At 42.6% G+C, this 137,907-nt stretch overlaps 1 protein-coding gene across 1 annotated transcript; it reads left to right on the forward strand.

The window, feature by feature from the left end:
* The first annotated feature begins 3,496 nt into the window (after positions 1-3,496).
* efna3b (ephrin-A3b) lies at positions 3,497-80,309 on the forward strand. Its single transcript, XM_033641328.2, has 6 exons — positions 3,497-3,930; positions 4,229-4,444; positions 65,071-65,363; positions 68,711-68,776; positions 69,967-70,044; positions 79,795-80,309. The coding sequence occupies exons 2-6, from the start codon at positions 4,335-4,337 to the stop codon at positions 79,911-79,913; spliced, it is 666 nt and encodes a 221-aa protein (XP_033497219.1). The 5' UTR covers positions 3,497-3,930; positions 4,229-4,334; the 3' UTR covers positions 79,914-80,309.
* The last annotated feature ends 57,598 nt before the right edge of the window (positions 80,310-137,907 follow it).

Consider the following 137,907-nt stretch of genomic DNA (forward strand, 5'->3'; position numbering starts at 1 on the left):
AAACCCATCCCTCTACACATCACTCTTGCTGTCCTCTCCCTCCGTCTGTACCTCTATAAATCTCTCTCTCCCCCTCACTCTCTATATCTCATTGCACTCCTAATGTTCTGTGCCCCATCTAACTCTTTTTCCCAACTCTGACTTACATTCTCTTCCACCCTTTCATTTCCTTTTCCTCTCCCTCCCCTCCTCTTCTCTTTCCTCTGCTCTCCGCCGTCCCCTCTGCTGGCTCAGTTCGCGTGACTGTTCAAAAGTATCAGCTCCTCTTCTCCTTCCCTTAACCCCTCACTCCTTGTCTCTCCTCTTTCCCCCTTGGATTCCTCTCCAACCAAAACACAGAGAAAGCCCTGTTCTCTCTTTTTGCACCTCTTTCGTTCCTTGCATCCCCTCCCCACCTCACCCCCCTCCCCTTGCTGTTCTCCTTCTCCCATCCAATCTTAGTGGCACCTCTCCTCATCCTCCTCCCTCTTTTTTTTCTCTTCCCTCCACCGAAGCTCTGTCGTACTCAGCTCGATCTCCAGCACCCCCCCTCCTCAGTCTCCTCCTTGCTCTTAGCCTGTACCAGTGTTGTTTTAGGCACAGCAGTGAAAGGTAAACAGAGAGATTGAAAATTCGTGTCAGTCAGTCGGGTGAGAGAGGGACAGGGAGGGAGGGAGAGCAGCAGAGGTGGTGAGGGAGCGAGAGGAGGCGGGGGGAGTGTCAGTACAATTTACTAACACAACAGTGAACAGCGAAGCAGGCCAAGACACAGAGCGAGTGGGAGGCGGAGTGAGAAAGAGACTCCCAGTTCAAGAATGCCATTGAAATGCAGCACACATACAAGTGTACAAAAATATAAAGTGTTTCGTGTACATTTACATGATGTTCATGTAAATACAAGGGTCCCGCTGAATTCATATATATGCATGTGTACTTCCTGGGGCCCCAGAGAGGGATGTGACTCATAGAGGGGCCTAATATCCCATCATCAGTGCTATGAGAAAGCTCCGATTAGATTTCGAGGTTGCAGAAAGGAGCACTTGACAGATGTGTTGTTGGCCGGCTCTGGGTTGGAAATGTCATAAGAGCCTCGGTGTCACCGCATGCAGTCAGCCCCGAGGTCGTTTCTCATAATAACCCCAATACAAAAGTAATCCAATAGCACTGCAACCCACGCCTGGAAAATCCAACCTGGATGATTAGAATTGACAGGGGCGTTTGCTGAAACAGAACATGTCAGCGTCTGTTTCAAAGAAACCGAACGGAGAGGCGAGAAGTGGAATTTTTGTTATTCAAAAAAGTACCAAATCGCTGCTTCTGCTGCTGTCCGCTTTTCAGACTTTGCCCTCCTGCACCTGATTTACAGTTTCCTTTCAAATGTAGCCATATGGTGCATTTACAACCAGCCCCTTGTGGACACCACACAGTCAATCATTGATGCTTTACAGACTGCATTTTAAAGGGACAGTTTATCTAAATGGGAAAAACACATTTACTCACTTAATTCTTGTCTAGCCGTGCATATAGTTTAGGTTTAATTTGCATAGACACTTTAAAAATCAACAGTAACTTCTTTCCAAAAACAGTATCCCTGTTGTTGTGGATAGTCCACAGAACACACTGTAAACTCTTTCTAAAGGTGTGATAACCGCCTTTGCTCATTACCCTACATCAGTGGTGTTGTGGAGGGTATATGCAGTTACACAGGCTATATCTACTACTTTTTCTGGCTGTTTACAGTATACCCACCTCTTGTATGATATGAGAGTGGTGTTAATCGTCTCTTCTAACTCTCAACAACAAAGCAAATGAGAGTAATTCCCAAAATGTTATACGATTCCCTTACATCTTTAAAAATCTTTTTCATGTTGTTACCACCAAAAATAAATAAATAATTGTAAAAATTAATTATGACGGCTGAAATTTCAGAGAGAGACCCAAAGTCGTCTGCATGGACACCACTGGGGCTTGATCATAAAATATGTATGTATCTATGTTTATACGTACAGGGCATGTATATTTGATTGTAGCAGGTGTTTAACTGTGTTGCTGTGATATCACACAATGCAGTGTGGCGATAAACAGAGATACAACACGGGGAGACTAAGGAGAAATGATGGGAGCTAGGAGAGGAGGCAAAGGAGGAGTGCTCATTAAAAAAGTTGCATGGCCGCTGTAAGGGAGAGAGATGGAGAGAGAGGCATAGGCAGAGGAGACAGGTAGACCACCAGAGACAGAGAGGCAAAATAGCAGAGCCAGGTAGCAGCGATCGCAGAACGGAGACAAGTTTGCATTGGAAATGGGAGGATAAGGTGAGGAGAAGAGGAAGAAGAGAGGGGGAGACAGAGACAGTGGGGGGATTAAATGGACAGCTCGTGAGAGGAGTGGAAGGACTGGAGAAGACAGAGGGATTCCCCGATGGCATCTCATCTCACTCTCTTTCTTGCTCTCCTTCTCCCCTATTTCCCTCCTTTTTTCTCCCAATAAATCATTCTGACTTCTCCTTAACCAACTCATTCCCAGCAGGCGGCAAGAAAACTGTAACAATCTTTCTCCTATCTGCTATCTCTCTCTTTTTCTCACTCCCTCCTCCTGTCTCTTTGCCTGTCTGGCCTGTTCCTCACGCACACACACACACGCACACACACCTGAGATGCACAGCTTGTAGCAGTGGAGGTGACAGAGGGGGGCAAATTACTGAACATTTTTACCACATCTCTGCAGGACAGAGCCACAGTAATATATAACAGCAGCCACATTACAGTTGCTTGAAATAACTCTTATTGTATTATAACTTAAATGTTAATTGCTTTAATAAAATTTGAATGTGGAATTTATTCTATGGGACAATTTGCAAAAATAAAACAGCAAGTAACAAAACTTTTGATAAAGTCACTATAATATCGCTGCAAACCTACAGTACACCTGGTTGTATATTTTCTTTATGGTGGATAGATTACTTGGAAGGGCATGCGCGTGTGTGTGCGCGCGGGCATGCGTGTTAATGTGCTGCAGCTATAAGAGGATTGCACATGATAATAGTACTGTATTAGACTGACTTACAGTGTCTGGTGGTGGATCCAAACAAGGAGGGGGGTGACAGTGGAGGAGAAAAGGCCTGCGTGTGCTTGCGTGAGTTTATGGGTGTTTTTTAAGGCTTTGTCATAAAAATGCACAAAAGTGTGTGTGTGTGTGTGTATGTGTGTGTGTGGCTGGGGAGGAAGAGGTGGAGGAGGAGGGGGGGTGAAAAATAGGCTGCAGATGGTGGCTGCAGACATATCTGGCAGAAGATGTGTGTGTGTGGGGGGGGGGGGGGGGGGGGGGGGGGATTCAAAGCTTTGCACTGGAGGTCGAATAGTTGACAAAAAGCAGAAGCAAAAAAAAAACAAAAAAAACTTGAAGTCGCAGTGATGCCTGATGTGTGCAGCGACTCGGCCACAATATTGGAGGAATGCGCTTTTGTCGCTCGCAGGGGGTGGAGTTAGAAAGTGAACGAGTGCTGCCTACCAAACAGAGAGAGGGAGAAGGAGGAGAGAAAGAGAAAGGGGAGAGACGGGTGGGCAGGCTGCTCACCGTAAACGATGGTTGTCGGATAGAGTCTTGAAGACCTAATGAAACTGGCCGGTTGAATTGTTTGCAGGCGATTGCAGCGCGCAGCAGCCCCGGCGTGCTCTGCATCTCTCGGATCCTTGGAGCAGGGGAAAGAAAACTGCAGCAGCACCGAGATAAAGAACAGTTTTTAAAAAACAGAAGAGGACTTTAATATCTGTTGTTTCACCACCGTTTTTTTCCTCCACTCTTCATTTATCTTCAGTGAGCCCGTGCGCGCCTGCAGCAACTCTTTCCCCGGCGGAGAGGAGCGTTTCATGCCCGGAGGTAGACCGACCTCCCGCTTGGACCCAATACCGGCCTCCCACACTCCTCAGACGGGCTCAGAAGCAGCAGTTCCCGGTGAGAGAGAGAGGACCAGCTCATTCATTAAAAGGGGGGACCCGCTCATACGGACTTCCACAAACCCCCTTGTTTGAAGCCCCAGGATTTGTTGGAGAGGGTGGGAGGGTAGGGTAGGGGAGGAGGGGGATCGCAGTCTGCTTTATAGGAGGGAGGGAGGGGAGGTAGAGGGGGGTGTTAGTCACTTCACACCACAATAGACTTTTACAACAGTTATTAACCACAGCAAGTCTCATTGAACGTGTCCGTTTGTATGCATGCATGAAGCTTTTTGTTCTCCCCCTCTCCCATCTGATAGGCATTTGCTGGGATGTTTGAGTCGCGTTGTTTGGTGGGGTGAAGGGACCGAGAGAGTGGCCGGAGAGACCGAAAGGGGGACGGAGGCCGAGAGAGGAGCCGAGAGCATGGCTCTGGTAGCGCTGTCTCTCTGGGTGCTAACGAGTCTCACCTGGGCGGACGTGGTCCAGGTGTCAGCCAACAGACATTCCGTTTACTGGAACAGCTCCAACATACAGTAAGACCACCTCTCTATCTCTTACCTGTGTGTGTGTGTGTGTGTGTGTGTGTGTGTGTGTGTGTGTGCAGTTAAATGTCATCTCACTTTGATCTCTCTATCCTCCACCTGTTAAACGGATGAATTAAATGTCCTGATATGCACTCCCTGGTGTGTCAGGCTCACACCATCATCACACTCTCAGTCCATCTATGCTGTTTGGCTTGATTGTGTCTCTCTCAGTGCTTTATCAGGGTTACAGCAGCCATGTCCTTCATCTGTGTCTGTCTTTTATATAAGTGGAAGAAATGATTTAGATCCCCAAAAGCCATTCACACAGGCCTCTCATGTTTCGCTGTATGTGGAAGCTATTTTTGAGTCTCAAACTGCTCAGTCAGACCCCCACTGGGAAGTCAAGGTGGCTCCGAAGTATCTTTTCAACACCTCCACTTGCACAACTATGCCTGCATATTTAGTTTCTGTTCCTCAGGCCAACGTCAATGTGTGCATTTATTCACCCCCCCCTCCCCCCTTCTCCTCTACCTTCAGCCATGCATGGTGAGGAGTAGAAAGAAAAAGGAGAATCACACGTGATCCCCTCTCCTTCCTCTGTCTCCGTCATGTGGCTCTCCCCTCTCAGTCTTTCAGGGCTCTTTCTCTGTCTTCTCCTCTATCTGGTTCAATTAGGAGCACTTCTTCATCCTGACCCCATTGTGTTGTAGCAGTGTCACTATTCAATCTCTCCTTCTCGCTCCCTCTCCAACTTGCTCTCTCCTTCTATCCCTCTCTAACCCCCTTTCTTGTTTACACTCAGTCCGTTGGCCTTTTTGTTATCCTCCTAATCCGTCGCTCTTCGCCCCTATCTTGATTCAAGTGAAAACCCCTTTTTCTCTCTTCTCCTCTCTCGGTTTTTTTTTTTTGTGTGTGTGAAAGCTGCCTTTTTAATACTGTCCTCGTGAGTCCATGGCTCTGCTGCTGGATCCTTAAGAATGTAGCGTCAGTCTGCTGCAACACACTGTAGGCTGATCTCTCTTTCAGCAATTCACAGTAAAATCTTGTTAATTTACGTTGTATATAAATGCGTTTCCGCATCCTAATCTGTACATTCCTTCTCCTCTGCCCATAACATGCAGATCAGATGTTGTAAATTTGCAACTGAATGCCAGATTTGACATGAAATATTGACAGATTTTCAAGATTTCACTTCAGGGAGCAATTCTCTGTGATCTAATGTGTTTAGATTGTCTCAATAACGTCGCAAAAATGACGCAATAATCAACCTAAATTTCAGGTCTCAGAGGTGCACAAGAGCGCATGTCACACACTAACACACACCTTCCTCTTCGCTCTCCATCTTGCAGTGAATCCTGTCTATGTGTGAGCGCTGTTTCGGCGACCAGGCGGCCCTTAAAACATCTCAGTTTGTGGTATTTACATCTTCAGCAGAATTTACTGGCCCCCTAAGATGAGCAGCCGGACGTGCAGCGACTCACATTTTACGACTGCGCTTATTAAAGACGTAAACAAAATGAAAACTTGGAAAATACGCTGTTGTTTTTGCAGAAGGGGGATCAATGATTGTGTCCGCCGACAATAACTCCAGGCCAATGATTTTAGTTTACAGCGTGGAATAAAAGTATGAGAGGCAAGCGAATTTATGCCTCGACAACAGAATTACTATACATGAAGTACTGCGTGAAGTAATAGGAGCGGAGAACATAATGTTATTGGTCTTGGTACAATGCTGTAAACAATATTAGTTTTTCTGAATGCGAGAAAATTATTTTTGCGGCACATTTTAGAGAAACTAATATTGTGTGCACAGTTGCTGCTAATGCATTTTAGCTGATATATTTCTCTCAATGTTGAGGAGGCTCATCTTCAATTTCTATACTTTCTTGACTCTGGAACAATTTGATAATAAATGCTAATGAAATTCCACCGTCAGTTTCCATATAAGACACAGAAGTTGATTAAGATAAAATGTGAGGGGGGGAAAAACGCTTACAGGCATAAAGGAAAAGGAAGTGAACCCGGGACCTTGGTACAATCAGCTCGACGTAACATGAGCAGCTTTGACCTTGGTAAAATGTATATTTAATTAAGTAATTTGTCAGTTGCCTTTCACTGTGTACTCAAGACTGTTTGTAAAGGGAAAGAAAGCTGCAGTTGATTTTTCTGACAAAGCAGTGGGAGTACTACAGCAGTCTGGAGCAGCCTAACCTTTAACCTGACTGTCCAGGACCTGAGTACTGCAGAGCCCCGCAGTCTCTCTCCTCCTTCTCTCTCCACACGTTGACTGCCAATACGCTTTTCATCCCAGCGGCAGAATATTCTTAGCCCCTGCAGTGTGAGTCTTAGTGTGTGTGTCTTTTATAAAAGACTGTGGTTAATTAAAGAACACTGCATCTCAGTGGACCTGCCTCATCCCTGATCTTCCCATCTCTCCCTCTCTCTTTCTCTTCCTCAGTGCACACATACACAATGACAACGTATGAGCAGTGAGTGGGGATAACTTTTTTTCAATCCAGCCTACTTATTGAATTAGGAGACAAAGGGGCCACGGACAGTGACACACAAAAGACAGATAAACTGCAGGATAACCTGTCTAATCCACCCTTTTATACACTTCCGAGCCATTTTTCGACGGCACAGATCCCATTCCCGGCGTTTATTTTAATCTCTGCACTCAACGCCACAACATCCCACATTTTGTAGGGTTGGCTGGCGTGTCTCTAGCCGTTGGCAATCGGCCTCTCTGGAGTTTCTCTAACTCACAGTGCAGTGTGGAGGTTTAGAAGGCCAATAATAAGCTGTAGTATAGCTGTCAGTTTGAGTGGTAAACACATTGTAAAGCCTCAGGACCCCGCAGTTTCTCAACCAGCTTCTGACCCCGAGCCACTCATCAACCACAAGAGACAGGCTGAGAATGTTACCATGGATTAACTGCTTCACACACACACACATACACACACACACACGGGCATGCACGCTTATGACATGTACATTTTCACATTTGACTATGATTACGCGAGTCCAAACAAACACACACACACACGTCCCCGCTGTGTACTTTTTTAACTTCGAGAAGATGGATCATTTCCTGCGTTCGCGTCTTGCACAATGGCTGTTGCCACCGCCTATCAGTCACTTGTCACTGATATCCCTGGGCATGAGTGTGTGTGTAATGGTGTGCGTTTTAGTGTGTGTGAGGACTCGCGTATGTGTGTGTTTGCCCCGTTACAGATGTCTCTGTTCATTGATGGGTGACCGAAACAAAAACAAATCCATCAGTCCGTTAAATCACACATTATCTTCCACCACCTGGCAATTAACCACCGCTGTGAGTGTGAGTGTGTGCGTGCGTGTACACGTATATGTGTGTAATCTAATAATGCAGCAGTTAACCGGTTTGCATAATAGATATCCGGTGATATCTCTTAATTTATCAGTTGTATATTTCGGAAGCGATTAGGTTGCGAATGAACAAACGCATAAGCATTTCTAGACAGTCGCTTTGTGTGTGTGTTGCATATGTGTATCAATGACACTGTCACCTCAACGCATGCCACTGGAATGAAGCCAGCTATCGCAAGCAGAATTTGCTTCTCATATAAATGCACATGCGTATGTGTGGTAATCGATGCTGAGGTGGAACTTGTTTTATATTCATCCTGCTCGTCAGAGTGTGCAGAGACACGTCACGCAGGGCAGGAGAGAAATAATGCAAGAATATGAGAAGAGGGAGACAGTGAGAGAGAGAGAAATGCTATGGGACTGGTTAGAGGAGAGGGGAAGTCAGGAGGAATACAGCCGGATTTCGTGTTGAATTGTAATCGAGCAGGGGGAGAAGGGTCATCATAATAATGATAATAATGCTTGGCCAGTGCCCCGATCCACACATTGAGTTCTCACATTAGACATCATAACACAGGCCCAGTGTATGTGTGTGTGTGCGAAACAGACGAGAGGATTAAGCAGGCCAATCAACCATCCCCTTGACAGCAACACAAAACTATCTGTCTCCCAGCCCCACTTAGGACAACAACATTTACATTTATGAATATCTGCACAAAGGAGAGTATTACTCACTCACTATCATGAGGCACACGGCCCGCCTGTGTGTGTGCGTGCGATGTGTGTACAACCCATCTATCATAGGCGTTCGCGCCGCTATGTCAGCTACCACTGTGGTGTGTGTTTGTGCACACACAAACACAAAAATAAAACCTCACACACAGGCTCAGTGATCAGAACAGTCATATAGACACAGTGATCAGGCTGTTCATTAGTAATGAATATTAAGGCCACATAGTGTATGGGTGAATGGATTCTGGTTGGGCGACGTGTGGGTGTTAAAGTGTGTGTGTGGCTCGCAGACGCTCGCATAGAGACGTCATTAATTAAAAGCAATAGGGAACACCTGTGTGATGGATGACTTCTGTTCGCATAATAAGATCCAGTGGTCCTCTCTCTACCTCTCTCTCGTGCTGTTGCTCTGTGTGTGCGTGGGTAGGAGTAAATACATTTTTCTGATTGGACGGAGATTGTCTGGTAGGTGAGCTGAGCAATAAGGGACATGTACAAGAAAGGAGGGAAGAGAAATGAATTATTTTCTCGTCGTCTATCTTTTTTCTTTGGGGATGAGCTAGATTTCAGGAGTGTGCTCCCACCTCTCTGTTCTTCTCTCATCCTCCAGTTGCCTGATGGGAAAGCACTCTTGTGGGGGGGGGGGGGGGGGGGGGGGGGGGGGTATTTTGGGAGCTGTGTGGTTTAATGTGAATGTTGTGAGAGCTCTCTCTCTCTCTGTGTCAAATTAACTTGGACTAAATCTTTCCAGTGCTAGGAAATGTGTCGCCTTTCTTTGCTGTCTGCTTTTCCTTCACCTCACCTCAACCGCTCTTTCATTTTCTCTCCTTCTCGTCTCCTCTCGTCTTACACACTTTGAGATTTTGACCAAAGCCACCCTCAAACGCACCTCTTTGCAGATCCTGGAAATTTACACACACACATAAAACACTCGCATTGATCTTGAGAAAAAGACAAGCCTGAAATATCGAGCCCACCCCATTTTTCTACATCTCTTGATTGGCTCTTTCATTTCCTCAAACGCTGTCCCGCTTACATGATCGACTAATCGGAAGCATTGCTGTGAAAATGGAGTATTGATGTGCAGCGTTCGCGCTTGCTCCGTCTTGGATCAAACGCAAACTGGTCACTGTAATGGTTTGGATTCAAAGGCAGCGGGTTCTTAGGGATTTTAGGGATGTAATTCTGCTAAGACCAAGCTTATACAAGAGTCGGACCAAGTTGAGCAATTCTGATCCAGCCTGCCACAAAGTAAGGATCTTATAGTTGTAAATGCCTGGGTCCAGGATTGGTATTGATTTAAGTGACTGTTGATTCCACGCTCGTGGCTCAGTGGTTAGCAAAGACGCTTTGCAGACTGTGTTTATCAAGCCTTTCACAGTCATTGCAAGAAATTGCACTGAATGGTTGTCTAGAAGTAAAAGCACTCCCGCCGCAGAACATCAAAACGTAACATTTCACATCAATCATAATTATAAAGTTAAATTAATGGTGATTATTAAGTTAATGTGGATTTAACTAGGGTCGTCCTGAATAGCAGGTTTTAGGTATCAAAGCATCAGTGAGAAATATGTGCAATTAGTCGCTTCGACTGGGTATGGGGGGGTGGGTAATAACAGATGAGGTCATGAGTCAGACTTTTTTGCACCTAAAATAGCGTGACAATCAGCCACTTTGTTAGCATGGAGGTGACTAACACTAACTATAATGGCTAGAAAAAGAATACTTTGCAAGACTGCTAAGCTTTTACAGTTTCAGTTGATTTGCCAAACTGGTTGTAGATTTGTACAATGCCAGTTTTCCTTAGTTTATCTGGCTCTTTATGTTTTATGAGTCATCTTTGCAAATTTAAATAATTCCAGTCCACTTTTTGGACATCTTGTTGGCATGTCTGTAAGCTTGTCACATGTGGTCAAACTGTCCCTGACTGCTGGTGACTAATGTTGGATGACAGTGAGTTGGAATCTGAGTTTAAATGTCCTTGTCTGAGAAGAACTAATAGTAATAATAATATATAAAAGGAGCACCTGAATACTGGTATGGGCGTCACTGACTATGGCAACAATTGAGGCTTCGAAGCTTCGAAGCATTCAGGTCAGCCCTAGATTCTACATGTTCACAACAACGGCCAGAGGATGCTGGTACATTAAGTTGATGCAGGAAAAGTAAAATACAGAAAATAGCATCACGACGAGTGTTTCCCACAGGTTGAGAATTTATTTTTGGTAGTCAACCTCGAGGGAGGTGGAGGTGTAACGTGGTGGGCTACAGTGAATTCACAAGCTAAGAACTGCACATGAATGCTGTGTTCTGGCAGACTTTTCAGTCAATGCTCAGCGCCGTTGTTCGCATTTTCACACAAACTTGAACAGGAAGGAATAATAAATACAGAAAAATACAAAAACATCTGTTTGAGTAGGCCACCCAAATACATTTTATGCATGGGAAGTGTTGACTTGTAAAGTCAATAAAGGCTAAAACATGTTTGATAAACATGACACACTAGTAATAATGACTTGCACCATTTAACACCGTGTACTTAAAGAACCCCTTTTAAATGTGAATGTGCATTGGTTAAAGTACTAATATGATGTTTGACTTTGCTGCCTGCCTGTTTCTGTGGTCTGAGCACGTCTGTGTGTCATTTGGGTAAAACATCAAGGATAATGCATGCAGAACCAATATGTGTTGATAATGTGATATGGATTTACTTGGAATGTGTCCTTATCAATTCTTGGGACCAGTGATTTATGCAATTCATGACACTGACAAATCACAGAAAGCCACAAATTTACGCAATTTTGAGGCAAATGTGTGTTATCAGGGCTTTGAGATCCAGACAGTGCATTCACAGTTGTTATGTCCCATGTAATTGCTGTATTTATTTGCTTTCAATAAAGCATGAATGGCATGTTTGGATGGTGCAGTGTTTCCAAGACAAAATCAAAATGTTGAATAGAGTCACTATGTTTGAGAATGACGTTTGTTGCTTGAATTAAATTTTCTGTTTTCCACATTTGCCCAAACGTGCATGTTTATCATATCATTTGCCACCTGCTGGGAACGTCTAATAGTTTAGAGCAGCTCTGCAGCTCAACGAAATCCTGGAGCAGACAGGGTGACTTTTCCCAGTTTAAAAAGCTGATAAAAACGTCGTTATGCCTGAAAGGATGGCCAAATGTGCATCACTCTGAGATTTTTGGGCCGGTTAGGACCAGTTTTACAATCAGAGATGCTTGATAAATCTGTTTCCAAGTTTCGTCCTTGTGTGCATGAGTCTCCACCTGCTTCCGACAACATGCCATCAGTTAGATCGGACAGTCTGAATTACCCAAAGGTGGGACTGGTCGTGTGAGTGATTGCTCTTCTTGCTGTTCTTTGTGTTGAGGCCAGTGTATACTGTTTCAGAAGTGCTGTCTGGACAGTCTGAAAATGATGAAAAGCTCCTTTCAGGTGTTCGGACAATGTGGGCCCAAGTCGCCCAATTATTGTAAGTTTCCAAAACCGACAAGCTGACTGCCACACCTGTGTCCCGGCCAGGTGTGCACAGGTGTGAAAATGGGGTTGAGCTCCAAATGTGGTGCAAATTCTGAGACGGTCACGTCCATGTTGGCAACAGCAGAGAGGCTGCGTGCTTTAAGAGGAGAATCAGGGGGATTACAGCCAAATTTGGGATCAAGGTTGAGTCGATACGACGGACTTTCCCTTCACCTCCACTACCAGATGCACATATTGTAGCTTTGTGGGACCATGCTTTTGTCTTTAAAGCCCTGTTCAGACCAAAGATTTGCAACGAGACAAACCGCTTGCAGCTGTGTGAAATGGTCCATCTCAACTTGACTCAAGTGGTTATTTGCAATCTTACAGTATAACATGGTGGTATTGTATAAAGTGATTCTGTTCTGTTGAGCATTTTTCGATAGAGAATGTTGGTGTATTGAAATATGCTACCCCTGAAATCTCAAATAAAGATGTTATGATAGAGTATGGAAATATGCTCCTCATATTCTTACAGTATACTTCCCCCTGTATGTAATCATCTTTGAATAAGATAGCGAGACTCTGCTATATGGCAGCATTTTTCGACAAGGCAGCATAAATCAACAGAACGCCGGCTGATGGCGTCTGCGACTCGGCTTGTCAAGTCGCCAGTAGCTTTTAGAACGTAAGGCAGGTCACCTGTTTCAGCAGCCAGTCAGCCTGTAGTGAAGCCAGCTGGTAAAGTCTGTTACAAGCAGTCAGTGGACGGCATGTTCACTCGCTGTGGCATTCTCTGACAACAGCCCTCCGTCCCCGCTGAGCCCGACTCATTTACATCCCCGCTGCTTTTGACACATATGTTGGTCTCCATCCTCACAGTGTGTAGATGTCAGACAGTGGGTTGCTGCTGCCGCTGGCTGTTTATGAACACATGTCCTACACACATATGAAAAAAACGTACTTTTAGAGTCGTTACTTGTAGCCTTACTGAAGCCAGAGGTTAGAATGGGAGTACAGACAGTTGTTGATGTGCAGATGATACACTGTCTCGTCTAGTTGCATTGGTGTAAACTAGGGCTTTGATCAGGCCCAAGACATCAAGCCCAACCTTTCTTGAACCCACATACTTTCTGTCCCCTGGCACAAACTATACCATTCATAAATGTGGGGAATATACTGTTTGTTTCAGAGTACCAAGAGCAGTAAAAATGAAACTTAATTCAAATAAAAAAAAAAAGAATGCAGTATCACTGGGAAAGCAAAAACCTGACTGGATTCAAGCCTGGGTGAATGTTGAGAATTGTTGGCCTTGCTCAGCCGGAACCCAGTGGGTCAGGTCAGGCTCAGTCGGGTTCAGGCAGAGAATCAAAGCTCTGGTGTAAACTGGCAAGTTTTTAGAACATTGCAGGCTGGTGCATAGCAAGTAGTTGCAAGTTCTGACTTGTCTTTGGTCTGCACAGGGGCTTAACAGTGGCTAAAGAACAGAGATCCATTTTACATTGCCGTTAAGTGACTTTTGGTTGCACTAAGACACGCAGGAGTTCACACAAAGTCAGACACATCAATACTGGCTCCTCCACTGGTGATTCCAAGATGTTCGGGGGCCTGTGTTCACTGTTCTGCACGACCTGGAGGTAATCCAGGGACAGTGTCTGTATGAGTAGTGTAAAGGCACGGCGAGGAAATGTAGAGCTCGCAAATGAGATTGAATAGTGACAGTAAAGTGACTAAACAGATCTTCTCAGGATGCTGAATTCTCAAAAATCACGTTGCAGTAACAAGAAGCTGTGTGTCAGAGTCCCGCAGTGTTTGTGCTGATTTAAGTTATAGCGCTGCCGTCTGAGCCGGATGAATTGCTTTTTTTTCTCCCTGACAGCCAAATTATTGAATGACCGTCTTCCCTTGTTATCTGTATCTGTTTTAGGCAAAATGCGGGGAGAAACAAGAATTTATCTTTCCCACCCATGTGTTAAATTTGAACAAATTGTCCACAGAGAACAAATCCCACAGCGATGGGCTGGAGGCAATACACGAAAACACACACAAACACACACACGCTCAGACGCGCACACTCGATGTTGTTGTTGATATTAACATTATTCTCTGAGCCGACGCCTAAGCTCCAGCAGTGTAATCAGGTGCTAATAACAAGGCTGTGATGTTTACAAGCTGTTTCAAAGCGCTTTATGTATCTATGTGTGTATCTGCGTGTGTGTGTGTGTGTATGAGTATACTCTATGTGATGTCTACTCTATTCCTCGCCAGCGCTCTTGGGGCTTTGGGGAAGGGGGGGGGGGGGGGGTACTAATAATGTAGACTGTCAGCTCCAGCACACACACTCACATACACACATACACACACACACACACACACACCAGATGCTCATATGGTGTGTTTGTGATGTGGCTAATGGTAGCAGCGTAGTGGCAGTGTGAAGCCATATGCTGAGCCTGATCACAACAGAGCAGAGTGGTCTAGCGTTAATAAACTCTACCGACGTGACAATTAGGAATCCTCCACATAAAGACAATACGGTCGCACGTGAAAATGCAGCTGTTTTCAACAAACCCACTGGGGAATCAACTGTCGGCGGCGAGGATAGGACAGAGGAGCAGCAGGGAGGAGAGTCACCGCATTTGCAGGAGAAGTGTCTATTGTCACTGCTCGCTGGGCAGAAATGATGCTCATTGTTGAGCTTTGATTATGAATGTTGTTATCGGTTCATCAAGGCATAAACAACCTCAGAGGTTTATTTGGCTTTATTCGGAAGGTATCTTCTCTGTAACGGGTTTTCATAAGAAACAGTTAGGGCGAGATATGAGAAAGTCCTGATTGAGGAGGTTTGATTTAGCAGCCAGAGGAGAAAAAAAACAGCAAGGCAGGGTCCTCACTTCAACAAACTGCAGAGGACACAGAATTATGCTTATTCCATCCACAGAGAGAGCGCGGCAGAGAGGGAGAGAGTCTTTAATTGAGGTTTTATCCATTTAAGCTGTCACTAAGAGGCCAACTCTGAAACCTTTTAACCACTCTCCTCTCAGTAATGACACAAATCAGAGAGGAAATGTGTTTGTGTCTGAGCGCTGGTGGGACTGTGTGCGGGTGCGCGTGTGTTCGCGCGTGTCAGCGTTCGTGAAGCAGGAGGGTAATTATGCGGAAATTGGGAAATGGCTAAGTGAATTATGACCTTGTTTCAGCAGAAGGCTTTAATCAGTCCCAGCCAGGCCAGGGAGGGAGGCAGAAATGTTCGCTACCCAAGCACTCTTGCTCCTGATGGCAACAGCAACCAGTCAGTAAAGCTGTCAACCAGTCTCATGTGTCAGTGGAAACCACACGGTCAACCAGTATTCCATATGGCAACAGGCATATTCATTAAACTATTGGCAGAAAATTGAAGTCCGAGCACGAAATAAGTTATATTCTATTGTTGTTGTTTTGGTCTTCCATTGTGTGGTGTACCTCCATGTAGGGTTGTACATGAGGTCTGGCTGTAATTTAACATCATCGTACAGTTTACTGACTTTCAGTGTGATCATACTGTAACGAAAAAGGGCTGCAACTAACAGTTATTTACATTATCAGTTAATCTACAGGTTATTTTTTCATTTATTTGATTATTTGTTTTACAAAATGTCAGAAAATAGTGAAAATTGCCAAGTAAGCAGAGCCCAAGATGACATCATCACATTGTTTTGTCCAGCCAACAGCAGGAAACCCTTAAATGTTCAGTTTACAATGATACAAAATGAGAAACACTGTAAATTTAGGAATTGGAGAGGTTGGATTACGTCAAAAATTCAAAATTTAGTTCAAAATTGCTGCTCGATACTTTTCTGTTAAAAAAAAATCACTTCAGCTTTTAAGATCATGTCGTTTCACAAAACTCTGTCACCCAAATTAGTTTCTCCAAGCATATTAGATCAGTAAATAAGCTATTTCTGTTTTTAAGTGTTCTGTCTGATGTAGTGTAGTCAAAAATATCCATTTATCAGAACATATTGAATTGGGGTGTGTCATATCATCTCATTCATGATAATACCGGTATACGTTTTAATATCATATATGAAAAATTCATATTGTGATACTTTGCGATATTTCAACTTGTTGATATATTGATATCACACTGTTACCCATGGCAACAACAAGCATGGCTGAAAGCAAAATTATTACAGACTCTGTGGTGGTTCCAAAAAGAGGAGCAGCTTCAGTAGTGTGGAATAAACTTTGGTGTCCTGAATGTTTTATGAACAGCCCCGGACGTCTCAGACGCTTTTAGTGAGTTACCGCTCAGAGGGAACTCATTCAGCGGCTCCTCTGGCAGCAGCACAGCGTCTCTCTCTCTCCTCTCTCGCTGTGTGGACAGAGTTGTGTCATTAAGTGATTTTGTCATAAACCTTTGGTAACAAAAAATGTTTGAAATGGCAGAGCATAAAGGTCCAGGTGGAAAAAAACCCCAATTCAGTCATTAAGAATTTTGCTAAAAGAAGGAAATCACCTGTTGATTTTTATACATATATATATATATATATAGATATAGATAGATAGATAGATAGAGATATATATATATATATATATATATATATATATATATAGATCCCAGGGGACATTTTTGTATTTGGGAGCTGTTTAAATGTGTAATTTGTGGTAGATTTTATTTTGTGGCACTATTAATATTGTATACAGAATCTGAATCTCACTCTGAGTTACTGTTGTTGTTCACAAACTAAAGAAATGAGAGATCATTTTTGTTTAGTTTTACTGAATAATTGAAGGCAAACTGTTCAGTTGACATGTAAAACTATATCACTTATTTTGTTGAAATTCTATATTCTTGAACTAGTAATAATTTTTTTTTACTACTTTGTCATATCGCCAAGAACAGTGTCAATACAGCGGTCCCAGCTTTGCTTTTTGCTCTCATTTCTAATGTTTACCACATTCATTCTGCTGTTCTCAGCTACTAACCAAGAAAAGATGTTTGTCTTGTAGGCTTGTTATATTTATAAAAAATTTAAATAGTATATGCCTTCAATGTCAAATTTTCCCCTGGTAATAAAAATGATATCAAATATTGAAACTATTCAAGGTACTGTATTGAAGTGACAAATTCCAGTATCGTGACAACACTAATCTGACGTGAAGCATACAGCACTTGAACAGAACATTACTAGGATTATTTTCCATTTTGTGATATATAGTAGCTCAATGTCAATGAGTAAATCAGTGGGTCTGAATCTGCTGACAGTTGTGCGTCTGCCGTACAATGAAAACATCTGTCTGCTGCAGGAAGCTTCACACCTGATGAGGAAATGACTCGCAAATCACCGGGTTAAGTATAAGATAGGGGAAGTTACTTTTTCTCTTTATAGCTCCTGCTGGGGGTTTTATGCTTGTGCGTTTACGTAAGTGCAGACATTTATGTTCATGTAAGTGCACAAATCGTCTGGCAAACCCCAGTGAGTCTAGCCTCAGCCTCAGTGGTGGGTAGAGCACTGAAAATCTATGCTCAAGTTAAAGTGATAAAGTAGCTGGTTAATAAATTACTCAAAGTACAAGTTACTTTCCATTTTTTTAAATATTTTTTTCATTCAGTCTGTCTCTTCTCTTTGGTGCTTCCTTATTATATTGCTTTGTATTTTATTTTTTTCTCCTGATGCTTCCTCTTTGCACTTTCGCTTTGCTGCTGTAATGTTGAAATTCCCTGCTGTGGGACAAATAAAGGATTATCTTATCTCTTATCTCTACCCTTCTCTTCCCTATCATAACTTGAAAAATAAACATTGCATGTGAAAAATGAACGTAGCTAATGTTAGCTACCGAACTACATATTCATCTACAGTGTGTGCAACTTACTTCAATGTGCTTGCAGAGGTTAGAGGAGTTTTTAAAAGTGGGGATTGTTTTTTTTTTTTTTTTGAGGCACAGCAAGCACTTAATCATGTAACTGGTGTCTTTTTGAGATTTTGGTATAAAAAGTGTGGCCAGATGTGTGGCTGGAAGCTGCCTCTTGTTCAGAGTTTTGCTCCGTCATCATCACATTATAGTCAAAAGACAGGCGGTGCTTCTTTTTTAGCTCGCGTTTTGGCATTAGTGGTAGAGGTGCTCCTCGCATTCTCGCCTGCCTTACACTAAATCCCATTTTGCATTTAGAGCAGACTTGTAACAAGGGTGTAAATGGCAAATATAGTGAGGTAAAAAATAGACTGCTGGCTCAAAAATATGCTCAAGTAAAGAGAAGAAGTAGAGTTTAAACAAGGGAACATGAGAAGTAAGTCCTCAATTAACCCCACTCTTACTGATGTCCATTACTTGTAATGCAGGGGTAGTACAGTACACCCCTGCTTAGCCTTAGCTGAACTGGTTCATCTTGGAATGAGCAAAGACAGGAAGAGCATGAGCAGACTGAGGTGGACACAAAGGTTAGAAAAAAGCAGCTCAGTGGACACATGAAAATTGCAGCTCATCATGTGATTGTCAGCTGCTTGCAGGTGGTGTTGCACAGAGCGAAGCTTGGTCCGGCCCATACACACTGTTGTGATCGATGCCTGTGCAACATGTCATTATGGTTTCAAACCGGCTATGTTGTCTGTGAAAACATGCAAATATTAATTTTGGTGTAGCACTTTTCCTCCATCAATGTTCATGTGTGTGCACGTGGCTGCTTGTGTGTAGCCGTTGAATGTGTTTGCTTGTTCATGTATGAATGGCTCCTGCTGTGCAGATGTGTGTACGGTCAGCAGCACTGCTGTGTGTCAGTGTGTCTCTGAGTGCCTCTCTTGGTTCTGGTCTGGCTGTCTATTTCTGTCAGTGTTGGATCGATGGCGTCCTACAGACACTGCACTCCTCTCCTGGACGTTTCAGCCTGCTCCTTCTCTCTCTCTCTTTCTCTTTCTTTCTCTCTATCTGCCGCTCTGCCCTCTCCCTCCTCCCTCTGCCTCTCCGTCTCTCCCGCTGCCTCTCCCGTTGGCTCATCTTCTCAGCATCACTTCTTCTTCTCCTCCTCATTGTCCTCCTCTGCATCACCGTACTACTCTCGAGTCTCTCTTCAGATCAGACAATGAGCCCTCAGTGTGTGTGTGTGTGTGTGTGTGTGTATTTTCTGAGAAATTCTTGCAGCTCCTTTATGAGGGATTCCTGTTCTTGGCTTTACATCTTGGCCAGTTTGTGTCGGTGTGCTGAATGCCAATATAATTCTGCAGCTCTTCTGTGGTTTTTACTGAATTTGTATGTCTTTGTGGAGCCGGTGTGTGAGACCAGAGTCTGAAACATGTAGCTGATACATTTGTGTCAGTGAATAGATAATCACTTGGCAGGCATTTTAATCATCAATCAATCATTTTAAGCCAAACGCAAAAGATTCCTTGGTTCAAGCTTCCTCATGTGAGGACTGCTGCTCTTCTCAGTTTTATATTGTTGATAAATGTGGAACGTTTTGGGGTTTCGGACAAAATGAGCTATTTTTAGACATCATCTTGGGCTTTGAGATTAGTAGATAATGAAAATATTAATTAGTTGCAGCTTGAATGTGAGTAAAAGTCAGGGATGAGGATAAAATCTTCTATCATGGTATACTGGTTGAAACAGTAAGTTGCTTAATGGATCGGTCACTCTGCAACAACAACTATTTTGATAACAGAGGCTTTTTAAATGTAGGAAATTCTCTGTTTTATATCATTCGCAATGGTAGAATTTTGTACGGCTGGACGGGCACATGAGAATTATTGAGACGTTTATTTATTATTGAAAATAATCGTGACTTGCGGCCTTTAAATGCTCAGTTTAAATTGCAAGATCGATATAGATTACATAAGAGTAATTTTGGGGTGAAATTCTGCTGCACACTGTCAGTCACTGTATAAGACCACTGGCAACTGAGGTAGGCAGATAAAAGGATTCCTCAAGAGCAGTGTTTATGTGGGTTTTTTGTGATCTTGGTGTTGTGGAGGATAAATTTAATTTTGTGTTCGATTGCCCCCTGGTCAGTGTCTTGAGCTGAGTAATCCAGATCTGTTTTGATGATCTAAAGGCATTGTGCTTGGTCTTAAATAAGGGAATTCTTGGTTTTGCAAGAGTTAGAGAACATAGCATCCATCAGAATAAATTTTGTCATGGAAATTTAATGTTTTTACGTGTTTTCCTTTTGAATTTGTGGAACTATATATTATAACTCGTCATGTGGCCGTCCTGGTTGTTGATGTCTAGTGCAGGGGTGTCAAACATATGGCTCAGGGGCCAGATCTGGCCCACCAAAGGGTCCAATCCGGCCCACTGGATGACTTTGCACACCTAATAGTGATGCACTTCTGAAGGCTAAGAGATGTCGGTTCTCAGGACCAAGTTAAACAGAAGTTTTTCCACCCTGACTAGAATACAGTTCTCTAAAAAACAATGAATGCTTATTTTAAAGTTACTGAACCTTGTGCAAAATATTGTGAACCAGCAGCTTCAGTGTGGTGATGTCAGGATTATGACATAGAAGTGGAAATGTATAGAAAAATGCACATGCAATGACAGTGTGACTGAGTGAATGAGGAAACTGAGACATATTGTTGAAATTGCATTTATTCTTCTGAAGACATCACAGGCTGTTTGCCATCTGTTTTGTAAATGGATTAGCGTTCTTAATTTTTAATTTTTTTTTTTTAATTTTATATACTTTATTAATCCCCGAGAAATTCAATTTTTCACTCTGTTGTCAATTACACACAGGTCCGAACACACACATGCACAAACTAGACCTATACATGTACTAAGTGGAGAGATGTCAGAGTGGGCTGCCCATGACAGGCGCTCTGAGCAGCTGGGGGGTTTGGTGTCTTGCTCAGGGGCACCTCGGCAGTGTCCAGGAGGTGAACTGGCACCTCTCCAGCTACCAGTCCACGCTCCATATTTTTGGTCCGGACAGGGACTTGAACAGGCGACCCTCCGGTTCCCAACCCAAGTCCGTATGGACTGAGCTACTCCCGTACTTATTTAAACTATAACATAGGGGAAAATGTGGAGGTGTTTGTTATTTATAGGATATTATGCAATGGTTTTACTGGTCCGGCCAACCTGCGATCAAATCAGACTGTATGTGGCCCGTGTACTAAAATGAGTTTGACACCCCTGGCCTGGGGGGTCCTCAGAGTTACTGCAAGGGGGCTGGCAAATTATTGTTTGATCATTTATTTTATTTTTCTCTGAAAATAGGCATTAACAGGAATGCAACACATTATCAGCAAAGACAAATCGGCCTATTCATAAAAAAAAGAAAAATCCATTTCATTCACAGCACACAGCATTGATAATAACTGCTAAGTGCTACCCATGAATCCTTGTCAAATGAATCTATGATGTAAAAATATATTAACCTGTTAATAATGATCATTTTAACAGCTAAGTATTTTATGCTCCATATGACGGTATTTTTATACATGGCACTGCTGCTCTACGTGTTAATGTAGGCCCATATACAACTCAATTTTATGTGTGTGGTGAGGGGTCCTTGCTCCATCTCTGTTTCAGTGGTCCTTGGCCTGAAAAACTTTCACGACCCCCGGATTAGTGTCTTTTAAGCCCATACGGGCTGGGCTCCATCTGGGGCAGGACACTCAAATCGAAGTCTAAGCACCATTAATGAAGCGAGTTCAAGGGATCAACAAGGGATGCATTTATCAATACAATTTTCTAGTGTGCAAGAACTTTGTGGTAATTGTTACCCACTGAAAAGTCTTCTGAGAAATCATTTATAGCAGAAACAGGCAGACAGAAAGTCTGTTTTCGTCTCATCCACTGAATTAAATACCTGACGAATCCAGATACTTCATCACTGCTATGCAGAAATCCAATACTTCCATAAAGCAGTCCTAGTCATTGATTTGCAACCTTGCCTGCAATGGCAATTGACACATTCCTATTGACTTGCAGCATATATTAGTACACTGTATAGTCTATTCATCCAGCATTATCTCTGAGGCGTAGTGCATGTGTGTGTGTTCATGTATACCCTTGTGTTTTTGACCTTTGGTATGCAATGTATTTTTTTCATGTGCACATGCATTTACATGAGGGACAGCTGCGTCTTTGTGTGTACATGTGTGCACACTGAACAGAGTCCACGGTTCTCAATGGAGGCAGATAGGAAGAGGAGGCTGAGAGCTAGAGATCCTGGCTGGCCTCAGTGCTAACACCCACGCTGTCTGTAGGCTCTGCTTTCCCTTCCTACGCTTTGAGGCTCAGGAATGTGCTAGCACTGCTGTAGTAAGGCCGCACATATGAATGAGTGTTTACTACCTCTCTCAGCCAACTTCTCTCTCCGGCTGGACTATCATGTTTTTAATGAAAGCGTAAAGTGCAGGGCGGCTGCTAGAGGTGGATATGTACACTGTCTTTCAGTTGTGTTATAGGGAGGGAGAAAGAGGAGGGAGAGGTGGAGGATAGAGGGGTGGGGTGGGGAGGGGGTGTGTGGAGGATGTGGGGGTTGCAGGGTTGTTGTAATGAATGTACTGCAGTTAAAAAGAATTCTGTGTCACTTCCCGGGAGAGAGAGAAATAAAGGTGGTGGAGGGGGGAGAGGGAGATGTGGGAGGAGATGTTGAGAAATAGGATGTGTTGTGTTGATGGAGCAGAGTTCTTCGCAGCCAGGCAAACTCTCCTCCCATCCTAGTATGCACGTATATGTGTGTGTATGAGTATGTGTGAGTGTGTGTGTGTGTGTGTGTGTGTGTGGGGGGGGGGGGGGGGGGGGGGTGGGGGCGGGGGGGGGTGTAGAGAGAGAAAGCGAGGAAGAAGGCATGTGAATGCCCCACAGCCTACAAGCATACCACCCACACACATTACCCACATGTATTAGACCCATACATATGCATAGTCTACACTCTCTACCTCTCTCTCCATTTCTCCCTTGTTTTTACCCCATTCCATATATGCACACACACACAATCTTACACTAACACACACACATGCAGGGAAGACTCGTCTTGCAGGGACCATCTCTGTCATTACCTCCCACAGCTTCCTCAAGGGAGTACATTGTTATTTTCTTCCAGCACTGATCAAATAAAGTGGAGCAAAGAGAGAACACACACACACACATTCCTCCATGCGCAAACATATAGAATGACACACACCATATACTCCTATGTTTGCTAAACCGTGATTGAATAAAACACAGAATGATGACACCCATCCGCCCACTCGTTTCGTGTGTAAAAAAGCTGTCGCTCACACCACACACGCTGAGTGTTTTACCCCCTTGAGGTGAACGGTAAATCCGAGCATATGTATTGCATCACGGGGTGCAATTTTTTACAGTATCAGTTCAGATAATCAAAGGCTCCATGACACTCTCCTCTTAGAGCGGAAAGGTCTGCAGAGATGGGAGTAGATAGGCAGAGAAACCGGTTAAAACTCTGCATCAGCCATATCTGTGGGCCTCTGTTGTTGCCGGAGTGGAAAAAAAAGACAGAGAGAGCCCACAACAAGAAAGACCAGACAGAGAAAAAGAAAATCATTGATGGAGGGCGAAGGGGAAGGAGGGGAGGGCACAGAAGAATAGAGAAAGGAGGGCCCTGCAGAACAGTACTGCCAAAACCGAGGTCAATTGTGATGAAAATGGCCGTTCACATGACCACAATAGCGGCTGAGTGACAGCACTAAAGCGGCATGGTCGGGCTTATCCTGATCACTCAGGGCCTTGACTGGGGAAATCACAATGCCCTGGAGATCTGTCCTTTTTGGGCTTGGAGGATCACAGAGCGCCCACGGTCCCAAGCTTTGGCCCTGAAATGTCCCTGACATTACCATATCAATGCCGCCCCGGCTATTCCGCCAAGGAGCAGGGCGGCTAGCGATAGTGCCTCCCGGTTAGCATCGTTCTGTGCCTTCACAAGGCTATTCAGCGGGGAGTCAATGCTAACTCAATGCTAAGTATGAATGGGAAGAAGTGTAAGCTCACTCCTGTAGCGTGAACCCATGTCTGGCGGTCCATTCAGGCCGCTGTTTGTGTGTATATATGAGTGTCTCTGTGTGTGTCTCCCTCTTTATCTCCCTGCTACATTTATTTTTCCACATTTTAAGATGTTCTCATGTTTATCTTGGTGCTTCTGTACACTTTTGGAGCCGATGAAATTCTCTCCATAGCAGAGAGCATCAAAAGTTGTCAAACACAAAACTTAGCGTTGAATCCTTGCTCTTTGTCACATCAAATATTACTTAAGACCATTTTATTTAGGCTTTGGTTTGACAACGTTTAACCCTTGAATTTATTGGAGGCATTTGGCTTCTTTTAGTAGATCAAGAAGTTTTTTTTAAAACAGAAAAACAAGACTTCCCAATCACCCAATGACAACTGGGCAAACATTTATAATGTGCCTGAAAGCTCCAGAATAGCCATTAAATTGATTTTGTGGTGGGATTATTTTCTCAGCTGCTGTTTCCAAGTCCAGAATTGAAACCCAACACGGGAGATAAGTCCTTAAAGTTCTTCAAAATGTTAGACTGAAGATCGACAGTCCCATGACAAATGGGCAAACTCCTCCTGGACTGGGTTGTACCAACACCTCCTAAGGCTACATCCACACTGATACGTTGCCATTTGCCAAACTATTCCTATATTTACGCCTAGCATCCACACTACGCTGGTATTTTGAAACCTCTTAAATGGAGAGACTTGAAAATGCTGCAGAACCTGTTTTAGGGATTTCTTTTAGTCTGGACGGCTGGAAGTGGAGACTTTTGGACATGATGATGCAGACAGCCACGTTTGCTTCCTAATTGGGTCCTATAAGTCACAACGTGTCGAGATAAAATCTTATAGCTCAGTCTGCATCTTGTGGTTTCATCCATCATGTGTGTACCTTCTACGGCGATGGATAATACTCCTGGGTAATGCTCTGTTTTCTGCTGCGTTGACCGTTTGATACTCACAAGTTAGTTTCGTTAACAGTTCCACCTTGCTGGCAGTCCAGTCATCCAATTACAGAGAGCACAATTTGCTTCCTGTTTACTTCGGTACGCGCATGCCCAGTATGCATGAATGGTCATGTGATGTGCTTCGTAATGCATGTTAATATGGGCACAGTGGTGTTGGTGCTGAAACACTTGTGCGTACATAGATCATTTTCATTTTAAAACACCATCTCAAAAGGAGAACGCATTAGTGTGAATGTTGTCTAAGAGTCGGACGTTCGGAGTAGCTACTAGCTACTTTCAAACTAGTGATTTATGAAAGGGGGTTGCAAAATGAGAGCGGTGCCGTAGCTGGTTAAGAGTTAAGTAATGACCAAGTCGAGCTCTAGGAAGCTCTATAGCTTTAAACAGGAAGTCACTGTGGTGTCTAAAGGGGTCACACTATTATCAAGCTAATGTCAGTATCAGCTTTGTCAGTTTGTTTTTTAACAGTTAAACTTTGCAGATATAACATACATTTTTAGTAACAAAAAACAGTGTGCTATATCCTGTTTTTAATTAGTGATGTGGTGAGTTTGAAGTCAGTGTAACCGGCTCCTGCTGATCAAGATGACATCATTTTGAAAGCCACTAAACGGCCACTTCAGGGACCTTGTGTTAAGATGTTTTGGTTTCAGTACTCAGGTATCATATCGTCTCTAGTATCCATCCTCCGTAACCTTGTACAGCTCCCCTCAAATAAAAGAGTACTACAGTACAGGAGCAGAGTCGAGGGTGTGCAAGAGAGAAGAGTGAGAGTGTGAGAACAGGTTACAACCTCCCAGTGTTGCGAAGATATCTATATCACGTGACACTTACAGTTGATGGCCTTTGATATCATTACAGTGCAATTAGAGGTATTAGGCAGTAAGAGTACAAGCCACAATGCAGCGTTAACCTCATTATTACGCGATGGGGAGGAAATGGATGATCTGGAGAAGAACGGCTAGTGTTTAAATGATGCAGAGGGGACGGAGGATGAGTGAGAGAGGAAGGAAGGAAGGAAGGAGAAAATCGATGGCTAAAAGTAAAGGATGGGAAACTAAAAGGGCAATGAAGAGAGGAAGACAGGTAAGATATTGGCCGTAGACTTCTTGCTTTGTCACTGGAAATCAGAGCCGTAGGGCAGGACGCTGTTTGATTTTGTTGTTCTTGTTTTAATCTGTCAGTCAGCGCACACACACACAGACACACACACACACACACGGACAGCCTCCAGTCTGCCACCGAATATCGGCAGAGAGCTGAGAGGTTATCATGCGTCGTCAGGTGCCAGACCGACTCTTGGTAGCAGGTTTGTCATTTGTAATTAGAGAGTAACGGAGAGCTGGCTTGTTTTTTTTCTCACCTCCTTTTCCTATTCTCTGGCTGAAGGCTGTCTCTGGGTATCGACAGACAAGTGACGGCACACACACACACACACACACACACACACACACAAATACATGCACTGACACATGTTTGATGAGCCAAGTTTGATTCCATTAAGTGGAGTTTGTCAGTTAGTCGGTGAAGTGTTGGGGTGAATGCTGATTGCCAGACAGCGAATCCCACGGAGCTAAACAGGATCTGAAGCAGCCCGTACAAGACACTCACAACTCTGAGGGTGACTGAGCAGTGGCAGGCCTAACTATGATTATTTTATGTCAGTCACATACACACACAAACACACACACACACACACACACACACAGCCTATCTGGTGTTGTATGGCTATGTGGTCACGGTCCATGCGGCTCCGAGTTCTGGTCACGGTTAAAAAGGCTTCCTTCTGGAGAGGAGGGGGGGAGTGAAGTCTTAAGACGGGAGAGGGAGATGCGGGAGGAGGGTGGTGGGGGGGGAATAAGAGGAGCAGGAGATAATAGGAGAGGGCTAACAGTGGGGGTGGAGGGCTGGGATGGACCAAAAGAGGGAGTGAAAAGGGGAAGATAGAGGCTGAAGGTGGGTTTTTCCGAGTATGAAAGCCTGCGTGCCTCCATTCCTGTGCCATTGATGTATTCTAATGCTAAGTGTGTAAGGCTGGGCCTCGACTGGTTTCTGGGAGAGACGAGCCTTTGATAGGCACAACCAAGCTCTGGGACAGATCCCTCGCATGCCATTCATATGCATATCTCTCTGTGTGTGTATATGTGTGTGTGCATGTACACACTGGTGTTTTTTTTGCCATTTAAGTAACTGTTTTTTTGCCATTTGCGCCAGTGGTAGATTGGTCTAATTTCCATATCAATGTGAGAATGTTTTAGGCTGTTTTGAGCACAGCACACCCTAATCCTAAATTACCCCCCAGGACCATGCTGGTGGATGTTTTTATGATTAGGCATCCTATGATTCTGTGTGTGAGTGTGTGTGTGTGTGTGTGGAGGGAGCTCGAGCATGCAGCGTTTCGTGTGTGGCCGTGGTGTATCGGACCACATCTGATCATATAATTGGCCATCTGCAGGAGAGGGCAAAGTGCAGAATCTCAAAGATGACTACACCTCACCAGCCTGTTCGCGAGATGTGTGTGCATTTGCAGCATGATGCAAACTACGTGCGTGCAAAGACACGGCCTCGCTGTTGTGCAGATCGCTTTGTTTGCCGTGTGTTCCGGTCCCCAACCGATTACGGCGTGAAATTCCACACACATTGTATAGCAATGGGGAGTCTCACATGTGGACAGGCACGCACAAACAAGCGCTCACACACAATAACACACCAAAGCGAGAAGTCAGAGAGGGCTGTTAATGACTGTCGAGGACAGAAAGGCAGCGGGACTGTGGCGGTGTCAAGGCTTTGTGACAGATGCTGGTTGTAAAATGCCTTGCTCACAGGTTTATTGTTATGAAAAAAAGTAGCGATCAGATTCAGCAAGATTGATGCCATTCCTTTTTTCTTTCCCAGTTTTTCACACACACTCAGACACACACACACACACACACACACACACACACACACACACACACACACACACTCCCTGGGTCCTAATCCCCCCTCAGAGCCCTGGAGAGTCTCTTCCATCAGTGACCCTCCTTCCACTTGAGCACTTTGGTTTGTTTCCCTCCCTCCCCTTCCTACTCGGATTTGTTCTTCTACTTCAACCTCCTCTCCTGCTTGTTCATCTTACTTCACCTACTCTCACCCGCATACTTCATGGACTGCTGTGTATTTATCTGTGTGCGCGCCCCCTCCTCCCCACCTGTGCATGTGAGCGTATATGTGTTTTTGCGAGAGATAGGGGAGGGGGAGGAGTGTGTCAAAGAGTGCTCGCCTTTATACTTTCATTGCCTCTCTTTCTGCTCAAGAATATGATGGATGTTTCAAAACAGAGCGAAGCCTGAATATCAGTGCCAGCCACTGATGTTGCATTCACCTCCAAGTGTGTGTGTGTGTGTGTGTGTGTAGGTGTGTGTGCGCTTAGAGGCACTGGAGGTTATTTGATCTCATTGTGTTGTTGGAGAGGAGGCTGCTCTCTTGCTTTATGACCGGTGCTGTAGGGAGATATTCAGCTTCACCTGCCTCTCCTCGACGATCCATCATCCCTCTCTCAGCAGACGAGCGCACTCCACTCATCTTATTACTTCCTCTCACACTCTCAGAAACATTTAAGACTTTCTCGAGCTAGCTCGCGCTCACGTGCTGTAATGTATGCACATATTCTCAGGCTCTCTCCACAGCTTGTCCCATAAGCCGAGAGAAACAAGCAGAACTGTCTGCGTGTAAATGAGTGACAAAGTGAGCACGTGTAACAATTCTGATAGTGTTTCTGCGAGTGATTATAAGCCGATGCAGTGTGAAAGCAATGCGGCTCCTTCGTTAAGGCGTTAAGTGTGTGGTAAACTGAACAGGGACGAGGACTCGGCTAATGACTGTTTCTGCACACTTCATCAGATTGCTCGCCCGCAATATTGCCTCATATCACTCTCTGGCACCATTGGCGCTTAATAGTGTGTGTGCGTTTGATAGTGTCTGCGTGTGTGTGTGTGTGTGTGTGTGTGTACATCTGATCACGACGTATATTGCTTTGTAGAGCCATTACAGTTTAATAGGCGTAGTGGAATGCACGGCGCGTTAATGCTCCGGCAACATGAAGTAATGACACAATAAAACAATTAAATATGGTGGGGGAGAATTACTTTGCGAACAAGCCGCACCTAGAAGCAATTTGGACTGAGACAGAATAAACAGAAAGTACAGATCAGGCTTATTAAAGCTCTGCCGCTGTCTCTCTCTCACTCTCTCTTCATTGGCTGCCAAATCTCTTGTCAGTATGACTTTATATCTGCTGATTCACAGACTGACGAACCAAAGAGAAATTCTCCTTGGAATTAGAGAGAGGTGATTTCTGAGTGATTATGTGCATGCGTACGTGAGTGTGTTGTAATTGGAGGTAATGCGTTGCTCGAGAGCACATTACAGTTTTCAGATTGAGGGCTATTTCCATTATTGATCAGTCTGTCGATCTATTTTTTTCTAGATTAATTGTTAAGTCTATAAAGTGTCCGAAAATTGTGAAAAATGGCCATGACAATTTCTCATAGCCCAAGGTGATGTCTTGAAATTGATTTTTTTTTCTGATGGAAGATATTCAATTCGCAGTGATATTAAGTAGGGAAAAGCTAATCTTTGTATTATAAGAGGCTGGAGGCAGCAAATGTGTGGCATCTTGGCTTGATAAATGATGAATTATTATCTAGCCCGTAGACAGTTTTCTGTCAACTGACTTATTGATCAACAGACCAGTCATTACAGCAACATAATCTTAATTTTTATGATTAGAAAATCATAGTTAGAAGTTCAGCAGTGTTGTATAAAATCTTAAGACATTTCAAAAACTAAAACAACGTTAAGCTGTTTTTTAACAGCCTTTCTGTGGCAGCATACAAGTTCTCCCTTGGGCGGTCTGGTTTCCTCCAGCGCCTCAAAATCATGCGTGATGCGTAAACTGAAATTCGTCCCCATAGTTGCGAATGTGGGCGTCCTGTCCAGGGTGAGCTCTGCCTCCCACCCAGTTAACGCTGGGATGGACTCCAGCTTCACTACCCTGCATAAATGGATAAATGTATACAAAAATATATAGATGGCTTTGTCATATTTTTCCATTTTTATTGATCATTATATGGTATTTTACTTAACAGGCCACTCTAGAAATCTTAATTCTTAATTACAAGTTAGTTTTCTTATTCTCCATTAAGCAGATAATAAGGAAACACCACAGCTGTGACCTTATCTCTGTTTTTCAGGACATGAACAATGTTCTCTTTAGACGCCTTAATATTAGTCTAGGCCCTGGAGCTATGGACGTGTTGGAGGCCTTTTTTTCTCCCCACAAGATTCCACGGCAACATTTATTCAGCAAACCCATCAATGGACAGCGACAAATAGTAAATGGAGTGCCCTCCTAATCAGTTAACAGAATATAAAACTTGTCAATAATAAGACAAAGCTAGGTTATTAGCTAGGTGGTCTGTGTGCACAGAGGCAACACAAGAAGAGCAGTCTTTTCAGTTAAAAAACCTGCGTACAGTTCAATTCAATTCAATTAAATATATGTATCTATATCTATATCCCAATATCTCAAATCGCAGAGGGCTTTGCAACATATGACACCCTCTGTCCTTGGACCCTCACACAGCAGATAAGGAAAGACTCGCCCTCCAATAAAACCCTTTAATGAAAATAAAAGGAAGAACATCACCAGCAAAGAACTGATATAAAAACTGTTACAAAGCCAGTTATTGTTTACCTTCGCTTTTTGCTGGTCTGTTTCTCTGCAAGCCCCTTGTTATCCCTTTAGCCGATGCATCGCTGTCCAATGCTACAGCTACCCGATTTGTGATTTTGAGGAATTACAAAACGTGAATACATTTTGCTCCACACCACAGTGTGCTGATCGTCCTTGCAAGACCTCTGCACCTTCCCTGACCTGATATCATTAACGGAAGCAGTGCAAATATATATTATAATTTTTATTTTAAAAGTTTCCTAAGCTCATGCCTCTTGAGGCCCCCTGGTACTCAGTCAGAGGCCTGGGGCCTGGGATTGAAGCCCCGGTAAGCCTGTGCATTAAGGCGCCTATGATGTTGTCACACTGAAGAGAAACAGACGTCTAAATTTAGAGATGCTGAACCAAATAAACTCAGGAAACATATTGTAATTTGCTGTGAGGTAATGATGCTCCCCTTTGTACCTTAGTGTCTTCTGTTTGTCTAGTTGGCAACAAAGTATTGTTACTATTGATTTTTATTTTTAAGGAGTAACTTTGTAATAGGACTCAGTACAAATTCAAGGAAGTAACCGAATAAAGTAAAAAGTTTGTTTGTGTGTGTGTGTATCTCTCGGAGCAGTACGCCTCTCGCACAGCCAGTCAGCAGCAAACAGTTGCCTTTTACATATCTGTGTAATATTAAAAATGCTACAACTAATGAGACGCATTATTTCCAAGGTCACATCAGTGGTGTCTGGAGTCATGTTAGAAAAAGTCATAAATGAGCGTCGAGATCTTTTCCCAAAGCGATGTTAAAATCCGGCCGGTATCGGGCAACCTAAGAAACAGTGGGAGAGCAATTAAGGTCAGACCTCCAACCATATTCAGCGTGGGCGACAGCCATATGTGTGTATCAGTGTTTAAATGCTGATTTGTTTATGTGTTGGTTAGTGTAGGAGTCAGTGTGACTCTAAAGTCTCTGACTCATCGACCAGACTGCGAAACCACCGGGAAACTCTGAGGCGATTTGTCAATTTTTATGTAGGCGTTTGTCTAAGAGTCTCCCTCTCTTCTTCTTCTTCTTCTTCTTGTTCTTCTTCTTTCTTTGTCCTCTCTCTCTCACACATGTGTCTTTATGTAATCGTTTGTAGAGATCTGTTGAGAATTAGAGATCGAAAACCCATTTACAGAGGTTACCTACGTAAAGTCAGCCTATTTGTCTGCTGTGAAATCGAAACCTTACCCTCTGCTGCTCTCTCCCTTTCTTCCGCTCTTTTTCCCCCTCTTTGCAACCATCTCTCCCCTGGCCTCTCTCTCTCCGAGGGGTCACAGCTCCACAATGGAGGAGCGATAAGAGGAGAGATAAGATGATTGGGAAGAAATGAGGGAATTTGTTAAAGATAGAGGGATGGACAGAGAGGTCGTTAGTGAGGAATAAAGAGGAGGCCGAGTGTTGGGGTGAAGCCACATCTGATGAAGGGTGAAGAGCGAAGCCACATAAAGGCGTGTGTTTAGTTTTTTTTTTCTTTCGTCTCGCCACACACCAAGAAGATGATTTCCACCCTAAAAATGAAACTTTTTCAAAAATGCTTTCAAAAGTTTAAAAACCATAAATGTCTCAATAACATAACATTCTCATTGTGAGATACTGCAGTTCTGATATCAGCATCATAACTTTTATTAAATTCCTCAGTGTGAGATACTGAAAACTTTAGAGCTGTGTCCGAAATCACTCCATACTTAATATACAGTGCAGTGATTTACTGCCCAGCATTGTGTTCAAGTGTCAGAGAGTGAAATGAACATACTATATGGATGAATCCAAATGTCCTGACTTCACCACACTTGCAGACTTGCAAACTGTTGCAGTCTCGAGGACTGTCTATCAGCTGCTTGCAGTCTTACCCCTCACAAACTTAACATGATGACAGTGAAAACGTCGCACTATGTACAACTAAAGTCCGTGAGGGCTCAGTCCACAAGTCCAGAAGGTTGGGATCCAGCCTATAGCTTCCTAAAGGCAACTCAAAATGGAATAAAATGTAGTGTCCATGGCATATATGCTATTTTCTACTATTAATCCCACAATGCAGTTCGTCACCTTTTTATAGATGTTAAAAATTGCATCACAACACCTGTCAGTGATGACACAAAATAAGATTTCTAACTGACAAAGTCAAACTGCTTACTGTAAAGTAAACCACTGGGCGATTGTTACAGAGTAATGACTGAATAAACAAGATAGATATTTCAGACACAACCCAAGATGAAGTTTAAGTAAATCACCCTACGTGGACTCTCAACACAATTAAGTTGAGGTAATGGTGTTGTATTCATCACAACATTAATTTGATCCATATCACCCACCCTTACATCAGCCAGGCAGCAGCATTAAGCAGCCGACTGTCCATTTCTTCGGAGTCTCTGTGATCGTTTCTTTCTTAAGCAAGCATAGAAGATGATACCAGACTGGTGTGTCATTGACACATTTTTACGTTCATGTTGTCAGATAATGTGCAAGTACAAAATGTGATTTGGCGGCATGGGATTCATCAAACCCTCACCCATGCCTCAGTTGTAATGATGTGTGGGTCAGGGTCTTTTAAAACCCGTACCAACCCGGCCCGTTATGAGAGCTAATCCGCCCGCCTCACATGCAAACCTATGCGTTAATCAGTTGAGAGTGCCTGGTAATAACCATTTCTAATCACAACCTACTTGCTGTTGGCTGTACTGTCATTTCCAGTAAATATCACAGTGTAAAGGATGTGATGAGTGGTTACATCATAGCCTAAGTATGATCTCAAGTGCGTGGCTGATATCCTACATGCTTTGCGTACATGAGCACACAGCTGATAGGTATAGTGGTTTGTTTACATGATGTAACGGGGAGGAAGACAGGAGAAGAAAAGGTGGAAGGTGGATTATTGCACAATGTTGGTTAGTCATTCATAACTTCTTCCTTACAAGCTACCGCCCGACCCACAGGTCAAGCCGCAGGACCCACAGGTTAAGGCTCAACCCGGGGGCTACTTCTTGGTAGCGACGTTTGATCACTGCTTATTACCTTGAAAACTAGATGATACGGGAGAGGAACAATTTTGTGTTTGCCACCTGTAAGAAAGGAAGAAAATCTTTTTTCAGCTTGGATGACAAACTTTTAGAAAAAGACCAGAAAAATTCAAGTGTGGATGGAAGTCTGGCACAAAAACCAGTGTGTATCAAAAAGATCTGCATAGGCATGGTCATGGCTGAAGTGAATGAGAGAGAGAGATTGGAGAAGATGGGTTGGAGGGAGGTGAGAGTGTGTTATTAAATGATGCGTGGCGACCGAAGGGGTGGTGGTGGTTTGAGGATTTATGGTGAGAAATAGCATGATGCGAGAAAAGAGGGGAGAGTGCGGAATGATGGAAAACAGGATTAGATAGACAACGCCGTGGGGAAGTGGTTTGGGCCTGTAGCGAGGAGAACTGTGTGAGTGAGCAAAGTGACAGAGAGGGCCAGTGCATGAACGTGAGAGAGTGTGAGAGAGTGTGAGAGGGGAGAGGCCTAAACGAGTCAAGGTAGGAAATCAGAGTGGATAAGCGGGAGCAGGGCGAAGGAGGACGGAGGGGATGTGTTGGGGAGATGGGTGAGGCAATGAGAGGAGAGGAAAGCAGAGGAGGGAGACAGAAAGTCAGTGTAACTGTAACAGAGTCTGACACAAAGCTCCAACCTAAGCTAATAGCCTGTCTATTAATAACTGCTGCTAATGACTGCCACTCCCCGTCACAGAATGGCAGAGAGCGTAATCCTTATTCATCAGTTTTTAACTTTTACTTCCTGAATAATGATCCTGATAAAGTCTTTAAATATGGAGGAGAACAGAGCGACCTGCTGAGTGATAATCATTTTCAAATGACATAGGAGCTTCAGCGGCCTGGGCCCAGTGAGGAGACTGGGATTAAGGCTGGTTTGAGTCCCTAGACTGGCAGAATATATGTAGGAGGGGGAAGAGTGATTCGAAATCAGTGACTGAAAACAACACTGTTTTAAAAGAATACTCTCTCTGGAGCTCTTAACAAGGGTTGCAGTTATGGCTGCCCCCGATTAAGAATTTTCCTAGCCATCCAAAAGTTGTCATTTAGGTCCATTAGTCGACTAGTCACCTGCATGTTTACAATATTAATTCAACTATTAAATGATATATTTTGGGCGGGGCAACACAATGGTTTGAGTTGAAGGTGTGAGAAAGAATAGTATCAGTAACATTGTTAACACTGTGCTACATTACAGAGAAATACAAAACCATACTAATGAACCTTCATTAATATAGGCCTATATTTTATCTACAAGTGCATGTCACACACTGAGCGAGCCGCCTGTTAGTGACGCTGTGGGCTAATGGGCATGTAGCTACTTCTGTGTTTCAGATGATACGTCATGTTTGTAGTCGACCAATGAAGATGAGTTTACATATCTCCTTGAGTTCGTCCTTCACCTTCTCAAAATGATCCCACACTTTGGATTTCCTGCCCGACATGTTACTAACTAGCCTGTGGAATAACCGCAGGTACCAGCCCTGGAAATTAGGGATCGTACACATGCCAGGTCTTTAACCGCCTGGAAATGCGAGGTCAGGCACTGGGCGCTACTCTTGTGCCTTCTTTGTGCCAGCTTTCAAGAGCACGGGGGCCAGGTTGTCTCTAAGGTTGCTAAGAAACCTTGTGTGTGTTTGTAAGTCAGAAATTACTGCAATGTGTGCGGTGCATTTTATTATATAACGATTTCTAAATGTTCACACGTTTTGTCGTTAGAGATTGAAGTTATAAATTGTACGCATACTTAAATCTGCACAAATGGATGATGTTCTTAAAGATTTTTTGGGATATCCAGAGTAATTCCATGCTGCTAACTTTAATTTCTTTTTTGGTGGTGGATGGGAATCGGTGATATCAGCCTCGCTTCTCTCTGACATTGTCTCAGATGTGCATGCACAAATGAGATTCTCCGTCTGGTTGCATTGTTTTTTTACAGTACCGTAGAGAAGCAAATGTACATGGTATGATAAAAGTCAGTTTTCATACAGTGGCATATCGTGAAACCAGTATGCCGCTGACACCTTACATGGATCACGTAACAGCAGCTGCACTATAAAATGAAGGGCCTGGGTTTTTCCCACAGTGCTAATGTTGATCTAAACACAGCCAAATGCTTTTCTCTCATTTAACAAACACTAATTTTATGCCCTTTAGCAAGGCACTGAAAGAGTTACTCCATTGTGACCAGAGCTTTTTTTTTTTTTAATTTTTCATCCCTTCATTGTTAATTCTGTTTTAATACGCATAGTTAAAGACATTTTTAAGTACTTCTTGCCATACCTCTCGGCCTCATTAATTCCCATTCAATTACAAACAGCACAGAAATCCCCAGAGACATCTAATTCAGTCAGTGAAGGTAATCAGTCAGTGTGAATGAGAAGCCAATAATTGTTTTTTTTAAAGTGTTGCATCAGCACACCGGCACCAGACAGTACAGCTTAGCAAACAACAAGTTCAGGTTGCCACTTCATAAAAACGTACACATTTCAGAGAGGAGTGAATAAACGTAACACCACAGAAAAAAAATGAGACCTGAAGTTTGTGTTTCATTACCACTCTGATTTCCTCTCTTTCTCCTTTTAAAAAGACAGTGGACCTCAATTGATTTCTGGGTCATAGGCTGGAGGAAGGTAAGCAGAGACGGCAGGGATGCATAAATTGTGCATAAAGAAAAAATAGCAGTCCATTCTTTGTCTCTATAGATGAGTTAGAATCAGCCCTTTGGAAAAGCATGACCCAACAGATAGACATCTCAGATCTATAGACAAACCAAAGCAAGACGCCGCTGGTGGTTAATTAGATCGAGATTTTACAGTTTAAAACAGGCATCTCTGTAGTGTGATATTTATACAGTGCTTGTTTCAGAGTGTTAAAGCTACTCAGCTAAAGGAAAGACAAGTGTTGCATTACACCTTACATTCTATATAAAAGTGAAGGAATTAGGGGTTAAATGTGTCACTCAGAAACTTTGACATGTAAACAGGCAAAGTAGGCATGCACTGATTTATCGGCCGATATTCACCCGTTGACTGCCACCAATAGCAGTAGCTGATGTTTTCCTGTTGTGTCACATCAAGTGTGCAAAGGCTAAAAAGCAGGGCTTGAAACTAGAGCTTCCGTTGTCCTGGGGACAAACAGAGATCGTCCTTGGGACACTATTGAGACAAAAAGACGGCCTCAGGGGACGCACTCTATTGTCCCCCTGATAGTGCTACATTTTGTCCAACAAATCTGTGTTGACATCGGCAGGAGAGCTTGTTGACTTTGCTGTTTGCAGCCAGTGGCTGGAGCTGACAGCTAATGAAGGTTGCATTGAGTTACATTATGATGCCTTCAAGCTCCTTTTCCAGTAGAAATTAGTGTAAGGCGAAGGTAAATTGTGAGGTTCTCATGATGTGTTGAAGTGTAATCCTTTAAAATTTAGTTTTTGATGAGAAACTTGAATAAATTCAGTTGTTTGAAGGAGAAATTTGTTGATGTTTTCACAGCGATATACATATTAGAGAAGGAATTATGATGTAGTTTACAGTTAAGAGACTTTTCTAGCAGTAAGGCCTAATTAAAGAAAGTTTTTCATGTGACAGAGGGTTATTTTGAAAGCTGTCGTAAATGTGTATGATTGAATTTGTGCTCATTCAAAGGTAGTGTAATAAAGAGCAGTTGAGTTATTGTTTAGAGAGATGATTTCTGTATTTCCATGGCACTAAAGGGGTAATAAAAAAACAACAAAAACATCAGTTTCAGCCACCGGCTATTGGCTAAGTTGTTATCAGCCCAGAAATTCCCAATAGGTGCATCCCTAAGGAGAAGCCTGAGATCAGCTGTTACTGTTACCTAAGCTACAAACACCTACCACTGGAGAGCAAGTACTCCAAGAGACTCCAGAAAATGAGCAGGAATGTGAAAACAAGGTGGAACAGTCACTTAAACCTGTGCAGATCCCACAGAGCTGCTCGGTAACCAGCAGGAGACGCTCACCGCAGAATCAAAGATTCCCCAAAAATGAAAACTTAATTAAAATCTCCACAGTAGATTAAGCAGCACATCAAAAGGATGCTTTTATTCTCATCATTAGCTCACAGAAAGTTTGATGTGCTAAATGTGAAATTGCACACGGTCCATGAAAGGTACAGTGCTAGTAAACAGTAACCAATTACACTTTACCCCACCACCTCCCTTCCTTCTCTTCCCTCATGTTATCCACCTTCTCACGATTACCTAAAATCTGCTGCTTTTTTTTATTCACAGTTATGCTTCCTCACTTCCTTCGCTTGCATCCTTTCTCCTTAATTCCTCCCGTTTACAAGGAAGAAATGTAAGGGTACAAAGCGAGGACAGACGAGTCAGTGCAGCACATATTTAATAAGTGGAATGTCTGTGCTCGGCCAAGCATCATCTTATACGACAAACATTCCAATTAAAGACTTCGGCGAAGGATGCGGTTTTGCGTCTCTCTCATCGGGCTTCTCTGGGAGGCTTTGCCCTCTGAGGACCTGTTGAAATGTCCTTGATAACAGAGGGTCCACATCGATTTTCAGCACACAAGCTGGATGTTGGAGTGTGGTGGAGGTGACAAACTAAATCTCTCTTTCCTCCATCTTCTCTCGCTGTCCAGACTGCCTGCCTGTCTCCTTCCATTTCTGCCGCATATCTCTCCTTAAACACATCTCCCCGTAGATCTGACCCCTGACACGCACGCACTCACATACACAGGAAATAAGGGTATGCAAAAGCCGGAACACACACACTGTAATGTTTTGCTGTCTCTCTTGCTGCCCCACTTTGCTCCTTGCACGGTGGTTATGTAAAGACAAGACTCTCACTGCTGGCACTTACATACACACACATGCAAAAGACCATACATATAGAGGCATTGTCACATCGTTGTTAAATGGTGCATTTAGTCCTCTGTAACGGACGACGAGGGGAGCAGTGAGATGTAGAAGTGATATCATATAAGCACAGTTGCAGCCAGGGGAAGACATGATGATGTGACATCACCGCTCCCTCTCTCGCCATAACGGCCGCACAGAGAGGGAGGCATGGAGTGAGTGGGGGGTGGAGTGAGGTAGGGAGAGAGGAAAATAAACAAGTTGAGAAAGAGAGAAGCGAGAGACAAGGGGGTAATAAAGGGAAGGCAGAGACATGAAGGCTGACACTGCACATTCGTACTCAGTGGGAGGTCCAAAGTGTTGTGTGTTTCTTACACCTCTGAAGTTTCTTTGTCTCATTTCGTCTCTCATAACACAACGCTGATGGGTTTGTGTGTGTGTGTGTGTGTGTGTGTGACACATATCTGGTCCTGTCTGCTGCTGCTGCTGCTGCAATAACTGGCATGTAGACGACCTTTGGAGTCACCAGGGTGGTATAACACACACACACAAATGCCTGCTACATATAAATGAACAGCAATCTGTTCCTTGTTACAGCTCGTATGACTCACTGTAATGGAGCATTGCCTCAGACAAAGGGTCACACACACACACACACACACACACACACACACACACACACACACACACACAGAGCGCATTAGCCAAGCTTGAAGGTATATGCTTCTGGAAACACCAGTACAGTCCTCTCTCCCCCTCCCCTTCATTTTCTCCCTGACCTCTCCGGCCTCTCGCGCTGTCTCTTCCTCCCTCCCGTGACCACCCTCACTTCCTCCCTCCATCTCTCGCTCCTTCATTTCACACGTCACTCACTCCTCCCTTTTTTTTTCTTGCCAATTTCACCACTAGCGTCTTTCTTCTTTTCTCCCTGCAGGAAAATGTAGCTTAGGGTTTGCTTTTGCAATCAGCACACCAACAGATACAACAATAACAGCGACACAGTGGCATGTGCACACGCAGACACACAACATAAACAAGGATTTTAATTTGCGTGTTTATGCAAAGCCAGCATTTGCTATTCAAACCAGCCGACCACAACCAATTACAACCAATCCAATTACCTTCTACATGCAACACTTGATATCAAGAAAAGGTCTGCTTAGACCTCAGCGAACAATGCTGTGATTCAAACGAGCACATGGCGATGATTGTGTGTGCATTTGTGTGTGTTAGTGTGAGTGTGTGTGTGTTAGCTGACCTGCAGGTTATTCCCTGGTTGGCTCATCGTCATGTCTGATTGGCTGCCTGCCGGTTTCATCACATTGCACCAGAGACAGAAACAGACCTCATGGCCTCTCACCCACAGGTCCCTCTCTTTCCCTTTCTGTCTCCCTCCCTCTCCGTCTCTCTTTGTCTCTCTCAGTCCGACTGAGCCGAGCTCAGAGCCCGGTGTTGGCTGACTTTGGTTTTGTCTGGCAGGCCGAGCTGTAGGGAAGCACTTTGATTGAAGAGACAGAACAAAAGCTCACACTGCCATCTTTGAAGCAGCTGTCCTGCGCATGACAGTCGCACGCGCGCACAGATAAAACACGCACACACGTGCCAGGCAAATCCACGTGGATACACTAACTGACACACACACACTGACACACACACTTGTAGGCATACAAATATGAGGACATATGAGTCAGCCTGCAGGAGCAGCTGTGACACCTGCAAAATGTGTATGTAAGCTGTCTGCTCCTCACACACATTAGCAAACAAATGTCCCGTTCTTTTACCTGCCCAATGCACACGCACTCATACATGCATCCACACACACACACACAGCCGTACACACACACACCATCTGTTTAATATCTCTTTGTTAACAGCTAATGTTGTGGGTACTAAAGCTTCATCTTCATTTGTACCAATTTTAGAGGGTCTTCAGAGAAACAAGCAAATGTCTTGTTTTGTCCCATTGACAGTCCAAAACACCCAAATATGCAACTGATGCCAGTTTTACATCAAACGACTCTTCAAGCAGTTTCGTTGTTGTAAATAAACTTCCAATGTCTGAATAAAATCACAACAGTTTTACTTCAGTTGGTGGCGCTCCTGGGAGTTTGATCATTTGGTGTAAGGTGGCCATAAAACTCAGACTGAGCTGCCTCAAGTCAGTCTTTTTCTCGTCTTGACGCTCTGACAACATCAGAACTGTCTGATGTTGTCAGTTTTTTAGTCTTGGCTCATGCAAACACTGAAGTTCAATGATGTGAACATTGTCAACAACTAATAGTTGCGCTCTCTCCAGCACCAAACAGGAAGCAGCAAACTGGGTAGACAGTGGAGGGGACTCCAGGGAGACACAAGAACAAGTCTTGGTTCTCTTGGACTGTGAAAAAAGAGGCGAAACTGTTGGAGCTGTGCAGCGAAGAGTTGGTGTTTAATTTGGCGTGAATCTGATCCACCAACAGGCACTTATTTTAGTGAGAAATCTTAATTTTTGAAACGCTTCCTCTCTCATTCCCACGGTCTTCTCCCACTTAAGTATCACAGCAAAACAACAGAGGCTGGCAGCACGCTGAGGTGACAAAATCCGAAATGCCAAGTTTGTATGCAAATACAGTTTGTCTTTATGGATTATATTGGTGCAGTATTGACAACAAGACTTTTGACATGTGACACCTTTTATTTTGTGTTTCTAGGCTTGTGTGTGTTATGGACATGTAATGTCATATTTCTTAAAGAGAGTTTGGCGTAGTATTTCCCACCAGGATGGGAAATAATCTCAAAAGGAATCTTGCTGTTTTACGAATAGTGACCCTGCGGGATTTTCAGTGTTTGCCAAATCTGTGAGAGAGGGTGTCAAGTGTTTTCAAAGTCTTCTAGTGCAGTGGTTCTCTACTGGTCCATCCAGGGAGTCCAAATTTCTCCTTAGTCATTAGTTCAAGGTCCACACAGTCTAGTACATTCAGCGTCATACATGCATGCATTTGATTTTGCTGTCAAGCCAGTTTGCTGTTATATATGTACAATCTTTTTGAAATCTAGATAAGGATCTGTATGTGGATTGAAAGAAAGAAAGAAATATGTTGATAATGGTTTATCAGGTCATGTCACAATGCTAAAATAACCTTAGAAAATGTTGTCACTCCTGTGAAGACCAGAAAAAGGTTGATGAACCAAATTGCAGACAATATTGAATCTTATATGACTAAAATCATCCCCTCCTCTCATTGTGTCGGATTTACTTTGCCTCTGACCAGGAAAAAGAAAGAGAAAATGACGGCACGTCTGAGCAGGAAAGGTGAGAAAGACTGGCTGACAGGGAGAAATAGAGGAGAATAGATGGAGGTGGCAGAGGGAAGCATTTAGAGTGAGTTAACTCTGCCTCAGAGAGACAAACTAAGTTCAGAGCCACCGCTGCTATTAGCTCAGTGACAATGATAAACATTACAGCAAACTAATGGATGGACGAGTCGGCCGCCGCTGCCTCTGATGTTGCTTTATCTTCCCTCTGAACACCCAACACCATATTGCTCACAACCTCCACGGCCTCGGACAGCAACGTGTGCTGAGCAAATCGCCGACCGCACGGACCGACAATAAAGCCCAGGTTTGAATTTCAATCAGCCCTTGACCGGGAGGAGGGATGGAAAGATGGAGGAAGGCAGGCGGAAGGAGGGAGCTGATGAGAGGAGGAGAGATATAAGGATGGAGGGAAAGAGGGGGGAGAGATGAAGGGGTCAGCCCAGTGAGATAAGGGAGGGCAGGGAATGGAAAATGGAGTATGAAAGTGAAAGCAGATGGAGATATTTTACATAGAGGCAGATAGATGGATGACAGGGGGTGCGACGAGGGGACAGGGCGGAGAGATAATTACTAAGATAGAGAGGGAAGTAAACGACAGGAGAGAAAGAGGGAAAGGGATTACGACTTTACACCACGGTGGATAGATTGGCAGTGCCAGACGGAGAGAGAGGGAGGACAGAGAGGTTCAGGAGACGAGGGGAACAGGTGATGCCAAACAGAGGCAGAAAATACTGAAAAAGAAAGTGTGTTTGAAGGGGAGTAAGGACAGTGAGCGGGGGAGAAAGTCCTTGCCAGAGGGGACGAAAACGTCAGAAAGCAAACACTGTTGATTCATTCCTCTCATGTGTTTTTTTTTTTTTTTTTTTGTGTGTCAGCTGTGCCCGTTTGTGTTCTCTTCACACTTACACACATCTGCGAACACGCACACGCTCACCAACTCATACGGCATCAATCCTTAGCCAGCTGCACATGCACACACACACACACACACACACACACTCTTACACACTGCCATTCATAAAGGCACAACAACGGCCTCCCAAGGCATGACAGCATCTTTTCATATTCCTGAAATTGGCTGAATCAAAGTGCTGTTAACAAGGCAGGGAGTCGGCCTGTCAAAAGAGCTCCACAGCAGCTGAGGTGAGCAGGTGGCACATCTGGTTTCAAAAGAGATATTTTTAAATCTCAAACCAGAAGGCAGCGATATACCAACGACAGTCCCTGAGTATTCCTGCATTCGCATTTTGGGCACTATCCAGTACAGTGGAGCGATACTGGAGGTGTATTGTGTCCCAGAGGAGGATGGTGATAAACTCTGAGAAATAGAGTTGTGTAGTGGGAGGAGGTATTTTGGGCATCCAGGTTTCCGGATGTAAAAGTCCTTTTTCATTTTGTGCATAGGAAATGTTAAGTGACTAGACGCTTGGGTGGGCTTGAAACTCTCCTGGTTGAATCATCAGTGCAAAAGATGAGCAACTGAGTTAGAACATTCCTGGTCAAACATACAAGTCTTTTTTGTATAAAACTGTCAGGAGAGGAAGTCAACTATGATTTCTAATATCCAGCCATCGAGCACGTTGTTTCTGGGGACGCTGAAAATTTCTGTGCTCAGACAGAAACGCTAAGCAAATCCTTCTGCTGTTTGGGGCAAATAAACACATGAGGTCCAACAGTCCATTACAGGAGGTGGAAATTTGCTTCACATCTTTACCATTACATTCAGCAGTTTACTTTTGGATTCAATTATAGATGAATTTGGCGACTGGGATGTGGTATTTTGTTGAAACAAAAAAACGTTTAGACCACATGCCTTCGACTGGCTCCTTCTCCACAGCAACAGCAGTTGAGGCGCATGGGTACTGTGGAATTTAGAGCCATACACATGGGTGTAATTTATGGGGGGTACACAGGGGACATGTCCCTTCCACTATTTTAGAAAGAAGTAGTTCAGTGGTTTTTAAACTTTTGTGCCCAAGGCACACCAACAGGCAAACCAAAATCTCAAAAATCTCAAGACACACCTGTATTTATATCTGTGCACAGTAGCTTCTATAACGTGTGTTATCACTCTTATCACGACATCAGACAATAAAAAGAGGAAAAAATAGGGCAGCAAAATAGTTTTTCTTTCTTTTTTCTTTCGGTGGTAGGTCGTCTTCGCTGGTGCTTTGTCGTAATTTGCTCTGTATAAGAAAACGATCCATTGTCCCGCTCACGGCTTTCTCCTTTTAATTGTCATCCCTCACACTGGCTGCCAATCAGGGCTCTCAGTGTGTTGCAGACTTATTATTCCCACACATGAACAGCGACAAATAGGTTCCCAGTGAAGGTTTTTTTAAATTAAATTATTTTAAATTACATGCTTTAGCCAGAGTTTGCCCTTTTATTTGGAAATGGATGCACACAACATACTGATAAAATCAATTAAAAATACATTTATAATGTTTTGTATAGGCACAGTTAAATATTGCATTAATAATATGTGGTTATCACAAAATCCCATGGCACACCTGAATTTGCATCGCGGCACACCATTTGAGAACCACTGCAGTTGTGGACCCCTCCACTTTATACAGTGTGAACACAAACATTCTCTATTAAAAAAAAAGGTGGAATAGTGTTTGTATGAAATAAGTTGTAGGAAATACATAGAAAATGGAATGAACTGAATGGACATGAGAATAACTTAAAAACTTTTTCTGGTTTGGAGTGTCTGGTTTAAGATTCATTTAGATTAATTTTGAAATCTTGAGCTCCATGGGGTAAATGAAGTTTTTGGTGTATTTCCAAAAGTATAAAAGAGATAAAAACAGTTTATTTTTGCTCACTTGCTACACAATAACATGAAAATAATGCATTTTACTCTTCACTTTATACATTTTTTTTATTACACCACTTTTATTGTTTTGTAGTCAATGTAATGGCCTGAGCTGTGCCAGCATACCATCATATATTACCTTAAGTGTAAGTGACTTTCTGTGTGAAATTTATGGTTATGACAACTTTGTATTTAAAAGTCTTTAGGCTCTACTTTTATGATGAATACATGTTTTTGATTAGAGTTGCACTGATACCGATATCAGTATCGGAAATGCCTCCGATACTGCCTAAAATGCAGTATCGGGTATCGGCGAGTACAGCCTATGACCAATCCGATACCACGTAATGCCTCACGTCATTACGCATACGCACACTACAGGCAAACAAAATGGAAATGGAGCGGAGTTTAAAAAGCATTCAACTATAGCCTTTAAAATGTCTTTTCTACCAAATTGTGTGGCTGCACTTTAACCTGTGTCTTGATCCGTGTCAACACTGGATAATAATAATAAAAACAAGTTTTATGGCATTCATTCTACTATTATGTATTAATTTCTTAATATTATACATAGAGATTTAGGAGTTGAGACATACAACAATTCATATCCCATCGGATCGGAATCGGTATCGGGAAGGAAAAAGTGGTATTGGTACAGCTCTATTTTTGATATCCATATTGCTTTGTACGGCAAATAGCAGGGTTTTAGTCGTGGAAATTTGAACTGAATCCAAGCAATAGGTGGAAAATCACATAACATTAAGTAGTTTCCCCCCGCCATTTCCAGGTAGGTTTTTATTCTGCACTTTTTCACCTATGGGTGAGTCAATATCAATCAATTTCATCTCTTTTTGCTGTGTAAAATATTTTTATTGTGGCCATCCATTTCATGCAGGGAACATATTTGAAGAAAAGGGAATTCCCACACACTGTTGTATTTCGATCATCAGACCTTTACCAGGCTAACCTGATGAAGGCCTCATGACGACAGCGTTGTTTATCCAGTGAAGTTTTTTGCAAGTAACATCCTCTTACACATCTGTCTACAAGTTTTTGAAGGTGTGCATGAGCCTCTGTATTTTAGTCTTCATGCAGGGCACATATTACAGTTATATAAAAATAAACATGGTTGTGATTTTGTCTACTTGGGTAGGTGGATCTGACAAACTTTTTAGGATTTGTGCCTGTCCTAACTGTCCCCTCACCTTCAAAATCAATACTCTGCACCTGGCCGGACCAAATTGATGAAAAATCATGATTTCTCAGCTGTTGGCCGTAATGACATAAACATGTACGATTGTTATCCAGAATTCTTGAAATGGGAATTGGCAGTGGAGAAAAATACTTCTCCAGCCAGCAGTTCCTCCAACTTTGCACCTCTCCACAAAAAGAAGTAAATTATTACTCCTGCAGGTAGAGCTTGGCAACAAAGATTGAATTTCTCCAACTTCTGCCCTCTACTGTGAAGGTGAAAACAAGGTGCCAGTTGGAAAATCCTGGAAAGTACACACGCACACACACACACACACACACACACACACACACACACACACACACGCACACACACACACACTGTACATTCTTTCACGCTCATTCTTGCCTCATTCTTACAGATAAAATGGAGAGCTTTTCACCAACCAGAATGGGCTTCCTCCGGCCACAGTGAGAACTAACAAGAGAGCAGCGCCCATTAGCAGATTGATGTTGGCTGCACCTGTGCTGACACGTTTTTTGGTGGAAGTGGGATGGAGGGATGAGGAAGGAAGGGCTGAAGGAGTAAAGAGATTAGATAAAGATGAAGCCCGTCTTGTAGCTGTCCTGTTTGCGTGTGCTCCTGTCTCTGTCTGCATGGATGATAGAATATGACGCTGACTTAGTGTCAGACTCTTTGCTGACACATATTGTAGTTAGACAGAGATTAGAGAGATGTGAGAGAAAGGAAGGGAGGGAGACAGAGAGAGGGTGAGGGATGGAGAGAAAGAGATAAAAGAGGACAGATGCCTCGCCTAGTGGAAGTCTGTGTTTTAAGTTGTCATTTCTGTAAAATGGGTGTGAATGAGAATTTACTCTCCTCCCGAGCCCGAGCTGTTTTTCTTCCTCATCTCCACCCTCTTCTTATTCTTCATCTCTCACCTTCACTTTTTGTGCATCCCCTTCCTCCTTTGTTCTGCTGCTCTGTGAACACTTTCCCGGACTTTGCTCTGTATCTGTGCATTTGTTGTCGCTCTCTGCAAACTGGCCATGAGTTGGGCTTTTTCTGATTTACTGTCATTGTGACTTTGACTCTCTCACTCTCCTTGTGAGGCTCATATTAAATTTTAATTCCCTGCAGTGGAGGGCCAGAGAGCCTGATAGTGACAGAGCCTGACAGAGGCATGGTACAGGAAATATAGACAGAGTGACAGCTTAGAGGTGCGACGTGTGTGTGTGTGTGTGTGTGAGACATAGAGAGGAACAAAAACATATGTTTATGTTTGTCTCTGTCGCCTTTTTTTTTTTCACTGTTATTATGTGACAGCTGTTTGTAATGTCTTTAGATTACGACTAGAAATGTGAAGTGAGCAAATGTACACAATTGTTAAAATCTCTTTGCTAAATGTGTGTGTCCGTCTGAGTGTGCGCGTGCCTTTGCCTGTTATTGCCTGTGCTCTGTCAGCAGAAAGTTGGCACTGAAACTGATAAACCATTATGCACGACGTGGGAGTGCATGTTTATGTGCCATTTTGTGTGTACGTGTGCGTGCGAGCCAGCCTGTGTGTGTTGGGTTTAATGATCTTTTTTGATGGTCTGGTGTAGCGGATATTGAGATGGATGGTCCATATGCTCTTTATTGTCCATGCATATTTCATATTCCAGCAGCAAAGCAGAGCAGAGCAGGCATTGCTTATATGGCCAGGATGTTGCACTGGGACGTGGGCTGACTTTATGAGTGCTCATATACACATCCCACTGCTTTGTCCCCTTTGAATAAACTCCCAAGTACGAATAAATACAACGCATTTCATAACACTTCCAGAAAGACACCTAAAAAAAATCCATAAACCTCAATGTCGACACAGAATGTCAGATCTTAAATGGACCCATGTGGCCACCCGCCGCATGATTCACCGCTCTTGTCACTGGTGCGTGTCACTCAGTGCAAAGGACAGTTAAAGTAATAATCTGCGGCATCTTTATATGAATAAACGCTAACGTCGCTACTTGCCATCCCCCTTTATAAAACACAATGGTGATTGAGCTGATGCCTTTTTCATTTCCTGTTCTTTCTTGAGAAATACCCCGAGGCGCACAGAAAGTGATGTCTTTTATGCTTCCAGCAGCAGCAACAGTTTGTTTTGGAATAAACAGATGAAGAGCTCAATAGTTAGAGTGAAATAAAAGAGCGAAACCTACAGAAAGTCAAACCTCATCAAAGGAAAGTGGAATTGAAAAAAAAAAAAAAGACATCACGGTGTTTCACATTTTTGCTGCAATATTTCAGTGAAAGGATAATGTTTGTTTATTTATTTTTTGGGGGAAGTTAAGGGCAGTGGTAAGCAGTGATCGGTTAGCGCGGGAGATGTTGCTGAAATAATAAAAAAAAATAAAATAAAGAAGGTCTGTGTGGATTACCACCTAAATTAAAGCAGTAAGTCACAGCGCAGGCACATGCAGTACACCCACACACAAACAGAGATGGAAGAGAAAATCAGTTTTTGGCGTGGTGGAATTGCTTTGTCAAGTCCATGATGCACTTTCTCACAGATGTCACCTCCCACTGACTCATTTCACATGCACAAATTCGCGGAACTGCTTCGGATGTGGACATCAAGTTTATGTATGTGAGTGACACGTGTGAAAACATGAAGAAATTATAGTACATAATGTCTGATATCTGAGCATCTTGCAGGGAAGGAAAGTTTCCTTTCCCTTTGAATAATAATTGGACGGATGACAAGGATAATATTTTTATTTACCACATCAGTTCTCAGATGCACTTGGAAAAGCCCCACACACTCACACAAGGGCCACATGAATGCACATTTTGCTGACTGTCTGAAGATGATTGATAGGTCGCCACTACATGGAGAGGCATATTGACTTCATGAGTGTGTGTGTGTGTGTGTGTGAGAGAGAGGGCGGGGACGACAGATTGACAGGCCAGCAGAATGAGACAGAAAGGGTGGGAGAGGTGTCGTCGGAGGAGGAGTGAGAGGACGTCAAAAAGATTGAACCTGAAATGAAAAATTGAACGAGAGACGGATGGAAGGACACTGATAAGGATGGAGAGACAGAGGAGGAGAGCAGGGCAGAGCGAGTGATAGTGGGGGAGAAAGAGAGAGGAGAGAGGGGGATGTTCCACTGATAGACTGTCGAGTCTGACAGAGTCTGCTCATGTTCAGTGGAGAGAGTCAGCCACATCATGAAATACTGACACCCACAAACACACACACACACACACACACGCATGTAGAATCAACAGGATTTAAAGCTTAATGTGCGTAATCGTATACTAACAGGGTTTCTTAAACTACACCTCCGTTTACTTACATTTTAATTGCCGTGCAAGGCGCCAGCATGTGTTCTGCTGTAGCCTGTCCTCAAGCTAGATACTTTGCAAATTATTCCATTTTCATCAGTGTACTGCCCCAATTTCATGTTTCATTGTTTGTATCGACTTTCACAGGCCTTGCAGAGTTGTGCATTCTTGACAGGTAATTTACTGGAGTGTGAGGGAGATATCATGCAGCCGGACAGACTCACAGCCCTCTGTTGACTGACTCTGGTAACATTTCTCAGGCCTGGTTAGAAGGAATAATTAAAGATAGTGGGGCAAAGCTTTATACAGTTGCATCTAGGGCTGAATGCAGCACAGAATTATGCCAGTTGAATCAGATTTGGCTGTTTGATAAAAATATTCATTCCCTTTTGAAACGGGTGTGTTTGTGGACCCAAATGCAGTACCAGGCTCGCAGGAACAGTTGGTAATGACTTTTATTAGCACCACAGCAAACAGGGAATGCAGCAGGCAGAATAAACACAGAATAAAGTTCGTTCTTCGGGCAAGTTGCCCTCACACAGTCTGAGGCTCAGATGAGGGAAAGAGATCAAGCTTACGGCAGCCAAAGGTGGCGAGGCAGACGCACCGTAGGCTGAAGTGCCGGCTGATCGTGCTGAGAAGCCGACGAGGAGTGAGCTGAGGCGAGGTCGGGAGCCGGTGGGGGGGTCGTAGCTAGAAGAGCCGTCAGCGAAGGCAGAAGCACCGTTGAGGAGCAGGCAGGAGGGTAGACGAGGCCGGGCGGAGGAGTCGAGACCAGACGAGCAGGCAGAAACCAGAGACGCTGAAGCAAAGCACGAGGTCGGGGACAGAAGGCAGGTGAGTTTACCGGGAGGCAGACGAGGGGAGCAGGTCGGGGACAGGCAGAGTTGGCACCGGGAGATCAGGCAGGAGAAGAACGCTGGAGAGTCTCGCATAATGCTAAAGAACAATCTGGCAGTGAGTGAAGGTGCTGGAGAGGCTTATATGCAGGGCTGGTTGATGAGCTGCAGCTGTGTAGGCAGGTGAGCAGAGTTGGGCTGATGAGGTGGGCGCGGCTGGCAGGTAGAGTGAAGCAGAGGGAGGGGGAGTGGAAAAACACTGCAGCAGAGTGGCAGGAGAGGACTGAGAGACAGGGATTGTGACACCTTTATACCATATTGAATTTGAGGGCTTGCCTCAGCGGAACTTTCAGGGTGACAACGAAGTTTATGTAATATTATATTACATGGTTTACTGTGCTTGTTAACTATGTTATATGATAAACAAGCCAGGTTAGCCTAATGCGTGCTAACTTTGCTAATGACGGAACAAGAATGTGCAACAGCATATTTTTTGGACACTTAAAGCTGGTGATTATTGTATGAAGTTTCTCATTCATTCATTCATTTGCTGTAAGGTTCAGAGGGGATGCTGAAGCCTATCCCAGCTGACATTTGGTGAGAGGCGGGGTAGACCCTGGACAGGTCACCAGACTATCGCAGGGCTGAGTATTATTGAGTATTACTGAGTATCAAGTTTCTGTGAGCCTGTAAATTCCCCACCTCTAAGCAGACGGCAGAAAAAAAATGTTATCTTGGAGCTTCGAATTTTCTCTTTCTCTTGGCAACTGCCTGTGTTTCACTCAAGTTCCTTTTAAAGCACTTACTCAGTGCTGGGATTTCGTTATTCCGCCTCACTGTTCTTTATAAAAGGTGCAATGGCGAAATGGGGGGGCAGTTTCACCTTTAGTCTGGCAGTGGAGGCATTAACAGCACCAAATCAAGGTTTATGTAAGGGACTGCCGACAGGACGGGGCCATTGGCGGCATGGTTGTGACGTCTTCACAGTTGGTTATGTGTGTGACCCACTGTGGGAGATTTAAAAGCAGCTGGAAGCAGTTAGCGGCTAACTCAAAGAGGAAGAACAGCAGCTGAAAATGTCCACAAATTGGGAAAACAATGAGGTCCAGAAGCTCCTTACCAGCTGTGCAGAGGGCGTGATCAGTTGATATATAGCAGAGATGGTAAATGATTGTTATTGCCATGTTAATTGCCATGTTAATGCTGCTGTGTTACACGTCCCACCCGTCACACCTTTTTGCTTCCATGATGTTGGCACACTGTCTAGAATTACACACGGTGGTGGTATGATGCCGCTGTTGTTTCGTACTGTGTAACAATGCAAAGGCGGCACAAAGAAGGGACTTCATAGCGGCTTCATAGCATCATCTCTGTGTATAAAGGGCTTCAGGCTTACAGTGGGTCTGGGTCCACAGTTGCCTGTACCAGAGAGCAGCGTCAAAGTGAGGAGCACTCACTCCCCAAGCTGCGTACTGACTGACAAAAACAAAAAAGACTGTTCGACTTCAGGGAATCTCAGTCGACTGAGGGGTCTCCGGCTGATGATTCAAGTCTTAGACTCAGGGGGCAGCCCCAGTTGCATCTGTAAAATCAGTAAGCATCCCCCACACACACGTAGCTGTTTAGCGATACACTGCACAAACTCAGAGTTTCTGTTTCCACTCTGAGTGCATCGCCACTAGTCACTTGTAAGCCTATTGTGTGCAGAGTTCAAATCTGGCATTGATAGATTTTTCTGCTCATTCATCACCCAGCAAAATCTTTTTGTTTCGGTTATCACTTTGGCCTGCGAACTGTGGAAGGTCTCAGCACTGAAACATCTGTGCTGTGCTTGTCTTTTATGTTCTGCTTTGATAAAGAATAAAAATAGAAAACTCTCCAGATGAAGTGAGGCTGAACACTGTTTTTTTTTTCCTGAGTGCAGCCTCTCTTTTTTTTCATCCTTTCATTGTTTTACTCCATTGATTCCACGCAGCAGAAATTATTTTCCTAAATGGGTAATTGAGCACTTATCGCTTAGATTAGCATTGTGTCTCAATCTGCATGCTTTAATTTCAGGCCTTTGTGACCGAGTATATGTGAATGCATTTAATTAATTCTCCACGTCACAGTGCATTAATAGAACATCCACAATGCTCGCAATGTTCGAGCTCAATGTCATCTTCTATCTGACAAGAATACCCAGACACATTAAAACACTTAAAGGCTTCATGCTGATGCCTGCTTGTCCTACCAAGTCTACTATTTATCTAGCTGCCCTTTTGTGTGTGTGCATGTGGGTGTGTGTGTATGCGTGTGTTTATCCATCTGTTGTACCCTGAGAGCAACAGAGCTTCCATTTGCTCCTAAAACTGCACTGTTTCTGCCCTTGTTGCAGTGTGTTTTATCTCTTTCGGAGCAAATTAAAAGGTTCGAGAGATGAATTTTAAACAGTTGTCATTAAGTTAGTTGATAGAAAAATGTCAGAATAATGTTTTTTTCTCTTTCTACTTTTTTTTGTTAGCAATTTAAGTGATTTAACAGGGTATAAACTTTAATTAAATTTTCACTTCAGTCCTTTGTTCACCTTTGGATGTCCCCTCTAATATCCACATGAAATCACCCTGCACACCTAGCTGGTTGTACAGTACATGACCAAACCAAATTTTGCCTGCAGCCCTTAGTAACACACCCCTGCTCTCCCCCTCTGCTTTTAGCCTTAATTCTTTGTTCCTTTTGCAGGCAAACTGAGATACAACAAAAAAATCTCCTCCTGAAAACGGTGTGAATTTGCCACAGTAATAGCCGATGATTTGTGATAATGTGGAATAGTAATAAGTGGTACTTAATTAGCCATTAGAGAGACAGAGGGGAGATGGTGGATAAAGAGGGGATAGATGGGTTTTCACACAAAGCAATGAACCCCTGTAGCCCCCTTTTTTTTTTTGCTACAATAGCTCCATAGCTAGGGCTTCTTCTGTCGCCATGGAGACTAATGTTGAAAGCCAGCTGTGGTTTTGTCTTGGAAGCCCATTAGGCTGGAGCTCAGTTGGCACTCCTCTCTGTCTCGCTTTTCTTTCTGGCTTCGCCCCCTTGGACTCACAAAGACGAAAATATCCTCTCCATGTTTAACTTGTCTGTGATATCGGACATGGGTCAAATAACAGTTGCAAATCATTCAGAGCTTTTGTTTTACCCTGTTTGAAGTGCGTGATGGAGGATTTTTTTTTTGTTACGTTAGCCAACTTGGCCACACATGCACAGTTGGCTCCGGCACAGACAAAAAAGCAAAGTGAGTTTTAAATAGTTTCCTGTAGTAGCTGATATCTTTTATAAGGTAGACCCCACCCACCTTGCAGTTCAAGTAGGTTAAAACAAGTGCAAGCAGATAAGGAATTATTTGCAAATTGTATCTGACCCAGGTCTGCTTGATGGATGGCGCTACTTCTCATTCCACATTGTCCCTCTGTCTGGCAAGCACTGTTTCTTGCCCTGGATCCCTTATTAAATGTGGCTCAGGAGAGGGATCTGAGTAATGTTGTTGTTGTTGTTGAGAATGGTTTATCCCAGCGCTGGAGCTCTTTTCCCCGCAGCCCTGATATTCAAGCCTCCAGACCCCGACCCAAACACATCAGTCAGCGGGACACGGGTGCCATGTGACTCGGCCAGGAAGTGGGCTGAGGCGGGCAGGGAAAATGATTGTTATGCAGCAGATTGATCAGGTTTCACAGGACACCGGCGAACTATCAATCTGCAGGACTGTACACACAGGGCGAGGGTGTGTGCGTTTTGTGTGGTTTTTGCGCAGGCGGGGTCAGGACTAGTGTTGTGTGTTTGGGGCAGAGAATCAATAGCTGGGTCAGAGGGTAATGTCTCACTGAGTGCTGAGTCTATACACAGCCATCAGACAGGATCACTATCAATCATGGGAGAGCTTAGGAAACATACACTCTCTTTCTCTTCTCCGTGTGTCTCTTTGCCGCTGCTGGCCCGGAGTCTGATGGGATCACTATTGCTCATGTAAGGGCTTTGGGAACAGAGACAGCGGGAGATGTGGTGAAACAGAGAGATAGGGCGGCCCGGGAAGGATTGATGGGAGCAAAGTGATAGAATAAGAGGGAGAGATTGGTTGATATTGGCAGCCACTTGGTGAATGACACTTGAGAGGTAGTAGAAGACTTTAAGTGGAGAAACCCTTTGGAGCGTAAAATAGGCTGGGTGGGGACGTTTGTGAAATGGACGATAAATTAAAGTTGAAAACAAAATCAATAAACACGCAAATTAAGGTAAAGACCACAAGTCCCGGTCTCGTTCGCAGGTTAAACAACATTTTTCTTAATCGAAGTGCACTGTCTTTCCTCTTCCCCGTCCTTGTCGTTCATCCTTTCATCCGCCCACGTCTCTGATCTCCTCTTTCTCTTGCTGGTTTTTTTTTCTTTGTCTCCGTATTCCGCACGTGTTTCGGCCTCGGCTTCCGCCATCTGTTGTTTCATGCAGTTGTTCATTTTAATTTCCCCGCATCCATCCATCTGTGTCAGGCGTGTTCGGACAAAACCCACAAAATAAAGCGCGCGTGATTGATGACAAAAAAAAAAAGACAGAAAAACATGCATGTGCAGGAGGACATGCTCGTCGTAAGCATAATAGGTTAGGAGTGTGTCTGTCGAACGTGGCTCTGTGTGAAAGCGAGACAGCTCAGTTCAAAGGGCTAATAACGCCTGCCATTAGGTTTCGTGCTGCCGGAGCACTCTCTCTCACACCACACAGTCAATATCCACAGGCGGAGAGGAGAGGGGGAAGAGAGAGGGAGAGGATGATGGATGGAGGAAGGAGAGGAGGGGAGGAAAGAGAAAGAGTGCTTAAGAGCTCGAGAGAAGTGAGACAAGAGCAGAAAAATGGAGCAAACGAGGTAGAAGATGTAAGGAAAGGGTAGAAATAGAGAGAGAGAGTGATTCGGAGAATGCTGCCCGTGTTATGGGATCATGTCAGTGCCGCGTGTGAGGCCGCTTGGCAAGAAACCCTGTTAGCTGTAATACTTTGATCAATTACCAATGATGAACCATCGCTCTGCAGGGCAGGACTGTATGTGTGTGTGTGCGTGTGCGTGTGTGTGTGTGTCTGCATGTGTGCGTGTAGCGGCCTTGAGAGAAGGCAGCATATTCCAGTCTGTTGGACACACTCTAGACAGGTATTGATTTCAATGGGGAGAATTTAGAACCTACTCAACCACTACACCCTATCAGACACACACACACCTATACACACTTGAGACATAGACACGAACACACATTCATGTTCCTCCAGTGGTTCAGGGAGATATGGATGGAGGGATGGAGAGGAAAAGAACAAAACGAGGTAGAAGATGATTAAAGAGAGGGATGCTATTCTTATTCGCCAGCAGTCACACATGTCGATATCTTTAATGTCAACCAATATTGAATTAGATGGCATCACTGAGGGGCATGTATACACACAAGTTTGTTTTACTGTCTTGTTTCTTGTCTCCTTGTCTCTCTGCTCACTCTTGTCTGCATGCTTCCCTCTCAGGCAAAAGCCAAACTTAGACAGAAACAGAGGAAAGTGAGAACAAATGGAGGTGAGGAGACAAAAGAGAGAGGGAGAGCAGAGGGAGTACGAAGAGGATACAGTAGGAAGGACTCCTGCCTGTGTTTGATGAGGGCCTCATTGATGCTACAGATCTCTGGGAGTCTCCATTCAGCGGGGGAGCCGTTCAATTATACCTACCGCTCCGCTGGCTGATTGGAGTCCTCCCGCAACAATGTTAGCATCTCTGTACCGAACCGAGGTGGGATTAAGAATTCTGGCCTCGGGAGGCAGAGTGGCTTTTAAGTCCTGATTGGCAATCATTTGTAACACTGCTGGACAAGTTTTAATCCAGCCCAACCTTGTACCCATCAGCAGTGTCTCCTTTGATTTACTTTAACCTTAATTTACCTTGGCATGCATTTCTATTTTGGCAGTTACACACACTTACACCTTCGCAACCCAATCAGCCACCTGTGGTTTTATACTTCTGATCACTCTGCACTTAGTAGTTGGGAAGAATAAAAAACTCATGGCCTTGTGTGCCCCTGTGGGTCAGAGCCTCAGGTGTTTCATGCTAACATGTTAGCATTCCTCGTGCTAATTGACTGTTGGCAGCTGGCATTGTCTCTTGTGAGAGAGTAATTGAAAGCTCAAGCATCTCTAGGGAAAGTTTGCCTTTTTGTATTTTTTAAAGTTATAATATGAATTAATTTTGTTGAGTTGTGTACTTACATTATCCCAAAAGTTTCCAGCAATGTTCAAACCCAGAGAAATCATGATTCACTTTTTATTTCTTGGTCGTTTTTTTAACCAGATGAAGGATTTTAGTCATCAGACATCTTGATTTTTAGTTACTAGAAAAACAGACTGAGCAAATGTTAGCGGTAGCTTGACTCTGGCCCCTGCCGTGCCAAACGGTGCCAAAGAAACACTGATTTTTAAAATAAAATTGCTTTGTTCTGTATTTTTACTTGTTTGAATCATCAGGTCTGTTTGTTTTGGAGTTGAGGAGACCTCTGTGGATAATTCGTCTCGCAGTAAAAACCTCCTGAACGTTTGGATGTTAAGTTATCAGAGAAAATAGGTGAGCACACATCAGCAGGAGCCCCTCTGTGACGAGCTGAACACTATCTAAGAAAAACTTATTTTTAATGACCTCCAGTCACAAGAATTACATATTGTATGTTTAAGTCTGAATGATTTTTAATTAAAGTCCCAGAGGGTTATGTCAGGACAGATATCTTAAAAAAAAAAACCCTGCTCACTGTAAGTAAGACTCTTCTTAAACAAAAAAAAGTGTAATCTATTACAACACAGTGTCATAAGTACAGAAATTTTATAGTATCACTCAAGAACGGGATTTGTAGCATAAATCACCAATAACTGAGACAATGTGAAGAGATTTAATTTGAATTAAAATTTAGGTGTTTTTTAAGTTATTTCAACGTTTTAATAAAAAAAAGAAAAAGTAACTACCTTTACTATAAATGTGATAACCTCATTGCTGCTTATTCTGAATTGCTCTGAAATGAACCTCACTTCCTTTAGAATGAACAATCAATTAATAGATCTTTTTCACAGAAGTCATTTCACCTTGTCGTAGCAGGACAAAGCACAGGTTTTACTAATGACATCAGTGATGGCTCTGTTCCATTCAAGAGTCCTAGTAAGCTATGACAGTGACAGTGCACCCCCGAGCATGATATCACGAACCTGAAACTGAAGAAGCTACGGCCTTTGGCGACACATACACGAGTATATTTGGAAGCTTTTTGTTTTGGGCTTTTGTTCACATGCAAACTGCATTGTAGGTCACTGAGAATAGATCTTATGTAAAACTGTGTCCCAGGTGAAGATTTTCAGAAACATTGTTTTCAGTGTTGACATGCAGACAGGAGAGTTTTTGGCTTGAGACGTTGGAGTTATCTCCTTTGTGAGGGTGTCACAATGAGGCAACATTTCATGCAATGCCAGGCATGACTGAAATATTGCTGACTAACCTTACCTTGAGGACTTTTTACATGTTTACCTAGAAAATGTATTGTTCCTCTTCCACTGTATTAAGGAACAGAGGCGTCAGATTTAGCTACAGATGTCACTGCGCCAGGTAGCCTGCAGGTAAAACTTTTTACAGGCTTCTGATTGGGCAACACCTTCTTCTTCTTCTTTGTGTGGCTTCAGGGTTGTTGGTTATTGCCACATGTTGGTTTGGCATGTTCTGACAGCACTTCAGTTGTGTTTTGTGTTTCATTTGGAGGAAGATTTCTTTCATAACTGTGCTTGTGTGTAGGAGGGAAAAACCCCGTCTTCAGAAAACCCTTTGTCCGTGTTGACTAGGCCTTAAAGTAGTTAAGCCATCATTCATGTTATTTGCAAGTGTGCTTTTCCTACTGTCTTCCATGAAACGGCCTGATTAATGTAAACATGTGGATCCACAGATTATATGATCAAACATTTAAAGCTATTTAGGACTAAAAAAGAAGAAAGTATGACCACATTACTCCAGCTCTAAAACCTGTCACTCAGAGAATTGATTTCAAAATCTTGCTGCTTCTGTATAAATCACATATATCTCTGACATGCTTGTGACAAATGAACCTTCTCGGACCCTGAGGACAGCTGGGGCCGGCCTAGTGACTGTCCTAAGAGTCAGAATAAAACATGGTGAAGCAGCGTTTAGTTATCATGCAGCACAAACCTGGAATAACCTCCCAGATGATAGACAGGCCCCAACTCTGACCACTAAAGCAAAAAATATTCCCTTTTTACACTGTCTACTCCATCTTGCAATGACTGCAAACTCATTTTTAAACCTGATTTTAAATCATTTTAAATAATCTTTTTATTTCTGCACCTCTTGTCTACGCTTTTGCTATTTTTATGCTATATTTTTTAATTGTAAATCATTTAGTAATTAATTTTACCTTTTATATCCTTTTTCCTTTTCACTCTTTTCTGTATCCTGTATTATGTTTCATATTTTACTGCTCTGTAAAGCACGTTGAGTCGCCCTTGTGTATGAAATGTGTCATACAAATAGAGCTGCCTTGCCTTACCAGTTTAAACTTACTAATCAGGCTGATGGTAATTAAGTTGTCTATTGGCTGGTTGTTGAAATGTGCTTCCTTATGCCTTTCCCTCTGGTTTCCATGGCGACTGATTAGATTATTTTTTAGCCACATTTGTTGATCTGTCATCACGAGAGGGTTTTGATAAGACGCTGTTTGCAAAATGTGCCTAAAGGAGTCACATTTCCCACAAGACATGAATGTTTAGCTGTGAAAACTCTGATTGGTTCAGACAATACAAACAAGTCACACAATCACAGACTGACCACCACCACGCACAGAGCAGAATGAATAATCTACCTGGCACACATGGATGATTTTAGTGCCCTCATTGCTTATGTGGTACATCGAACATGTGTGTGCTATTGTTGCAGATGCATGGTATATATTCAGTGTAATACCATGCTATTACTGTCATGGTTGAAGGGGAAAAACCAACACTTAGTAGCTTAAATCTTTGAGCTCTCCAGTCTGCCTCAGTGCCCCCCTTTGTCTACAAAGTCTGCCATCTTACCAACAGAGAACAGCAGAGTAAGCTGGTCCTCCAAGCTCTTGTTACAAAAAGGAATGATTGCTCTTACTGTCAAAGTGTTTTATTGATGTATGGTGCTCCAACAGGCCAGCCAGATAATAGGCAGGCAGGGGGTAACTCTGTGGCATTATGTTGCCCACGACTGATTTATATAGGCAACATACTCTCTCTCTCCCGCTCTCTCACACTCTCTGATGTGATTTTACAGTAGTGACATTGATCCAGGCCCACTTTGATCTTGCTCTTAGCTGTTGCTCTCTCTCGCTCCCTCCCGCTATCACCCTCCGCTCCCTGGTGGCCAGACTCTGCAGCTTTTAACCCCGACTACCCCTCGTCTCATCCTATAAACCCTCCCATCTTGCTCCCCATCCTTCCATCGCTCCATCCCTCTGGTGGATCTGTAGATATAAGTGTTCTTTTGCTCGTCGGAGCCTTGGCTGCGCTCGTCAGAGTTATGTTGTCGATAAAACGTCCCGCTGCATCTCTCGGCTCTCCCTGCTATCAGCTGCAGCTAACCAGGTGTCACGTACCAAGGAGGAAATTAGTGAAGATCCAACACAAAATGAAAGGGAGGCGTCGGGAGAGAGCCGAGGAAAGCAACACATCATGACATTTCATAAGCTGCTCCGCCACTTACTTTCTGTATCGCTGTGTCTCTCCATCTCTCTTTATTTGGAATTTTCAGGGAGCATTACCATCCAATAAAGTCCAATATAATAAATGTAGGAAAAATCCTCCAAAATAGGGCTGCACATTTTGGGATAAAATGAGAATGATGATTTTCTGAGTCAGATAGGATTTTCGCTCAAGATTCTCAGGGAAAACAGCTTTTGAAATTAAAATATGTATTGCATTCTGTTTTGTCTTGTAGCTACTGAAGGGAGAATATGAATGCGGCTGGTAGCCCTGAGGAAGCATAGGCCACATTCCCAACAGACAGTTTGTAGTCAACTGCTTCACTGAAACGATGAACATAAAAATTGAAGTCAAAGGCCGGTCAGTTCACGAATCCTTCATTCTGTTGTCTAATAAGATTCAGACATTTTCTTTTTTATCATCGTCCAGGAGGCTGTTTTTTAATCGAGGAGATTCTCCCTGTACACATCTGAACATGTAGCACTGTGATTGAAAACCGGTATAAAATCATCCAGTGTGACCTCCACAATGAAATACAATGCATGTGCAATAAATATTACATCACTCAAGACAGACTGGGATCATACTTTATGGTGTTGGTGAATTGTATTGAAACATTTTTTTTCTAATATAGTCTGATATTTTGAAACTTGATGACATATGGAGAAGCTACAGTTTTAGTCACACCAAATAACACAATATAATGCTTACCATTCAGTCCAGTAAAATAACAGCACAAAGAACAGCCTCAAAAACAAAGAGACATTCAGAATTTACAGTATAAACTGGGATCAGTCTCTTCTAGGCGTCATTTTCCAACACCGAGTGCCAATCCAACACTAGTGCTCTTCTCTCAGTTTAAAATCTGTATATCTCAGTGTGTGGAGCTGATTGGGATCATTCTTCTATCTCATATGAGACGTCAAAGGGACAGTTTGCTCCAAAGTTGTAGTGCGATTTATCCGTGTAGATTGTTTTGATGTGAGCTGCCGAGTATTTAAGATGTCTGCCTTAACTAGATCTCACCTAGCTTGTGGTGCCGTTATCTTCAACACTCGGAAACTCACACCAAAATTATCTAGACTGATAAACAGCACTACAGGTAAGAGGAAATTTATGTTTTTGATTTGGGATTGAACTGTCCCTTAAACACAGGCATGTCTAAACTTCGGTCCAAAAATTGTGGCCCACGGACAGATTGAAACGGCTGGCGGCTTGTCTTTTAACATATACTATGTGTGGCCCACACAATATTGGTTGATTAAGCAAGAGCACTGCATATTTTTTTGTTCACCTCACAATGGCAGGAATATCAAACAGCTTGTGAACAGTTCAGTGGAAGATAAAACAGTTGCACTGTCGAGGTGCTATGTTGTTTTTAACCACCCAATGTTCAGTTCCATTCAATTTTATTTATAAAGCCTAATATCTGACCTTAGGACCCTCACAGCAGATAAGGAAAAATTCCTCCCAAAAACACCCCTTAATGGGGAAAAAAACAATGTGATGCATGCTGGCCCTCAGGTATTCTTACTAATCTGGCCTGAAAAAGTTTGGGCACCTATGCTTTAAGGACACATTATCATTTAACTTTAAGTGAAAAAATTCATGCGCCAACATTCGTAACTTCTCATTCCTCAACTGTAATTTAATGTGGGTCGATCACAACCAGCTGCTTCTTGATCTACTTAAAGGTCAGTACCAGCACCATTGTGTCAGAAAGGTTTACTAAGTCAAGTCAGTCCAAGTCTCTGTTATACTGGATTAAATTATACTGTACGTCGGTTTCTACATTTCTAGTCACTCGATGTACATGCTCATGTATCTCTGTGTACAAATAAGATATCAGAGGTATGATTAAAAATGATAGTTTAAAGACCATTAATCCTCCAAGGCATGTGCTCTTCAACAAAAACTCACTCTTCAACTTTGTATTTTCATGACGTTCTCACTCCCAACTCGTTCAATGACCCTATGCTTCAAATTATGATGCTCTACGTTCCCTTCCAGAATCAGTTTTGGATGCGTCACTTTCCTAGCAGCGTGCACTTGTTTGCTAGAATGTCTTTCAAGCGTAACCTCTGTCATCACAGGAGTCGTAGGTTCCACCACTAAAACTATTTTAGGTTTAGGCAACAAAACCACTTGGTTAGGTTTAGAAATTGGACACTGACAGTGGTCTTTTGGGTGAAAGGTGTGTGTTTGACCTTCCACCACGTCCCTCCCTCTTGCCCGCCCTACTCGGACTTTCTCGCTATTTCAAATATGTTATTGCCACAGACGGGATTTCAACATTATTTAAAAGCCTGATGTAGCGTGCCTTGTGTAACAGAAGGAACAAGGCTGCTGTATTTAATTCCCAGAGAATAAGAGCATTTCCTGATTATCCACAGCCTGAAACTAAAGCTAAAGTGGCCTCACACAGATTATTGTAACGTTAAAGCCTTCTCATGCTCATGTATTGTATTGTGGTACATGTGTGTATGTCAGAGACACACCCCCGTAAGTTGTCACTCCAAATCAAATATTAAAAGCGGGCAGGTGAGATGTTTTCGTGTCACACACAGAAATGCTTGTTGGCACACACAAACACACACACATGCACACACAGACACACACAGTGGGAATCCTAAAGCCAGCTTTTATCTCAAAGAAGTGATTTACTTTCAGATTACTCAAGATGCTCCGAGTTGCCCTCCCCCTCATTTTTCTCTCTTTCTTTCCTGCCATTATCCCTTCATCTTGGAGAACTTGCTTTTCTTTGGTAGCGTAAAACTCTCCAACCACCTCCTTTTTTTTTTCCTGTCTACTCCGTTCTGGCTCTCTCTGCTCTTTTACTCAATTTGCATTCACGCCTCCCTGGTGGAACCAAACTCATCCCTCACTCGTGTTCTTTCTCTCTCTCTCTCTCTTTTTTGCATTCACTATAAATATAGTTCCCTTGAAGCATTTTACGCTTTTTTTTCTACCACTAATACCCTCTGTAGGCTAGTAAATGATGTAATGAGAAAAAGTGATGAGAGGAGAGGAGTGGAGGAGGAGAGCAAAGGATGGATGTTGAACAATTAATCTTCCGCTCATGTTAGTCTGAAAGGAAGGGATGAGAGGAATGGAGAGCAGGGGGAGAAAGACAAATTCAGGAAGGATTTGAGGAGAGCGGTAAGAAGTGATGGAGAGAGGGAGACATTGGGAACAGTGTTTCGATCTTCATTTAATAATTGAATAATAATCCCCCTTGAGACATGACCTAGAACTGGCAAAGAGAGAGGCAGCATCAGGCTGAGGATGACACACTGCTGCCCCCTTGTGATTTTATGATGTCACCACTATAACATCTGAGTGTGTGTGTGTGTGTGTGTGTGTGTGTGCGTGTGTGTGTCTGTGTCTGTGTGTCTGTGTGTGTGTGCGCACACATGCTCATCGGCGTGTGTATGATTTACAACTGCAACCTGTCTCTGTCACACAGATATGGGCCCGTGTCTGTGATGGGGAGAAAAAGAGGGCTTTTGGATGTCAGGAAAGAATCTATTTCACTTTGTCACACAAACTACACACACACACATACACTCCCAGACACAGATTCAGACCTTATCTTCCTGTCAAGCCGAGTCTTTTTTGGGGTTGACGCTGATATATGAGCTTTGGGGGGGGAGAAACGTGGCCGGGACGTTGACGACTGACGTGAGCGCAACGTTGTGCTCAGGTTGATGTACGAGCACTGGGGTTAGGGGACAACGCTGCGCTGACACCAGGAGAAGGAGCTGTGGCCCTGGGGCCTTCAGTCCATACTGAAGAGCCAGCTCCGCATTCTCTGCAAGCAGCAGCCCTGCAGCCACAAATACACACACACACACACTTACACACACACCTGCTTTGTGTTATTAATAACTCAATAACTCTCAGACAAAGATTTGTTTGACCTCGAGTTAACGCTGAAGCTGACATGCATGCATCCAGGAACAACAGGGTACCATACGATGATGTGAGGTGTCATGTTGTCTTCGCTGTGATGTATGCGATGTTTGTGTGTCTAAAAATGTTGCACGGACGACTGGGATTTAGAGCCAGTTAACTGCATGTATGCTAAATGTGGACCTTCATGCTAACCATGATGTCACACAACAAATAGCACAGCTGCATTGTGTGTGTGTGTGTGTGTGTGTGTGTGTGTGTGTGTGTGTGTGTGTGTGCTATTAGAGAGGGCGCTACTAGGGTGTGTGATCATGTTGAAATATTAGTCCCATTTCCACTTTTGAAATGAAATATTTTTAAATACATTATGAAATGTTTTGCACATGAAAGCTGTGTGTTGAACATGTTAATTCATGTAGTTATTTTGAGTGTTTTGTTTTCTGAGCACTGTGAGCGGCAATCAGTGCACGGATTGCACCATATAAATTACATTTATTTTTATTCATTATTGATGATCATGGTTAATAAAGTTTCATTAGTTTCCAGAGGCAATTTAGACATAACACGGGCAAAAAATAATAATTTTTTTCACTTCAAATTCTGCAAATATTTTGTGATTTTCCAGCAAGGCAGAAACTAGGACCTCACTATTTTTTTAAAAAATTCTTGAAATTACAATATAGCAAAGTACAATATCCAAATTGCAGGAGCTGCAATAAAATGTGTCACAGCATGCCATTATAAATGAAGCATTGTTGAACTACAGAGATGCTCTGTCGTACATATATTTACTTATCTATTTTTGTGTGAAAATAAAATGCAAAATCTATCATTCCCTCTAAAATCGTGACTGGTATCGCAATTAAAATATCTGCTGAAATAATGGCAATATGAATTTTTTTTTTCTTTTTTTTTTTTTTTGGAATATCATGCAGCCTTAAAAACATGTTGCAGATGTTCATTCAGTTATTTATTTTGTGTGTTTTTTAAGCACTGTGAGCTGCAATCAATACATAATTTGCACTAGATAAATAACATTTATTTTTTTATTTCATGAAGCACAAGGTTGATAAAATTTCATTCGTTTCCAGAGGCAGACGTAATACTAGCAACTGACTGGCAGGCAAAAACAGTTTTTCCCCCTCAAATTCTGCAAATACTTTGTGATTTTCCAGTGGGGCGGAAACAGTAAAGAACATGTCTAATTATGATGTGCTCACTCTAATTAGTTTGCCTGTGAAAGATGACAGATTTGTGGAAATGCAGTTCTTTTTTTAATAAATGTCTAAATGAAACAGCTTTAATTAATGTTACTGGGGAAAAGTTAAATGATGTGTTTATTGTTCAACTTTATAATTACACTCAGCCTGACTGTCTGCACTCTTTCTGTCTCTCTGTGTCCAGTCTGCGTAGAGAGGGCTACACAATGCAGGTGAACGTCAACGACTACCTGGACATCTACTGCCCTCACTACAATGACAGCCAGCGCATGGTGGGCACTGGCGAGCAGTACGTCCTCTACATGGTCAGCTACCGTGGTTACAGAAACTGCGACCCCCAGCTGGGCTTCAAGAGGTGGGAGTGTAACCGACCCCATGCGCCCCACGCGCCCATCAAGTTCTCCGAGAAGTTCCAGCGCTACAGCGCCTTCTCGCTGGGCTACGAGTTCCACGTCGGACAGGAGTACTACTACATCTGTGAGTGTAATCAAACCATCACTGTGTCAGTACGTGTTACTATAAAATGCCTGTGTATGTCCTTGAAATACAAATGAAAATAAATTATATTAAAAGCTTGCTATCCTTGCAGGAGGTCATTAAGAGCAGAGCAGTGATGTGACAAACACTCCCCACAAGATTAAACGTGTTATTCTTTTAATGTTAAGTGGATTTGGTGATTAACTCACTTCAGATTAGTCAAAATCCATCCTCAGGTAATTTCAGGATAACAAATTGCTGTTTCACATCTAATCATATCACCCCGCAGTCAAGCAGACTCATACATTTTGTTGATTGCTAATCAAATTAACTCTCAACACCTTGCACAAATATGACGCCGTATAAATAATGAACACTTGGCTTGTCATGAAACAATTTAAAAACAAATATGTCAAGCCTAGGATGACTGTCTCATGCATTAAATGGCTATATAATGAGCGCAGCACTCATTTAACCTACATTACTTGATGGGAGACGTCTCTATGAAATTTTTTTTGTTGAGCTCTGCAGCACAAAAGTCAGAAGCTGCTCTGTACTTCGCTGCAATGAAGATGTCTCCTTGTTCTTTTGGTCTTCTGGAAGCTGAAAATGTATAGCAACTTAAAATGAATTTGGTGCGATTGGTTGGTTATATTATTTTACTTTAAGACATTTGAATCTGAAGTTAAACAATTTAAATGTAGATTTTGTTTTACCAGCAGACACTTTGAGTTGTCACAGCAGGAAAAGCACAAGTGTTACTAATGGCGTTAATGATAGCTCTGCTCTGTTGTGACCCAGCAAGCCATGACAGTGTGACAGTAAATCAGCATGCACAATACCAGGACCTGTGCTTTTCCTACTGTGATATGTCGAAATGTCTTCTGTAAAAATGGGCCTCTTATCTTTCCAATTAACTGTTTTATATTATAGAGTACACTTAACTAAATTAAGACATATTTAGACTTCCAATAGAGGAGACTGGTGACACATTTTCAATGTTGCCTCTCTGCAGCAAGGTCATATGGCTGGTGTTTTTACATGTCCATCCTGTATCTGTATCTCGGGGTCAGGTGAGAGAACATCATTCGAAACCTTTGTCAGATGTTTTGGACCATTAATGAGTTGTTGTGAGTGACGTTCATACAATCAGTCAGATGTGTTTGTCTCCTGCTGCTCATGTGAGTGCCATATGTGGTTCAATGCAGCCATAGATCAGTTATAATGCTGTATAATTAAGTATATCTTATTTCCATTGCATGGTATGGCTCAACTCAACTCACTTTTGGTACCAGGTCCTTTTCTTAATTTTTTTTTTCACTGCAGTGTAGGTGCGATTCTCAGCTGTTTGCCATAGTGGTGCCACGTGAAACTGCTATAACACCATCTTTAATGCAGTACTAGCTGGATTCTGTCATGAGCAACCAATCACGGGAGTGTCTGCACTTTGTCATTTGTAGTGTAAGGTGTAGTGTGGATTAAGTTTTGCAGGCTGCTATTTTTACGTCTCTGCACATGTGACAGCCATGGCTAGAGACGTCCTGTTTTAGCAAGGTCAGTCCCTTTCTCACGAATGGGAAATCACAAGAACACCTTGAGGGAATTTCCTTTCTTTTAGGACAAACATCTAAACGGACTCAACGATGAACTGACTAGAATTTGGTGATCAGTGGTCAAGGTCACTGTGACCTTGCAACACATGTTTTTTGACCTCAACATTTTGCACAAATGTCCAATAGGATCAAATGGTGATGTGATGACACCAAAAGGTCAGCTTCACTGAACCAAAGAGGAGACATTTGATCAGATGTTGAATTTGTGACACTATTCTTGGGTGTCCAACTTGAAACTCTGCTGAGTGTATAGCTCCTCTGTGCTGCCCCCTTGAAGATGTGTGTGTTTTAGAATATGTAGCTTGTTTGCAGCGGCATCTGAGGCATCGTCTACTGTCATGGCTACATATGAGTCTGCACAGACATGGATGTAAACCATAACTGGACTGCTTGGCTCAGGCATGTAACCAAAAGAGACAGTAATTATAGTTTAAAATCAGGGTTGAGTGAATACAAAAAAAATTGTGGTCGCTGTTGATGGTAGCTTGGCTCTTTAAATATTGCAGGTTTGTGCAGGATGTCCCGTGTTGAAGTAGTGACGGTTCTCTGGGACCAATCAGTCACTTTGAACCTCGACTGAAGTGGTACAGAAACAGTACCAGGTACTATCCACAACTTGTGTTAATGGAAAACCAAAAATGAGTGAGTTGAGCCGTGCTGTACCATGCAGTGGAAATGTGGCATTAGAGTAAAGGCATGTTGAAAGTATTCTGTATCAGAAGTTGCCCCCTGAAATTCCAGTCCTTGTCAGATATGATCATTTTTGGCTGAACTCTGCTGTGTGTACATCAGTCCCTGTAGACAGCAAGTTGTTGGCCACACTACTGAACACTTCATGTTGGGGGTCTCGTAGTAAGACAAAGAAAGAGATAAAAATGATGTGCCACATTTGGTAACATGCAGTAAAAACACTCTGACAGCCGACCACAGTCCCTGTTTTAGGTAGACGCTACTAGAACTGAACATACAGACTGCTCATTTCACTCTGCAGTAATATGTACAATACAGTCTAGGCCTGACTATATTTAGAAAATACGGTTGTATGTCACAAACCGTGACTGTATAATGGCAGTCTGTGTGCTCCATTGCATCCTGGAATACTGAAAATAACTTAAGTGTAGTGATGGATGTAACGTTTCATGCTATGTGTAAAATTGTATGTTAACTGTGTTTAATGTAGAACAGTCACGTCTGGCTCATGTAATGTGTGTCACAAGGTCGGTGTCAGCTGATACTGATCCGGTGGTTCAGATTGGTGCATTACATTTCAATCAAGAGAGACAGTAGTATGAAGTAAAGATGATATTTAATACAGAACTTAATAGAAGTCTTCTATTAATACTCCCCATGGAGTCTAGACACCAGTGGTGTTGGTGGCTGATGACTGAGGCTGATGGCTGATGAGGAGTATGAGGCTGATGAATTTGCAAAGACTAGGTAGTGATGGGGAGATGGAGGGCCCCCACAACGGCAGCAAGAAAGAACTTTATTTAAAATGAGGAGCAGTAAGATGATAGGCTGACAGAGAATGTGTGTCGCTGTGCTATTGGTTGATTGTGAATCAGCTGACCACTCAATTGACCTCCCCAGGCAGTGACACGCAGAGATAGCGAGTGAGCATGCGTTCAAAAGAAACTTACGACTTCCTGACTGAACTTTCGCAAGAGACCACATATAGCATTAAACACATGTCAGTGCACATGTTGATCTGTTGTATGTTTTGTGTTTTTATAGCCACGCCCACCCATCATCACGGCCGCAGCTGTCTGAGACTACGAGTGTACGTGTGCTGCTCTACGGGTGAGTCTTAAGCTCTGTGTGTGTGGTGTGTGACCTGTATTGCAATGCTTGGACCCGCTTGAAGACTGTACCTGCACCCATCTGGCCACTCTACCCATCTGGCAGGCACAGGGCTCCCCACGAATTCTCTCTCTCTCACACACACACACACACACACACACACATACTTATTACTCACATGTACACACACACACACACACACACACACACCGGCTGCATACAGATGCTGCATACACAATCTAAATACAGTCTAAAACAGGCAGAGCTATTAATACTCCTGCTGAGTTTCCCCTGCAGCATTTTCACTCACAGCACAGAACCCCCCTTTGCTCCTCGTTTTCTCTCCTCCTTTCTCGCTCTGTCTCTTTTTCTGCCTCTCCTTTCTCTTCCTGCGCTCCCTCCAAAGAAGCAGCAGCAGCAGCAGCAGAGAGGAGCAGCTCCGGCTTTGAAGGCCCTCACCCCCTCCGCCTCCTTCCTCTCCTCCCCTCCTCTCGACTCCCTCCTTCCTCCTCTTTCACCCCTCCTCCCTCGCTCCCTGTCAGAATCCATTTATTGCTGTGTGCGGTCAGTGGGTGGCTATGTATATGTAGTGTTAACCTCTCGCGCTCGCTTGCCTGCCTTCCTTCAATCTCTCGACCCTCTCCCACTCGCTCACTTGCACACACACACTCACACACGTTCACACACACACACACGTTTACACACACACACATTTACACACACACACACACACACACACACACACACACACACTCACACATACACATGCAGACTTTGATCCCTGGCCTGTCCGGTCCTTTTAACTTCCACAGCCCTGTAGTGTTAACCTCTCCTCCCTTTCACCCCCCCCCCCCCTCCTCCCCGACTCCATCGTTCTCCTTCTCTTTTCACACACTGCCTCTCTTCAGTTTGATCTGCCTCCCCTCACCTTCCCTCTTCCCTCTCTTTCTCCCTCTCTGGGCTGCTGGCGAAGTTATGGCTTGTCAGTCTGCTCCGGGGCATTTCTAAAAAAACATTTAACCCCTGCACCCTTGCCTTGCCGCTCTCTCGCCTGTTTCTCTCAAGATGTCAAGTTGAATCTAATTAAAATCTTTAGGTTGGAGGAAGGGTTTAACCTGTGCTCCCTCACCCTCACCCTCCCTCTGTCTCTGTCTCACTCAATTTCCTCTCTCCCTCTCTCTGTCCCTCAGCCTCTGACGTGGATGATGAGCCAGAGCCTACAGAACCAGACTACACGCTTAGACCAGGCCTAAAAATTGACGATATTGGTGAGTCATGCACACACTCACTCAAACTTATACACACATGAAGTTGAGTAAGTATGAAGCACAATCACCCGGCCTGTCTGGATTTATCAGGGCAGACATGGACTCATGTTTGTCAGTCAGATCATATCAGCCTCAAATTATGGAAATCATATGATTCACCCTATTCAAGCTGACATATTGGCGTTAAATGATGATTTCCCTGTTTTTTTCGTATTTTCGGCAAATCCCATAAACAGACTTAGAGCAACAGTGTGTCAGTCCGTCTCTCAATCTGTCCGTGGCGCTCAGCCACAAGCCCTGTTTCTGCTGGAGATGTTCATCTATAAAAACAGGGCACAAAATCCTGCTTTATTAAAAAAAAGACTCACTCATTTTCTTAAACAGTTGCAAAATTTAGGTTTTAGCAAAAGTTATTAAAACGGGAGTAACTGGTAGATTTGTTGGGGACTATTTTCAGCGGCGGATTAATACACATTTGGTTTTCTAGCGACTTATTGCGGCGTCAGGATGGTGTATGTTGGACTCAAACTGAGCTGAAGCTTCATTGTAATAAGGGAACATGTCACTTTCAGCTGCTGTATCTTATTTATGTTTTGTAGAAAGTTAATACTCCTTAGAAGGATGAATTTATTGTTGAAAAAATAAAGAATAAAAAATGAGTACTGTGCTGATCCTTCATAATAATGGTAGTTAAACAAATTAATTTGAAATATTCTTTGTGTAGTATTGATAACTGAAAATTATATATATGTATATATATATATATATACATCTTTAACCAAATATCAGTACTTACAGCATGAACACCTGTACCTGCCCTTACTTTGATTAATGGGCATTTTGGCATATTTTTAGGAGAACATTGTGTCTTCTCATTGTCATCTTTAAATCCCCAAACGCTTCCTGTCAGGTCGCGCTCAGCCCTGACTAGCTCCACCAATCAGATAGTTAGGACAGCCTGTATCTATGTCACAGGGTCAACTATACAGCAGTAATATGTGTCACAAAGTCAAATGTGCATTTGTAATATTAAGTATCATAATAACACAACATTTGTTTCAGTTATTATTACCTGACATGCTTAGGCCTCCATAGTCAATATGTGGAACGTCACTTTCTGTACCCCTACGTTCACCTTTGGGGGCACCCCACCTATAAAGAGGTGTCTCCTGCCTTACCTTTTCCCTTCTGAGAGGGGCTCGAGTTATATGGTCGTAATTGACAGAGGATTTTTTTTTTACCTCTTGCTGTCCGAGTTGTCAGGAATAAACGAAGATCATCACCAAAGATTTCCACGGTCTGAGCCTCTTCATATCAGCACGGCACAGACAACAGTAGAGTCCACAGGTTGCATCTAGGCCGACAGGCAAAACCCAGGGCAGCAAAAACTCCCCTAAAGTACTTGTCACTGCCCTGTGACTGTGAGCACATATTAAAATAAACTAACAGCCTCTGTCATTTGTATTTTGACAGCTGGACAAAAGAGGGCACTGACTGGAGAGATTGTGCTACTATGAGGCTTTAAAAATAGGGTTGACAAAATCTGAAAATGCCCCCCAGCTCCAATGGGAATTACATATGTCATTTCATGGGATTTGTTGACAATAACACAAATATAAAATATCACTATCCTTACGATTTAAATACTGACAACATATTGAACACTGGTGTATGATGACAGAGTGACCAGTTCAGTGACCGTGCAGCATCAGAAGCGTCCAGCTAAAGTTAAATGTGCCATGTTTAGAAGAGACCTTCAGTGCAGCTAACTTCACAGCACCAGCTGGCTTGGCAAGCTGCTGATCACTGCTAAACAACTACATGCATATTCATTTCACACTTGTGGTTTTCACCCGGATATGCACAGAACACCAAGTTTCATGTCTTTAAAAAAAAAAAAATCAGATTTCCTGTAGTTAACTTAGTGCTCCCACGTCGCCCTTATGTTGCTCTCGTCAGGGTTACACAACTGATGAAATCATGGGTGTCATGCTAAATCTGTTAGCACTGGAACTGTGTAAAATTTGGCAGCTAGTGAAGGGAGAGGCTGCGCAGTTAATCCATAAGTGACAACCTTTAGGATAATCTCTTAGATGATCATGTGGCTGCAGCACAATAACGTGTACAGCTAGCCTGGCCGAGCTGCCACCCATTACACAACCACACATGTGAGTATCAATCATCATCCTGTCTTGCTCTCACACTCTTCTCCAAGGTAGCCTGTAAAATATGGCGCTGCTGTTGTTAATCTGTGCTCACATGTGTGCCTCTGCGTAATAAATCAGTCTGCTCTCGTAACTGTCGTAAGAAAGCTCATCAGTGGCTGCAGCGAATGGCTGCGTGTCACATGAGTTTGTAGAGATACCTCTCCCTCACCTCTTTTTCCTCTCTCCATCATCCTTTCATTTCCTTTTTCTCCCTCACTCCATCTCCTTCCTCCACGCCCTCCTCATCCTCCCGCTCTTTAATTCCCGTCCTCCATTTTTCCTCCCAGAGCACAAGTAGGAATGCAGTGGAGGGGAAAGCCACCAAAACTCAGTTTATTCACCTTTTGATGTGTGAAATTGAGTTTTCCCTCCTTTAACATATTTTTTTCCCAGCACGATATTAATCTCAGGGTTATAGTGTGCATTAATGCTATCACAGTGATGTAAGCTGTATTAAAATAGAGGATTTTATTCCAAAATTATATTTGTTGTTTGTTTTTTACCTTTCCGTAAGCGCAGATTGGCGCCCATACTTTTGTTTGCCACTACACTGCAATACATATACATTCTCATCACGTATTGCCACCACTTGTGCACCTTCCTTCCTTTTCTGCAAATAACACACAGTAAATGCAAAAGGTGCTCATTCCAGTCGTAGAAAATGTTCAGTTTTATTCAAGATCACACAGTGTGTACTTAATTACAAGTCACAGAGAAGAATATACAGAAAATAAAAGGTTATTTCAACAAAAGACTAGCTGTATTGGATGTACTTGAAGAGATAAGGAATGTGAGCCACATGAAAATACTGTTAATATTAAGTGAACGGCTGACACAATAGCGGAGCACAAATTACCCCAGCTCCTGTGGGTCATTTTCACCTGTAGTGCTGTGTTGCCAATTAAATTAATAGGATAACTCAAGTGGTGCAAGAGGAAGTGAGGAAATCAGCAGGGAGCTGTGAAATGAACTGAAAACAAAGAAGCAGTAGAGTTTCCTATTCCCCTCCCTCGTTCTCGGTCCTCCAGACTGCCGATTAGACTCATCACATCATAGTTTTAATTACTGTTATTCAAAGTTCACGTCAGCACATTCACACAAACACGAGGCGACGCGCAAACTGCTCGGTTCAAATCTGCCTGATTACCGCGTCTGAAAATGTTTAACTAAGCTGAATGTTGCAGGCTCATATTGTAAACCACCCTGTCTCTCTCCCCTTCACTGCTCACAGTTTATTTCCTGGGCGCTGCCCCTTTCAATCAGTGTCTACAGCCCAACAGTGGTTCCCTCCTGAATACGGCCTCTAGTATTAGATTTCATTTAGATCTCATTTACAACACAGATGGAATGGCGCTAGCAGCTCCCCGTGCAGCCATGTGATTACTGATGGCTTTCAGTGGGAGGATACTCATTTACCAACCCTGTTGGCTCAGGTTACTGCATCTGACGATCAGCTCCGGCCATTAGTGAAGAAAATCAGAAGCTCTTTCTTTAATGGGGTTTATTGTAGCAATTAGCACTCCTTTAAGCGACAGTGTGCTTGGGTTACTTTGCCAGCAACATCAGGTTGGGTATCAGTAGGCAGGACTAAACAGGACAGGCATAAACTGAATGTCTTCTCCATTTTTATAACATATTTTGTACAAAGAAGTTGTGTTATATGTTTGTTGCTCATGTGACGTTGACCTTTCACTAAGCCCCGCCCCTTTGCAATGGTCCATCAAGCTGTCGGAGTAAGCATTAAGCCCACACTGTAACTAACTGCACTCCCTGAAGACATATTATCATATTTTTGGAGAAATGAAAGAGTGATTCCAGAGAGAAGCAGACAGAGGGGTCTACAGTCTGTGTTTGAAGGATATATCCAGGATGTCAAACTGACTCAGCAGCAACAACAGGTTAAAAAGACAAAGATAGTTAGACGCTAAAGCCGAACTATAGGCTACAGGTCACAGTGTAAAAGTGAACCACCACATCACTGCTGATCGCCACACAAGACAATGAATATAAAGGGAAACTTTGCTGATATTGAACCAGCTGTGTGGCATCGCAGTGTGTGCAGATGAACCGTGTTTGGCTTTGCCCCCGGACCTCTGCCGCCGGATGGGCAGGGATCTCCAGGGGGAAGTCAAACAACATTCATTTGCGCACAATGCGATGCCCCACAGCTGGTTCAATATCAGCAAAGTTTCCTGCTTCCCTTCAGACAACCATTTATGCTCGTATTCACACCTACGGCCAATTTAGAGTCACCAATTTAACTGATGTACATGTCTTTGTGGGAGGAAGACATAGAACCTGGAGAAAACCCACGGTGACACGAGGAGAACATGCAGACTCCCCCATGGGCTCCCCCACCCCAGGTTCAATGCTAATCACTGCACTACTGTACCACCATGTAAACTGATATTTAAAACATATAAGAGTATCTTATGCCTCCTCACCTCCTCTCTTCTACCATAACCTGGAAACTGATCATCCTCCACTATCATGGAGGATCTTCGAACCCCTCAAATGCACAGTGATATCACTTATCCATACATAAACTACAGGATTTCAAAGGAATATTTACAACAACAGCAATAAATCGGGAGACACACAGGTAAATTAACAAAATAAGTGATTTATTAACTAAACAGCAATCAAAACAAGCTACACAAATTGATGGGAGAAATCTGTAGTTTCAGCTGTGTAGGGAGTGGATGAGTGAAAAAGTACTGTTTGAGAAAAAGGAAACAATAAACACAAAGCAAAGAGTTGTAGTAAGTTAAAAGTAAAAGGAAACCCTGCACGGAAACCAGCACTAACAAAAATTAACTTTAACTTACCATAACTATAACCACCAACACATGACACATGTTAAAACAAACTGTGCTCTTTTAAGAAATAAACTGTTCCCGCTCTCCTTGGTCTCCCACAAGGCCACTCTGCGCTGCTTTTAACTGAGCACCCCCTGGCACTTTTAGAAACAAATTTAAAGTTGATTGGAAAACTGGGAGAGGAGACAAAACGAAGACCAGGAAGTGGAGAACAGAACAAAAAGACAGCAACATTAAGAGCGCTGACTGGGCTCTAGACCAGGCCCTAAATGAATAAAGGTCTCTTGTATATGTAAGACTTTTCTAGGCCTGTGAGAGATCTATAAAAGATATGTAAGGTTTTGAAATTCTTAAATAAAAGGTCGGTTTGACAGGTGATACAGCTGTGCAGCACGTCATGAGTAACTGACATTGCTAAAGACTGATTTCTCACTTGGCAGCTTCAGCTCCTCTATCCTGGCTTCTTTTCCTCGCCTCCTCCGCTCGCATCTCCCGTGGGCGGGACTAAGACACGAGGAAAGAAATGCAAGCGAGGGAAGCGAGAAGACACATTAACATGATGAAATTGCAGTTTCGAGCTTCCTGTTCCACTTTCAAACCACCAGCAGGAGGAATCAGCTGCTAATTAATACCAGGTGTGCCTGCCGATTGCTCAGGTACATCAATTAGGCTGGTGATGTCACAGCCTTAAATTGCATCTGAGATTTAAAATAAGCACCCGATGCTCTCAGCAACCTGCAATTGACTTAAGCTCCCGAGAGGCTTTTAAACCACAGTGAAAGGAAGGTTATGATCTGCTGGTGGAAAATGCTTCTTCTTTTGTTCTCTACCTGATGCTTATGAGGTCACGACTGCACAATGCACAATATTTCACAATATAAAAATGTGACAGTGTGCATCATGGGGCGAAAATCACATGGACTGTATAATTAACTCAACAGTTTCACTTCCCAAATGATGCTTATTTTTGTTGTTTACATGCAGTCTAACGCCAGAGGGTGCAGTTAAATTACATATATGGACACCGTGACACTGTCACATGCCAGCAGATGTTCACATTCACTTTTTAAAAAGTACACGGTTGCTTAGAAATGTAAAATTAGTTCATTTTTTTAATTTATTTTTATGAAGACCTTTTCAAACTTGACAACATAAACATTCTACATTCTATTTCCTGTTGGGATGTTTGTTAATGCAGAGGCTGACAGGAAGTAAACAGGGCCCAAAGCTGTTGCCCTAGCAACAGAGTAGAAACAAAAAGGTCTATAGTCACTGGCACGCCACTCATTTTACATGTTAAAGTCAATTTAACAGCCACAAAGAGGAAAACAGCCTCTAAAAATAGTTATGTACTCTCGTCTGTGGGTCTTTGTGGAGCTTCATTAAGTTTTGAGTTGAAAATCATGGGTATTAACCAGTCAGAGAGGGTCTAATAAAAGATGCCATTGTGTCAATTATGTCTCCAAAGTCCCTGAACTATACGGAGTTGCGATACTGCTGTTATAACCCTTTAATGAGGACATTCTGAACAGAGCACACCACAAATTATAACTTCTATGATTACCACAGAGATGAGTCAACACCTCTCTGACAACTACAATTAAAGATAATTATTTCATAAAGCATGCATTACAAGACTCATGAGTTGCGTGACAATGTAGAGTGGATTCAGCTTTTCAGAACAATACGTAAAACACAGTGTTTGGGGTTTTAAATGGTCACATTTGATATGTTGTTTTAAATGTGTCATTAGCTTGTTTGCCCAATAATACATACATGCATAATGTATTGTGTCATATACATTTTTACATTTTAGCTCAGTAAAAACACACACTCTCTCACACACACAGACTCTTATAAACACAATCAGAGACTAAGATATCTCCTTGAACTTGTCAACATGACATTCAAATTCATAGACGCCTCTAGGTGTCTAAGTTTCCTAATTATCAGGCGGATGTTGCCTGCGTTTCTGCTCCAAAATGTGGCACACACACACACACACTTTCATTTGTAACACAGTCCTCTCAGCTCATGATGCACGTCACATGTCTTCTGCACAAGTATGCCAAAAACATGCCAATAATTATGTGTTTATCTGTGACAGACAGTGAGTGAGAGACAGTGTGTGCGTGCATCTGTGTGTGTGTGTGTGTGTGTGTGTGTGTAGATGTGTAATGAGGCGATTAGTAGAGTCACACGTTAGAACCAGTTTTGCGAGATGCTCCACAGTCTGCTTTTTGTGTCTTCAAAACCACACTGCTCTGTCAGTCAGCGCCGGAGTAACAGCGTCCCGACCCCTTGGCTCCATGCTCGGTTACAGAGCGGTCAAAGCATTTAACCTGAGCTCCGCTGCTGCATAGACCTCATTAGGTTGGCCAGCAGAGCATACCAGAAGAGGCCATCTCTAAAACCAGGTGTCAGCTAGTCATTACTCTGCTGTCTGACCCACAGAGCAGCTGGAAACATTCTGGAGCGTAGATACGGCGCTGCGTGGAAACACTGAGAATATCCCCACTTCACTGCGATGCAATTGGAGCGTTAACACAATAGCTCCTAATCAGCATCAGCCGTCCCGTGTACAGACAGAAAATTGTGCTTCTGTCTGGTCTCCAGTCTCATTAATCAAGTGACTACAGAGGGTGTGTCTGGCCGCACGTGTGTCTCATAAGTGTAGGCGTGAAGCCAACTGTCTGGTGTTATTGTACACGGGCTAGACATCAACACTCAGCGTGGAGCTCGCAACAAAAGGCCGCAAACTATTTTTAGGGCATCACCAGGTGTACATGGAGGGGGATTGGGGCAGGGGGGGTTACAGTATATACAGTGTGCCCTTGTGTTAAAGTATGCACGTGTGTGAGTGGGAATTATTAGAACAATGAGAGCTGTCTGGTAACAGCTGCAGCAGTCTGCCATGGCACTGCTGTCCTGTTGTCTTTGGAGCAGACTGAACATTTTTCCTTTTTTAATAACACATGCTCATTAAGAAACAAGTGGATCCACTGATATTTAAAGGGACAGTTCACACCAAAATCCAAAATACATATTTTTCCTTTTACCTGTAGTGCCATTTATCAGTTTAGATTGTTTTGGTGTGAGTTGCTGAGTGTTGGAGATATCGGCCATAGAGATGTCTGCCTTCTCTCAAATATAATGGAACTAGATGGCACTAGAATTGTGGTGCTCAAAGCACCAAAAACATACATTTGTTAAACTAAAAAGCCGTGTCTCTTTTAGGAAATCATGACCCAGTTATTCAAGAGAGTCCACTGTTCACTTGTTGTGAGCAGCTTCATGTAGGAACTATTTTAATTCTACAGAACTACACTCATCACCATGTAGAAGGGAGTGTGCATCATACTGCTAGCTCACCTTGCACCACTGAGCTAGCTAACGTTATAGCTCGGCCAAGGAGGATGCCATTGATGTTTACGTCTCTTGTCCATGAGTAGATGCTGTGATACTATTGGTGGATGCACTTAGGTAGAAAGAAAATAGGTCCTACATGAAACTGGGTCATGATTTCTGTAAAGAGACATTGCCGTTGAGTTTTTCAAGTGTATGTTTTGATGCTTTGAGCACCACAAGCCGAGTGCTATCTAGCTCCATTATATTTAAGAGAAGGCAGACATCTCTATGGCTGATATCTCCAACACTCTGCGACTCACACCAAAACAATATAGACTGATAAACAGCGCTACAGGGAAGACACAATACGCATTTTTGATTTCAAGGTGAACTGTCCCTTTAAAACATATTAGAGTAGAGTCGTCTACAGCCTTTAAAAACTGAGTCGTCTACAGCCATCTTTATTCTATATGAAAATGTTCTACTGTATATTGGCCTCTGTCCATTCTAGCATACCCAAAAAGTTCTGTCAAGCCAGGTGCACCTAAAGAGGCTAAAAAGAATGTACCCCAAATAGCACCTGAGTGGACACCATCCCTTTATTTCTATTGCACTCCTAGTTACATTGTGCATGTGTCACACTCCATAGCTCACCTGGGGTCCCAGCTTTCATTTAATAGACTGAAAGACACCAGGAAAAGGTATCAGCAGCTAATTGATACCAGGTGTGCCAGCTGATTGCTCAGGTGCATCAGTTAAGCTGACGATGTCACAGCTCTAAACTGCTTCTGAGATTGAGAATCAACACCCAAAGCTCTCAACAACCTGCAATCGACTTCAGCTCCCTAGAGGCTTTTAAACCAAGGTTTTAAAGAAGGTTTATATCTGCTGGTGACAAATGCCTCCTCTCTTTTATTCTCTTCTTGATGCTTATCAGTGATGTCAAAGTATATGACCTGGAACAACATTTAACAATGCAAAAATGTGACAATATGCATCATGTGGCGTAAAGAATGGAGTGTTGCAGGGTGACTGGGAGTGTGTCTCTTTATTAGAACAATAACTCTGGTAACAGATGCAGCAGTCTGCCATGGTCTTTTCAGTGGACTTATAACATTTTAGTAGGAGTGTGACTTTGTGCTGTAAGCTGCCTTTTTTTTTCATTATAAAAAACAAGTGTTTTAGTCAAAGCTGTGCTGTGTAAGCAGATTATAGCTCAATTAGAAGCACAGATAAACTTATCTCTTTTTTCCTTGTTTTCCTTTCAAGTTTATCAAGTGCAGAAAAAGCCTCCGCTAGCATTGTAATGAGACAATATAAAGACATCATTCTCTCTCATTCTCTCCCCCCTTTTCTTTCTCTCTCTGTTCTTCCAGATGAATTTAACCCCTTTGTTCCCAAGCTGGAGAAGAGCGTCAGCGGAAGCAGCCCATCCAGGGATCGCCTTCTCCTCACCGTGACGATGCTCCTTCTGGCCGCTCTCTTCATCTCCTAGCAACGGCCATCCCATCAGCGTCACCATGCCAACTAGCCTTGGGAGGGTGTACAGTATCAGCGGGTGGGAGAGCTGAGGAGGGGGAGGGAGGGGGGGAGTCAGGAGGAGAGAGAGGAGAGTTGCAACACCACAAATAGAGCAGAAGGCAAGAGGAGCAAGAAATGAGAGTTTTCAAGCATCACAGTGTGTGTGTGTGTGTGTGTGTGTGTGTGTGTGTGTGTGTGTGTGTGTGTGTGTGTGTGTGTGTGTGTGTGCGTGTGTGCGCGTGTGCGCGTGTGTGTTTGTACAGCTGTGTGTTTGAGTGGAGTGTGGTTTTGGTGGAGTTGAAAGACCTTCAGGCACTCGGTGACACAGACTGAACTGTGTGTTCCATTAAAGTCAGCCTGTGCATACAGATGCAGGTGTGTGAGCGTGTGTCTGTGTGTGTATGTGTGTGTCTGAACAAGCCACAGGTTGAGCTTGTTGAATCATGCACACCACACAAAGCATTTATACAACAGGAGAGGCGGGGCTGAAGTCCAAGTAAAAGAAAAAAAAAAAAAAATAGAAGACGAAAAAGCATCAAATCCACTCACCCAATTGAAAACCATTTGAAGACTTTCCCCTGGATCTGATTGGCTGAAACACTTCCTTAGGGCTAGTTGCCATAGTTTCTTGCAACAAGAATTAAACTGAACTCAAATGAACTGAATCAGATAGATTTCATCAGAACTGAACTGAAATTGCCTTTTTTTGTTGTTGTTGTTATTGTTGTTGATGATCTTGATGCTGGGAACTTGTCCCAGTCCACGGACGGGGGGCAAAAGGAACCAGCTGACAAACTGCGCAGGTCCTGTGTAGGAGACTAGTCAAAGTAGCTGATAGTTCATAAACGCACCCTGGGACTCCAGACGCCAGTGTTTTAGTTGTCATATCCACCATCTGCTGTGTCATCCTGTGTTCACCATCAGTCTCCAGCACTAATGAAGGCAACAGGGCTGGATGGGGTCGGGAGGGGAATTCAAAGCATTTAAACGATGAATCATTTACTTAAAGAAAAGAAAACGGGGATTTACTGTAGATGTGCCATTGACACAGAAACCGCAAGGGTTTGTTGATGTTATTAGTTGCCGTGTTACTTTTCTGTCCTGTCTTTGAAGTACTCGGTTAGTCCTCTGTCATCTCCGAGGTTAACGAAGCACACGATGGCTACGGAGCAGCCATGGATACACTCAGCAATACAGCCCTCCTCTCAGCCCGACTGCAGGCCGTCTGGAGGAGAGCAAGAGGAGGAAGCGCGAAGGACAGTCACTCACCCATGCATCTACGCCCAGGCCCAGTCCCGGACAATAAGAAGCTCTCCACTGATCAGTGTTGGTGTAGCAGCCTGCTCCACCAATCTCATCTCTGTAAACCCATCCGTCAGATGCCACATGTAAACGGTTTTCTGTTGCTGTGTGAGTGAGTGGTGTGCGCTTGAAAGAGACAAACATATGTGTGAGTGTGCCACATGCGCGTGTGTGTGTGTGAGAGAGTGAGAGAGAGTATTTTAAATGGTACTAACAGCCTGAAAATACATCCACATACTGTACATCTTATAAGTATGAAAATGCAAAATAAAAAAAAAATCAAAACACAAACTAAAGCAACAAGTAATACATACAAACCAAGTGCTTTGGTGGGGAGGTGCGGCAATTCAAAACTCAAACAACTGTACCAGTCGGTTGCTTCAGAATAGCGTTTCCATAGCAACTAGCACCTTATTCACCATGGTTACCCCACCCTGCCAACGATGGACTCTAGTAGGGCATGGCTTATAGTAGCTGATAACAATGATGAAGGTGAAAATGATTATAATGATAATGAAGGTGACGATGATGGACTGCAAGCCGACAGCTGGCCGAACCGGGTCACGCAGCGGCTCACCCACCGGCACGTGAGGCGTTCAAGTACTCGTGTAAATGTCAAACGGACAACAGAATGGAATAACAAACTGTCTTGAAATTTGCCAAGGTGAAATGTGATGTAAGCATTTTTACAAACTTGAAGCTCAGTTTCCTTGTGGTTGTTTTTATTATGTTTTTTTATTGTTTTGTTGAGTTTGCTGTGGTGTATTTTTGGTTATCTTGAGGGGGAAGACGGGGGTTTAAAAGCTGGAGAATTGGGTGGGTTGAGCCATACGTAAACTTGGGCTGCACTCTGTGAGTCTCTTACTTTAAAGTTAACTTAGTATGATTTCAAGAAAGATAAATATATAGACAAATCATATATAGTAGCTGTGGTTCCCATCTGTTTTGGCTTGTGACCCCCTTAAAGGACACTTCACCACTTACATACAGTGGGATGAGTTAACTTGTCACAGGGAATATTATTCAAACAGTTGTAAAATGCCTTCAGTTCTGGAGGGAATAAAACCCTGATGATGTCACTAGGGTTAATTTGGATTGGAGTCAGTGACCAGTTCAACAAAGTGATGATCATACTCTAGCTTTGTTCAACTTGCGCGACACCTCTGTAGATGGCGTGTGGGAGTGAGCTTGCATTAAACGCGTTTGTTGCAATATGCTCCGAAGCACCAGGGGATGCACAAACAGGATCTTCTGGAAATAAGCAAGAAGTCAAAGAGGAAGAACGTTACTTGAAAACTAGGCTGCCTGGCAACTGTATTACACACTGTAGTGCCACCAAACAACACATTTGTGTGCTGTCGCTTCCCTCGAAAGTCGAAATTGTCATACGGCTTTGTTTCACCCTGGGTCGCCACTCTTTCCATGACCGCCATGTCTCATATTCTTCCACACACTGCGGCAAAAAAGCCTCTTCTTTCCTTTATGGTGGCTGTTTCTTTCCAATAAGCTAAGGCCATTTGACTGTCCTTGTAATCTCTCGATGAAGAGTCGTAGAGATGTCTGTAGAGGCAAATCTGCTTGACTAGTCTGCCCTATTGAAATGAAAAGTTAAGCCTGTGCAAGGGGTGTTAAGTCTAAAAAACTCAGAGGTTCACAATCAAGTGCTGCAACAACTTTCAGAGCATTTGCGCTTCATGCAAAGGGATGATTACATCATTTTCTTGCACGCAAACTACATAAACCTAGATTTACCCAGTAATTCCTAAGGTAAGCTGGAAACTAGTGTTGCATCCTTGTAGGGGGTCTGGTCCACCATGTTGGGAGCCACTGATATATAGGATTTTATTCTAAATTCAGGTATTTTTTACATCATTGTGTGCTCGTAGTTTGAGAATAATGTGGCTTTTTTCCAAAGTATATCAGTTTGCTAGATTATTTTCTCAAAACTTTGGACAGCAAAAGCCCATGTTTTTAAATTTATAGAAATGTAAAAGCGCTCTTGTCACCTCAACAAGGAACATGTAGTTATGATACAGTCTGCAAAGCAGCCCAGGTGTATTTATGGCTCTTGGTGGGAGGGCGATGTAGGAAGGGTTTTGGGTTCTAGTGTGGAGTGGGAGGGTTGAAGAGCTGTGCGAGAGGGTAAATCACTCTTCAAGAAGTTGCACTTAAGAACTTAGACACGAGAGCAAGAAAGTGTGTGTGTGTGTGTGTGTGTGTGTCAGGGAGAGTAAGAATCAAAGCTCATTTCTGTTAATCACTTCATGTCTGTGTGCAGGAGCTTTAGGGTGAGACACTGTCTGTCTTTGTTTGTGATGGTGTCAGTATGTGTGTGCGAGCGAATGAATGGGTGAGCGAGTGAGCAACAGTCTCTTTGTTTCTGCTCTTCCCATGTGTGCATGAGCGAGCGCGAGTGTGACCGATTGTTGTCTGGCAAAACAAAAAAAAAAGCATTTAATAGTGTTGGAAACAACAGTTACAATCATGTTTACCTTCGACTGGAATGACTTTAAATGAACTTGAAAATAAACTGTAAACTGAACAAACCATAACAGAGGTTATAACAATGATCATGATAACAAAATAATAAGCTTACAAATCTTACTTTTAACAAGATGTGTGTTCGGCTCTTTATTTTCCTCCCTTCTCTAATCCCCCCCTCGCCCTCCCTGCTCTGTCTGTCTTTGAGGATCTGAAAAACAGGGAACAAGCATGGAGCTAATCCAAGACAACAGATGGAGGGGGTTGCAGGAAAGGTTTTACCTGGTATATTCAGTTCTCTGTAGATAATGTTGTTTGGGAGCTCACAGATGTGATTTTCCATATCAAAGTTGGTGTGGCGACGCTCTCCCTCAGCAGTAATACCTTTACACGCTCCGATTAGGAGAGATAAGCGCTTCAATCACCAACCCAACATTTGAATGACAATGGGACAGGCCAGCAGTGTGTACCTGTATGTCTGGACCAGCTGATGGAGGGATAAAGCTGCTGCTGATGTCAGAGCACAAGCGGGCTCACTGTCTGTGATCTTATGCAACAGGTCTCTGTCATACGGGAGATATTCTCGACTGACGTGACAGCAGAGCACGAGGAAGAAGATGGACAGATAGAGGTCAGCACTCTGGTAGGTGTTGTAGAGAGAAGATGTGAAAGACAAAAGTTGGTTAGTGAAAGATGAGTACACTCAATCCTCTGGCAGCAAGTTGAGGTTTGGGAAACAAAGTGATACTCTGCACAGAATCCAATTTTTGAATATTTAACACTGAACCTGTGTAGGCTTGAAAGGTGGCTGTAAAAAGGTTGAACAATAATCATAGAAACATCTCAAACCAAGCCACCTCTCTGTTGACCATCTGTATGGTTCCAGTCCACAACTGAAACACAGATGAGAGACCAAGTCATTGTTATGCAAGTGACAAGTAACCGTCAAGTCTCTGGATTCAAGTCCCAAGTCAAGGCTGACATCCCAAGTCCTTAACTTTGAATTTTAAGTCCTAAAAAAGTTGTAATGTGCTATTCACTAGATGTAATGCCATCTTAAAAGCAAAGTAATAATATACTAAATTTACAAAAAATAATGCTTTATAAATATTTAATTTATTTATTGAAACAACTGCTACTGAACGTAACCATAGAAAAGTATTGTGGACATTATATTTTCACAGCCTACAGCACTATTATCCAGTCCTATAACTGAATGAATTTTGGCTGTGTCCATCCTGTCTTGTATTTAATTCCTCTCCTATTGGAAAAAATGTCCATAACGCTGTTTTCCAAAATGAAAGGTATCAAATATTTGCAAGTCAAAAGTGAAGTCAAGTCCAATTGAAGTCACAAGTCACTGGTGTCGATTGGAGTTGGAAGTCTTTTTTGATTTTGCCAATGCTCCACATCTCTGCTGTAAGTGAATTTTCAAACATTTGCTGGCTCAAGTTCCTTAATTGCTTAATTGCTTTCTTAATTTAATGTGATGCTGAACAGAGTATCTTTTGATTTTGGTTCGAACAAGACAAGAACTCTTAAGATGTCACCTTGAGCTTTAGGAAATTGTGACTGTGAAGAAACTGCGGTTTATATTTCATAAACCAAGTGGTCTACGGGGAGCGTTTCCCACTCTGCAAATATTTTTTGGGCTTGAGTGTCACTTTAATGAGATACAATCACAAAGTCCCAGATTTGGCTCCCAACTGATAAGAGAGGGATAAATTGGAAGATGCGGTCCAGTTACTCGCTTTATATCCACTCAATCAGTGTGCAAAAACATCCACATCTTTCTTGTCTAGGTATGCAGAAACTGTACTGCAAAATGCTCCCTTTGAAACGTTATTACATTTAGAAAAAGTGCAATGTTTGGAACACAAATTTGCTCCTCGTCGAGTACAGATATATGAGATCCAGTTGTTTGCTGTAGGCTATTAACACAGCACTGAGGTGTCCTTATAACTCTGCTGATTTAATGCTTTAAAAAATATCATTACCATTTCCATTTGGTAACAGGCACATCATCAGCCCCAGTGGAAGACGATCTCTGCAGTGAATCAGACATCAGTGGCATTTGAGAAGTGAACCTGACGGATGAATGTGATGACTGGCACCACCCAACAAACCATATTCTGGCAACATTAAGTCTGCTTTTCTGAGAATCACCCTGACTCACTTCAGGGTGACATCAAGCTTCCAGACATATTTGTCGAATTTTTTTTTTTAAATTGTCAGAACACTCCCTCCCTTATTATTCACAGGCCTGTATTCTGCACATGGTTGCTGTTGTATTCTGGGTAAAGTCCAACCTGTCAAGAGCTAACACATTAACAGAATTAGCGGGTCTGAATAATTCATACAGCCTAATTAAGTTAAAGTAAAAGCTTTTTCAGTGTTCTTTTAATGATGCAGCCACGTCTGTGGTTTACACAAAAGATGAACCCAAGCTTGAAAAACAAATTTGCATTAAAGGGCCAAAGTTTGCAACACAAACAACTGTGAATTTGCTTATTTATCGTGGGTCTCACCAGTGGTGTGGGGGGTATACCTACTATTTCTCTTGCTGTTGACAGTATACCCACCTATAAGCCAAAAAAACCTTAAAAATGTAAAGGAGAGTATATCCACGTCCTCCTCAGTAACATCTACCTAATACCTAACCCACCTCAACTACCACTACATCTCTGTGTCTCACTAATCCCTTTTCACGTCCACGCTGCAGTACTCACTTCTGACCACTTGGTGCCGCTGTTCAGTCACAGCTCCGGTGAGTACAGGCGCTGCTCCCTAATGCCCCTGCCTTGTAATCCTTTATCTGAATACATAAATCCATTAAAGCCACAATGGGCATTATGTAACTGGAGTCGTTGGGGATTAAATGTGCAGATTTATTTCACTGGGTTATTTTATTTGTTACTTAACCTTTATTTAAACAGGTGATGTCACTGAGACATCAGGTCTCATGCTCAAGAGAAACCTGGTGAGCAGCATTCACCACAAAGTCACAGGTAAACAGGACGTTCAAATGAAAAAGTGCCAAAGTGGTAGTTAAAAAAACGACAAGAACAAACCCCTACAGCTCTCCAGGTTTCTTAAAGTGTAAAATCCCCTGAGGGAAAAATACTGGACAGCTTCAGTTCCTGCTGTAGCGAATTCCAGGCTGTGGGGGCAGAGCAGGAGAAGGCCTTTTCTTCAAGTACTGTATGAGCAGAGGGGATGGAAAGAGTGACGAATCCCTGAGTGTGCAGACTATGACAGCACTTTTTACATAAAATGTAAGTGGATAAATAAGTGGGCTGCAGTCCAAGGATGGCTTTATAGATAAAGTAATACCAGTGCAAAGTTCTGTGCTTGGATGGATTACTGTATGAGCCTAACAGACACAGGCAGGACCCCAATCTATAAGGGGCCATTTGGCCTTCATCTTCAAAATGTAGCACAAATTAACATGTACCAATCAGGAAGAGACTTAAAACGACCCCAAAGAGGCGAAAAAAGACCAAAAGAGACACACAGGAACTCTAAAGAGATACAAAATGAGCACAAAGGGGCACAAAACCACAAGAAGATGCATTATGATGACAAAGAGACACAAAAAAAACGACAAAAAAGAGGCAACACCACCACAAAGTCTGTGATTCTTGCTCCTATATTGGAGAGGTGGTGGGGTCTTTGGCATATCTGTGCCCAGGGACCCATTGTCTTATAATCTGCTCATGGTTCTGTGCATAGATAAAGATAATCAGCTGAACTAAAGAATATAGAGTATATTGGTGTATGAGGGGTTTACAACTGGTCATGAATCTCAGATTGCATCCCCATAGTCCAGAGGAGACAAGAAAGTGATAGAAACTGAAAAACATTTGTTCCCTAAAAAAGAAGCCCAATTCTATGGTTACGTTATAGCCATCAATTTGCAGCATGTTGAAGCAGGTGAGTTCATGGAGAGTGTTTGCTAAGGCCCCCAAAAGCTCCGGAAAGTGGCTGTGGAAGTCATGGACGAGTACCCTCACATACCAACCACTGAACAATTATGCAACAACTGAACATCCAAAGCTTCAGACTGTTTAAACTCGTCCTCCATTCATGAATGTCAAGGCAGCGTTTCAATCCGCATTCATTTATCACAATGAGTCAGGCTGAAGAGAAAATGTTCTGCCTTCTCTGATTGTGTTTGTTTAACAGAGCAAACAATGTTACGCATGAGCAGGCCTGTAAATATGAAGCTGTTTACAATTGTTCTGCCAATATCTGAAACACGCACACGAACAAAAGGATACTCTTCCGTGAGGGCCTCAACTAACTGTCTCCACTGCATGTCTAAGCTTACGTCTCAGAGAAGTGAGGAACACGTAAAACCTCATTTATAGCTGTCTGTTTAAGAGTTATTGTTGTCATAGCTAGCCTGTAGCTCATGTGGGCCTCCTCAAACGTCAAGGATTTAAAAGGAAACTCTGATTTATTACGACTTGGGTTTTATTTTTATAGCTATTGGTTATGACAACACTGTGACCAGCAAAGTATTTGGTGGGATCACAAAATGCAGAAAATCCCCCCAAACAGGTCCACTGGGGCGACAAATACAAGTGGTCAGACAGTTATATAGGTTGTAAACAGATGGACAGGTTTGTGGCAGATTACTTTATTTGAAGGTAAAACCAAAAGAAGAAGAAGAAGAAGAAGAGGAAGAAGAAGAGGAAGGTTGGCATGTGCACACAGGCCCGAAATACACACATGCACAAACAGAACCAGAACAGGCATTAAATGGAGAAATGCCAGAGCTTCGATGCACCTCGGCAGTGCCCAGGAGGCAAACTGGCACCTCTCCAGCTACTAGTCCACACTCCATACTTGGTCCATACGGAGGCTTAAACCGGTGACCCTCCGATCCCTATGGATTTGGTCCTTCAATAACACAGAGAAAGTCATACATGCTCTTAAATCCTCTCGCCCTGATTACTGTACACTAGCTCCAAATTGTTCAATTGTTCCAAATTTCAGCAGTGAGACAAAACAAAATGATCCACACCTTCTTTGGCTTCCCTGCATTGGCTTCCAGACTCTTTTACAATCCATTTTAAAGTTCTTTTAACAAGACTCTCAATGATCTGGCACCACAGTATATAACTGAGCTTCACACACCGTACCGTACCGCCCAAACAGGCCCCTCAGGTCTGCTAGTCTGGGTCTTCTAACTGTTCCAGAGTCCAGGTCAAAGACAAAGGGTGGTCGGCAATTTTCAGTTCTTGCTCCTCGGCTTTGGAACAGCCTCCCACTGAGCATCAGATCAGCTGAGTCTCTTAATGTCTTTAAATCTTTTACAGAATGGCCTTTCCTGACAGTTGATAGACTTATTGTGTGTATGGGTGTGTATGTATTTGCGGCCATGTGTACATGTATGCATGCTTACAGGTATGCGTTGTTGGGCATACACTGAACAAAATTAAATTGCAACACTTTTGTTTCTGCTCCCATTTTTTTAAGGTTTAAGTTGAAGCTCTAAGACTTTTTTAATGCGCTCACTAGATATATTTCTCTTAAATTTTGCTTTCAAGTTTGTTAAAATCTGTGTTAGTGAGCACTTCTCCTTTTCCAAGACAATCCATCCACCTGACAGGTGTGGCCTATCAAGATGCTGATTGAACAGTGTCATTACTTCACAGGTGTGCCTTGGGATGGTCTGAGTAAAAAGCCACTCTAAAATGTGCAGTTTTATCAGTTTTTTTCGGTCACAGATACTCCAAAGAATCGGTTGGTATCTGTTGCGACCACTGTTCACATGTCTCCTTTACGTAGAGTTGATGAGGTCGTTGATTGTGACCTGTGGAACGTTGGCACACTCCTCTTCAGTGGCTGTGTGATGATACTGGATATTGGCAGGAAACGGAAGACACAGTCGTACATGCCGATCCAGAGCATCCCAAACGTGCTCAGTGGGTGACATGTCTAGCAGATGGGTTCGGATGGAAAAGGAGAAGAGCTTACTAACGTGGATTTTAACAAATTTGCAACCAGAATGTGAGAGAAATAATGTGTGCATAAAAGTCTTAGATCTTTAAAACTATTTTGATGTGTTGCCACATTCTAAGATCTCAATAATTAGTTTGGTGAGTAATGTCTTATCAGAACCAATAGAACCAATGGCCCGAACTACAAAAATTAAACAACATATGGTCTTAATAATTTAGAAAACATCAGCGTCCCCACACCCATCCATCTACAACACCCAATGACACATAAACAGAAAGAAAGACCACAAGACATATGAAACAGATGATCCCCCCTGTGCTGACACACGCCCTGCTCCCCATGCTCCCTTAGTCACGTCTGTGTGGTGATGAGCTCTGTGACGGACGCAGCAGCGAGGCAAGGAAAGCCCTCCTACTCTGCCTTATGGCTCCTGCATATAAAACCTGCTCCTTGCCACGTGAACACGCCTTTCTGTCTGCACATTAATTCAGCTGATGATTCAGTCAGCCTTGAATCATGTCTGCTGTTCAGTTCAAGGCAATGTACTGAACTTAAGGCGTGACTCCATCATCACGGATTTGGTCGGTGCTCATGCATGTTGTGAGCATGTAATTTGGGTATTTGCGTGTTCCAGAGAGACAGAAGGTGAAAGCGAGCTGAGTCACTGATGTCACGTTGTGGCACCCAGGGCCAAACTCAGAAAACCCTCTCACCCACCTGCCAAAGCATCAAGCCTGATTGAACTCAGGTGTGGTTGATCAAGTTTTTAATGGAAATGAAGCCTCCCCCATATCTCCCAGATAACTGAAGAACATCAGGGCTTCCTCTAACAGTTTTCTAAGAGCCTTCTGAAGAAAAGTTGACATTCATCAAATATTATGGAGCTTTTCTGTGTATTTATTTCGATTTGAATCAAAGGTGAACTTCTTGAACCTTATTCTTGTTCTGTTTTCTGAACTCTGCAAATACTCACACATGTTTTTCAGCCTTAGAAGAATCCTCACTTGAACGCAGGCCCATAATTCCAGTCACAGCTCTGCCTGGCTGACGTCGAAACATCTCTCTCTGGCGCTTTGGAGGGATCCCATTGGGTTTAAATAATGCAATTTCATCACTGATCACTGATGCTGATCATTCCATTTCTCAAACCTCATCATAAAAATCTTAAGGTTGAAGTAATAATCTGTGTTACTTTCATATAAATACATTTCTGCTTGTCTATGTTTTTTTTTAAATCAACTCATAATCTTTTTGTACAACATTTCCCATTTCATTTAAATTTGAACCCTTGCTGGGAAAATCTTCTTGAGAACAGGAAGCGATTTGTCTTTGTCTATGGATAGCAAAAGCGAGTTCTTTGAACTAAATAGAGGCAAACTCAGAAAAAAAGGCATAGGTCTGCATATACAGGGAATGGACATGTCCAATATTTTGGAAGGACAGAATTGTCCGTACTGTCACTCAAGCAAACTTGTTCACATTATCCTCATTCCAACAGTTCTGTGCATGAAAATATGGAACAAATCGTGTGTCTTGCATTCATTCATTTTTTGTAACTGCTTATCCTGTTGTGGGTCACGGCAGGGCTGGAGCCTATCCCAGCTGACATTGGGCGAGAGGCGGGGTACACCCTGGGCAGGTCACCAGACTATCACAGGGCTGACACATAGAGACAGATAACCATTCATGCTTACAGTCACACCTACGGGCGATTTAGAGTCACAAGTTGCATGTCTTTGGATTATGGGAGGGATACCCTAGAGAGGACCCATGTTGACGCAGGGGGAGCATGCAGGTTCCTCCACCCTGAGTTCAAACCTTCCAGCCTGGGTTCAAACCAGGAACCGTCTTGCTGTGAGGCAACAATGCTAACCACTGCACAACTGTGCCGCTGGACAGTGCATATTATTTCCAATTCATGATCGTCCCGTTTTATGCCTGATCAAAGGTTTTTTTCAGTTACTTTTGGTTTTCCATCTCTGATTAAGTGCAGCGCACAGCCAGTTAAACTTTGCCTCCTTCTCGAGAGAGTCCCAAACACAGTTCTGTGTCTGTCAGATGGTCTAAAGGGGATCCTACCATATCAGCACAGCAGTAACAGCAGTAACATATTGCACAACAGACCATAGGGTAGGTCCATTTTTTTTCATGAAACATTATGCTTGCATTCTCATTCAATTCTGAGTTTATTTTCATAATTTTACAACTTTTTTCTCAAAATGTAATTACTTAATTCTCAACTTCTCAGACGATACAGATAGATAGGTAAATGTTTTGAGTGTGCAGAAAGTTTTGAACATGAGCAGAAATCTTGCTGAAACATATATGATCAATGAAAGCCCACGGGTTTGTGAATTCCATAATAGTCCATTTGTATAGACTGAATTGTCACTTATTACCTGAATTTAGTTTTTCTTTGAATACAAAAAGACTTTTCCATTATAAATTGGTGCAGAAAACTTAACCAGAATGCAGGAAATGAAATGTTTGGCACTCAAAATTTCTTGGGGGAGGAACATCCAACCTCCCTTAAATGAACAGTGTGTAAGATTTAGGGGGATTAGCTGCGTCTAGCAGAGTGAGGATTGCAGATTGCAACCAGATAAAACTTCTCCCACTTAGAATTCCTTAAGTGTTTATTGTTCAGGAATTTTTTACCAGGAGCTGAGGTCTCTTCCTCTCTCAAAAAACAGACCAGGTGATTAAAACCAGTAAAAACATTGAATAAAGCAGTTTCAGGTTAAAGAAATCAATGTTTCTCCAACACTCTTTGGTAAGTCAGAGACAGGCTGCTGTCCTCGCTCCTCCTAATGTTTGCTTACCTGGTTTCAAACTTAAAAACCAGACTTCCAGGAGGTTTTTTTACCAGGAGTCGAATTATCTGCACGGGCCTCCTCCCCTCCAAAACAAACCTTGTACTGGTAAAAACACTGAATAAAGTAGTTTCATGTTAAAGAAATCAGTGTTTTTCTGAGGCTTTTTTTGTGGTGGGGCTTCTAACTATGGTGACCGATACAGAGAAGGGAAAAGGTAAAAAAGCCAGTTGTCCCTATCTAGAGCCAGTGTTTGGTTTGTCCTTTCTGGGCTACTGCAGAAACATGGCGCAGCATGGTGATCTTTGTAGAAAAGGACCTGCTCCCTATGTAGATATAAATGTCTCATTCTAAGGTAACAGAAACACGACAATTCTTATTTTCAGGTGATTATACACTGCCAACATATCCCCCCAAACCCTACACAATGGAATATTTATATGTCTCCCCAGTAATGTTGAAATAAAAGCCCGTGCTCAGAAATGACCATGAGTGTTGAGTCACCATGGCTGTGCAGATACTGAAAAGAAAACCACCTTGAACAACTCAAACTCCAGCACAAATAATCTTCTTATACCTTACTGTAAACATGACTTGTCTTCTTTGATGTCACTTAATTTAGGACTTGATAGTGATTTTGCAAAATGTTTTTTACATATCCTGCGTTTAAGGTATTACAATCTGCAGACATCTTTCGCTTTCACGCTGTGAGCAGCACATCATCGGGGGAAATCGGATGACATGCGAACAGCCCCACAAGCTCCTCGACTGAGACTTTGGACACAGCTGAACTTTTCATCACCATCAGCCATGAAAAGGCAATCAGACGACCTTGCATCTCCACCAATGCTATGTCGTGTCTTCTCCTGACAAGCAGAAAACAGATGAGATTTTGATTACGGCTTCTCAAAGCCTCCCAGTTCTCTACATCTTTGATTTAAAGGCCCGAGGAAATTCAGCAATGCATAAAGAGCACCACGCTAAATAAATGAATAAAGTTAATACCGTATGGATTATATTCTGTGCTGATATGACAACATTCCTATTGTTTTCTCATGAAGCAAAATTCATTTCTTCTCTAAAATTCCTTGGTGTGAATCGTGAAGTTATGACTGATCGTGTCTCCGGAGACAAAAACACACATGGTAAAATTAATTTTGTTTGCATACACTTAGGCAGATATGAGCACATTTCCTCCCTGCAGACCAACAACCACATCACGCTGACTTTATTACACAGTGGGTATTTTTAACCAACTATATCTAAGGCTTTGATGAGATGTTGTGACAGTGTTGAACGCTACAAATTTCCCTCTTTACATCTTCTGTCTGTCTCGCCCCGTCTTCCTTTTTTGTACATTTTCCTTCTCCCCGACTCCCCATCCCTCACATGGATGCAACGTGCCTGGCCCCATCGCAACTTTGCACTGCCTGCTTTGCCGTCTCTCCATTTTCTCATCCTCCCTCTGAACGGCTGCTCTGACGCTGTCATTCGCCCCCAGATTTATGCTTTTGGTGTTAGTCACTGCCTGGCTTTCCCCTCGTCCTCTCATCACATGTCCCCCTCTTCTCTAAGTTTAGCACTAATCCTCTATTTCTGAGACAGCATCTGTACAGCCCGAACAGATGGGAGGGTTATATTTACTCTGTCTATCTGACACACACACATCCATAAAATACACATGTACTTTAACACTGAACAAACACTGTAATACACGCTAGAGATGAAAGACTCATTAATAAAACTCTTGAGACTGGAGAGTAAATATGTTAATTGAAAGTGTAGTTTTATCATTCAGCTCGTCCCTGTGAGGTTTGTCAGATCAAGACATTAGATAAACAGAGTTTCCACATGCTTTATAGTGCTTGTACTTGTGTGTGTGTGCAATGTCTTGGAACTGGTCTTCCAGTTCAGGCAAGGCAACAGATAGAATTAATGGATTTAGATCTAATTGATTAATCAGAGCGTTGGAGTTGTGTGGTTTAACTGTACCTCTAACCTGCTATGCCCTCTTCTTATCCTCTAATCACCAGATTATCTGCTATAAGGTTTCCGGAGTGACGATCATTGTTCTGGAGTTTTTTTTATTTCTGACAACAACAACAGCAGCAACAACAACTTTGCCCTAATCTGCTACGTACTGTATGACGTTTGAATCTTTTCTTACATGCTTTTCCTGAGAGTGGTATTTGGCATTGTTTCTAAACAATTTTAAATATTACGCATCTGTTTAAAGACACAGTCTGCAATGTATCGTCATACAACAGTTTATATGATATCTTATGCAAATGCACATACAATCGTTCTTATGGTATCTTACAAAATAGCACCTTATGAATAGTGTTGTCACGTTACAGACGTTACATAGGCTAGGTTTAGGAAAAGAAACATGGTGCCTTAAAATAACTCAAAGTTCACTTAGTTTCAAACAGGATGCAAACCATAGTCTCCTGTGTTTGACTTTCCACGTCTTTATATGACGTGCAAGGTATCCTGGGTGCGTCTGGTTTTGACGCTCTGGGACTTTGTGTCACCTTCTGTTTGTTACATGCATTATGTCTTTTCGAAATACACTTTTTTTTTCTTTCAGCAACAAACGCACGTGGATACATTTAGCCAACAAAAGCATGGTTAGGGTTAGAAACAAATTACAGGGTTTGGCTTTTTATTCACACAGGAAGCTAACATTGCTGATCCCCTCCACAACCCCTACTTGGATTCTTCAGCTCTTTTACTTACGTTGTTGTCTGGCCACGTGTCAGCCTGATGCCATCAGACAGCATTACAAACTGACGCCACCCGGGTGCCTATCATGCCGGGGGCGAGTCAGTGTGTAACAGGCTTTTTTTGTCAGTGTCTGACATTGACGTCACTACCCAAGCGCCGTATTGGACGACTTCACAATGAGACCAGGTTGTCTTTAACCGGAATTTTGCTTTTTATGCTACTTCCTTCCTTACTCCCGTCACTTGATAGCAGCCTTCATATACAAATTCTGGTGCATTACTTTATGTAGGTATATGTATTGACAGTGCATGAGAACAGCCTGCAATCTGTGATCCAAATGTAAAATAAAGGAGTCAACAAAAGTCAACAAAATTCGTTAACTTAACTGATAGACTAAACAAAATCATGGGCAGGAAGGGTGTGACGTTTTGAAGACGCGTCATGTGGCTGATGGCAGTCAACTCAAAGAAGAAGTATAGTGGTTGTAAATGTCTGCAACAATGAGGTCCGGGAGCTCCATACCCTCGAGCACAGGATCAGGACAGCGCTTTATAAACAATAAAGCGCTGTCCTCGTCCTCTGCTTGAGGGTAAGGAGCTCCACTGATGCTATGCTGCTGCATATGTTTTATATCACACTAGAGGCAATGCTGTTGTGTTACATGTCACACCTGTCACACCTTGAACTGGTTGTTGTGGTCACAGCTACTGGGAATTTGTGTTTGTTAATTTCTAATTATACATGCAAAATTACCTGTAACAATACAGTAAAAACCTAACGACAAATTAGACCTCTAAAAAGAAGATACAGAATAAATACATGGCCACTAAAGAAAAAAAACAACCATTTCTGACTTCCTCAGGTGGACAGTAAACTTTTTAAAGTTCTAATTATTTCTGTAAGACTAGATTCCTAGATAACCCGCACATGATATTGGCACAGTTAAGTGATATGTGTGGTGGGTGAGACATATGCAACAAGCTTGCCTGAATCATCTCTGTCGTCAAAAGCAAGACACGTTATGTGTGCACATGTACGTACACGCGCTCACACAACCTCATACTGTACGTGCACACACAGTGACACACAGGGATGCCATCAGGTTGGACATATTGTGTTATTTATTCTCAGACTGTGACGGATTTCTGCGCACATGCGGCACATGTGTACAAATACTGTACAACCACCTGCAGCACCCTGTGTGACCGCTTTTCCATAATTCATATATTCATTTATTCATGACACAAAAACATGTTTGCTTCACAACTTAAATGTCAGGTCATGATGACAGATATGTTTCCCTGATACATAACTAGGTGCAGATGCTCATCAGCATGGTAACGTGACAAATCTGAGCTTGTTTAGTTAAATACAGCAATTTTCATGCCGACTTTTTAAAAATCATGTTAAATTGAAATGTGCAAATTTAAATTCTGCTCCACTGCAGTGTCACAGATGAATAGTTAAATTGATTCTAACTGTGGACTTGAAAGGTGACTTTAATACAATTTTAATAGCCTTGTTTGCAGAGAACAGTAGCTGTGCAGCTTGGAGTCAGTCACTTATCACAGATTCCACTGTGGCAAGTTATCATGGTGGAAAAACAGTACCCAAAATCCTCATAGAAACTTATTTAAAACTCCTGAAGCATAATAAACTCAAAACTGGCAGTGTGTTGCTTCTATTGGTCCCCACTGCCAGGGCACAGCACAACATGGAAGCTGTGTGTTTAGCCAGAAAAGTGGATTTGAGAAGTTTCTAAGGAGATTTTCGTCCCTTTTATAGCACTATGAAAATGTGCCACCATAGGAAGATAAGACGGACAAACTTAAAGGAGGAGTTGAACATTCTGGGAAATGCTCATTCACTTTTTTGCCAAGAGACACTTGACAAAATCAATTCCACTTTCATGTCTGTGTGTTAATGGAACTGTCACTGAGAGTCCAGGGACGGAGGGGGGGTGGTGGGTCGTGTGTCTTCTGGAGCTCCAGCCCCAAATGTTTTCTCACAAGCCCTGAATCTACGCTATTCCCTAAAGAAATCTAAGATAATTGGGTAGATATTCCTCTGTTGGCCTGGTATAACACTCAGAGTATTGAAGACCATTTACTTGGCATCGTCAGGGATCCTTAATTTGCAATTAGAGCAGCCCAGATTATCATGGCATGGATTTAAGTAACAGATTTTTCAGATAAACATCCATTCTGTGAGCTCTACTCCAGCAGAGTATAACAAAAATAGGTTTCAAGATTGGAAATGCTTGGATAGGTATGCCGACTTTCTACCATACCTATGTTAGGTAACATAAAAAAGTAACATCACATCATTTTTTGCCACATTTAAAGTGGCAGGAGTGAAAATAAGTCATCCTCAACATTCATGTTATGGTATCAGAATGATAAAGACAGCTGAAATACATATATATGTGAAATAGATCATAGGCTGCAGGATGTTTTTTTCTCCTTGGCAACTGTCATATTTTTACCAAATGATGTGCAGATTTTTACCCAATCTATTATCTCAAATGGCTCGAAAGAAGTGCATATAGCTGCCATAAATGGGAAAAAAATCTCCCCAGAAAAGAGTATGCCCCCAAAGTTTACAATGTCTGGCTCTGCCCCTGCAGGAGTTAATGAGCTTACAGTCCAAAGATCAAAAAGATGTCAACTAACACCCCTACAGCTTGTAAATTAATATGTTATCTGTTGTTTATTTAATCCACAACTTGTCATCACTACATTTCAGTTTGTCATTTCAGTATGGCTTCAACAAACAAGATAAACCTGCTAATAAGTGCTAGTAGGTGATTTTTTACCTTCAGAGAGAGCCAGACTGTCTTGACACTTGTTGCACCGACTGGCAATTTGCCCCCGCCTCCACCATTATGCTAAGCTAGTAAGCTAGTGTAGTTCTAGTGTAGTGCTCTTGTGTAATTTCCCAAAAAATAAGTATTTCTTTAAAGCATCCACCTTTCAAGCCTTAAGGTCAATGTTTAATAATAAAAGTCACATTCTGGGCGGAGTATCACCTCAAACTAGTGTGGTGCAGGCCAGCGGCATTATGTTTTTGGGTTGTCCATCTGTCCCATTCTCATGAATGTGATATCTTGAAAACCCCTTGAGGGAATTTCTTACTGATTAAAATTTGGTGGTCAAAGTTTAAAGATCAATAGCCAAGTTTCCATCAGCCTGTTTAGATGCACATCTAGAAGTATCGCATCGGAAAATTATGATGGAAACGCCAAAATTCGAATTAAAATCCCCTGATTCGCACAAACTAAAATACGTTCACTTTAGCCGGGTTTTGGTTGATTCGAAAAAATGTTGATTCGCAAAACGGGGGATGGAAACAGTTATGTTCGAATTAAGTCATGACGTAGCACACCTCTCTCCATGGTGATATCCACACTCTGGGCCGGGAAGGCGGTAATGCATTTACAAGCTGGTTGCCAACCGCCAGAAATCATAGAAGAAGAAGAATGCGAGACTTGTTTTGTTTCTGGTTCTGCGGAAAACTCGTGCGAGTTCGTAGTTTTCACCAAAGTCAGTACATTTAATGGAAACACACAGGATTCGTATTTCTTTTAATGTGCATTTCCCAATGATTCGAATCACTTTTGGATGGAAACATAGCTACTGTCACTGTGAGTCGGTGTTATTCTTGTGAAAGTCATATTTCAAGAACACCTTGAGGGAACTTTGGCACAAACGTCCACTTGGACTCAGGAATGAACTGATTTAAATTTGGTGGTTGAGGGTCAGTGGTCACGGTGACCTCACAAAACATGTTTTTTGCCATAGTGCAAGAATTCATATGCTAATTATGGCAACATTTTACACCAATATGGTCAAAGGTCAACTTAATTGTGACATCATAATGCTCAATAAAAACACTTTTTGGGACATTATTATGTTCATAATAATCATATGTCAGGAACAGAAGGGGAGACATTTGGTCAGATACTGAACTGATGACTCACCTTGAAACCACCTGTTTGTATAGATCTTCTGCACCGCTGGGGGGAAGATGTGTGTGAAGCATCCATGTTTACACAGACATGAATGTAAACTGTAACTGCAACTTGACTGGTTCGCAGAGCCATCCAACAGATGAGAATTCTAGTCTCTCAATGAATTTCTGTGAATCCACATGTGATTCTGAGAGAATGAAGTTGTTCACGTGGCGTTAGTTCATCTGGATATTAGGAACAAAATAAAGGGCTTAGTGCTCTGCTTTACTTGTTGTTTGGCAAGTCGAGCTTTCAAAACTCATGGGGTGCACATAAGTGCAAGCTCAACTGGAGCGGTGGATAATGGGCCACGGGGCATATGGTGTCGTCTGCTGCTTTGTCCCTAGATTTCTTCTTAATCTCTCATGTGTCTCATTTTGACTCTGTCTACTTTTCTGTCCTGCTTTTTTCTTTTTTACTTGCTCTAAGAGTCCCATTTCCACTTTTATCCACACAAGTCCCTCAAATGCCCAACGACTTTGAAACAAACAGCTGAGCCGTCTGGTCAACACACACGCACACAAGCTGATGAGCACGACTGAAGCTGTGAGCAGGATGCAACTTGCTGAGTGCTGCTTTGGCCAAATAGAGGAATTAATAAGGAAAAAATAACAGGCTGTCCTGGTGAGACACTGTGACAATGTGTACTGTGTGGCCTGACACATAATATAATACATCTCTAAGACCTCAGAGTATTTTCTACTGCTTTAACTTTTTGTCACTGTTAAAGCCTCACTGTGTGTGATTTCGGGGCGTCTATTGACGGAAATGGTATATAATATTCATAGCAATGTATTTACTCGTCTATAATCGCCTGAAAATAAGAGCTTCTGTGTTCCTTAGAATGAGCCTTTAAATCTTAGTTTTGATTTGCAGCAAGTTCAAGTCCTTAAAGCTTCTGCCCTTGTGTCCTACATTAGCCTTATTAAATCATCTGAAACTTTAACCTTTAAATACGTAGTCTGGATGCTTATCTGTCATGGAGTGACATCATACTGCATGTCTAATTATAAAATATATGTATCGGTGTATGCTAAATATGAAACTGAACCGAAAATCAATCATGAAACATTTTTAATTTTCCTGAGATAATGTTATGCTGTCAAAACTGTAATATGCTTTTAAATGAACCCCAGGTCTTATGAGTTAATTAAAAAACCTTATCAGTTTCTGCAGCAAGGAGTGATTTCAGTGCACTAGGCTTGGCTCCTTTCAAAGTGGTTTCACCATCGCACCTTTTTATTAATGCTTAATTCAATCCAGCGAGTTTAACATTCACAGAGATGCTTGTTTGTCAGTTCAATTTCGAGGTGACAACGCTGACAATGCTGTCATTATGCCGGTCATTTGTCATTTTCCCCTCAGCTCTCCTCTTTGTCTGTCTTCCATTCTTTATTTCTCTGTCAGTGTCTCTTGAAATCTATATTTCACTGCATCATTTCTCACCGTCTGAAATGTCTCAGCTGCAGTAATGCTGGAAAATCAGATCTAAACTCAAAGCCTTCTGGTTGACTCAGTAACTGCTCCGTTTCACACACTAACACACACTCAGACACTGATTACTAAACACCTCTGAGGCTGCAGCCTGCATCGTGACAATGTAGGTTATTGTGCATTTCGGGCGACAGAAAGGAACTGATAAGCAAAAATAACATCCTATCAACGTGTCATTACACGTACACGTGTGCGTCCTTATGTGTGTCTGCTTACATGCTCAATTACACGTGTATTTGTTAGCACACGTAGGCACAGAGACACCAAAGGGAAACGTGCTCCCTTGTCCCCGATGCTCGGAACAGACAGACAGTGCAGTGGCCTAAGCCTGTAAAATGAGTGTATCATCCCGTGCCCCCTGGAACACAAATAACCTCTCTCATTTAGTCAAGACATGCACTAAACCCCCACTCATCTTCTTATCTCGTGTAATTACAAATCAGCAGTGGCTTAATGGTGCAGGAGCTCCATGTTGAGTTTCTCAAAGCTGTTCTTCTCTTGTCCCAGACCGCCCTTCTCATTTTATGGGGGTAAGTTACCTCAAATCAACCCTCAAGTTCTACATTTAAAATCTCCTTAGGATTTGGGCTTTATCTTGAGCTGTATCACACACAATCTGCACCCTCTGTATACATACCAGGGTCAACATTTTTGGCATGTGAGAATAAAAGCCAGATGCTAGAAACCTGAAATTTACAAAATAGAGATTTAATGTTTTTCCAGGACTGATTAATTCCGAAGTTACAGATATCTAAATACATGTAATGATCTGCATAAATCCTCTGACATGTTTATGAAAGTTGCCTCTTTGTAATGAGATTTCACTGAAGCGTATGGCTCATTATATTCCAAAGCTGTGGGCTTTTGTTTCCCAGCTTTGCCCCGATCTGTCGTGACCCTCAACCTTCACATCAACCAGATGCCAGAAATGCACCAACTGTTTTCATAATGACAGCGAGAAGTGGGGTATTATGACCATTGTATAACACAGTCATGGTTATTATTGTGATGAATCTACGTCGGTGCAGTAGATATGACCTCTATAGCCACGGGGGACATTTCATAATATAGATCAAAACCCTATCTTGTCAGTGCTGTCTCATTAAAACAACATGCGGCAATACAATGCCACTAACCCAGAGGTCGACTGTGTTAGAGACATTATTTTCTGCAAAACTGTGTTAGTAATGAACTGCATTACCTAATGTATGGATTTGTTATCTAATGTTCTTCACAATCGGTCAGACATAACCCCTACTATGATCTCTTGTGTCCAGATGAAGCCTTAGGTCAGTCAACGCTCCACCTGCTGCACACTTTACCTTAATGGTTGCTCATTAAATCAAAGTGAATTGTTCTCCAGATGCATCACTGTAAACGTGAACTGTGACAGCGACATCATGTGTAAATACTCCGTCTTTCCAAGAGATCAGTTTGCAGTATTTTGGTTCCCCGCAAGCTGCTTTCTAAAAGCACTTAACACTCACAAAAGCACCCATTCAGTTCCCTGTCTGTAATTGTGACTGTCACATTTTCTGCTGGAATTATAATGTAGTGTGGTCTGATGTTGTCTCGTTTGCAGCGGATCAAAAGATGCACTTCTGCTGATGCTTCCTTTCTGTTCTGGGCTTTAGGGCGCTGTTTGCATGCTGGTCACATATGAAATACAACAGTCAGTAAAGTGGCGACTGTGTCTGTAAAAGCAGATTTTTTTTTCTGCCTGCACACATGCCATATCATAAGGGTTGTTATGACTGCATTACCACTGCAATTTCACAATCAAATCCTCCTTCAATCACAACACATACAGACCCTTTAAAATCACACAAGCCTTCACAGTAATACTTTCAGCAGCAGATACATGTACTGTGTTAGAATATGAGGCAATTCTTACTAATATTTCTTATCCACAGCTGCTGACAGGATATGTGAGAACGTCCCCTTTCATAGCCTTCCAAAAGGCAACAGCTGAAGGACAGGTATTCATTTCTAATCTGCAGCCTTTGATTTGTAATACACAGTTATGTTTGCCTCATCCGGTGTTTGTCTCATAAAATCAGCACCAAGCTTTTGCAAAGATAAAAAAAGGTACACAAAATACACAAAACACATTTTGGTGTTTTCAGTTTTCAGATGGTGATGTCCAGGGGTCACACTGGACACAGGAACGCCTGCATGTTCCCACTCATCCTCACTCCATCCTGATGCAAAAACCCTGGGTTGCTGGAGATGTATTTGTTCAACAAGCCATCTCCTCCTTTAAACAGCTACTCCAAAACACCAGCCTCCTTCAAAATTCATTACAAAGGCCCGTGGCTGCTATGGACAGGGTGCGGTGGTCCACAATCTCCTCTGCTCTCTCTAAACAATAAAACTAATTACATCAGTCATGCAAACTGAAGGATTACTGTATGTTGAATTGCCAGTTTATGCAATCATTTAAAGTGTTTAATCAGCTTATTACCTTAGTTACATTGTTGTGCACATTAATGCAAACAAAGCCATTAACCAAATGCATCCTTTTTAATCAGGTACGTTACATAAATGACAGACAGCCTGCAAAATAATGTGATCACATTTTATGCTGCTGCCACTTCAGATGGACCTGCACATCTGGTTACTGTGTCAGTCATCGTCTTCAGCTGAACACCTCATGTTGTGCATCATTTCAAACATAGTGATAAATATTTCAGTGTTTCCAGGAATGTGATTTCAGAAGGGTATAATCTGCCCTCAGGATATAGTCTGAGAATGTGTATGTTTATGTTTTTGGGGCTCTGTATATTCACATTTTTAAATGTACATTTTCATTTAGAATTGGAGTGCTGCACACTGAGCTGCCAAATTATTAGGTACACCCACATAATCTGATAGTCAAGAGCCCTGCATTGGAAAACATGTTTGTGAGGCATATAATGGTTTTTATTGACGCTGTGTCAGAGTGGTGTTGATTCACTGTTGTTATTTTCAGCTGCTCAAGTGATGTGTCTCTGTGGATGGCAGTGTTGGTCCTTCACTTTGGTCCAGACTGAAATATCTAACTAATGATCACAGTTGTCATGAAATTTGGTACTTTGGTCTGTGAATGAATACCTGAAGATCTCAGCTGTGCTTTGTGTTTTGTGCTAATTTTTTCTTTATCCTTTATTTAACCAGAAAAATCTCTTGTAGGGCAACTACACATGATTACAAAGACCAGAAAAGTACCCAGACACTGGCATCTCTATGCCAATGTTGCCTGCGTACAAAAATCCTGCAACAGTGTTTTGAAACGGCCTCGATGAACCAAAGAGTGCAACCACAAGTCCTTCTGCAGAAGATTCTACATATTTGGAGCTGCATACATAAATGCTCGCTTGCCAAACTCTGTACATGCCCTCGGTACAGACAATAAAAACATGTTCTTTGAATGGAGAGCAGAGGCATTTTCAATTTTTTGCTTAATGTAGACACATAAATATGCTGGAAGTAGGCCAATAATAGCTTTGTAACAAGAGAATGCCCATGAAAAAGTCTATGAAATTCAAAAGACAGCCACCCAACCCGAGCATACAAGATACAGTGATGAGTTCGGGGCTTGGTATTAAGTTGGTAATAAATCTCAGTGCACCATTATACACAGAGTCCAGAGCATGCAAACAGTGGGAGGCTCACAAATGTCAATAATAAATTATGTAAATGTTTACTGGTAACATGATGTCGACAGAATGAAAGAGGCAGAACTCAGTTTACAGTGTGGACATATTAGACTTAACTTGTAATTTATCTTTACAAAAGGCAGCGATTACAAGCTTATTTTAATTTAATGTCTAAATAATTACATTTGCGATGGAAATGAAGTGTACTGTGAATACCTTTCACGCCATCACATGAAGACAAACATTACCAGAGAGGAGCAGCATTTAGCAGTAATGCTAACAAACAAGACTGGCTGACTAACACACACTGTAGCATTAATCAACTGAAAACACCTCTGTGAAGAATAAAGTAACTCAACTCAAAAATGCTTTTGCCTGGCCTGCTCAGTGTCTAGGCTTTTCCCGGAGCTAATGCGCAGCGGAGAGGCTGCTCTCCACTGCTGGAGAGGTTAAAACAACACATATCCCCCTTATTGTATCATCATCATACAGGCAGGAGACTGTAATTCAGTAATTATTACTAAAATAAAAAGTCTGCCAACCATTTATTATCACACAGTATGGGAACTGCAAACTATTTCCTGTGAAATATTACAGTATGTGAACACTGGAGGGCAGCACGGTGGTGTGGTGGTTAGCACTCTCGCCTCACAGCAAGAGGGTTGCCGGTTCGATCCCGGGCGTGGGAGCCCTTCTGTGCGGAGTTTGCATGTTCTCCCCGTGTCAGCATGGGTTCTCTCCGGGCACTCCGGCTTCCTCCCACAGGCCAAAGACATGCAGATTGGGGACTAGGTTAATTGATAACTCTAAATTGTCCGTAGGTGTGAATGTGAGTGTGAATGGTTGTCTGTCTCTATGTGTCAGCCCTGCGATAGTCTGGCGACTGTCCAGGGTGTACCCTGCCTCTCGTCCGATGTCAGCTGGGATAGGCCCAGCCCACCCGTGACCCTCAAGAGGATGAAGCGGTTAGAAGATGAATGAATGAACACTGGACACTATGCTGGCAAAAATATCCCACAGCGGGTCACCATGAGCAACCGCAGATTTGTACAATCCGCCTGACAATCACTGGTTTTAAAGTTTGGGTATGGAAGCATTTGCTATAAGGTTTAAGGAGAAAGGGACCTGGACAAGAGCCAGATTGTATGTAAAGTAAATTCATCTGTATGATATGTTTAAAAGTATCAAGTAGTGACACAGTGAGGAAAATAAATCGTGTATAGAAATCCAAGAACTTGATGCATTGTGATGCATCGACAGTCGTTTTAATATCGAATCATTGCCCTCTGAATCATAAACAAAAGCTCCTTTTACACTGGCAGATTTTCCATGAATGTTGGGCCGTTTTGCCGGCAAGCTGCGAGCGTTTAGACACACAGAGCCGGATTGGCGAGTTGATCTGAGGTGCCCAATTTTCCGCCTCTTAGGGTAGTCATATTGGCGGAACCCTTTTAGGTTGAACAGACCGAGGCGGCCTTCCGCAACAGGAGGGGCTGTTGAAGACTTGTGGGAGGAGCTGGTGATGACGCCGCACGTGCGACCCACTGGCGGTGGATAAACAGGAAACAGCTGATAGCAGGAATTAGCGAGCAACTAGTAGCAAGAGGGAAACACAACCCTGACAGACACTGTAAAGATGAGCAACTGGGGAGACAAGGAATTGCGCACTCTCCTTGCCCTCACAAACGAAGAGGCCATTAACCGTCAGATGACGGGGACGGTGAAGAACGGGCCGACTTACGAGAGAATCGCCGAAGGACTGACCAACCATGGCTTCCCTCCTACGTCACTGGTTAAGTCACACGCTGAGCTACATGTTTTGTTACTTGCTCACGCCCCCCCTTCCCCCGAAAAAGGCGCATTCTGTACGAACAAAAGTAGGTAGGCAGCATTTTGCAGCACTCCCCAATTTTGTTTTTATACTGCCAATGCTGAAAAAAGACTGATTGGGCTTTCCTGCAAATTTGCACAATTCCTGTCTAAAAAGGGCTAAATTGAATTGAATCATGAAGTGGATGTGAGCATATACCTTGAAGCACTGCTGTACCTAAACCTCATAGAGCCACTAGCATGACTGTAGACATTCTTGTAGAGGTTTGTGTGTGTGTGCATTAATATCCTGGCCCTTGCACATCTAAATAGGGCTCCCAAATGAATGCCGACTACAGTAAGTGTGCTGCATGACAGATAATGTGCTGCTTTTAAAAGGAGCTGATTTAATTTTCCATGACTGATGCCTGCCCTCACCACATCCATCGATAATGATTTCCTCCCCGTCAAGTAAACCAGTGTCACAATTTTGGTAATTAAATTACCAGAAAAAAACCTCACCCAGGGACTTTGTGCCCTCTCCTTGTGTTATGTGTCATTGGTTAATGAAAATGGGTCCCTAAACTTTTAAACTTAGTTCTATCTGGCACACATGATAGTCATTTGAAAACATCTATTTTGGGTTGTGAATGAAGAACAGGTTAATTATACAGAAGTTGATGTGATTTAATGCATCATGGGAGATTTGATCCCATGTTCTCCCTCAGGTCTGCACTAAGGACGAACATATTAGTTTGCGTAACACAGTCCAATAGGCAGACCCAGATAAAACAACACACAGCCAACACACACACGTACTGTATACACTGACACACATAGTACAGTACATTAAAATGAATTCAAACGCCTCATTAACACACATCCTGCAGGCTGTCCTTGATTCATTTTGGCATCAACAGCATATTAACACACATGTCTACTGGGGGGTTATACCATTCTAGTTTACAGGCTATAAATACACTCACACCCTCCACAGAAGACCTGACAAGTTCAAAAATACCACTCGTATCGCAGATGAGATTAAATGGTAAGAGTGATGGACAAACAAATGCATGATGAAGACAGGGCAGAGGGGGAGAGGGAGAAAGGAGATAAAAGGTGGGGATTACACAAATCAACAGCAGTAAGTCAGTGGGGCGGGACAGAAGGGTGAAGGATGATGGATGATAGAGAAATGGAGGGATATAGAGAGGAAAATAACAATCTGGGAACATCTGGACATGCCGGCACAGAGGCGGTGTCTTACACTGACAAACGTGTACTCATACAGTACACACACACCAGCACACCAGCACACTATCCCTCTCTCTTCCAACAGGGTATAAATCATTTTTATTAGGCTACATGACCCCAAAGGAAGTTTTCAGTTCTCCTCCTCGCAGTACAACACTGGATATTGTTAACACTGTTGTTCTGTGCGTTAAATCTGTGTTCTTCTTGTAATACAACCCCAGCGAGGGATTTCCTACGTTTACCACAACCACTTTCACTATCCCTTAAGAAACATGCCTACATATCCAGCTATTGTTTATATGTAGGTGTAGACCATGACGGGTGATAGCAGAGGTGTTAATGATAGTAACAGCAAGAGTTTCCTGGTGGGAAAAAGTTGTTGTGTCCATTAATCAAAACACAACACGTGTTTTGGTTGTGTTCCATCATGGTCTTCCGAGGCTACTGCTGGTGAAGACATAGATATTTTTGCTTCCTCCTCTCTATAGGGGATTTCTTCCTGTTCGACAGCATTGAAAGTCAGTGTGAAAATGGTGAGTAATCTTGATCTGTAGCTCTGTGAGGGCAGCATAAACAAGTGATGTTACTGAGTTTTCCTTTACTGTTTGGTGTTTGGTGCATTAATCTCCATCCACATTTGGTATTTTTTGATGGTAATGGGCCTTTTTTTATTTTATTTACAAAAGACATTTTGACTTGTCACAGTAGGAAAAGCACAGATGTTAAAAATGAAATTAATTCCATTTTGCTGCTGGTGTCGTGCATGCTGGCTCACTGTCACTGTCAGTTGAACATTTGAATAGAGCAGAATCATCGTTAGTGCCATTGGAAGAGGCTGTTCTTGAAAAATAATGCACCAGAACTTAGACTTAGTTTATAACCCATCTAATCATGAGGCAATAGTTTATATATAACCCACGAAATCAGAAAGGCTGCGATCACGTGACGAATGTGCTAATGTAAATAAAGATGGTAGTAGTATAAAGAGCAAAAGTCCGCTTAAAGAGCCCTATTTTCTGATCTACTTTTGTGTAAATGAGTGATAGGATGTTCAATATTTGACATTTCTCCAGTACGAAGCTAGGGCTGAAAAATTCGGACATAATTGTTGCGGCAAGTCAAAACACTAAAGTCTGACTCTGAAATCTCACGTCTCGCGAGATTTGAGTTGTTACAGGAAGTTACTGCTGGAGTGACCTTACAAACGCAAGGGGTTACTCTGTTTGGAGTAGTCATGGCTGAATTTTTACCCGATTTTGACCAACTGGATCTGGGTGAGCCATTTGAATTTGATGACCGCCTGTATTTATTTGAACACGGAGTACACGGACGTACACGGATGCAGAGCTCATTGAAACTGAAGAGCGGACGAGGAGAGAGGGAGCAGTGTTACTTCAGTAGTACATATACTAAAATTGCAACAGGCAGAGGAACATATCCGAATCCAGCTAAAGGTAAACACAGACGTTTCTCCTTTCCGTTATATTGTCGGATAATTATACTAACAATCCGAGCCTATCTGTGTGAAAAAACATGCACATTTAGTGGACATATTTTGACGTTGTTTGACGCTGTCTGAGTGCCCTATTATTTGATATAGCACGCCCTCATCGACTGCAGGCAGGTCACCCCTAGCTTCATACTGGAGAAATGTCAAATACTGAACATCCTATCACTCACAGGTTGAAAAAAACATTAGTTCCCCTAAGGATCGGTTGAGGTGGTGGATGGGTCAAACAAACATAGGAGACACATATTCTTGTCCTGTGTAAAAACCAAGTGAACTCTGAATTACCATAACATACGTTGTCACATCAGCATGTTATGTAAAGTACGTTACGTGACAACAACCAACCATGATTCTTATCCTAAACCTACCCTATGTAACTTTCCTAATTTAAGACTAACCTACGTGACCTTACAATAAATATGTAACTTCACAATACATTCATAACTTACGTAACGACACCAAACCATGATTCTTTTTCATAATCTAACCTAGGTGCGCTTATTTGTCTGGCGTTAATTCATTAGATATCTTACAAACCATTGTATGAGGATACATTGATTAGCAACACCTGCACTTTTCCTGCTATGACAGATCAAAATGTCCGCTGTGAGAAAGACCTGTTACAGGATGTTTTTTTTACTGTCATCCTGTTTCATAGCAGACATTTTGATTTGTCACAGGAGAAAAAGCACAGATGTTACCAATGGCATTAATGACAGCAATGCTCTATAGACGATTTTCCCATTTCCCCCAAACAGTCTGAGGATGTGTGCACAACAGAGGGGCAGAAAACAACAATGTCAGGATAGCTTACGTATTTACAAATGAGGCAAAATATCCTTCATATTTTGTAAAATATTGAATAATATATATATATAAATAACAACTGACAGACATCTGAAATGTGACAAAGGGCCCCAACTAGACACTGATTGTGTGTAAGAGGTCACGAGACAAACAAACGTACACAAGGCTCACGGTTTTTAACGTAAAATCTTAAACTGAAAATGACTGTGGAATGACCCAAGTGAAGAACAGCTACCTCAAAATTGTACTTAATTACAATACTTGTACTGTGCAATGTACTCACTTTCTTTCCACCACTGCAAACTAACACCTAAAACATCGATCACAAAGCTTAACAAATATTTGCACAATTCATTAAACAGCCATAAACAGTGAGCTGCCTCACCTTAAAACAAATGATTCTTCCTCTGTACAAAACTCGCCCACTTTCCAATACTTTGCGCTGGTGTATTTAAAATCCTGGGCCCAGGACTATTAGCTAATAGCAAATTTTGCACTCTGAGATAACCTGTTGTGGGTGTTTTATGATTATTCTGCCTACTCTGTTCAGCTTTGGCTCCTGCAACAGTACCTGTGACTGGCAGACAAATCGCCTCCCCATTAACTGAAGAGACTCTGGACAGGATGCACAGACTTGCAGTTTCTATCATATCATGTTATATTGATAACTCCTGAGAGAAATATCATAAACGTCACTGTTTAGTGGCCATAAAGAAACGTATAAGCCTACCATTATATGATGATTAATAATCAGTGCAAAGATAATATTGTGTATGCCATTTGATAAGGAAGGTGTAAATGCAACAGTGCAAAATATACATATTTTTCCTTTTACCTGTAGTGCTGTTTATTAGTCTACATTGTTTTTGCGCGAGTTACCAAGCGTCGGAGATATCGGCTGTAGAGATGTCTGCCTTCTATTGAATATAATGGAGCTAGATGGCACTCAGCTTGTGGTGCTGAAAGAAAAATATATTTGTAAAACTCAACAGCAATGTCTCTTTCCAGAAATCATGACCTGGTTACTCAAATTTCATGTAGGAACTATTTTCTTTCTATCAAAATACACCGACCAACTGTATCACTGCACAGAAGGAAGCGTGCATCTACTCACTGACAAGAAGCTTGTGTCTCTGACAGCACGAGATGTAAACATCAATGGCATTCTCCTCAGCTGAGCTTTAATAGATGCTCAATGGTGCGATGTGAGCTAGCAGTAGATTCACGCTTCCTTCAGCGCAGTGATACAGTTGGTGGGTGTAGTTCAGTAGAATGAAAATAGTTCCTGAATGAAACTACTTACAACAAGGTCTGTGGATTATCTTGAGTTACCGGGTCATGATTTCTGGGAAGAGACATTGCTGTTAAGTTTTGAGAAAGAATGTTTTTGGCGTTTTGAGAACCACAAAACGACTTGAGAGGAGGCAGTCTATTTATCAGTCTAGACTGATAAATAACACTACATGTTAGAGGAAAAATATGTATCTTTAATTTTGGGGTGAAGCTCAAAGTACCAAAAACATACATTTGCAAAACTTCACAGCAATGTCTCTTTCCAGAAATCAGGACCTGGTTACTCAAGATAATCTACAGACCTACCACCTTAAAAACATAGCAAGAATAAAAGAATTTCTGTCTAAACAAGATACAGAAAAACTTGTTCATGCTTTCATTTTCAGCAGGTTGGACTATTGTAATGGTGTCTTCACAGGCCTGAGTAAAAAATCAATCAGACAACTGCAGCTCGTCCAGAACGCTGCTGCCAGAGTCCTCACCAACACCAAGAGAGTGGAGCACATCACACCAGTGCTTAAGTTACTGCACTGGTTTCCTGTGTGTCAAAGGATAGACTTTAAAATCTTGTTACTTGTCTATAAAGCACTAAATGGTCTCGGGCCTAAATACATCTCTGATATACTTGTACGTTATGCATCCAGACCCCTCAGATCATCTGGAACAGGTTTACTCAGTGTTCCCAGGATCAAAACCAAACAAGGTGAAGCAGCCTTTAGTTTCTATGCTCCCCACCTGTGGAACAAACTTCCAGGATATCTGAGGTCGGCTGAAACTGTCAACTCATTTAAATCAGGGCTTAAAACATTACTATTTACTGCAGCTTACCAGTGAACTAGATATGTAACTTGTTGTTAGGATAATCTGTAGCTATTGTTTTTATAATTGTCTGCTGTTGCTTTTGCTTTATGTTTGCTTTTTAAATGCATTTTCTGCACTGTTTTTAACTATTTATTTTCTTGCTTTTAGCTGTTGTTTTTAATGATCTATTGTTTTTAATGTATTTCTCTTGTAAAGCACATTGAATTACCTTGTGTATGAATGGTGTTATATGAATAAAATTGCCTTGCCTTGCCTTGTTGTGAGCAGTTTCATGTAGGAACTATTTTCTTAGCTTAGCACCTCTTAGTAAGCTAACATTATAGCTCAGCTGAGGAGGACGTCATTAATGTTTACATCTCATGCTGTCACATGCATGAGCCTCTTGTCTATGAGTAGATGCACATTTCCTTCTGCGCAGTGATAGTTGTTGGGTGTATTTTGATAGGAAGAAAACAGTTCCTACATGAAACTGCTCTCAACAAGGTCTGTGGATTATCTTGAGTAACGGGGTCATGAATTCTGGAAAGAGACATTGCTGTTAAGATTTATACTGTACGTACTTTTTGGTGCTTTTAGCGCTACAAGCCAAGTGCCATCTGGTTCCATTATATTTAAGAAAAGGCAGATATCTCTATAGTTTAGTCTATAGCGCTCAGGAGAACAATCCAGACTGATGAAAAGTACAGATAAGAGGAAAAATATGTATCTTTAATTTTGGGGTGAACTGTCCCTGTAAAATGACAAACTGTGAACTGATTTTTTTAGCAGGCATACTTCTGGAAATTTCTACACTGTATTTATGAGCAATTATATTACTGATTATATTATTCACTGAGTGTGGAAGAGGACTCATGACCCCTTCCCTCAGTTGGCCTGTCCCACCCCTGCTGTTGTCACAGTTCATTTAACAATAACATGGTGTGAAAGGATTTAATTAATACCATCAGCCCCATCATGTGTAACATCACATGCATATCATTTATAATAACAGGCGATATGCTGTCATATGTGTGTCCAAGTGTGTGTGTGTGTTTTGCCTCCACTGCAACTGCTGACTCTAAAGATAAGGTTTTCACACTGACCAATGATCAGCAATCATTAAACCCAAACAAACTTTCGCTCCGTGTCTGTTTTGTATTCCTCTCTCATTTTCTTTCTCCCACATTAGTCTCAGATCTCTTGCTGTTCTCCCTTTTTCTCTTTATATCTTGTTTGGTCCTGTCTTGGCTCTAACAAATGGCCGGTTAATGAGTTTGTTCAGTGACGGCCTTGAATGCCTGCTCTTCTCACGTTAGTACACACCCCCGCCAACCCAAGCACACAAACACACACACACACACACACACACTCCGACACACACTGATACACACACACATACATACACTGAACTAATTGTTTCCCTTTGGACACAAACAGAATTCTGCTCAGATCCATCACTGAGCAGAGACAAACAGAGTTTTGACAGACACAGAGAGCTCTGTGGTACAAGGAAGTGGCAGCGAAGCCAAACAGAGATTGGGTGATTGATGCAGGCGTGAAATGATGGGGAGGACGGGGAAGAGACGAGCAGAGGCTTTGATCTTCTCTAGCCTAGAATCAAGAGCTGGGCCACACTAGTTCCTGTAGTGTCAGACTTACAGTAGGTGTAGTACAACTCTTTACTCATATGCCAAACATTGTAATTTGTGCTCTGTTTTCCTCCATTTTTTATCATATATTCAAAGGAGAAGCTTGATGTTTTAGAAACGTATTCGCTTACTTGCTGAGAGTGAGATGAAAAGATTGTCGTGCCTGTACACTAAACATGAAGCTACCGCCAGCTGCTGGTTAGCTTAGCGAAAGACTGGAAACATGGGGAAACAGCCTGACTGCTAATTAATGAGCTATAAAGGTGCTTGTGGGTGGATTTTGTGACTTTCAGGTCTTTATGCTAAGCTAAGATGGATGCTGGCGGTAACTTCATGTTTAGCATACAGACATGAGCAGTTTTGGGAAGGTTACGTTTGTCTTTGAACAGAAAATCCCACACGCTGCTCTTCCTTCTCATTTCGGTCCTCCTGGACGTTCGTCATTATTTCCAACATTGAGCTTAAATAGAAACTGCCCCACCCATTTCACAGGTGTGCACAGGTGTGCATTAAGGGAAATACTCAGCTGTGGGTGTGTTTCTCAATAACTGACAACAGCCTGTGCACCATATGTCACATACCCCACAAACGTAAGAAAGGGAACAAGAAAAACATAAAGAAAAACCTAGAAAACTCAAACTCCTTTACAGGATTATTTACAAATAATGTTGATTATATGAATGAACACATCGGCCTTGTAGCTTTCATAAATTATTCAAAATGTTCAGCATTGTATACTCGTATGCCATGTATCATAAATTGGTCTTTTTAGATCCCCAAATCCATTAAAGCATGACATGCCATGGTGTCTCATCATTTAATCCTTTGGGAGACAGTGTGTGCAGATTAAATATCCAGTACGCTTTTCTTCTGCTATGTATTTCTTAGATGTTACCAGCTCTCTCTGGCAGAATAAATTTTTCAGTGCCCTGGAACCAAAGAGAAATGATGAGATATCTTGGTTACTTTTAAATGTAACAGGTAACAGATCACTAGTCACCCTGTTAAAAATGTAATAAGTCATGTAAGCCAATAAGTCACACATAACCACTTACTGATTGCGGTTACATTATCTTACCTGTAGATGTTTCCTCAGGTTCGACATCAAACTTTTTAAAATTACTTTTCACTGCTGCTAAACTAGCTTTACTTTGGACATTAATGTTGGAACCCTTTTCCGATTTCAGAAGAAAAATATTGTTGAATTTCCTCACATACAACTTACATGACCACTTACCTTGGTGTGATGTGTTGGTCTCATGCACAGCAGACTAATGTTGCTTAGAGCAATGTGCACTGATTTGACTGGCAGATGAAAGACGGTGCAAATTTAAACAAGAGAAGCAATCAAAAACAATGCTCAAAATGTGAGCATACTCTGCCGAATGAATGGAGCCTGTCTGGACGTGGAGACCGCTAGCTCTTTATAAGCCATCCTACCCTTCATGGTGTTGCGCTCAGATTTGTCTCAATGGCTTTGCTGTGCTGCGTTGTCCGGAAACATGCCAAAAGAAGGCATTCCTGCACTGCAAACAGATGCGAAGCAACAGAATGAATCATACATTCTCAGTAACTGTAAATGTGATTACAATAACATTTATTTTGTAATTACATTTAACTAGTAACTCCCCAACATTGGACATGAATGCAGTATAAATCCTCCCATATAACTCTTGGCAAGACAGTCTTTAAACACGTTTCACAAACTGTAGAGCCTTTTCTTTGCTCAGACTGGAAGTGGATCATGCTGAGACGACACATGAGAAACAGTTTAAAACATAGGAAACAGTTCATAATGGAAATGATTTGACAAGGAGTCTTTCTATGCTGCAAAAGCGCTGAGTCCTTTACTGTGGCCTTAGGTATTATGGCAAAAAGATGCAGTATGATAAAAGATACTCTCACTTCTCAGTAAGATTCTTAGCACCTATTGCTTCACAGATTTACTGCAGTTCTGTGTTTACTCAGCTCAGACCTCTTGTCTACTGAAACCAAATCAAACCTCCAATAACAAAGTCAAAGCTCACAAGAGCAGACAAGCTATAATTTCCAGGTATAGAGGGAGACACTGTGTAACAGTTTGTGTCTCAGCATCTACACTTACTAAATATTTCTGTCAGAGCTCTCACATTTTGACACAAAGCAGCCTGTCCTTACTTGTTTACTGCAAATAGCCATGTTTCCAACTTCTCCAACTATATTATAAAATGCATTAACAGTTGATACAGGAGGTTCATTGTCAAAACCTTGCACCACTGTCAGGGTAAATTCATGGCTTACACTTTAACAGTAAGAGTGAAGAGCTAAAGATGACACACTTGCAAAAAATACACACAAAAACTGATAGATACGCCAAGAACCAACTCTCCTAAGGTCTAACTCGCTAACCTGTACCCATTAGCTGCTTAGTACCTCGCAAAGAGTGAGTCCAAAATACAAGTTTGCTGCCTCAGTCAAGTAACCAGTCAAGACACCCTCTTGCTGCACATTGCTGTGAAAGCCCACACAGGGCAGCTGTGTTAAATCTCTTCCTCTGAGGTTTTATAATTTCTTCCACTATCTGCTCAATGTCACATGGCGGATGACGTATTCTTTGGGGACAGACCATACTGTCTCTCCCTGCCTTGCCCCATAGACTTGAGACTTCAGTACAAATGCAAGCACACCCCTGAAGCCCTGTTTCCACCGAGCAGTACGGTTCAGTTCTGTCTGATGCGCTTTTTTTCTGTTTCCACTGTGAAAAAATGGGGACAGTAATGGAAACTTTCCTTACCGTCCCCATTTTTGGTCCCCCCTCTGTTGGGGTACCTAGAACAAAGATCTGGTACTAAAAGGTGGAGCTGTGAACACTGCAGTCCGTTGACTGGTCAATAGCGGATGGTCACTCTGCTCAGGGCTGAGTTGTGGCCGGTTTTGAGGCTCATGTAACCACTGTTAGTTTTACATAACTTCGTAAACTGTAACTATAAAAATAAAGGATGTTTTGCTGCCATTTACTTGTAATGTTACTCAGTGTATGAGTTGACGACTTGAATCCATCAACACACCTTAAATTTCAATGTGACAACTTTGACCATAACTTTAGTTTTTATTGTTTCTCTTGGATGACATACTCTTTTAGTAATGAGTGGATCTTCACGCGTTTAAAAATATATTTAAATTTCAGGGCGTCAGTGGCTTAGTGGTAGAGCAGGCACCCCATGTACAAGGCTGTTGCCGCAGTGGCCCGGGTTCAAATCCAGCCTGTGGCCCTTTGCTGCATGTCATCCCCCTCTCTCTCTCTCCCCCCTTCATGCTTACCTGTCCTGTCCAATAAAGGCAAAATGCCCCAAAAAATATCTTAAGAAAAAAAAAAATAAATAAAAAATTTCAACTGGATTGGGTGAACTGCATATATTCCAATCCTCACTCAAACAAAAAGCGTCACGGAGTGTCGTTCCTGTGGGCTCCGGCAACACTAAACCCCTATGCTTACCTGAGAAGGACTAACTGCACAAACCCACTATTTTTGAATATCCCCCTTGAGAGAAACTCACACTCCAGGCTGTTCTGTTTTGTGCTGAAAATGGTAGGGTGCAACCCCGCTCTGTAGATAAATGAGGTGCAGGCTAATAAAGGAGGAAATGCAGCAGCCCCTTTTACACTGCCAGATTTTCGGCGAATGTTGGGCTGTTTTGCTGGTAAGCTGCGAGCGTTTAGACACACAGAGCCGGATTGGTGAGTTGATCCGAGGTGCCCAATTTTCTGCCTCGTAAGGTAGTCATATTGGCGGAACCCTTTTAGTTTAAACAGAACAAAGTGGCCTTCCGCAACGGGAGGGGCTGTTGAAGACTTGTGGGAGGAGCTGTTGATGACGCCGCACGTGCAAGCCACTGGCGGTGGATAAACAGGAAACAGCTGAGCAAGCAGCTAGTAGCAAGAGGGAAACGCAAACCTGACAGACACTATGAAGATGAGCAACTGGGGAGACAAAGAATTGCGCGCCCTCCTTGTCCACGCAAACAAAGAGGCCATTAACCGTCAGATGACAGGAACGGTGAAGAATGGTCCGACTTAGGAGAGAATCGCCAAAGGACTGTCTAGCCGCTGCTTCCCTCCCACGCCACTGTTTACATCACACGCTGAGCTACACGTTTTGTTACTTGCTCACGCCAACCATTGCCCCGAAAAAGGCACATTCTGTATGAACAAAAGTAGGTAGACGGCAATTTGCCGCACTCCCCGATTTTGCTTTTATACTGCCAATGCTGAAAAAAGAGTGATTGGGCTTTCCTGCAAATTTGCACAATTCCTGTCTAAAAAGGGCTAGTGAGTGGTGGACGAACAACCCCACCCACATTTAAGGGTAATGTTTGCAGTGGAAACAGCAGGTGGACCTAGGGTCTAGGAACAATGTCTGAAGGGTTACTTTTGGTTCCAAAGGCACCATACCGAAAGTTTATAGTGGAAATGGGGCTTATCTGTTTTTCTCACCAACTCTTCTGGAATGCTGAAAAAGGTATACGATGGGTAGATAGATTTTAATATGCTGTCAGCCATTAGCTAGCTACAGTGACATGATGGTTTGAAATAGGCAAAGATGGAACGCCTTGTATTTTACCCAAGAAACTACTCTTTAATCTAATACAAGTTATACAGTTCTAACAGTATCGGTACTATAGAAAAAATAGAAGTGGTCCAAAAAAATACTTTCACACCTGAAAATTAGTGTTTTGCCTGTAAAATCTGTACACGTCTTCACACAGCAATGTCAGGAAGACAGTGCTCATACAATAAATGTATTGCATGACTCATAGGTCATCCCCCTCTTGGTAAAAGTGGTGATGGCAACCATCCCATTGTTGCAGTCATACCCAGTCTTCCCTACTAGAGTGGTGATATTAAACGGGTATCACTGACTGTAGCACTAAGCAGAGGGTTTCAAGTTTCAGTGCCTGGAATAATGCTGACAACACCATGGCATCACACAGGAGTGGACAGATGAAGGAACACAGTCCAGGTAGTGAGATAAACAGGAGTAGTGTTTCTGGATGATGTAAACAGTGTAGTATCAGTGACCCGCCTTAACAGCCGGCATGATGTCACCATGTTTAATTTGTGATAAGTCAAAAGGCCACAGGGATCCCTGCCTGGTTTGTTCTTTCTTTTTTTTGTCCTGTTTCTGATGTCCCTCCCTCTCTTGTATTATGGGAATAATGTTGGGCCAGACTGCACTGTTTAAGTTCTGATTGTTCTGTTTTTACATGGATTTTTAACATTTTTTGCAGGCTATGTCAACATCAATTCGACGTGAATTATGTTTGCTCTTTTTTCTCCCAGTTTCTTTGTATTTCTCAAGCTTCACATTCTCTCCGGCTCACATTTTCACATCAGTGCACATGTTTTGTTTTTAGTCTACCGACCCCAAAGTCCATGGGCTCCCTCTCCTAAGATATTCTGGCATGCCATCATGCATGCACACATAAACCCACATGCTTATATACACTAGCAGATACCTTCCACACACTGGTGCACAAGGCAATAACTATGCACATGCATGCACACACAGAGACAATGGTGGTCTGAGGAAGGGACAATAGTGCCTGTGTAAGCCTTAGTGAGTATTGCTGTGCCTGTCTCTGTGGGAGTTAAATGGATTCCAGCCAGACACAAAGAGAGAAAGGTTTTTCAGAACTGAGTTCACAATTTACATCGTCTGTTCGGCCAAAACGACACAACTTTCAAAGTCTGTTCTTGAGAAACATGGGCGAACTTTGCACGTACACTTGTAAGATAAAAGTTTTATTGAGTTATGATAACGAGTACGGCCACACAGGCTCTCCCTCTCTTGTTTTATATCTCTTTCCTTATGGCTTTCTTATCTCACCTGGAACAAGGTGCACACACACCTGGTTGATAGTTCCCACAAACGCGGTGCTCGCCATGACCTTATGCACGTACGCTTACACGTGGGACTCAGCACGGCAATACATCATGTTAACGTGAGCATGCAGCGAGTGACTACTCACGTACGTGCTCCCTTCTATTAATCCTGCAACATTATGCTTACTGGCATCTTTTCACTGCCTCCTCGTGACTGTTTGTGTTGTGTGTGTTGGCAGCTTGTACAATGTGAGTAAATTGCCAGTTCTACCTCCCGTATATCCCATAATACCACCCAGCTGTGTCTGTTGTTGCCAAGGTAACCTAGACTGACCGGCCAGTCAGAAGCAGGACCTAATTAGAATCTGCCACCCTCCGCTCTCTCCCCCTTTTTCCATCCCTACATCCGTCCTTCTCTGCCTGCATAAACCTCTCCTATCCTTTCATCTCTGCACAACTCCGTCTCGACAGAAACAAGAAAAATGTGGCTTTTTGATCGATGTGTGAGACAGAGTGCTTACTGTCTGCTGTTTTAAATTCAGTCTGTCTGAATCCGTCTGATCCTCCTGACCTGCAGAGACCAAGCAGGCCGAATCAGGTTCAACTGTAATAACCAGTCCTTAATGTGTGAAGACTGTAGTGGACTAGAGCGTGCATTAAGGACACAGGGATCAGGGCTGAATGTCTGGGAAAACTGCCCTAAATACAGTTTGTCCTCTGACCATCTTTCTGCTTAGTTCACACAAGCAAATGCGCAGCCTTCATTTTCTCCGACAGCTGTATTAACATTGTACTAATGGCAGCGGACCAGGATCCTTTAAGCTGTAATAGGTGTCTGTAATGTTGTTCATAAGTAGGGATTAGCCTACTGTTAGCTGTCTGAAACTATATGGACAGTAAGATGTAGGTCAGGGCAGTCCCTTCGGACAGACACTGCATGCATGGACATACCATATGTGTACATACACCCTTTTCTTTCATCCAGTGTTTTCTTTAGCAGGTCAGACAGACTATCTGAGTGATTCTGCTCTTGTTTAGACTGCCGTATGTCCACACATTAAGTCATTCTCTGCAGAAAAGTCAACACCAATCCTAATAAAACATTGACAGTGCCAACAAACGCACTGGACGTGGATCAACAAGAGTCAAACACCTCATTGCTCAAGCCCAACGCACATGCACCGCACCCAAACACTCAGAAATAGACCACCCAGTCCCCAGAGACCCGTTCAGAGCTGTGTTTGCTTTGGGTGTATACCTCAAGAAGAAGAAGAAGAAGAAGAAGAAGAAGAAACAAAAAAAGTGATTTCATCAGCTTGGCATTTTGAATTGACATCATCCATTTTTCCGTGTGAGGGTGATTTCTGTTTTTCTTAGCTGCCGTGTTGATTTTAGCTTTCTGAACAACAGCTGCTCGTGTATATTTTCTGTTGTCTCGCTGTCAGTCATCCTGGTTCATGTGGCAGAGCAATAATTGGTGCTGTATTTGACTTCAGCTAACCTCCTCAGACGAGCCAGCAGGCTATCTTAGTCCTCTGTTCATTCAGTCCCCTCTCCTCTTTCACTGCTCTCTCCTCTTTCCTCTTTCCAGTACCAGAGTCATCTTGTTACTTATTTCCCCATTTCTAATCTTACATTTTCTTTTCTTGTGTATCTCCTGAACCCAATCTGCATATTTCTACCTCATTTACTCTCTCCAACTGAATCAGAGTCAGGCGCTCCTCTTCTCCCATGCCCTGTAGATCTGCGTAGTGACACGGAGCTGTTTCTGTTACCCTCCAAAATAAATTTGGCTTTATCAGGACAGAGATCAGGTTACCCCCCTCCTTCACCCTCACCCTACCCCTCTTTCCTACTCTGTCTTTTCTCCTCCCTCTTTCTCTCTGTTTCTGCTTCTCTCTCTCTCTCTTTCTTTTTTTAAACCTCCCAATTTCCTTGTATCTCTGGAAACATTTCCTCTCTTACCTATTTCCACCGTTTTTATTCCTGCCTTAAAATTCAACCTCACGCTCATTTCCTGCACTCTCTGGTTCCCTTGTGGACTGCACCGCAGTAAAATGAATGGCATAATTAGAATCACACACTCTTAATTGGCTCTTTCCCAGCTCCATTCATAACAACTCTATTTAAAATCACACCCCTCTAAGGGTGCCTGCGTCTGTGTGTGTGTGTCACTGGAGGCAAAAGTGTGAAATTAAGCTCGCCAGAATGCAGTAAAAGCAGTGAACTCTGGACATGGTGTGTGTGCGTGCGTCTGTGTGTGTTCCCAGTGTATGTGTGTGGAGTGCACTCATTAGCCCATGTCCTCTAATGAGAGCCAAGGGTGGTTTAACACCTCGGCCCTATAGACAGGGCCCGGCTATGCCAGGCTGAATCCAGTCTGATTGTAATTATGGCAGTCAGTCTGAAGAGACAACAGTGCATTAAAAGCCCTCTCTCTCCTACATCCCATTCTGTAATTAGAAATGTCAGAGCTGACCTATTGCGTATCTTTGGCCATTTCTCTGCCCTGCTTCTACAGAGACATACAAGACAAACAGCTGGAGAGGGAATTGAACCGGCAACCCCGTTGGCAGCCATCTGTAATCAGGGAATAATTTCCAGTGCCGTCATGATGGAGTGGAGGCCAGCGAAGAGGTGATGCAAAACTACAGGGATTGGTCCCATGACCATGTGTGCATGTGTGTGGAACAGGAAGAGAGTAGTGTGAGCACATGAGTGCAACCCTGAACCACAGCGAGCTCGCCACAGTGAAGGACTGCAATTAAGCTTTTTCCGAGAATAGTGAGAAAACAGCAGAGAAAACAGTCAGCTTCTATACTGGCTGTACAGCTTAAACAAACACACATCACAGTGTGTGCAGCACATGCCAAGCTACACTCCTTTTCTCTTTTTAGATATAAAGAAATGCCACTTCAAATGTGTCTGAGAAATCCACAATTGCAAAGGCAGTTTACCGTTGATTCGCTTATCAGCAAACCTGCACACCTTGCAGAATATGACAACCTTGAGAGAGCTCAACTTGAGAGAGTCGTCAGGGTTCACTGATTAATTTTGTATTCATATCACCCGCCAAGCTCATTTTAATGAAATTTCAAGTTTGCTACATTTTTATGCGTGTGGAGTGGAGGCCGGCAGTACAAATCAATTTCAAAAGTTGACATTTTATTGAAATCCATATCAGTGTTGCTTGGTGGATCACATGAATGCTAAATGCACCTGTGGCTCCCAATGATTTTGAAATCCTCTTAAGTCAAGCAGGGTAACATTAAACAGTAATATTTTGCTGTGGAGAATGATAATTTTCTTTGACACAAAGGGAGGCAGAATGGCACATCACAAAGATGAAATAGCAAGGAGACATCTTAACACAATCCAGGAGCCATTAATAAGAAAACCACACTTTCATACCTAATTACTGTGTATGCACAAAAAAGACCCAAAGAAAGAAATCATGATGACAAACAGTGAAGAGAGTGTACGAGTAAATGCACATACACATGATGCAAATACAAACATACTCAAGCTTCAAGACAGTCTGTCTGATGTGATGTTGATAAAAGCATAAGTGAGTTTTTTGTTTGCCGTAATCACTTCCAAATTTGACATCTGCCTATGACTGATTTAGGCCAATGCACTGACATACTCCATAGTGTTTTCACACTAGAACACACCGTAGAGTGCGCTGAATGTGCACACAGATTCACAAACACGCACACATCTCTGTGATAGGCATAGCCACTGACGTTAACCCACTTAAGTATGATATCCAATAATAGGATTAGATCCTTTATTCCATTGACGGAGAGGAGAAGAGTAAAGAGAGGAGGGGTCCCTCATGCACTGAGACGACCATAAAAATCAATCCTCTGTGACGCTATGGGATTCATTCTGATGCTCGATTTCTCCTCCTCTATACCCTCGCCAGTTGAAGTTAAACCAGCAACAGATGTGAGATTTTAGAAGTGAGGTGATGCACAGATTAAATGACAAACATTGAGAGTTCAGAGAGATGATGCACAGTGCTTGGAAGCTCACAGCCCTTAACCTTAAGCCTGTTATAACCAGACTTACTGCGCCTCCTCTTCATACCTTATCTCCCCGCATAGACGTGGACACAGTAATGCGATTGCTTTTAATCGTGTAAGAGTAACAATAGAGACTTTAAGGAAGTAAGTAATCCCATCCGGTACTGTTTTTTGACTGTTCATTGTGTACCCCCCTGACCTGCCCTTTAATAGTATTCCAGCTGACCTCCAGCTGAAGGGCTGTATTAGATAACATACTTCCACTGTACACACATTGTTGATCAGGAGGAAGAGGTGAAGGGAGGTGTCAAGTGGATTGGAGGCTCAGTGAAGTCCTTTTTTTTCCTTTTAAACCTTAAAGTTTTAAATGTTACTGTTGGTGAGTATATTTATATGCACACTATTGTGCAAATGCAACCTGGTCTCTCTTCCAATTCGTCACATATTGATTCTTGGTCAGTGGCACTCGACGTCAGACAATGCCGCACAGAGGCACCCTTAGGAACGGTATGAGATGCATCGGGCAGGGCATTTTGTGATGCTCCTGGTAACTGCCATAGTATAGAGAGCAAGAAAGTCCGCATAGGGTAGGTAGGAGTGAAATGCATGAGTCAAAGTAACTCCAGATTTTCACCTTGGAGCCCTCTGTTCGTGTCTCGTGTGAAACCAAAAGCCAGTCGAATTATTGTAATAATGTTGTGTGCTTGTATGTGTAGCATATGATGCTAGTGACGTATAGCATGTAAAATTATATTATGTTAGAAACAAACAAATTTATTTTAAGCCAAATTATGCTGTTTTTTCTAAGTCTAACCATGTGGTTTTTGCATAAACTTAAGAAAGAGAGACTGTATGCATGTTATGAACAGAAACTGTACATTTCCTGCAAAAAGTTTTTTTTTTTTTTTTTTAGTGCATGAACAAGCGATGACACAATATCCCTATGTGTCCAAAACTGAAGCAGGAGGGCTACCTAGAGCATTATATTTTGACATGTAGAGGCACTGACCAAGCATCTGAATTTGACGAGTTGGTGGCGAATTTGACACGGGTCATGTAAACAGCATATTCCATTTGGATATTCTGAATCAGGCCTTTTTCCAAATTTAGCATCCTCCAACTAAGAGATGTTGGACATGCCAGTGTAATTCAGGTTTTAGGAGTATTCTTTGGACAAGTACATATTCAGTATATTTATCTCAGCTGGGGTTTTTACTGCAGTTTGTGACACACGGCATCTTCCCTGCTTACAGTCAGCTATGTGCATTGTCGAAAATGTGTTATACACAAACCAGCTACAGCCAGCAGTTTGCAAGGCTATGGTAGAGATGCATGCCTAAAAGAGAAGCCCACATTACAGGTCAAAAGAAGAAACACACCTACATTTAAACATACTGAAAGACTTGGATATCCACAGGGATTTGGATGTGCGCAAATATCACAATGCCGACCTTTATAAGAAGGTGGCTGAAGGAATTTTGATGCAAAGAAGCAAAAAGGCACAAGCGGCTCCAGCTGTGCACTTTTACATATTTTGATGTGATTAACAACATGTTAATGAGAGTACGCATGGCTGCACGGCTGGAACATTAATACAGTATTTATTTTCATTAGCAGCTTGGTAGGAATATTGCCTTTTTCGGAATAAGGGCAAAAACTGGAATGTTTTATGCATATAAATGTAGCCATTAAATACAGGATATGGGAATCCCACCAGTGAATAATCGTTTAGTATTTCAAGTCTTACATCAGTGTTACACCCAAAATTGGCATGTGCCAGATTCTGTGATTCCATGTGTGAAAGCTATGAAACAGTTTCTACAGGTTTTGCCAGCTAGGCTACGCACATGGCAACAATCAAAGCCAAATATGACCATAAAGTTTCCATTTTGCCTGCACGCACCCATCCAATTTTGATTCTGTTTGGAGTTCACTTCCAGTCTTACTGTCTTTGTCAAAACCGAGTCTATGATCAAGGGACGTGTAATCTGCAAAATTTATTATGATGCATCCCATTCATTTTTGAGGCTGCACTGATTGTGCATCCTGCCACAGTGACTAAGACGTCTTGGTCGTGAGCATATTCCCTCTCCGACAGTCCTATAAAAGCCCACATCAGAAAGGAACATTTTATTTGAATGAGTGGAGCCCCTGATGAAAACACTTCTCCAAAAGACCCTCCCATTCCTTGCAACCGAATGATCTCAAAAACATCCTTCAGGCTCTCGTGAGCCTCCTTCCTTTCAGGATCAATACGTGTTTTCGCGTGCCTCTAACTAAATCAGGGTATTTTATTCCATTAGTCTGTTCTGGTAGAGGACACCATCTGTTAGCTGTTAAGAGCTTGGGAGGAGACCACCGCCCCAACTGAACTTTCAGTCACTGCCTGTTTTAACTCTCCAAATAACCTTCAAAATGTGACCTGACCTTCCCTCGACCCATCACCTGCTGTCATTAGAGAACTGGACGCACAACCTGTCTGCACCTAGCTAACTTGGATGATTTCAGTGCCTGTGTGTCCATAAATCACTCAAGGGAAGCATTCCTACCTGTGCGTGTGTGTGTATGACCCTCATGCTGATCAGGTTTGGCAGCAATGTGATAGGAGAATGTTGTGCATGTATCCATCTTCCAAGGATACACTATCCAAACTTCCTAGCGAGTGTGTATGTGTAGTCGGATTTAGCTCCTGCACACTTGTGAAGACTGACTAGACAGCTCACTGATCTAATATTTGGACATCTTGGTCTATAAAGACATTCTGGAAAGTCCCCATACTGACTTTTGGGGTTAATATCTGAGGTAAGGGCTTGAATACGGTTGTGGCCAGATTCAGATGTACCAAATAAAGGCAAAAAATCCTTTGTTTTCTTGCAAAAAATTTGACTCGCTGAATTAATTTCTGAGATCTGAGGCCACAACAACACTGCTTGAAGATTCCAACAGGGCAAGAAAGGCCAAGTTGTAAACAAAAGCTTAAATTCACTAAAACAAAATCGAAAAAGAAAACAAAGGCAAGCATTTAAATCTCTACCCATCTGTGCATTACAAGTGGGGATTAGACCTTGCAGACTCCCGTGCTAACTTCAACCTTCCCTACATAAGTTTGGGGCTTAGGTTGTTTTTCTGTGCATTGAGATTTGAAAGTAACTGAGACTTCGGGTGTGTTATGGGGACAGTTCACCCCAAAGTCAAAAACACAGATTTTTCCTCTTCCCTGTAGTGCTGTTATCAGTCTAGATTATTCTGGTGTGAGTTGCCAAGTGTCGAAGATATCATTGGTAGAGATGTCTGCCTTCTCTCGAGTATAATGGAACTAGATGGCACTCAGATTTGAAAACATCACCAGCAATGTCTCTAGAAATCATGACCTAGTTGCTCAAGATAATCCACAGACCTTGTTGCAAGCAGTTTCATGTAGGAACTATTGTCTATCTTTTTACCAAACTACACCCACCAACTGTATCACCACACAGAAGGAAACATGCATCTACTCATGGACAAAAAAAGACAGCCCAAAATGTAAACTTAAATGGCGTTCTCCTTGGGTAACCTGTAACATTAGCTAGCTCAGTAGTTCTAGGCGAACTAGGAGTAGATGCGCACTTCCTCCTGTGCAGTGATATGGCTGGCTGGTGTAGTTCAGTAGAAAGAAAATAGTTCCTACATGAAACTGCTCATGACAAGGTCTGTAGTCCTACTGTAACCAGGTCATTATTTCTGGAAAGAGGTATTGCTGTTGAGTTGTTTTGGCACTGTGAGCACCACAAGCTGAGTGCCATCTAGTTTCATTATATTTGAGATATGGCTGACATCTCTACAGCTGATATTGCCAACTTCGGCAACTCACACCAACACAATCTCAAATAGCACTACAGGTAAGAGAGAAAAAAAAGGTATTTTTGATTTGGTGGTGAATGTGGTGGAGATAACATGGCTAGAGTTGACAATCTGATGCAGGGCCACAGCCAGGATTTTAGAAATACTCAGGTAAGGAGAGCAATCTTGCTCTAGCAAAACTACTTCCAGGGAAGGACTGTTTGACTAGCCATCATTAAAGTCTTAATTTTTCCAGAGTATTACCAAAAAAAGTACATTGTATTCATTCATTTAGCTGTGAAATAATATTTTTTGTTAATTTTATCTCCTTCACTTATGGTAAAAATGTTTCAAATATTAGAATCACTCTTCTGAAACCTAGTGTGCCTAATATGTGCATTAATGGAGGATGTTAAGTCTCCTTTGTGTTATTAAACTGCCTGCATTTCCAGAGGGAAATTACCTTTGTGTCCTCATTAGTAGCTTTGGCCCAGATATGATTGTTCACGTCTCTTGCCCTGTTGGACTGTTGCAGTGGCATTGCCACATCCACAGATCTACACAACTAATGATGTGTAAACTATCATAGCCAACAGAGCTGATTATAAAGATAAAGTCATGTTGTAAACAGAAAATAAATTTTCCTGTAAGACCTCCAGTGAATCCTTCTACTATAATACACTATCAATACAATGCTCCCAGTAGCAGGGAAAAACCGATACGTGTGTACATGTGTTCTTGCCTTTGTGTGGTAGTCTGATAGCTGGACTAGACATTGCTGCCACCCACTTGTGTCATTCAGGAGACCCTAGTTTAGGAGATCACCATGGTGACCACTCTTTGGCAAGGGGCACACACACAAACACAAAAACAAATACACATCTCCTGTTTGACTAGAGAGCACATCAATTATTAATGGGCTGTGTTCACTAAATTCGTTTCCAGTCTCTCATTAGGCAATCTCTTCAAGGATCACATCTGTGCTCCCGTTCTGAGTGACTCCTCATTGTGCTCATTATCATCATCAGCATTTGCACAACGTGATCTCAGGGATCCTTTACAGAATATTTGAAATTACAAAAGCCTGCCATACAAAAAAATCTAGCAAACAGAAGAGCATAATAAGTCTAGATGTGAGGCTGAGTGGCTAAGTGTGGGTGGATCTGCCGGTGTTATATTGGAAGTTGCTTTTGTAATTACATCTACAGGTGTTATTTTTTTCTAGTGGCACATTAGCATTATTCCACACTTGTGCTCAACAGGAGGAAACAGGAGATACAGAGATGATGGGTTCGATAGAGACAGTGATTGATTTAGTGTGTGTGTGTGTGTGTGTGTGAGCTCCTGGGTTGAGCGTGTTTACGTGTAGAAGGGAACAGGGACAGCCCCCTGACATGGCGAGTGCCAGACTGAGTGTTCTTGATAATTAAGCGACTGTGCAATTATGCAATGAGCGTGACCGTGCCAATGAGAGACAAAGAAAGAACAGAGAGACAGAACAGGAGGCAGAGAGGACGACGTGACTCGGTTGGATGGATTCATGTGAAAAGAAAAGAAAAAAAAAGAAAGAAAAGAAAAGAAAAGAAAAGAAAAGAAAAGAAAAGAAAAGAAAAGAAACACCACTGAGAGGAAACAAAAGTATTTCAAAGAAGCATTTAAGAATAAAGTTGAGTTGTTTGGTGCGTTCTTCTGTTGGTCGGATGGAAACTTTTATGTTGTGCAAGTTAGGATTTATGCTACTAGTAAGCATGCAGTAAACTATACTTGGAGGGGGTCAAGCAATGTATGTATGCATCCAAAGAATGCTAACGTATCCATGACACACATACATGAACTTTGCCCTTGCACCTGTAACATTGTAACCTTAGCAGACTGTGAGTGTTTATGTGTGTGTGAGTGTGCACCACAGGACCTAAACTTGGTTAGCTGCAGGCCATTAACTTCTTGCCTTCTCTAAGTTGTTGATCCTTTGGGTCTAGTCACAGACACATTCACCATAGCATGCATGTTGTATAGTCTGAGGGTCACTTCACCAAAGATAAATCATATTGTTTTATCACTGATGGATACTATAGCTCCACATTCCCAGAAGTATGTGGACTTTTGGAAATCGTGGCTAAGGGTGCTTAGGAGTTTAAAAAAAGGATGCTGATATTTGCTTCCATTTAGCCACATAACCATTAGAGAAGTCGGGCGCTGATGCTGGGCTCGCATTTGGCATTTCAATTTATGATAGAGGAGATGGGTGAGGTTGAGGTCAGGGCTCTGCGCAGGCTAGTCAAGGTCTTACACACAGTTTCTTCATAGCCGTTGCTTTCTGCACAGAGGCATTGTCATGTCGACGGCCTTCCCCAGAATCTTGCCACAAAGTTGGAAACACACAGCTGTCTAAAATATCATTGCGCGCTGCAGCATTTAGATTTCCCTCAATAGGAACTACACAGGCCAAGGCCAAACCATTAAAGGAGGAGTGGTTCATTCTGAGAAATATGCTTTCCTGTGGCGATTTAAAGAAATATTTCACTGCTGGAAAGATTGTGTTTTTACAAAACTAGGCTGTCTATGCAGTAGACGGAATACTCTTGGAATTGATGCTACAGGACCAGAAAACACAGAGAGAAAGGTGGTAGGAGGCAGAAAACCAACGACTACCAGAATATAATGCACTGAGGTTATGCAAGCTTGTCAGCAAACAATATAATGACCAACTGGTAACAAATGATCTCGTATTACAGTTAAACAGTAAACTAAAATATGTTTCTGCAACACATTCTCACTCCGACTTCGTCAGATAACGACGCTTAGTCATGGATCTTTCATGTCGACATTTGATGTGCAAGATAGCCTGGGTGCCTTTGTTGTTGACATTCTAGGACAGCGTGTCAACAGCCTGTTACATGCATTGTGTCTTTTCAAAATACACTTTTGTTTCCACAGGAAATATACAGTTTCATACAGGAAGCAAGCAGGTAAAAGTTGGAAATTGTTGGACTCATCCACGACCCATCCCGACCACCCTACTTGGACTTTTTGCCCCCTTAACATTGTTGTCAGGACGCATATCATGCTGATGTGAAAGAACAGCTTTTTCATCTGTGTCTGACGAGGAAGTCATTGCCCAGGCACCCGTATTCGACGACTTTGGAATGAGATCGGGTTGGTTTCTGAAAATATTTTATGCAAATGTTACTGCATTTGCAATAGACAAATGCAGTAACAGAATCTTGGTTAAAATTTGAGCAGCGCTGCTGAGCTTTACCATTTGATCTGAGATTTTTCAGCCTCCATTTTCAGGAAACAAGAGACATTTGAATCATCTCTTAGAAGTTCTCTGTGGAGTGTTTTACCTCTAGTAGAATTATGGAGCTGTTATTCCATTAGTAGGCTCCTGCTTTGTTTATCTTGTGTACGTGCTCATGGTTGACACAATACACAGTCATGCCAATGGTGTCACAGCATTCCTCTGATCAACAGGTGGTGGTAACTACCTGCCAGCTAGTAAATGTCAGGGTTGGAAATTCTTTTTTTCCCCCACCTGCCACTGTGGCTGGTGGATTCCAAAATCTGCCAGCCACTCAATACACTACTATTGTTACTTTGACTGGCAAGGGACGCAAATATAGCAGCCACTTGCATATATTACCAGCATTTGGCTGGTGGCTGGTGCTAATTTCCAACCCTGGTAAACATGGATCTAAACAATTCTGGATTAAAATTGATTAAAAAACAGCTTTGCACATGTTTTATGAGGAAGGGAATGCATTCACTAGGTTTGTTAAAGCTCAAGGATACACACTGCATTTGGTGAGTAACACTGAATGTACTGTAAATGTAACTTTAGTCTGTTTACCAGAAAGTTTGTGACATAAATATGAACCTGGAACAAGCATCTTGTTAGCTTAGCATAAAAACAGACTGTTAGTATTAGGAAATAGGGAGAAACAGCCCAGAGGGTAGCAAAATCTGCCGACTAACACCTCTGAAGCTCCCGAATGATCAATTTATATGTCGTTTGTTCAAGAGTTCTGACACACTGAGCCAACAGCCGGCTGTTGGCCAATGTTAGGCTGTCGGTGAGCGTCTGATTATTCATGTTGTCGGTGAGTGAAATCACTCTGATTCAGCATAGTGCATGAGAATAGAAATGGAAGTGAGGAAAGTAAACAATGACCAAAGTCAGCAGGGCGTAAGACCGAAACAAACTTGTTACATTAGATATGATCATTAAGCTCAATTGCAGAAACAGTTTGTAATTGTTTGTGTTATCATTTGTTCTCTCTGTGTTGTTAATGTGCGTTCAAATGCAACTTTTTGGCCGAGATACAGATGACGTGAAGCAATGCAACAGTCGACCATCTTTGCTGCTAGTTCTTTGACATCGGTTTGGTGTTCTAGGCCTTTATGTGCCAACAAAAAAGTATAAAAATTGTAATTAATGGTTTTACAGGGGTTCTGGGCATCATCATCATTTTTTCCCAATATGCCAAACTATTCCTTTAAAGCGAGCTTCAGAATAAAAGTTAACAGACACGCCTTTCCCTATGCTTCCGGCTACTGTGGTCACTCGTATTGGGAAGTTAGTTGGAATGGGCGTGTGGAACAAAAACATTATTTTGAGGAATCAGAAGTCAATCAGATCATCTATGAAAGGATTATCTGTCGACAAACAAAATGGCTTTACAGTGGTTTTCAAACTCCTGCAGCAGCCTTTTTCTAGATTAGGAATTCTTCAGGTGTCCCCACATATCAACAATACTGAAGCACTGGCACAAAAGGTGAGGACATTTTACTATTAACAATAAGCAATGTGCATGATGAAGCTGTTGTCCACGTGATGAAACATTAAGTTGTTCTTTGAGAGCTGCTTATTTTGAGTTCAGCTTGTCAAAAATGACTCATTTCAAACTAAAGGACAAAGCAATGCAGAGCAAATTCCTTGTGAACTAACATCCCTCCTCAGCTGCAGTCTGATCAATTCTATTGTTGGCTCGCTGAAAAAAAGGGCATGAGAGATGCATATCATCATAACAGAGCAATCCACTGCTGGGAGAGAAGCAAGCGAGCTCTTTCTTACTCAAATGCTGATATGAACACATGTACCCACACACATGCACACATGTAGACACAGCCACGCACATATGTACACACAATTATGCACACATGTAGCCAACAGCCGTGCGTGCACAAATACACACATACACACACAACCACCCACGCACACCCTTGGAAGAAGCCACTCACACTTCGCCCCCATAGAGTACATGTCAGTCCATCTGGGATCATTAACACTATGTTAATGAATATAGGGCTGGGGCCAGGAGCATGTGAGGAGAGGAGAGAGAATGAGAGGGATGCAGAAAGAGATGGAAAGAGAGAGGAAGATAAAGAGGACAGAAGGTGGGAGGATGGAGGAGGATAATGGATTCTCTCCTAACAAATGCACTGCCCGAGGTACTTGTAGGGGAAGAAAAACAGGGATAAGAAAAGATGGAAAGTGAGGGGAGGAGGGAAAGTAGGAAGAGGAGACCCGAACCACACCAAGATGGGGAGAGTATGAACTGAAAGGGAGCAGCAGAGCATAAAAGAGGGTAACAGGTCGACACTGAGGAGCTAGTCAATGTGAAAAGACAACATGAGACAGTAAAGTAAACGGGGAGAGATGTACCCAGTGCGGTCTGGCCAGGGGCTGATGAGCGCTCTGTGGAAATAACTGAACAGATGAACAGAAGAAAGGGAAGGAAGGAAAGACAGCAGAGACAACAGATGAGCTGAGAGAACAGGCAGGGAGACAGACAAGGAGATACAGTATAACAAATGATGGCAGAGGCGATGCAAGATGAGTAGCGTGGTTAAATATTTCACCGGGGTTTGTTTGTGCTTTTGTGTGCTGGGGTGTGTGTGTGTGTGCGTGGGCATGGGAGTGAGAGTCCCTGGGAGACAGAAAGGAGGACAGAGCGGCGGGGAGGGAGCGAACGAGTGAAGTGTGCCTGTTGACTGCGCGAGTTAATGATTCCTGCGGTCTGAATAGTGAGACAGTGTTAGTCCAGGAGGGAGGGAGGAGGTTCATTTACCCCCTGCTGACGCACACATGCAACATTGTTTTAGTTTGTTTGTATGCGTGTCCTTGGCTTGTTTTGATACCCTGTTAGCTTATGTGTTGCACGTTTGGAAACAGCCCAGCCTCCATGGCGACTTTCCAGAAGATGCTCGGAGCAGAAACGTCACCTCATTACGTGTTTGTCATTGCAAGAATCACTACTCGCCCCCCAGCCGGGCTAAATCTAGACACATGGAGCGCTATTAAGCAGAAGTGTGCCTCCCTGTGTTTGAATGGGGGCGACCACCTGTATGCAGATGAATGGGTGTGAATAGAGGCCGGCAGACATGCCTTTGTGGTGCCCGAGAAGGAGCAGCTTGTCGGAGTGTGCCGGTATGAGCCAGAGGGCCAAGGGCCCACAGGAGGCCGGGGATAAAGGGACAGAGGGCAGCAGGGTGACAAGCTGTCCATGTGTAGATGAAACAATGCCAAGTGTTAACAAGCCTAAGCTAGCAGTAATGACAGAGGTTGGGTGAACAAAAGGCAACTATTTGAAATGCAATCTGTGATCAACTAAAGTCAATAAGGAGCATATTACAATGATTTAGCCCCTTTAAGCCCCTTTATACCCTTTTTATTGTATCATAATGTTGTTGTTCCCCATGACCTTTCATTTTCCAATAACAGCTAAGATTATTCTCGGTGGGAGAGGCTTGGAAGGAGAGGCACAAATGGCACATCAGCAGCTGAGGCTGAGGCTTGAGGGCACGGTGAGTGATGACGTGATGAAGTCAGGACAAAAAAAAAGAGGCAGAAGCGTTTTCAACATCTTGCTTTTTTCAATGCGGCAACAACAGAGGCAGCGGCAGGGATCGCAGAGCACTCCTACACAGCTTTAAACTTCAATGAAAACCTGTGCAAGCAAATACATGTATCTGTGTTCATACGCTCACCCGAAAGTTACTAAGTAGTTTCTCTACCATCCCTGTTTGGCTCATTGTTATGTTTCGGTGCGGCTGATGCCCAGTGTTTCCGTCATGGGCGGATTATACAATAATAAAATAATGGGCCCCTGGGCACAGATATGGAGGGCCACTCCAACTCTCCTATGCAGGAGTAAGACACACAGGCTTTGTGGTGGGTTAGGGTTTCTTTGTAGGTTTTATCCACCTTTTATATGTCTCTTTGTGGACATTTTGTGTCTCCTTGTGGTTGTTTTTTGTCTCTTCAAGATATATTTTTTTGTCTTTTTGTGTCACTTTGTAGTCATTGTGTGTTTCTATGTGGTTGTTTTGTTTCTCTTTGTAGTAACTTTGTGTCTCTTTGTGGTTGTGGTTCCTCAGTGTCTCCTTGCAGTTCCTATGCCTCTATCTGTGGTCTTTTTGTATCTCTTTGTGGTCATTTTGTGTCTTTTCTGGTTGTTTTGTGTGTTTCTGGGGTTGTTTTGTGATTCTATGAGATAATTTTGTGCCTTTTTTAATAATTTTGTGTCTCCTTTAGGTTGTCTTTGTCTCTTTAAGGTCAGTGTGTGTCTTCTTTATCCTTAAGCGTCTCCTTGTAGTTATTGTGTGTCTCTATGTGGTTGGTTTGTGTCTCTTCTGGTTGTTTTGTGACTCTTTGAGATAATTTTGTGCCCTTTTTTTATCATTTTGTGTCTCCTTTAGGTTGTTTTTGTCTCTTTAAGGTAATTGTGTGTCTTTTTTATCCTTAAGCGTCTTCTTGTAGTCATTGTGTGTCTCTATGTGGTTGGTTTGTGTCTCTCCGTAGGCTCTTTGTGTCTCTTTGAGGTTGTTTGGCCCACTTTTGAGGGTACTCAGTGTTTCCTTGCAGTTCCTATGCCTCTATTTGTAGTCATTTTGTGTCTTTTCTGGTTGTTTTGTGTGTTTCTGGGGTTGTTTTGTGACTCAGATAATTTTGTGCCCTTTTTTTTTATCATTTTGTGTCTCCTTTAGGTTGTATTTGTCTCTTTAAGGTAATTGTGTGTCTTTTTTATCCTTAAGCGTCTTCTTGTAGTCATTGTGTGTCTCTATATGGTTGGTTTGTGTCTCTCCGTAGCTCTTTGTGTCTCTTTGAGGTTGTTTGGCCCACTTTTGAGGGTACTCAGTGTCTCCTTGCAGTTCCTATGCCTCTATTTGTAGTCATTTTGTGTCTTTTCTGGTTGTTTTGTGTGTTTCTGGGGTTGTTTTGTTACTCAGATAATTTTGTGCCCTTTTTTTTATCATTTTGTGTCTCCTTTAGGTTGTATTTGTCTCTTTAATTGTGAGTTTTCTTTATCCTTAAGCTCTCCTTGTAGTCATTGTGTGTCTATATGTGGTTGGTTTGTGTCTCTTCATAGGCACTTTGTGTCTCTTTATGGTTGTTGTGCCCATTTTTGAGGTTCCTCAGTGTCTCCTTGCAGTTCCTATGCCTCTATTTGTGGTCTTTTTGTGGTCATTTTGTGTCTTTTCTGGTTGTTTTGTGTATTGTTAGGGTTGTTTTGTGTCTCTTTGAGATAATTTTGTGCAATTTTTAAAATCATTTTGTGTCTCCTTTAGGTTGTTTTTGTCTCTTTAAGGTAATTGTGTGTCTTCTTTATCCTTAAGCGTCTCCTTGTAGTCATTGTGTGTCTCTTTGTGGTTGTTTTACCCATTTTTGTAGTTATTCAGTGTCTCTTTGCAGTTTCTTTGCATCTCTTAGTCATTTTATGCCTTTTTGTGGTCATTCGGAGTCTCCTCCTGGCTGCTACACTACAGTTTGACATTTGACATTTTGCAAGTGAAGGCCAGGGGGCCCTTTGACACTCTGGGCCTGTGGTTCTGTACCAGGCCAGTTCAGTAATCCATCTGTGGTTTTCATGTGTCTTTTACCCAGCTTTTCAAAGTTTCACTCCGCCTCATTTTGATGTATTCTCTCGTCTCTATTAAACACCCCTGCTTCATATTTCTGTGTGTGTCTCAAGAAACCTCTTCAAATCTTGAGACAGAGATCCCTGACCAGCTCTGATCCCAGCCTGGGGCCGACAGGATGAGTGAAGAGGAAGAAGTGGAAGAGAGGAGCAAGACTGAGAATTTAATAGGCTGAGGGGGGGAACGCTGTCTTTTTTCAAAATAGCTGTCTCCCACATATCCTTAACCCCTCTTACAAAAACATTTATTCTAGCTGGACTGATACTTTTCATCTTCCTCTGACACCATCTGTTTTTGTTTTATGTGTGTCTTCACTCCCCAAAACTCCTCTGCACAGCTGCCTCTGATAAAATAAGCTGGAGAGAAAATCAGGGTTTGGCAGGTACAGGTAGCACCACGCGCTCTCTGTGTTTCCTTCTGCTTCATTACATAAGTTATGTAATTGTGGGATTTCCATAGCATGTTAAACAACTTGTAGCAGATACTGTGACGCCTGGAGACAAGTCCCTTGGAAATAAACAAGGCGGTTTCCGTTTGCTGAGAGGTTTGTATGGCTGTCAGGTCTTCCCCCAGACTTCCTTTAATCCACTTTTAGAGCTGTCGAGCTTTCCATCATCTCAAACATGTTTTTTTCCTTGTGAGTTTCTTTTTGGAGCCATCAAGTTTTCTCTGCTTTACTGTCATTCGCAGAAGCCTTGGTCTTCCCTGTCTGTGTGTATCTGTGTGTGCCCGTACGGGCTGTGGGAGGATTAAGTCTCCCTCAGAGAGTCATCTGTGGTTTCCACTAGTTACAACACATATCACAAGAGCCTGTAGAGAGGACTTAAATGTTTGTTTGCACGCGTGTTTCTCTCTCTGTGTGTTCGTGTACATGTATCCCAACCATCTGACTCTTGGCTGCAGCAGCAGAGAGGAGGTGTATTTGTGGGTTGTGGATTTCTAAATTTGAGTTTCTGTCTTGCTACATGGTTGGTTGCTAGATGTGTTACATGAACGTATCATGAGGAGATCCCATGTTTGAGCAGCGGAAGTCTTGCTGGCAGCGAGGGGCACTATGAGAGTCACTACTGGTGTTGTGTGTGAGTGAGAATTGGGCCGGTGAATCACTGGCTAGTTTTGGAGCTGCTGTAACAGTATTTGCATTTCAGTCATTCTTTAGAAGAAATCAATACATGTAGTTGCTTCTGGTGTCAGTGGAGCTAAGTGGAGGGCATTACAGGAATAGCTGCTTGTATATATGAAATCACCTCAGAGGTTTTGCATTAGAAGAATTTATCATGACCTGGACTTGCACTCATTATTCTTCATCAAACATGAATTCACTTCCTCTACCCTCTTCCTCCTCCTTTACCCCTATTTTTTGGGAGACATTATAGAATGGAAAAGCACCCTCAGCCATGATTAACCCCCCTCTGCCTACGGGATCTACAGTCAGTGTGTGGGTGTGTGTGTGTGATCATGTTAGTGCCAGGACGTGTGTCTGCTTGCCCAGCCAAGCCTTGGGACAGTCAGACACTCAGCTTGTCTGCACATACAAATACACACACACACACACACACACACACACACTCCACTTCCCCCGCAGCTCTGGAGCTCTGAACCAGCTAACCCAGGCTGGGCTCCATCTCTGCCCGAGGGAAGCCCTCTCCTGCTGGGTCCACAATCCCGCTGACACCCCATGGTCTGGACTTTATCCACTCCATCTGTGAGGTTGTTTTCTAAAGTTACCTGTCTGGGGACGCGGCTAAGCGGAGACCACAAGATTAGACTGGCTGATAAG

This window comes from Epinephelus lanceolatus, chromosome 10, assembly GCF_041903045.1.
Source record: "Epinephelus lanceolatus isolate andai-2023 chromosome 10, ASM4190304v1, whole genome shotgun sequence".
Taxonomy (NCBI): domain Eukaryota; kingdom Metazoa; phylum Chordata; class Actinopteri; order Perciformes; family Serranidae; genus Epinephelus; species Epinephelus lanceolatus.

Coding starts and splice junctions, on each gene's coding strand:
- efna3b (XM_033641328.2), top strand. CDS start 4,335: ATGGCTCTGGTAGCGCTGTCTCTCTGGGTGCTAACGAGTCTCACCTGG. Junction 4,445..65,070: donor TGGAACAGCTCCAACATACA/GTAAGACCACCT, acceptor CTCTGTGTCCAG/TCTGCGTAGAGAGGGCTACA. Junction 70,045..79,794: donor CCTAAAAATTGACGATATTG/GTGAGTCATGCA, acceptor CTGTTCTTCCAG/ATGAATTTAACCCCTTTGTT.